The sequence below is a fragment of the Orbicella franksi genome, chromosome 8 (genome assembly GCF_964199315.1).
Source record: "Orbicella franksi chromosome 8, jaOrbFran1.1, whole genome shotgun sequence".
Lineage (NCBI taxonomy): Eukaryota > Metazoa > Cnidaria > Anthozoa > Scleractinia > Merulinidae > Orbicella > Orbicella franksi.
Genome location: NC_138152.1, coordinates 27,512,167 through 27,653,865, shown reverse-complemented (window position 1 = coordinate 27,653,865; position 141,699 = coordinate 27,512,167). Strand labels below are relative to the sequence as shown.

The window sequence follows — 141,699 nt, the reverse complement described above, 5'->3', positions numbered from 1 at the left end:
AACAGATATATATATATATATTTTCTTTTCCTGTCATCTTAACACTCCCACTATTCTTTATTTTAAAAACATATTGACCCTTGGAATCTTCGATTAAATGAGTTTTCGGGAAAATGATTTTGTCGAGCCTCTTACAGCAAGCGATCCAATAAGGACCAAAGCAGTGAAGTGTGTCCGTATATCAACTGAAATATTACCTTTACATGTCCGTAAGTCACCATCAAGATAGTATCCTGGTCTGCACGTACAGTAATAGCTCCCTGGAGTGTTTCCACAAATTTGACTGCAGGTGTGCCGACCGTTTTTGCACTCATCGTGATCTGGAAGTGAATGAACGGTGAACATATGTAATGGTCTGTACACAAACGTCTTTTTGGGTATCAGTACAATAAAACCCCGATATAAAGAGATAGATTTCCTTTGCCCCATAATATCACCTCGACAATACGAAGCCGCGGTAAATTGGCCTTTCCTTTAGGGGTTAAAATGAGTAGCTGTTATAATTAAGATAGTTAATCCCTGGGCACTCGAGGGGCAATACAGCGCGAGAAACAGATAACTTGGATCCTTCTTTCTGATATGCACGTAATATTGTCACTTACTTAATGCAGTGATTGATTGGAGAAAATACAAGGAAAGCAACGTCTTTTATTTGTTTTAATGGATCAAAATTATAGATAAGTTTTTTAAAATCCTTCACTTTGCCGTTTCTCTGATTGTTCTTTTCACAATGAAGAATAGTAACGTAGTCTTCATAGTGGTGATTAATGCTTTCAAAATTTAGCAATTCCACGGGGTCCAGTTGTTCGAAGGCCGATTAGCGCTAATCCGGGGTTAAATTTTAACCCGGGTTTCTTTTTCTATTGTTCAAAAGCATTTTCTTGAATAATTTGCTCTATTATTTTTTGGAGCATTCAATCATCAAATTGTAGCTTTTTAAGTGTCATTGTCAGAGAAAACCGGGCAGTACCAAAAGATCGAGGTCGGCCGTTCACCTTCATCTTTTCACTGTACAAAAGCTACCTGAAAAGATTAACAACCATGACATTTGCCGAGGTAGGCGTTCGTTTTTCTTCGAGATATCACCACATCATGATTTTGGGCTCTCAAGCGGTCGAAAATGGTCGAAATTTCGGGCAACTTTAGGTGGGCCTAAAAGATACTTCGTACAAATTCCAGAGACTCTTATCTTCGTGCGATAATATTTGTCCCTGTATTAGTTGACTGAGATATATTTGAGGTCTGTAGCTTTAATTCGATGGTTTTTACGAGGTGCCAAATACCGCCGCCGAATCGTTAATTAGCGTGACCCGAATTTTAGTCATTTTCAGCGAGTCGTTTTTCAAAAGTGCGGCAGTTTATTTCCACAGAAAAACAATTTTGTGATAGTCTCTTGCATTGTTATCAATATCCGGTTGAGTTAAAATTGGTATCTACAAGAAAATGTTAGTAATTGGTCTCGCAAAGTCCAAAAAAAGTCATTAGTCAGAAATATTTCCCGCCAAATATTTAGCGAAAAATATCACCTCATTCCAACTTTCTGCGATTGTTATTCATGATTTAATGAAAGATCTGCAAAAAATTAGTTAGCTGGACTGCAGAAGAGAATTTTTAAGCTTTGACATCGTTGTTAACCTAAGTAAACATTTCAAACTCGCCAAATCCTTACCGCCTAGGCTAAATTTTCCCGCAACGTTACGCTACATGGAAAAACAAAGTGGATCCTCAGTTCGATGGTCTTTTTTTCTGTTGTGTAGAACAAACTGCAAGTCAATAGTGAGCGAACCTTTACCCTAAATTTAATTTTGGGACTTTTGCAAACCCTTTGTTTACATCTCTTTCTCGTTTTCGGATGGCGTGACGCGTTACAGATTAAAAGGTTCGATATTACATAAAGGTTTCTCCTTGTTTTTGAAAACATTGACTGTTCTTTCAGATCAGAAAAATCGTCTAGCATTGCGGGTGGCGGGTCAGTTTTTCCTCAATTATTAGCGTGTAAACAAGACGGTCGAGTAAAGACGTCAGAGGTGGTGTCTTTTTGGCGCAGCCGAATGTAAACAATGAGGAAATACAGGTTACGACAAAACTGCGCTGCCATCCGGCCTACGAAATGATCAAAAAGGACAGACAACTGGAATAAGCATCTCAATACGTGAAATTGTCGCTAGGTCTGCAGGATTGCCAGCGGAAATCTTTCTTACTATCACTGTCGTTTGCATCGTCGCAGGTTAGTACACCGTCTTGTTTTCCGTTTCATTTCCTTCCTTTATTACCTCGTGCATGGAATTGACTTACGACCACTTGCAATGAAGCTTGAGATAATTTTTTGCTGATTCAAAGGTGTCTTAAGAGTGTCTGCCTGTAAAAATCAGACAATTTCTTAATTTCGCGGCAAGGGTCGAAAATTCGATTTCGCTCATATTCCTATGATAGATAGGCTAGGGAATGACAAAAACTACTGGATAGTTTTTTTGACAAAATATCCTTTTATTTCAAAGAAATATGCAAATTACCAAAGTCCGTTAAAATCTAAACGGATGAGAAGACCCGTTTACACTTTTTCCCTGCCCCCACTAACTGCCCCTCAGTCTCCGAGAATGACGGCTATCATGATTGTCTTGAATTGACTCCATGTTTACTTAGAAATTTAGCTAAATTTATAGCCCGATGGTGAAAAAATACTCAAGGCACACCAACCTCTATTAAGCGGCCAACCCCTATTAAGCGGCCACCTCCCATTTGCCCGAGGGTAGCCCACTGTATTATATGTAAACCAAAAATAATGGCACAGCGCGAAAAGACCTAGGTACGAGTTTAGCGTTACAGTGTTTACGCAGGGCGGGTAGGTGGCGGTTGTCTAGTAAAAGATAACAACACGGGTAATGGTTAACTATTCATTCTTTTCATTGCTTAATTTAGTCTCTTCCTACTCAACAAGATTGTGTGCTCCCTTTGGTTCCGAGCCTTACGGAGCCTTACGTATTAGGTTAGAAATTGTCCTACCCCTACCCCCTAAAATGGGATGACAGCATTGCGTGACGAACAAATAAGGAACCGCTGTAAGCTAGGATTCAAGCAGCAAGAGATCAAACGATGATCAAACGTAATATTTTGGTGTAGGGCAAAGCAAGCAACTATCTACAAATCACTTAGCCGTTTTTGACTTAGATGCAGTGGTGATCATATGTGTCGAAAGAGGGTCAGAGATTCATGGTATTCGACCATTAGATAAGTTGACAGTTGGCGATGTACATCGGACGTTGTGTAAACTAAAGCAAACTTCTGCTTTATGTGCGACGAATGGTGACAGAAACACGTCAAATCGGCTTTTGGACCTGCCTTTTACAGCAAATAAGGTTAGAACATTTCGAAATTATCAGCTCTGTGTCTATTTCAACTTAATATAGCTCAAGACATGTGGCGCTTGCTAAAATATATGTCTAACCCGTAGATTGAAATTTGACGACGGATGGTCAAATATCTGCATTTTTAACGTACTTTGAAAAGCTCTCGCGTCGCTCACAATCATTTGCCCGAAGAAATTTTTACAGGAATCTGTAGACCATCCTTCTGCGATTGAACCACTAGAAGCTTAATGCATTTGAAGGTTTCGCACATCGTGAAAATCAATTATTTTTACGAAGTACTTTTAAGTGAATGAAATACATGTCTTCGAAATTTAATTATTTTGCACCCAACAAAAACCGCAACATTCCTTAAAATCAACCCAGTACACAATTAAACATTGCACAAAAATATTTGAATGTTTTAAAGACGGAAGAATGATGTGGTTTTGCATGCGAGGCTCTCAAACTTGTTTAATAAAATAGTGCGTCAAATGACGATTTTAACGGACTTTGGTAATTTGCATATTTCTTTGAAATAAAAGGATATTTTGTCAAAAAGACTATCCAGTAGTTTTTGTCATGCCCTAGCCTATGTACCATAGGAATATGAGCGAAATCGGATTCTCGACCCTTGCGGAGTTATTTTCCATATTTATGGACAGGGACTCTTAAATATTAACTACTTATTAACCTTGAACGTTCATTTTGTACCGGAAAATCTCAAGCCGAGACCATGGCTTGCCGTATTGACCGAGGAATAGCAAGGTCAGTACTGCAAGGCCAAGGTTTGCTTTGTTTTTGCAGGTCTGTAATCAGCCCATCTGCATTGCACGAGAACAATGCCCTAGTTAGCCAATTAGAGTATGCATTATATCCTTTACAAACACAAGCCATGTCAATAATATTGATTTATTCTATCTTGTTTTACTGTACACTTTCAGGAATGAAATCATACCCAAGTTGAGGGAGTATAACATATTCTTTGGGGAAGAAAAGCTCTCCAGTTAACTAGCAAGGAGGTAATGTCTTCACAGGCTACAAGAATACCTTTTCTGACTAAAAATTATTATTTTAGATATATTTTAGTGACCTTCAAATTAAGATTTTGTATAGAAAAATGATATGCAGCTATAGTCTCTTTGACACATAATCGTAACTTGATGTAGTATTAATAGTGTCGGTGTTGAAGATTGAGAATTTTTCGATAGTCAAGAATAGTTGTGGCTTGGATATTTCATAATACCATGCTACTGCGGAGTATTGCTTTTAGAGCCTCGACACATTTACCTGTACAATAAAGTAACATGTCTTAATTTAATAAAATATGTGCCATTTATGGTTCTATAATATGTGCTACCGCATCACATCTTTAATTTACGAGTTCAAACTGAAAAATGGAGGGTGATCTACATTCTGCATGTATTCTTGCTTTTGTACTTATTCTCTGGTTTAAATTCATTCATTTAAGACATTTGGCTTGTCAAGCCCTTGAGCCACTTCCTGTCTGATCTCTGCAAACCATGAGTGTTTTGCCTCTTGTTCACACAAAATCTGTTGAGTAAACACGTATTCGAGATATACACGTCATTTGTTATTAGACTTGACAGCATTCTCACTAGGTACTGGCCGCCAGCAAAAAAGCTGGCTATTTCAGTTTCTGAGCCACCTATTTGTGAAATAATATGTGTGTAAGTTATTAAGAGTAATTTAGGGACAATACAGGTTTTTACGACCTTGACTGAACCTTGACTGTCTTTGCCTCAGGACAGTCAAGGGTGTAGCTAAAGAGGGGGCATAAAGTCAGGATGTGGCGATCGTGTTAAACTATGCTAGCACTGTGGGATAAAAATTGGAAAAAGTCTTTATAACCCTTAATATTCTTAGTGTTGTGAACTTTTCCAATTTTTTTTTTTACGAAATATGCCCAAGAGAATTAAAAAACATCATTTCAGAGCCTATCAATAATTTATTTTAAAATTTTATGGGGGAGCCTCCCTAGAGGCTTGTCCCTTCAGCATTTGAATCAGCATCAGCCATCTACTTCAAATCCTCTACTCCCTGAATTAATGAGAATCCTGAACATAGTAAAGTACACTTCACGGTCTGTCTTAGATGTGTCTATTTTTGTATATTAATTAATACTTTTTCAGGTTGGAGGCAGGCTTATTCTTGAAGGCATTCTTAAGATATACTGGGGATTAAAGGTGCCTGTTACGCTAGCAAGCCACAACCTTTCCAATTGGCATAGACGGTCTCAAAAAGAACCGAATGGTTATGCGAGAGTTTTAGCTGCTAAGAAAAAAGATGGCATTGTGAGTATATTTGGATGAAAACGTTAGAGCCAACAGCTTGTCTAGCAGTGCTGGTGCTTCAAACGTGATTTTCTTTAGCATGAAGTGTCTAGCCAGGAGTGTCGCTATTCAATCCCTTGGTATCCAATGCTCTTCATTCTTATATTAACGGTAAACGCCCAGAACGGTCAGTGTGCTGGACTTGACACAAATTAAGGGGTGCGTGGAAAAAAACCCTTACTCTTGATTTCATGTCAAATTCTCTTTTTTTTTTTCATAGAAGGAAGTGGAAAGTAATTTGCTAGGAGAATCTTCCAGTCTATCAGATATCTCTTAGGGTCTTTCTTCATGTCCATGCAACCCTGCGAATAGCCTTCAAACTGTCATCACATCATAGTTTAGACAATAATAGCCTAAAACTTGGCCTTCTGTTGTAATTAGTTACAGTGTATATAACGCTGTTTCCATCTCTGACAACCATTCCATACCATGTTATGTCTTAAGAAGATCACATAGTGGGGAATGGCAGATCTAGGGGAGGGGACTGGGGGTGTTTACCCCCCTACCCCCTAATTCAGCCAATTAGTAATTTGGGCCCAAGGGCCTGGAAAAATTATTGCTCCCTTACCTTATAAAGAGGTGTGGATTGGCCACTGCAGGGCTCCGTGGGATCATCATGACTAAATATCAGGTGTGCATTGCTGATCAATATCATAACGCCCAAGGATAATGGAGAAAAGTGAAGTGAAGTGCTGATCAAAATCTTAACCCCAAGGGATCATAGACAAAAGTGAAGTGACGTGCTGATCAAAATGTTTTTGAGATGGGTTGTTGAAGTACATTGTAAAGACTGAAATTAATTAACTTATGGTGTACAGAAGTGCTGAAATTAACCCTAGAACTGATTTGAAATCCAACAGAAAACAAAGTTGACTGAGGTGTTTAGTAAGAGTACATGTATTTTCTTTAGCTGTGATTTGACACATGTTTGGGATAGAATTTTCATACCATAATTATTACTGCACCCAAATTTGCAGTTACATCGACAGTCAGAAGCCTCTGTCACATCTATTGTACTGATATCCTGCAATTTCAAGTCACTGAAATAATATGGCCAAATTTTGGTGCATTAAATATGTAATGTATGTGTTAACTCAAGATGATTGTATTTTCTGGTTACTCCTCCATTTTTAATGGCATGTGTTTTATTTATTAACAGTTTACTGAAAAACGTACAAAGATATAATAAAATTAGAGTTGTGTGACATTGCAATGTTGCTGACATCATTGTCATGGTAAAAATGACAGTTTTATTGCAGTGTGAATATAGAGTAATGAAACTTTTATTAAAATAGATGTAATTGCTTGTGATCGCTGGTAGCCTTTGAATGTGCAAACTGACTCTATCTGTGCGAACTATTTACGTGAGACCACAAACAAATGCCTATTATACTAATTTCACTAATTTATATTCACACTGTGATAGAACTGTCATTTGTTACCTTGATAATGATGTCAGCAACATTGAAACATTGGACAACTCTAATTTTGTTTTATTTATTATTTCTATTTTCAGCTATATGTTATATCGTCAGAAGTTGCAAGAGAGACTTGCAGAAATCTCCACTGCTGTATAACAAAACGCAACTGCCTGCAAGGATTTCATTTTTTATTTTTTATTTTTATGCTATTCTAAAAGAAATATATTTATTTATTTGTTTAAATAAAATTAAACCTAAAGGTAACTTAACAAATAATTATAGATGTTCTTAGACTACAAGTAGTCCCTCTTTCGCTTGGTCCGTCCAGTGTGTCTGGGAGCCATTTTTTTCTTGCTGCTTTCTTTCACGTCATGTATGACTGACCAAGCGAAAGAGGGACTATACTCGTAGTCTAGATGTTTTAGGCACTTTTCTAAAAGAATTACAGGTCAAATGCTAAGAGTTCTTTTTGTAAAAAAATGTACATAGCTTCTTGTATGTGAACCATCGAAATCAGAAAATTGTGAACAGAAGACTTATTGATGGCATGTTGTTATGTCATACGGTTAAACCAATCAAATACAAGATGAAGAAACAATGAAAACCACCTGTAATTGTATCCAGAGGTTTAGCTTACCAGTGGATTTGCTGTGATACACTTGTTGAAAATTTGTGAGTTTTCAAAGCCATATCGCACAAAAAGTATTTACATAATATGTCAGGCTCAAATTTCTTGTGACATTTTTCAAATTGTGCCACACCCTTTCAACATTTAGAGGTGACATTTTTTGTGGCTTCATTAAACACTGACGTGTCTATAGTAAGCTAATAAGGCAACTATTGTTAACAAAGATATTTCTCCTATAGAGTAACTTAGAGAGACAAATGTGACCTTCCGTATGGTATGCTTGCAATCCATTTTGTGAGCCTGTGTTCCTTGCCTGGTTAAAAGAAGGGGAACAATGGGTCTCCCAAAGCAGCTGGCAATTGAACTCATCCTTGGGATGAGTATAGGTACAGTAAACACCTGCATAATTATAAGAGCCTATGATTTCGGGGTTCAGGCTGATCTAGTTCTTACTTACCAGGTACTTAGAGAGAAATCAGCCGGAAAAATGTTCTTAAAATGGAAACGACATTTAAATCCTTCCAGCTGTAGCTCAGAGTTATTCAGTTGGACCTGGCTAATTCGAACTCGGTTATTCTGAATTCTGAATTCCCCATTATTTCAAACTCCTTTCAGTTATTTACTATCAGCTAATTCGAACTCCCGCTACTTCGAACAATTTCTAGTTCACTGCGGGTTTGAAATCGCAGGTTCAACTGTAGTTCTTTAACATGAGTGCTTTCTTATTCTGGCATCCTCTTTCTTTTTACACAAGTACATGTTTTATGTATCAGGCTGAATAATGGTTCTTATATATATGGTGCTTTGTTTGCAAAGTTTCAGCCTGATGTTCTTACCCCACTTGTTCTCATATGCAGGTGCTTACTATATTTTCTGGTCCTACACATGTGGTGTGGTTTTTGTCTCAGCTGTGGTTTTGGCAGGCACTCAGGTCAAAAATTCACAGGACTCTGTAATTTGGCCCACATCAACAAACTGCAAGAGAGATGAAATTTGATTTCTCCTTACTGACTTTGCATTGTCATGCAGGTGGTGTTGAGAATGAGGGATATGATCAAAACCAAAAATTCTCAAAACTTACATTAAGAGAATAATGGCAGTCAGTAAGGAGAAATAAAATTTTGATCTTGGGGCTGATCCTTGACAACCATTCTTTTAATTTGTAGATTATGAAAAAGGAGAAAATATAGGAAAGTCAACACTAGTCTCTTTACAGCAAGAACTCTTGAATCATGAACTCTTGAGATATCTTGTACAAATTTTGTGGTTTAACCCTTTCAGGACCAAATGATTGCTAAAAAATGCTGTTTTTAACTGTAAAATCAGTTTTTTGGCTGTCATGACGCTGAATGGGCCTTAGTTTTGCTGAAAAAACTATCTTTTTGCCTAACTGATAGATTTCCCCAAGATTAAGTACGAAAGTGAAGAGTATTGTAATTTGGTGCATGTGCGTAGGCCACAATTTGGACTGATAACGTTGTTTGTCAATTTGCTGCGTCAGAATGCTGCTGATATCCAAAACCAACTGTTGTGCAGATAGATCTATCCTAGCTCTACCATCTGCTTATGGCTCTTTGGGCGTCAAAGGGTTAAATCATGGTAGGAAAGCTCTTCATATAATGTACAAGATTAGAATTTTGCATAGTGTTAAATGCTAAATACTCTTGCTAATATATGGCCTTGTACAAGAAAATGTCAAGTCTTCATGGTTTGATTGTCCATTGTTATTGAGATCAATCAATGAATGATAATATATTTATTTAAAGTTTATGAGGATTCTGAAAAGCATATTCACCAAATCCAAAGTATTATCGACTCTTTAACCATTAACTGAATATTTGAAAGTGTTAAGTTTTATTAAGACGTGCTGTACTGTATGTCCATGTTTTTTTGAAAGAAATATTAAACCAATCGAAATTGAGAAAATCGAGTTGTGTTTAATTTTTAAGGTTGGATGAAATTACAACTTAAGTTAGATCAGTTGGTAGTTTACCAGTGATGGGTAATGTTTCAGGGGACAATTTTGCCAGATCTTGAAGCATAATAGCATAATTAAGAAGAGGCAACTCAGGGAGTTTATTCATCATCATAATTATCATCATATTGGTCACATAATGGCTTCTGAAGTTTATCCAGAGCCATGTTTTACTTCATAATAACTGAGGCAGAAAACCCAAAGCAGGAGAACCAGAAAAGGAACGGGCAAGATTAACATTTCTCAGTTCTAATGACTGAGGTCGCGGCTGAAACGGGGGTGAGGAGTAAAGGTACGGTTAGCCTAAGGCTCTTGGCCCCTCACCATTTTGCCCCTTGCCTTTCACCCTCCCCCTCCCCCCACCACTTGCCCCTCAGCCATGTTGGACATGCCATCATGCTTTATGGGTGATGTTTTGAAGACTGGCAGGTACAGAACTCCGACCTGACCGGATACTGTATAGTGTCTAACATGAAGTACTCTTTTATACGAAAAGACATTTCATAACATTACATGACGTCGCAAATTACATCGCACGATTCGTGATTGAAGCTCTGTCCGTCTACTGTACTGGCTGGTGACAGTAATAGCGATCAGAAGACGAAACAGGTTGGAAAACGAGGGAATGAAGCTCCATCGTTACCAGCGGATACACTTGGTGTACATGAGCAAAAGACAATGCTGACAGCCATTCAGTTTGATATTATTCTTGGAATTTGTCCTAATCTAGTTTCAGGTGTTGGTTTTGCCAGTAGAAATGAGATCAGGATCTGCTGCTGCTCTGAACGTTTACTGTAGTACCAAGAGTGAAAGACGCTTGTTTGAATGCGTGAACACACTCGTCGACTGTATAGCACAGCGCACGTTGCATTGGGTGCTCTGGTTTTGTCTAGACATCTTGGCGATATATTATCAAGGCTGCTGACTTGTTATGCTCCTATTACATCAACTTATTTAATGTAAAATCAAGCAAAACGGATTTGACAAGCTTGGAATCCCGGTCACAGCATCACAAATGTTACTGAGAACCTCAGTGATTATTTTTGTGATAATGTTGACGAGGTGTGCAAAAAATCACCTGATGTTTGAAAGGATGGCTTGGAGGCTAAACCCTTGGCTGAACATGATTCCTGTGATCCGAATTACAGTCAAGTGATCTTGATATGTTAGCTCCAGAACCCCCACACATGACTAGAAACAATAATAGTATTATAAATCATTTATCACTCCATCTGAAAGAGAATTGTGTGCTCGGAATCTTCAAAGAACTCCAGGGACTGTGTTTATCAGGCAATAGTAATAAGAGAACATCTGACACTTCAGAGGGGACCAATGAGTGTAGGGAAACAGCCAATAAAAAAAAAAAACAAAAGAAAACAATTCTGTGAAACAATTTTCAGGTTATAATGGAAAGGTAACTGGTAATCAAGGAATGAAAGATTCCAACATGGATGAAAAATGTTTGCAGCCAACAGGCTTGTGAAGCCAAGTGGAGTGAAGGCAGTGTTACTCGCATTTCTTGAAGGATCAGCAGGTATTAAAGGAAGGGCTGCATGAAAAAAGACCCTGAGTGACCTCTGATAGACTGCAAGATTCTCCTAGCAAATTGCCTTTTGCCTCTTCCTACATTAAAGGAGAATTTGACATGAGATCAAGAGTCACTTAGGATTTTTTTCTTGATGCACCCTGTCATACCAAAAAAATGGTTATATGTTGTATGTTTCCCCCCGCCCCCACCCCCTTGACGGGATGATAATCTATCTCAGGTAAGCCCCATTCTCCCTTCCCCCTTCTGCTGCATGTAATTCACAGATACCCATATATCCTTTGTACACCTGGGTGGAGAGAGGCATTGAGAGGGTAAAATGGTTTACTCAAAAACAACACCATAACCCTGGCCAGGGCTCAAACCCAGACCACTCAGACTGGAGTTCAGTGCATAATCATTAAGCCCTGTTCAAACAGGATATGTTTGGTGATCAAACACAATTCAACAATGTTTCGTGATCAAACACAATCCAGCAATGTTTGGTGATTAAACACAATCCAACAATGTTTCAGTGGCAGATCTAGGTGAGGGGCCCAGGGGGCTCCGCCCCCCCCTGCCCACCCTTATTTTGGGTGAAAAAAGAAGAAATGACTGAAGGAAGAAAAGCTGGCAGGGCAAGTAAAACTAAACCGGGCCCTCCCCTTAGCTCAAAGTCTGGATCCGCCACTGTGTTTGGTGATCCAAACACAATCAAACAATGTTTGGTGATCCAAACATGTTGATGTTGTAGTGAGTAGCCAAACGGTATCAAACATGACTGTCTGATCACCGTCGAAACAAACAAAATGTTTTATATTTTTGAGATCAAATTGATGTTGTCATTCAAATTTTATCAGACATGATCAAACAAGGTCTCTAAAAAGGAAAATGTTTGGTCACCTAACAAAGTTTGATTGTGTTTAATCGCGAAATATTTCCCGTTTGGACAGGGCTTAATGTCCACATTGAGTGGTCCATGGTTTGAGCCCCTCTCAAAGATAAGGTTAACATTGTAAAAGTCTGCAAAAAGAAAAAAAAAGGAATAACTAAACAATTACCTCCCCAACTCCACATAAAAATATACAATGTGATATTTTAAAATTGTTTATTTATAATATTATTGTTATCATCTTGACTTAACACAATTACCGAAACCAACTAGATTTGAAAACTTAAAGCATCACTGTTGATTAACTTCAATAAGACTAAATCAATAATCAGTAATATTTATTAGTTTCTAGGTATTAATCAATAATAAATTTGAAAAATGACTTATGGTAAGACTGCAAATCTCTTATCTTAGGAAATTTTTATGACACCAAATATTCCTTCTTTTTGAAAAAAATAGCAATACATTTGTTTGATATTGATTGTGGACATTTTGATATCAAGACTTCATAAATCGATAAATTTAATTGTTATTTAAACTGATAACTCATAAAATGTTCATTTGAGATTGGCTTTCCAACTTCACAACTTCTCAATTGCCTATAATTTTCATATACCTTTATAGATGCTTGAAATTACTTATTTGCTTAATTCATGTACTAAATGTAAGTGGGGTCTCTGTTTCTTTCCAAGTGAACAGGGGCCAGAGCAAGACATTCACTTGATGTAGAAGTTCTCCTTAATTGTCTTTCCTGAAAAACAGAAAAAGAAAAACAACCAAATTGCAAAACAAACTTTGCTATCATTATGAAATATTGTCATTCATTCAAACAAGAGGCGTCGTTTCCAACTTGAAAGCATGCTAATGGTATTGACCGATGGCTTTCACTGTCTTCATTTGATGGGTCACAGACTTGAAAGTTAGAACTACCTTGTCCAGTGTATCAAATAAAACCGAGGGTTTATGTACAGACTTGAAAGTTAGAATAACCCTGTGCAGCATAATATACAGCACTACATGTAAGAAATGCTCAATAGCTTTCATTTCAACACTTGCACCCCTGGTGTTCATCTACAGACTTAAAAGTTAGAACCACCTAGGGCAGCATAATAAACGGTACCACATGGAAGTATAATTTAAATGGTCTCATTAACAGTGAAGTCATTTGTTTTAGCCGGATATCGACTTAACCGGTAGATTATTGAAATGTATCTCCTCTGGGTACTCCCATGTGGAAAGGTCAGGGATGCTCCTCGGAGAATTTGAATGAAGCCCCTAAAGGAGACCGATATGGGTGTGGCTCGAGCTTTATTTGACCCCTAAAAGATAACACTTAAAATGGAAATAACAGGTTTTTTATTTTATTCAGTGCACTGTAAAAGAAGCGAGACAATGAGTATTTCCGGCCTATTCATATGAGAGTTCCCCGCCCCCTCCGAGGAATTTAGCTAGATCTTTGTTATGGCCGAATTCATGTTTATATGAGAAGTTTGTAACACGTCTGTGCTGGAGGCTACGACTGAGGAATTCAGTTTTGAGATCACATTTTACTGGTTTAATATCCCTCACTGTACCTTGTAGAGGTATGCTCCAAGAGGTCTTCATCCTCTTCAAAGCAGTCTAGTGTGACGTCATCTCCAAGCAGCACGAATGGGGCCCAGTGGCAAGTCGCACCGAAATCTTTTGTTTCCCTCATGTGGCTTGATTCCCTCATGTAGTTTGTGGCGCCGTTTAAGGCTTGGCTGGCTTTCATCCCTCGGGCCAAGTGTTTGTAGAACACACGCATGAACTCTAGTGTTGCGTCGTCGTCAATTGCCCATAGTGCTGCAAGAACGGAACGGGCCCCTGCACCCAGAAATGCTCGAGCTATTCCGACCACGCCCTCGTCACAGACCTGTCCTCGGCCACTATGGGAGCAACTCAGCACCACAAGTCTTGCTCTAAGACCAACACTCAGCACATCTGGCATGGTCAGCAAGAAATCCTTTCTAGTGGGGATCTCGGATTTTCTCGACAAATTGGGAGCCAATACAATCTCACCGGCTTTAGAGTTGCCATATGCTGCAAGGTGTATCAGCGCAACGTTGTTGAGCCTGCTCAGCACTGCTTCCTTCGTAGCATCTGAACCAATGAGAGGGGAAGTCTTGACAATAGCTGCTATCATCTCCGCTTCTTTCCTGGCACTCGGAAGTTGACTTAGTTTTTCTCCTTTATCGTTTACAACTTCTTGCACCCACGGATCCCCTACAACCAGAGCGCCGCGTTTGCAGTGGTGATCGGTTGGAGCATCCAAGATCATCTTCAAACAGGTCAGAGAAGGAATCACACGGATGCTGAACGATTCGCACAGGTAGCGGGACTCGGTATCTTGTAACGCACCAAAAGGAACCAGGAAGAACTGACCATCGGGGACAATAACGAGCTCATTTCCACGAAGGTGGGGAATTACTGGAGCGACAACGGCGTCATAAAGGACGGAGAGGCGTTTTCTGTGAACAGGAGGTGACGTGCGTGGTGCCTTTCTGTTACCGTTACGCAGATTTTCTTGGAAAATGAGAAGCGGCAAGTGGGTCGGCTTTTGTACTTTCAAGCCATCTTCGTTGCGGAGTACATCTAGTGACCTATCCTTGCATCTTACTCTGCGTTTAACATCAACCTCTTGGTGGGTTTCCTCGAGGAATGAGCTCGGATCTTCGGAATGGTCTTCAGCGAGATTACTCTGACTGAAGTGGACTTGCTTTCCGTCTTGCAGTAGCCACACATTGATTACATTTTTGTAAACGGCCAGAAAGACAGTGTTGGCGGGGGCGCAGGTGAACAATTCACTCGCTGTTTCTTGCTGTGAGACTTCTGCTGGGTCCTGGCCGTGGTGGCATGCCTCAAAACCGTACTGTGTTTCCAGCAGGTCGGCTAGAGCTTGTGCGCGTCCCTTCTCAGCAGTTAACAAAGCTTCTTCTGTCTTGTCCAGTCTGAGTAGAGTGGTAGAGAGCGCGGCGTACGCAATTCCAAAGAAATGTCGTATGGAGATCTTCATCCAATCCTCCAAAAGATTCCAGTCTCGGATGGAATTTGCTTTTTCCACAGAAGACTGATAGGAGAGAACAGCATCGCTAAAAAATCTGCACTCTGCCAAGCAGTGTCCTTGATATATCAGTGCTTCTGCTTCGTGAAAGTGGTCGTGGCTTTTCTTGGAAATGAAGAGCGATTGATTATTTAACTGCATCACCTGCTTAAGGTCACCACGAATGAGTAAGGTAGACCTTAATTTGCGAAGAGCATGTTTTTCGCCTTCCACGTCTCCGATTTCTTTACAAATGGTTAAACATTTGCTGTAGTAATGCTTGGTTTTCTTGAGATCACGAAGATATTGGTGTATTCTTCCAATAGAAAGATATGCATCGCCTTCTTTACCTTTGTCGCCAAGTTCCATGGAAATGTTTAGATACTCTTCGTAGTACGACATGGCGCCTTCAATGTACTTTACGCAAAGTACCTCATCCAAGGCTGTAAGGTAACATGTGTCGCCAAGATTCCGGTACGCAAGCCCCTCTCCAGGTCTGTCTCCCATCTTTCTGCAATCTGCAAGATCCTCGCTGTAGTACTTTTTGGCATTTTCGAAGTTCCTGCCAACTTGATACAAGTTGAAGTGGGGTTCACCTATTCTCTCTTGCTGAGCTGCTGCCAATCCTGTTTCCTTCATAATCACCACGCGGCGCTTAAAGAATTCTTCCGCGTTATGATAATCATGGGCAAGATGGCACTCCCATGATAAAGACTGATAGACCACTGCTAAAATGACACCGACACTTCCTTCTCCTTCTCGGTCTCCTAATTCTCTGAAAACAGCCAGACTTTGTTTGAAGAACGATATTGCTTTTTCGTTCTCACCACTCGCCAACAATAGGAAACCCTTTCTCGAGTGACACGCTGCCTGCGACCACCTCTCTTTATCCTTTGTGACGCTACTTTCAGGGAACGAAAGGTACAGCAGGGCACGGTCAAAATTGTGTCGAGCTCCATAAGACAGTCCTCTGCATTCACCAGTGATTTTACCTGAGAGGATTCCTTTTCCGTCGTTAATTTCCTGCGTGACAAACAACTACATAAGCCAGGCAGTCTATCGGTCAATGAAACAAGAAATTTTGCAGGCACATTTATCTCAAATATTTGACCATTATACCTTGACCACATCAGTTTCAGTCTTGGCGTTGAGGTTCTGTGCATCATTATTTTTAGCTTCATCCATAATAGACTTGCCCTTTACTTCCTGCAAAGTCTTGTTTTCCCGATCAATCTTCTCACAGTCAAGGTTAAGAACACTTTGGTGTTTACCGCTGTAGGGCTTTGGCCTCAGGCAAAAGGTCTTTTTATTAGCTAGTCTTCCCTCGATTGGATTGGACAGTTTTTGAAAATAGGTTAAAGTTTGGTATCGATATTGCCGAGGAGACAAAAAAATAGAAGTTCAAAATCAGTAAAACGTGACTTTTTTGCAAACCAGATTTGCTATATAAAGCTAATTCCGGCATCCTTAACTAAGTTGTATGGAAGGTGAAGTATACAAGAAGGTTATAAAAAGTGCCTATCGAATCTTCAAGAATTTTAAAGAAGCACTCAAAATCGAAAATTGACAGAAAATTACAATGGAAGAGAAAATTACAATGAAAGAGAATTATATCAAGGAAACTTATATCAGCGGTGCATGACGTCAAAGTATAGCTTCATGACACATTTTAGTATCACTTTGAAACAATTTTATCAAAATAGTGTTCATCTGTAGGTCCCTTTTCAATTATTATGCTTAAAGTATCATGTTTAGAAATCGTTTCGAGATTTATTCGGAATCAAGCATACAGAATTTATTTAGTTCTGTATATTCCACCCTTATTTCGTTTTCCACGCGAAGCCTTAAAAGTCCGCTGAAACTCGAGTGTTCGCGCGGACAAACAGTCCCCAATTCTAGGCAAAGAATATTATATTTTGGCGGAACCGTCTAAATGTAGGATACATGTAGATACTTTCACAATAATTCAGTCCAAATTTATGTGGCTGGTTTGATGATTCATCACATATCATCCTGGTGATTCAAAACAAAGAATTCGAAAGGAGGCACCAAAACCAAGGTATTGTTTATAATTGAATTAGTAAAGGATACTGCCAACCCATCGCAGCACCACTTGGTTGCTTCTTCATACAATTGAAGTTCCTTACAGGCCTTTGCTCCTGTTGGTATTAGTTGACAAAAAATTGATAAAAGTAGTGACTCTTTGAAAGTCTTGAAATACAAAAATTCTTAAACAGGTCATGTGACTGAATGTGCCCCGACTAAAACTGGGGAATATCCGAGTGATACCTCCACTCATGTCCAATACTGTCGAGTAGATTCCATCGGAAAAGAGAACTTTCTATTCGTTGTCGATCGGAAAATTACATCTCATTAACTATTAGCTGGATATAAAGCCTGTCGGATCGATCGATTCGATCCATTCGTCGAATGGACACGACCCGAAACCTGGATGTTGTCGATCGGAAAATCGCATCTCATTAGTGACAACAGACCCGGCGGTCCAACGTTGTCGATTCGACCGATTCGTTCGATTCGTCGAATGGACACGACCGCGAAACGTGGATGTTGTCGATCGGAAAATCGCATCTGATTAGTAACAACAGACCCGGCGGTCCAACGTTGTCGATTCGTTCACAGGCTATTATAACGAAAGCACTGTGAAAGAGGACATAAACACATGAATATTCCTCGTTCTAAAAACACCAAAGGTAGTATAAACGAAACATTGCATAGTCATTTACGTCACTATAAGAAAAGCACGGTGAAAGAGTACATAAACACATGAATATTCCTCGTTCTAAAAACACCGGTGAGAGAGGACATAAATACATGAATATTCCTCGTTCTAAAAACACCAAAGGTAGTATAAACGAAACATTGCATGGTCATTTAAGCACGGTGAAAGAGGACATAAACAGATGCGTTTTGCATGGTCATTTACGCCGCTAACATATCCGTAGTATATCGCAAAAATACTCTATAAATAAAATTCTCCATTCGACGACTCGAACGAATCGACAAAGTTTCACTGGGGCCCTGCCACAAGAATATCGTGAAATATTTTCTAAGTCCCACTAATGAGATGCAATTTTCCGATCGACAACTCCACTTGTCGGATCGTCAATAACATTCTCCATTTGTCGAGTCGAACGATTCGTAAGATCCCTTTTTCCGATGGAATCTACTCGACAGTATTGGACAACCCTCCACAACACGCGCAGTTTTGAAAATTGGGGAATATCGCTCGGATATTTCCCCAGTTTTAGCTGGGGCATAATCACTCACGTGAAGCGTTTAGACCAATCGCGCGAGTTAAAATATTTGATGGATCATAACTACAGATATAGCTCCGACCCCGGAGCCGCATTGCAAGATAAAAAGTCCGAATAGATCGATCGTCCTAGGCATCAAATCCCCGCCTCTTTCCCGCATTCCCCGCCCCACTCCACCCCGCGTGGGGTGCATTACTGCATCGTGATTTTCTTAGCTTCCTGCACTTTCTAGGCACGTAACAAGACAAACCTCACACGGGACGTTTATTTACCTGTAACAATAGCTTGTATGGGAGATTTTTGGAATGTTCTTACACCTCGATAACAATAGTGGAATGCTCTTGCACATTTTGCGTCCTTGACTGCGTCATGAAAATTACCTGTTGAAAGTGTCAATCTAGTAAATAAGGTATTTATCGATTATTTATAAGTACTTAAAGATTGTAAAGTGCTACTGATTATGTACTGAGTATGAACAGAATAAAAGCATTTACTAGACCAAGTTTGATCGCACCGGCCAGTACAATGGACATCTTCCTTCCCTAGAATTTTGAACAGCTCTTTTTAAACCAGTAAACTGGTCTAGTTCAAGAACACAACACGATGACATTGGCCGAGCTCGTATTCGAAACACTTGATCTGAAATCAGCGACACGTCATACACGTGATACAATAACTATCTGTCCACTGCAGTTCTCATCAAAAGCTAAAACATTATTTCATTAAATCACTATGAAACGCCGCACCACTTAAATTACCAAATGCGATAAAGACCTGATTTCTCCTAAAATATTTGATACACATTCAAGCACTGAACAAGTAAGGATAATAATAAAACCGTTAAATAGCTAAAAGACAAGCTAGGACATTTTCTTGATGTACAATACCACCAAATTCTCAGAGCTAAAATTGAAAGAAATATTTGGTAATTATAAGTTAGGAGTATTGATATTTTGAATTTGGTTAAAGTCAACTAAGTTCAATCGAGTACAAATAGTCGTGTGAACTCACCCATTGAAAAATGAGAGGCAGCCCTTCTGGTGTAAAAAATGGCGTTCAGTTCGTCATCTTTACACTTTAGATCAACCCCTTCAGTGAAGAAACTTAACGGATTTCCAGATTCATTTTCCTTACACTCAGCATCTCCTTTTTCTGTTGCTATCAGACACAAAGCGTTTTCTGAGCTGATTTCAGTAACAATCATAACCAATACAATGAACCAATGAGAACGCAAAACAAAAAATCGTGACTGGTACCAAGTGCTGAAAAATACACTTGACCGGTACAAATTGCTTTGCTTGTGCATCTGGCCCCAGTTATTCAAAGGCTGGATAAATACACCCAGATAAATCGCTATCCAGTGGACAAGTGTTGGCAAAACAAACTACACTATGTACTGGATCGTGATTTATCCGGTGGATAGTGTTATGCACCCTTTGAACAACTGGGGCCTGATTGGTTACGATGGTGACGTGCAAAAACGTCAATGTGACACTGCCATCTCTTTGGTTTTTACTAGCCTTTTCCAGGCTCTCGGTCAGTGGGGACGATCAAAAAAGCGAGCGGGCGGAGCGGGATCAGCGACGAGCGGGATCCGTGAGAGAAAGACCCCGCTCGTCGCCCGCCTACTTTCCCGATCGTCCCTACTGACCGAGAGCTTGGAACAGGCTAGTTTTTACAAGAGCATTTTCCCGTTAAAAAAAATGAGCGATAAATAGATTTGTAAGACAAAAAACTCCGATGATTCAGAAAAAAATACTTTCCACAATTAAGGTTACCGTATACCTCAAGAGGTGTCTCGTGTTACAGGAGGTAACGTAGAAAAATCGCGCCCGGAGAAAAATATGTGGAAAAAAATTCACGGGTACGTTTTTGTTGTTTATGTCAAACTAGCTACTGTCCAAATTTGAGAGGGAACAAACAAATTCCCTTTAACTTGCAGCCTTCAAAAGGGACCCAGAAGACACTTGAAGCTCACATTTTAAGGTCGTGAAAAATTCGACAATTCATTTTATTTCAAAATTCTTGGTATTGTGTGATAGCCAGCCAACTCTATGAGCTTTAATTTGATATAGGGGTTTAGGTATCTACAGTTTAAAACGGACGCGCTGCATCGCTTGGACGCGAGACACCTCTAAAGGTGCTCTCAGAAAGGTATACGGTGAACACGGGACAATTGCATTCGTCAGTGTTTACCAATACCTTTGGGCATTACGTAATGAACACGGGCAGTTGCATTCGGTAGTGTTTACCAATACCTTTAGGCGTTACGTAATCCTTTTGTTACTTGCCATCGTACATTTTTCATATGTTAGTTTTTCGTTCATAAAAATAAGTTAAATTCTAATCCTCGGTGTGTGCGGTACGAATCGGAACTTCTTGGGCATTTTCGAATATCGAGGACACTTGGACTGTGTAAGGGCATCGTTTAAAAGTTTGGTTTATAAAATCGTGTGGAATAGAATAAATGTTTAATCTGGTAAACATACGGTAACCTTAAACTAGCTCCAAAATTGCAAATCTGCGAATAAAATTTCATGCCGTACTTTGTTGCAATATTTACTCGTCTCCCATTGTGTCACTGTCAAAGTCATTCCTTATAAAGCGCTCGGATTCAGTACTAATCATGCCGCAAAAGTCTGTGTTAATCTTTTCTGTTCAACAGGGTAAATTCAGTTTATTTGTAATAACTGTTTTTGTAAGATTATTCACGTAAATAAAACTTTTCGATCTTCAAGGCGACAGCTATATCTTAAAAAATGATGAGAATTATTTTTCAAGTCGCAAAGACACATGGTGCATTACTTGACACATTCTTTGGCATAAATTTGGTATATCGAACCAAACACGAAAGTTAGTTAGAGAAACAAGCAAGGACATACGTCGTACATGGATAAAAAATAAAACTCAACAGAGCGTTGATTCACCTGTGACATTGGCCAGCAAGATTTCTGTTGCAATGTTTAGATCCCTGTGTGCTTCAGGAGAATTACCTGTGCAAAAAGAGTAAAAAACTCGGTAAAATCACAGGTACGTAGAGCGCACAGAGAGCCTATTTCATCTGGGCAGAGTAAAACTGCTTTCGATAATAAAAAAGCTCGAAGTTTCATAAATCATAGTTCGCAGCAAAAGATTATAATATATAATCTCTTGTTGGCAGCAAACAGGAAGCTTGCCCATCGTTAACTTCTCCCCTTCAATATTTTGCCAAATTAGACAATGGTAAGTGAGAGCAATTCCCGGTTACTCTTGTATACCCTTAAGGAATCTAAGGAGGAAGTGAGAAATGTAACTCCCCTTCCCCAAATCAATAATGAATTCGCACTAAAACCAAAACGAGCCGTTTTTCCATCATTGGAATTGGACTCAGCGGATGGATGGTCTTAAATTTTCAGTTGTCCAAGATCAAAAGATTGTATTCCAAGAATACAACAAGAGGACCCTGACTTGACTGTTATTCAATCGTTTGATCTGTTATCCAATTATAGTCCGACATTTTATTGACTATCATCCATTATATTTTCTATTAGGTCACTGAGGCTCAGGAAAGAGTAAGATTGGTATTGATACCTTGCCACTTGAATACTTGCCACTTGAAGACCTATTTTCCTCTTACAGTATTAATACTCAGTCACCCAGAAAGGTGAGGAGAATAAACGTAATTATCAGAGATGATGTAATACCAGATTCTCAAAGCTAAAAATTGGGCTTCAGTGTTAGGATAATTTAAAACAATGGAAAATTTATTTTTAGAAGACCAGAGAACATGGTTAAGTTGATTGTAATGAAGGTAGGTAAAGTCTGCATACAAGCCAAGTGGCCCATCAGGCAGGAGGTTATACCGGTTTCTGTAGCATGAAGCGACTAGGAGTATTTCTACTCCCCCCTGGATGGGATACCAGTCCATAGCAGGGTTACCCCTAGCATCAAAGTTGCTAGTACCCATTTATACACCTGGGTAGAGAGAGACGAGAGAGGCACCTTGAGAGTAAAGTGTCATGCCCAAGAACACAGTGCAGTGTCCCTGGCCAGTGCTCGAACCCGGACCGCTCGATCAAGAGCGCACTAACCAATTGAGGCCACCACGCCTCCACTTATTGTTACTAAACTGGAAATCAAATAGGGCCTGAACTCACCCAGAAAGAAGTGAGAGGCTGCCCTTTTCTTGTATAGAACAGCGTTCAGTGCGACATCTTTGCAGTTCACTTCAATTCCTTTGGTGTAGAAAACGGCGGCATTACTAAATTCATTTTTTTTGTACTTAGCATCTCCCTTCTCCTCATTCTCTTGTGCTGTTTCTATGAGAAACAAAATACAAATTGAATGAATTGAATTTTCAGACGACTACCGACTGCGTCCACCTTTTTTTTCTTTTAGCGTTGAAGACAATCAGTCTGATTTTAAGTCGCGATCGGTTAGACTGTTCACAGCCTCCCTACTTTTCAAAGCACGCGAAAGAAAAAGCGAGCGAAGCAAGCGCGAAGCGCGCGGGGGTAGGGGTGGGGAGGCGAACGAAGCGAGCCATACGAAGAATAGAGAGACTGCAGCTTTGGAACAATGTGGTTTTATTAGGCTCCTCCCCTTGTTATCACCCTGTCGCTAACAGCTCCGCCTCTTATTAAACAAATCGGACCAATTAAATTTGAGCGGTAAATTGCTCGTTTAATTAATTACAAGTCCAGTTTGCACGTGACAATACGTGCGTTTGGGTGTTGAGGATGTCGTCTTAGACGACCGTTACTCCAAAATAAACTTGCAAATAGGAGGTAGAAAGCCGAAATCAAGCGGTCTTTTCGATTCTTGTAGGATATGAACTTGCTCCTTTGCTATTCGCTTGAGGAGTTTTGGTACAACTTCTCATGTATCAACGGAAAATTTATTTGTTGAGCCCAAATGCGAAGGTTTAAGACACTAAGCATAACACAATTGTGTATCGGAGAATCGTTGTTCTTCAACATGTTATGGGATTTTGCATCCAAAAGTCTTCCGCTACACCGAAAACAAGCTTGTATTTCGCTTCTCTAATCGGCGGAAGCATGTCGTCCTTTGTTGAAAAAACGATGGAAGGAATCCCAATCTCTTCCATCTCTTCTATTTGTTCTTTCATGATCCTTTTGAGTCAGTGGCAAAACAAGGAGAACAACAGCATTTGCTGCATTTGCATTTCTTTTGCCGCTGGGTAAAGGTTGATGAATCAGAATTTTCCCAAAGCCGGTCGGCAAAATTGTGACAACGTCCTTCGATCGAAGAAGATGAACAACAACCTCTTTCTGTTCATCTTTGAGCGAAGAAACATATGGGAAAATTTCTAACAGAATTCTATAAAGAAATCAATTATGATTGGTCGTTGTCAACGTAATGACACTTTCGTCGCCTTTCAGCCAATGGGAATTTCCGTTTCTGAAGAAACGGTAAATTCCCTTTCCTTCCAAAGATGTCATGGTGAATACACTTTTTTTCCAGAGATGTCTACAGTCCCTCTATTTTTCTCGGTCCCCACCCCCTATTCTGTCAAGTCTCCTGTTTTCCGCTGGGTTCCAGTTCTCTTGCAATTCTATCCGCACGTTCAATGATCGAATGAAAATACGAAGAAATAGAGGGCTGTGAACAGTCTATGATCGGTCAGTCGGAGTGACAAAAAGGCGCGCTCCCAAAAAAGTTACCAGGAAGAGTCTGGAACTAGGAGTGAACCCTCTTCCTTTAGTATCATTGCCGCGGAGACTGGAAAGAACAAGATGAAGTTAGAAATCAACGTGGGTGTGAACTGTTGCATAACACATCTCGTTATCCCTGAACTCAAGGTTAAAAATGGTATGTTGATTAATCTGCATTTGTAAAAGTGTTTGACTACATCTTTACGTCCATCACAAGGGAATTTTGTGTCATAAGAAAACGCAAAAATTTCAGTGACTCGGACTACACCAAACGGAGAAAGTAATGGGGGATAGCCTAAGACAAAACTAAAGTAATCACAGTGATCGTAACCAAAACAATGAACCAATGAGAGAACCAGAAGCAAGCTTGAGAAAACGCAGGCGACCAAATCATCTGAGGGGTGCTGGGCGAGTCTTTTGTTTTTAACACAAATAAAAAGCATATTAAAGCAAAACCAGAGCAATTCTAGATGACTTTCTTCACTCGTTTGCTTTTGTAACTTGGTTAGAAAAGATCTTTCCTTTAGAAATCACGAGGCTTCTGCCTTTTCATGTTTTCTTCGATTTTGTCGAATACAAAAATGGCTAAGAGAATGAAAAATTTTGAGACTGAAAAACGATCGGTGAGGCGGCATAAAGTCAACAAGTTCACCTATGAAAAATAAACGTTTATTTATAGATTTACTTTTAGCTAATTTTAATATTTATGTTCCGTGTCATGCCGTAATACTAAGGAGATGTTGACGTATTGATTAGCAGTCAGTTTTGTTTTTTTCATTTTCATGTAAACTCGATCTAAGTCCTTTGGTTTTATAGTAAGCTTTTTCCCCTGTAGCCTGAAAATGCCGTTAAAAAAAACTGTCCCAGTTTCAAAATGGAAAATCCTCAGGAAGAAATTAAAAGAACATACATTTCTCCTTATTGGAAACTTTTCTCACCTCTTAAAGCGTCGTCGTCAAAATCAAGTTGTTGTGAAGCGCTCAGACTCTGCATCAATTGTTGTTCATTCTGGTCAAATGGTTCTAATGGTGCAAAACAAATCTATATCAGTCTTTTCTGTCCTGATAATTTTAGGATAATTCAATTCATGGTTTTAGAAAACCCTGATGGCAATCTAGCTAAATAAATTTATTAGTTTCAGTCCTCAAAGTGACGAGTGTAACAACCCGCTGCCGATTCAACTGTGTTACTAATGAAGTTTCTTTGAAATGCAGAAACAAAAAAACTAAAAAAATAGGAAACATGCAGGAGGTTTATAGTCTACATAAAAGGTAAAAACTCAGACAGAAGTTTGATTTACCTATGAAGAAATCTTGTCCCAATTCTTCCGCGCGATTTTTACCCTTGTGTCCTTCCCGTGAATTACATGTGGAAATTAGGTGATAACGGCAGTTAAAACATCTTACTGTTAACATCTTACTACTCAAAACTCAACTCAAAAATAAAAAATCTCGCTACTCAACGAAAACAACAACAATAACAACAAGACGTATTTGTATGCAGAATTACAGGACCGTAAGGTGTTTAAAGTTTCTAGTTTCTGAGTTTTAGTGACACTTTTTCGTTCGGTTTTGTTCAGTCAAAGCTGAAGAAATCGAGGATGTAATTGTATTTAAAAGTGCTACAAAATTAAGATTTTGTGAATTACATCAGATATATATAAATTACTGAAAGGTGATTAATACCTGTTTTCTTCTTACAGAACTGATGCTCAGTCAAGCAGGCAGATGAGGAGAATAAAGAAACTCATCGAATGATATATCAACAAATTCTCCAAACTAAAACGAAGTGTGTATACAACAATTTACAAATTGGGAAATTTATATCTAGAAGTTGGTAAATTTAACTAAGCTGGAAAAGATATGTAGCCTTGTAAACTCACCCGGAAAACAATGCAGGTCTGCCCTTTGACTGTAAAGATTGACGTTCAGTCCGTCATCTTTACAGTTCATGTCTATTCCTTTAATGTAGAAACTTAACGCATTTCTAAAGTCATTTTGCTTGGTCTCGGCTCCTCCTTTGAACCATTGCTCCACAGCTGTGAGAAACGAAACACGAATTGGGTAGTGAGTGATTAGTATTGGTAGTCTTCTTTCTTTCACAACACTCTCATTCATACTCAGTTGAAATAAGATATGGGAATAATAATTGACCAGCGGACTAAGCCAAGATGAAAAGCTTGGCTTAGGGAAGGTCGAGTCTAGCGGTACGACCCACGCGATGAAGGTGGGAGGCCAATCATGCAATTTTTTCATTATATTGGTGTCAGGTTTCGGCATCTCTCAAACTGTCGTCGCCAACTGAATGATACCTTTCTTGTGAGGCGCTCGGATTCATTTCTGGCATCAATTTCTGTTAATTTTGTGCTATGTGAACTGAATCTGATAACGCAGTAGAAATGTATTGTCATCTGTTTAGTTCAACCTGTGTTTTGACCTTATCTTTTAATTGATTTATTTTCAATCTTTCTACAGGATTGTTTCATTTCTTTGTAAATATCAAAGTTGAACACAATTGTAGAATTGTTTCTTTTCAAAGTGAAAAGCAAATTTTGAATACTAATGCGGGAGACATATACATAAAAAAGGACAAACGTAAGAGAGAATTTTGATATACCTGTGATTTCTTGTAAACGGTTCAGATCCTCAAATGCTTCATGAACATTACCTATAGAATTAAGTGAGTAATATAGTCAGTAAAAATCATTTAAAGCGCACAGGAGGCCTATTTCACCTGGGCGGAGTAAAATGATAAAGTATTGCGGCAAAAGATTTACGCTTGCTTATAAGAGGTCACGAATGGGAAGGCTGTCCATCGTAGGCTTACCCGTTTCAGTATTTTGCCAAATTGCCTGAATAATTCGCAGGGTTCTCAATAGGATAGGAGTACAGAAAGAGTAAAATATTGAAAGGAATAATGCAGCGTGAGTATCCTGGCTTGCTTTCTATGAAGGCTTTCAATCTGGCATCTGATACACCATTACATGAGGCCCTGCTCAGTCTTATCAAGCATATTTTTTCTCTTGAAATGGAAGACGAGAGATTGGTCTTAACGCCTCCTTACTAAGTTAAAAGAAGTGATGAAGACTTCCTTTCCTCTTGTAGTATTGATAGTATTGTAGTATTGAAACTGAAAGCAATAAACAGTAAACAAAACGGACAATTTACATTCTGAAGTTAACATGAACTTACCTAGACGACAATTTGAAAGCCACCTACATCGGTAAAGCTCGACGTTCAATTGTTTATCTTTACACTTGACATTAATCCCTTCAGTGTAGAAACTTAAGGCATTTTGGAATTCTTCTTTGGCTAACTCAGCATCTCCTAGCTCTTTGTAAACTTTCGCTGTTTCTGTGAGAAACAAAACCCAAATTGATGAGTAGTTAGTGCAGTGCAACTTTTGAAATATTGTTTAGCCGTTTGCAATTGACGCGGTTATATATATTTCCAGAAGCATATTACCTATGCTTTTGATATTTCTTATTAGATGTTTTGGTATGGAGTATCGCTGTATATTTTTACGAGTTGTGCCGTGTTCTGACGAGCCCGTAGGGCGAGTCAAAATACAAACAACGAGTAAAAATATAAAGCGATATTGATCACCAAAACATCTATTAAGAGATTTATTATCAAACTGCTGTAGTCAATAAATTCAAGTACAGTTAGCAACGAAAAGAGGGAAAGTGCGACAGTTTCGCGTGCGCGCGCCGACCTGTACGGCAAAGAGGTTTTCTACTGTACAAATAACTGTACATTATCTTTTTCTCGGCTCGTGAGCGGGCGAAATTCAACAAATCCTGCAATCTGATTGGTTCCTGGAGCGGGCGGAATTTTCTCATCCGGACCGCCACAGCGGAATCCGTCAAGTTGATCTATTTTCGTGAATGAATTAGCGGTAATCGTCATCTTTCGCCCTTTTTACACTTCCATAGACGATTAATCAACGCGAGTTTATCTCTATTCACCTTTAAATGGCATGGAAAGTCATTGTAAGTAAATTCAATTGAGTCTTTTGAAGTTGTGAGAGTTTGTTTGGCTGTTTGTAGCTCGGCGCTTTAATGGCGCGTAATCCTCTGTCTCTCTCTGTACAGTTTTAAGTAAAAAATAAGTCAATTTCAGTCGAGTTTACCTCTCCGATCGTTGCCGTATTTGAGAGAATTTCTGTGGAATACACTTCACGAATTTCCTCGCTATCTGCCACTCAATTTACGGTAGAAAAGTCTGATTTCGAGTGATTCGCAACGACTGACAGAAATTGTTTTTGTAGTAGAACTTCAAACTTTGCACGAAATTTCACACCGGAAAAATACTTTAAGAGAACTTAAATGGTGAACTAAATGCAGCTAACATAAAGTAGTTCGGTATAAATCTGTTCTTTAGTACATCCTTCTTTGTCTAGTATCTGAGTTACTCGCTCGTTCGCTCATTAGAGTTTTTACCAATGGTTTGTAGAGTCTGTAGACGGCGCGTAAGCCAATTCAATGACAAAGCTGCGTAAACAAACCCACTTGTAAGCTAATTTACCGCAAGAAAAAAAGATAAACATGTTATTGTCCGGCTTAGGGTCGGTCCGTATAGTGAAAAACTGTGACCTCGGGCTTGAAAAATGCTGCCCGAGGCCGCAGGCCTCGGGCAGCATTTTCAAGACCTCGGTCACAGTTTTTCCTTCTACGAACCTCCCAGCCGGCCAATAACATATATATATATATATATATATATATATATATATATATATATATATATATATATATATATATATATATATATATATATATATATATATATATATATATATATATCACTGTATGTTTGTACTGTTATTTGGACGGTATTTGCTGCAGTTGGATAATAAATTGAGATATTTTCTCACCTGTTAATGTGTCGTTGTCAGCTAAATCCATATTTTGGGAAGAACTTTGTTCCTGTGCCGTGTCAACTGGTTGTAATAAAGAACAGAAATCTATGTAAGTGTTTTTCTGTTCGATCTGTTATGTGACCCTTAATTTCAATTGTTTTCTGCAATTTTTCTGCCTGTTATTTGACTCTTATTTCTCTGCAATCTCCCTTAAATTTCTTCCTTAGTGCAAAAGAAAGTTTAACCTATAATCTCTAAAATGACGACAGGGTATTTTGAAATTCGCCAGTATCTCCCTTAAATTTCATTCTTAGTGCAAAAGAAAGTTTAACCTATAATCTCTAAAATGACGACAGGGTATTTTGAAATTCGCCAGTATCGTTGTAAAATTACGAAACCGGAAAGTTTGCAATTCAACTCCTTACAAAATATTGTGGTTAGTAAACGGATAAAATCTCAAGTTTAACTACATTTTACTTTTTTATTGGTGGAAAGTTAGTCAAACGTAAGCCTTTTTCAGGTAGGTTTATCTTGACAAACGACCTAAATTGGATAATTTATTGGACGGATGATCTGTCTCTTTGCTAGTGTTTATACACAGATTTACTATACTCGTAGTAGAGAAACCGTATAACTTCTTACGACTGATAAGCTCCCTATAACAGAAGGTGTTTTGTATTTTATGTCGTTATAGTATGCTCAAGACTCCAGACGTCCACTGATGACGGTAGAACTTGCTTAAACATGCAGTATTCCTGTACGCACTGGAAAGTCTTTAGATGCAACATCCATTTCCAACATTGGAATTGTTCCACCTCTTCAGTATAGTAACCTTAGTTTTAATTTATGTGCCATCTCCGGTTACGATGTTGTTTATTCTACGTCAATAAAGTTAAATGAAATAGACGAATTCTCTCTTTAAAGCTTATAAAAAGTCATGAATCTAAAATGTACGTGTCACTGGCGATTCAAGAGAGAAAAAGGTAGGTAAAGTTAATGTTATCACTGGCGCGTGCGAGTAGCTTGGGTTACATCCCGTTCAAAATTGTTTCTGTTGAAAACATGGGTTTATCGGTTTTCATCTAAGTCTTCTTCTTTTTAGGAGAAAGTAATTAACAAGTTTCTTACTCACAAAATAGGGATCATTCCGCAGAGGAACAATCTAAAGATTCTATTCAAGATACTCGGTTTCATGACCGCATTTTCTCAAAATTATATTACATGTATATCTCACCTGGTTGGGGGTGGGGAGATTACTCCCAGAAAAATTGAGTGGGGGTGTGCGGGCCGCTTCCCAAGTAAGTAGAAAAAACATACCCAGTTCAAGAGTGCTAAAAACCATACCCTCTTCATGACCAAAATGGCAAAAATCGATACCCAGTTTATGACCAAAACGGCTTAAAACCATACCCTTTGGGGCAGCACACACCTATATATCCCATATAAGGAATTACCCTACCCCCGAAGCTATCTCACCTCTCAGTGTGTCATTGCCGGCAGAATCGATTTCTTGTGAATCACTCGGATTCATCATGTACTGGCGTCTATCTCTGTTCAACTCTGAGCTTTATCAACTGGTTCTAATAAAGGAACACAAATCTACACTGGTGTTTTAGGTTCATACCGGCCTCTATCGTTTAGCACTCGATTGCCATGTGTGCTGCAGACGTTTTATCGTTATTATTTTCTAAGAACTTTACTCTACGTTTGTCAGGTGGATTTGATCATGACTTAGTCGCTTCCAATAATGTGGAGATATGTGTCATATCACGTGAAGTGTTCATGGATAATTGTATTTCTTTCCGAGGGAAATCAGTCTGAGTGCATAGGCCTTCACGTACGTTTTTCTTCTGGTTAAAAGTTGAACTGAAAATAAAGTTTTTGTCCGAGGAAAACGGTGATTCAGATTAAAAAATTGAAAAAGAATATCTCAAGGAACTCAGCTTCAAAATCGGCAAATTCACAGAATAAAAGGCTTTATATTACCATAGGTTTCTCACCTCTGAACGTGTTATCTTCAAAATCCATCTCTTGCGAAGGCCTTCGGTTCATGACTTTTTTCAAGTCAGCAATTGTTGTTGTCTACTGATTCTTATAAATCAACGGATACTGGCTCTATTTTAGTGTTCTATGATTCATTTGAAACTGAAGCAATGTTGTAAAAATAAACAATTGAAACTGAAATTTACAAACTGTCGGCTAAATTCGTGCGGAAACTGAAATATGCTGATGAAAGGAGAAAACTACACAAGCCAACTTTTAACAATAACAAACAGTTGTTAAAATAGGAAACTGATGATCCTGTATGGAATTTGTTTGCGGTGAGAATTAAGAAATGAAATATGACCGAGAAAAAGAGATTATGGGTCGACAAAGTTTACACAGCTTAGCATATAGAGATGGATTCCACCATTATTTGAAAATTGTTAATTTGAGCCCATGCAAGTAAATACAGGAATGACCTCAAGATCATAAACGCTTTGGACCATATGATGCAAATGGCTGTGCGAATACAATTTCCAAGAAATATAACTACAATGCAAATCAAACAAAACAAAAAACAAACAACAGCTTTTATTTAAACGCGGTGGGTTTTAAAACTAATATAGCTTATGGGGCTTTGTAAAAAAAATTTATAGGATAATAAAAAATTGAAAAATGCAAAAAAGATATGAATAAAATCAATAAAAGACGAAATCACTGTCAATTTGGGGACCCATTTGCGGTGACTCTTCACTTAAGTTCAAGTTTTTGTGGGCGGGAGACTTTTTTGCTCCCTTCTTGAGAACCCCTTGGACCTGCCACTGCAAATGACTTAAGCCCTGACTTAAGCCATGAGTTTAGCCCCAACTAGCTCTAACTGCTCCCGAGTTGTAGGCACGCTTAGCAAACTCATAACAAATTTGCATTTCTGTGGAATTATATTTGTTTTTCGTTGCATGTTAACAAACGAAAAAGGTTGAAGAAGTCAATAATCTCTTTCTGTTAATCAGATTTACTACTACAATACCATCTGTGTTGTTTAATTGTTAATTTAACCCTTTACATTTTATGGTTACCATAAGAATAATTTTCACTGCTTCCTGACCACCCACTCTGGGGGAATGGGGGTCAAACTGTTTACACAAGGTGTCCTTGTCCAAAGCTGGTTGTCCGGGAAACTTTGATATTGTGTTTTATTTTATTAATTCTAGGGTTTGTATGATAAATTTATGCAAGTTGTGTTAGAGGAATAACAATCAAAACTGCCGAGAAAGACTGAGAACCTTAGACATAATGCTACGTTTGAATATCATGTCAGGAACGAATTTCTTGGACAAATACAATCTCTTCACCAACTACGTCTGTTTGCATAAGTTGTCTATGATTTCGAGGGCAATTTGGAACGATTAACCAGGAGTAATTTCTCAAACACTATGAAAATTTAACGCCGGAGCCTCTAGGCACTTGAACAGCATTGCCCTTGAAGCTATCCAGAATCGAGTAACATTTTTTTACTGTTAGAGACTGAACAAAAATGTTTTTTTTTTTTCTAAAGAATCTGTTGGGCTGCGTCAACAGGTAAATGAACCACCAGACTTTTCTTGACATGATCCGACTTCATCCGAAGATAAACGAAGACATCCGAAAACGATCTCAGGCCCCAGTTATGGGGGTACCCGAGACAGCCCTCTCCCCAAGGCAACTTTATCGAGCGTTTATATGTGAAAACGTAGTCCCTGTAGGTCGAGTCAAAGTTGTCCCTGCATGATTATTCATAACCTTTATTGAATAATCAAATGTACAGATATTCCTTCTTATTTGAGTTTCCCTCGGTCATTCGATCACATTGGGTTTTGTCGAGTTAATTTTGACTTCTTTGATACGAATTTCTGCTTCAAATCCTAAATCCAGGCATTACGTGACACTCGCCACGCCCAGAGTTGTCCCGGTTTGGCGAGCCAAAGTGTTTATATGAAGAAAAGTTGTCCCGCTTGCCAGGGTTACCCTACCTGTCGAGGCGAGACAACTCGAGTTGTCTCGCTCCCCGAGACGGGTTCGCAATCCTAATGTACACGGTTGGTTGATTTTGCAAAGAAATAAGCTAAAAGCTACCTCGGTCAGAGTAACTCGGTAGAAGGGTTGTCTCGGGTACCCGAGTCCATATAAATGGGGCCTTAACAGCCTTCCTGGACATTTCCGCTTTCAGTCCAAGGACGTGTTACGTCAAACATAACCTCGTCACCAGTACGTTTCCTTCCTAAAATTGTTGAATTCAAGAAAGTACCCATAAATACATACGTAAATAGATAAGAGAGAGGGTGGACGGGTGGTGGGCAATTTTCTGGGCTATGAAATTTTTTTCTCACCTTTAGATGGTCGGAAAAGGGTTGGGGGCGGGGGGGGGGGGGAAGGTCGCGCACGGTTCACAGGAATTAAAACAGACTTTTCACGAATCACGCACAATTCAGCGTTTGATTTCACTTTTCACCAATATAGTAGACCATGGTACTACAAAACTGACGTGTCGACCATCATGAATTACTGCATACACACGAAATAATTGTTTTTCACGCTCTAAAATACTACATTTACTCTGATAATTCACAACTGAATGCCGTAGTCTACACAAACAGAACTGGTTACAGTTCATTACTTGCAATTCTTTAGAGTAGTGCGTATGCACAAGAACATTATCTTTGTCAGTAGTTTCATTGGTCTCATAGCAATTGTCTGTATGCCACGACGAAAGGTCAGTGCATCTTCATCATCTCTCAGGTCTTCACTGACATCAGAATCTGTGTCATATTCTTGCACTTGTTCAGAGTCATCGGAAGCGTCATCGTGCAGCTGAATGTCAGATGCTGTAGTTTCTACGTCATCTGGCGAAGGTTCGGTTGGGAAAACTACTCTCTCTGCTGGTGTGTACGAGGAACGGTACATACTGAGAGGAAGTCAGTCCCGGCCTTAACTCCTGACGCGCGCTACGCTGACGGACGGTCCTTCCATTGTCACAAGCCCATTCTCTCTTCTGGTATTTCTGTCTGGAATTGAGCTGTCTCGTTGCTTAAGGTGGCTCATTCTTGAAGAAGCGTTGCTTGTTCGACAACATGATAATACGATGGGTTATGATGAGAGATGTTATACAATGTTATACGATGAGAGATGTTTTAGGAATCCAATGGTGCCTTTGATGGACGTAATAAGCTTAACGGTACCTGCTTTGATGTCTGTTATACAGATGTTCTTGTCCATATCTCAACACATACGCCCAAGAAACAGGCTATCCAAGAAAAAAGGCCGCAAAATAAACAGAACGAATGAATGAATCAGTAGACTTACCATTGGAATTCAGTGGCGGAGACCCGGGGGCGTGGGCCCCCCTTATTTTGGGAAAAAAAAGAAAAAAATCACAGAAAGAAGAAAAGCCGGCGGGGCAAGCAAAAAGACCCCCTCCCCTTACCTTAAGGTCTGGATCCGCCACTGGAGTTCAACCCCTTTCCGGTGCCCGCAATAATGACGACATACCCACCATGCACATTGAATATTTCACGAAAAATGAGCCTGTGTTGACGAATCTCGAGGTATAAATTAGTCATTTCACGAATCACGAGAGTACTTTCGTCCACAGATCACGGGGAATAAATTCTTTCGCTCGCGAATCACGGTAATTAAAAATAAGCGTTCACGGTTCACGGAAACCCCCTTTCCGACCCTCTCTTAGGTTAATTGTGCATGATTTTTTTTTTGGTAGGAAATAGGGTAGACAGCACTTGCTGGATTTTTGTTCAGCAGTTTTTGCTGTGCAAGAATTTTTTTTGAAAATTGCCCAAAGCCCCCTCAAAAAAATAATAAATACCTACCTTCATACATACACGCAGATCCTATATATACCACCATCATTTTCGTTTCCCTTGCATCATTTGTGTTTCCTTCTTTCCCCTTTTCAGTTTTTCAATATTTCCACTCTCTGTGCGAAGAGCTGAAGCTGAAGACAGACGGCAAAGGTTGCATTTTTGCCGTTTTCCGTTTGCCGCAAAGTTCGTGCTTAATGGGTGGACCATTCAACTTTTGAGGGGGGACGGTGTGGGTGATTTTGAGAAAATAAATATATCCTGCCAGCGTAACTTGTACCGACAAAAAATGACACGATCACTGTCGAAAGAAAAAAAAAAAACGTACGTTCAGCGAGCCAAAAAAAGCCTGTCACACAAAGAAAAAAAATATCATACATATAAACAATTCCCTAGAAAAACATCTTTGTCCATTTAGTATAGTCCATTTAGTATTGTCTATTTAGCATAGTCACGAAATTTTTTTTAGCCCTGAAAGGGCTGAAAAATTTTTTTCGTGACTATACTAAATCACCCACACATCCCCTTAAAATAATGAAAAGTCAAATGGATCACCCCTAAACTCTGTCGCTGATAACTTGATTCGATGTTTTTGCAATCAAGCATTGTAAACTAATTCACCATTGTGTCTGACTGATAGCACGGTTTGCTTTGCTAACGCTGATTTTTAGTGATCTGAAGAGCTATTTATAACTATTACGGTAAGCATATTTTAGTTTGCTTCAGAATTGTAGAATTTTCAGTGGCTTAAAAATCATTTGTAGCTATGACGCGTTTAGCAAAAGTGCTATGACAAAAAAGAACGAAAAAAAATTAATTTTAAGGGGAAAGCGCCACGATCGCTAAAATAAGGCACCTAGCGGATTTGAACCACTGACCTCTGGTTTACTAGACCAGCGCTCTAACCAACTGAGCTAAGGCGCCTGACGACGTGATGGGGAAAAATTATTATACTTAAACTAACTTTTCTTACTCTATTGGCTGAAGGTTGGCATGGCAACACGACCCGTTCGCAACGAGCCGCGTTACGCAAATGAAGTGCGTGTAGACAATTGTATAAATATTGTCACGGATCAGTTAAAACGTCAAACTGTGTCGATCAACAAAGGACCACCACACGCACTTGGCCGCAGGGTTTATCCACTCGAAGGGGGCGACACGACATCCCAGCTCGTGTTGTTTACTGTTTCTGCCTAATGAATAGCTTAATTTATACACCTTTATCGCGAGATCGACAGAAAGAATAATTTACTTTGCTTAAGAGCACACGGGAGACAGATGATTGCGATTGTAATGTTTTCTCACGTCTTGGTCGCTCTTCTGAGATGCGGCATTTTCTGTTACACCGTTGTCAATCAAGCGTGAAAACAATTCGGCGGTGTCGACATTTACAGCGAGATGAATGCTGCAAAACACCGGCTGTGTTTAGCACCCAGCTAAAATAGTTTAAGATTACTGTTTTCGTTTTCAAGTCACAGAAATTTACATTTCAAACGCTTTAATTTAGCGTCTTCAAAACGGCCGACGTCAATTTGTATCGACGAGGATTTTTTTTGTCTTGCTCCCCTCTCGCGACAGAACGAAAACTTTGTGATATGATCTTAAAATATGGGCAATTTCCGACACTAATCCTCCACTCCTAGGATATTTTTTTACTAAGTCTTGCTATTTCGGATAACGCTGAACAGCTGTGCTGAAGGGTTGAAAATTGCGAGTCCTTTCCGGACCCAGTTGGAAGCGAAGTAATTCGCCAGAAAATGCTGCATTGATTCGAACGTTTTTTATCGAAGATAGAGAAATTCGAAAATAAAAAAATAGCGGAGGGAATTTTGAATATTTGTTTCCGCTTTGCAGGTCTCTCGTGTTGTATTTTGACTGCGGCTGTGAAACCGGAATCTTATTATTGGCTTCGAACTGGAAATTGACGACTTCGAAGGACGCACGCACGCGCGCAAATTGGTCACGGTTGATCAGTTTTCGCGGCATCGCATCCCACGTGGGCGTGCATTCGTCGGCTCGCAAACAGACTGTTCCCACCTACTAAGCATTTGGTTGGCTCGGAAGTGGTTTGTGGCTGCGTGAAATTTGCGTTCGATCAACGACAAGCTTGTCTGACATTCGCCACTGATATCGTTGGTAGCAGCTTCTAGCTCTAGGCGAGTCAACTTTTCGACTTTGGGTCTCGCATTTGGAAGCTTTCTTCGATGATCTGGTCGAAATTCGCGAGTTTAACCGCGAATGTTATTGCTGTCACGGGTTGTTGGTCGTGAATTTTTTTTTTCGACGCTACGCGACTAGTCTAGTGGCTATGGAAAACGGCGCTGAGCGAACAACAACGGCGACGCCAGGAACTCGAAGCGAACCCGGTGAAAAGCGATCTGGCGTTTTCGAGGACATAGTTCCTCGAAAGAAACGAAGAAGATGCGGTGCTTGTGAGCCCTGTCTGAGAAAAGTAAATTGCGGCGAGTGCAGCAATTGTGTCAATAGAAAAACTGGTCATCAGATATGCAAGTTCCGCAAGTGTATTGAACTTAGAAAGGTGCGAATATTTGAACGAACGTTAATGATTCCGGCTGGAGATTGATAATTTTTGCACTCAAAACCTTGTGCGTTGTGCTAAAGTAGTTTTCGCTTGAATTAATTTGTAGTATGCTTTCGTTTTGGTCTTGCAGAAAACGACAACGAACGTTGCGAAACGAGATGCAGTTCAGCTGCGACAGGGTTATAATGAAGACGACATCTCACCGGAAAGCTCGCGTCGCGTGAGTTGTTCTATCGAAGAACCCGATAAGGTAGGACGAATCATCTAAAATAATACCACTGACCTCACACTGATTTTATTCACGTTTAGGCGAAAATTACATTTCCAGGCCTTGAAAAGTTTTTTTTTTCTCGTAGCACCGGGGTTTACTTGAGGCAATTTATGCGCGCGCTTCGTTTGCGAATATTCAGCAAGTTTACTTATTTGTTGTGGTTTGCGATTTTTCTCTCAAAGCGAGCTGGCGAAGATGGCGCTCAAAGCGAACTTATCAACGATTCAGAGCCTAGTGAATGTAAACCGCAGAAACCAGAGTCGCCAGGGAAAATTCACGTGCAGGAAAACGCCAAAGTACTTCAGCTGCAGAGCACAGAAATCAGCGTTACCGCCGAGGATCCTATTCGTGTGAATGAAACAGCGAGCGGTGTCGTTCAGCCCACTCGCTTAACCGAACCGGTCGCCGAAAACCTTTTGAGGAGCAGCAAGGTAGAAGTTTCCCGCAGAGAAAGCGATTTTGAACCCCCTCCATGCAACTGCCCAGGTATTTACATATTTTTTTTACTTGTATTCTTATTCAAATGCACGAATCCAGCCGGCGTGAATATCTAACCGCCACCGAAATCGGCCACGAACTAATTTGGTTGATCTCTTATTTTCTCATGCCGCGCACATTTCCATTTTCGTTTCGGCTTTTGTCGATAGCGTGAGATGAGGAGACTGGCTTTGTTTGAAGGTTTAAATAAACCTAATTGGGGATTAAGCCGGAGTTGCTTGGAGTAAAATTTATTAAAGTGGATCGGCGCGGTACGAGCTAAGTTTTGTTGACATTGCCGCTAAATTACGAGCGGAAACTTTCAACTTTGCCCACGGTGAAATAAATTAGTTGCGCATACGAAAAATTACGGTAAACGTTAAAGAGGTTTTCTTATCAAAATTTTTATCAGTATCTCGTTACGATAGAGATCACGGTTTTGTTTATATGTGTCTCGACTAACCGTCAAAACAGCCATTGCACCATGTACAATGTCCTTCTTTCAACCATTCACCGGCGGGTGTTTTTGTGCTAATTCTTAATCTGCCTAAACGACTCGCTGCTTTGCGCTCTGGCAAAAGACTTACTCCGTGTTATCGGCCTAAATCATTAAATCATCAAAGACGCAATGTGAAATGAATTGCCGCGAAGAAAATAAAGATGGCAAGGAAAACAAAAACAAATCGAGAAACGCGTTTGCTTTCGCTAATGGTTTTTTTAAAACTGCGGCAATATGAGTGTTGAAGTTGTCGGTTTCACGCGCTGGGTTTTTGTTGGTTTCTAAATGATTGATGAGTGGTTCTCTCGACACGTCTGGTGTCGTTTCTCTTGCCAAGACGCATTCTTGATTAACGGGAACAATAGGAATTAACAGGTCCATGTTGGAATGAAGTTAGAATATGTCTGATTGAAATGTCGGGATCGCGGCATTTAAATGCACGAAATTTGGGAAAGCCCTTAAACGCTCTGTTGAAAGTGCACAAAGTATTATTGTCACTGGGGCTGTAGAACAAATCTTCGAAATTCAAAACACCGGAAACTTGGTCCAGTGCGTGCTGATTGTAACATTTGGTCTTTGATATGGTTGATTTGTTGAGGTCCATCGAGCTTTGAATTTCCACAGTTGCTGCAATCGCTTTATCGCTGATAATTAAGGGGGATTTATTTAATCTTGGTTGAGGATTTAAACAAAAAAAAAAAAAAGAAAAAAAAAAAAAAGAAATGACCACGACTAAAGTTCCTGTATTTGTGTATGGGCTTAGAAGAATTTATAACTCAAATCTTTGTTTTGTTATTTTCGTTCGGTGCACCATTTTGTGTCCACTTGCATGCTATGGGGGTTATAGTCCTGTAGGAACCCAAATGCTTTAATTACTGTATAAACAGATCAACCCTTATTGGTGGGTCTTCCCCATAAACGAAAACACCTTGGCAGATACCCAGAGAAAAGATAAAGACACTAATTTTGACATGGCAAGAGAGGTGTCGATTTGTAGTGCAAATTTATGATCCAGCTGTTTTCTAAACACAAGGTGGCACAAGAATAGTATAATGTAAACTATTATGGAAAGTGACCCATTATTGGCATAATTTATGAATTTAGCTTGGCCATTTTGTTATCAGGTTAGGTTCCTGGTACTCATGTTGCAGTAAGTAATTTGATTAGAACTGCGCTTTCTCTTCCTGGTTCCACTTGTTATACATATAGCTGTCTTATGACAAAGTACTGGTTTTAGAGGACGTAAAATATATTTGCTTTTGAAAAAATAATACAGTGGAACCTGTTAAGAAAACAATTGTTTATTTCCCTGAGGAGCCTAGTGTGAAGGAATTTTCCCAGTGTTGTGTTTGTGCACAGTCACGTTCTTGCATGCAATTTTTTTTTTGTGAGAAATTATTTTTTACGCAGCAAGGATGCTCAATGTAATTCAAGAGAAACACCTACGTAATAACCCAATCATCACTGATTGTTTTTCAGAAAACTGGTTAGAACATTGTTAGTGTTTGAAAAAGTAACTTTGCAGTGCAAATAGCATAAATTAGTAACATATGCCTAACATTCCATCTGACAGTGTTAATTGAACTACTAGCTATATCGTCTCTGAGTAAACTGGGAAAAATTGGAAAGACTGTGTTCTAGCTTAGCCTTAGTGGTATATCAGTCTTGTCTTTTTCTGTGGTTCCAATTACAGAAAATGAATAGTTGTGAGTATTGCTATTCCCTCCCCCTATAGCAAACTGTATTTTATTTTAAGGTAACCGATCATCCCAGGGGAGGGACTTCCATATGAAAAAGACGAGGTTGCTCATTGGAAATTTTGAAAAGAACCCTAAAACGTACCAAGATCCTGTTTTGTGAGCGTGGCTTGAAATTTTAGGCTAAATACCCTAAGAATTACTGAATCCGGGATTTTAACCCCTAAAGGGTACAACAAGCACCCCGTCATTTTTATATGGGAGCACCCCCCCCCCCCCGACCCCACGGCCAAGCATATGGCACTTGGAGGCTTGCTGGTCTCATGGTAAGTGGACTCACCTCTGGATTGTCTGGGTTTGAACCCTGGCTGGGAACAGTGTGTTGTGTTCTTGAGCAAGTCACTTTACTCTCACAGTGCCTCTCTCTCCACCCAGTTTTATAAATGGGTACTGGCAAATTTAATGTCGAGGGATTACCCTAACCCCTGTCCAGGGGGATAGAAATACTCCCAGTTGGACCACTTGTTTTGTAAGCAGACATTACCTTACCAATGGCGCTTGAGACAGCCCATGACAGCTTCTAGCATGTTTCAACTCATTAGCAATGGTATCAAACAAATAATAGTGAACAAGCTTGAGTCATTTTCTTGACTTTACATGAAACAACTACAACAACAACAACAATTTTTTAATGAATTAGGAGATGTCTTTTAGGTGGCTGTAGAGGCCACAAAAACTTCAATGCTCTCTGCCAATATGAATACTCAAATGGAGATTAAGGAGTTACTGAAAAAGGAGCCAGAAAAGCTAGCAACAAGTTTCAAAGGATTGAAAAATTCTGTTATTTAAAGGTCTGTCTGACAAGTATGATAACTCACTAAAGCAATTCAAGTCAACCAATGAAAAGCTCACTATGCACTCTACAACACATAACAGCATTAGAGAGTGTATTTTTTTTTAACGATTAATCATTATTTACTGTCAGACCAATACCTGAACTACATAAAGTTAACTGTAAACTTTAAATTCTTCCTGCATCTCTCCTGTCCTAGAATGATTAAGACATAACAAGGGTGGAGGCTAACACAAAATCATAACTGTTCATTTAGCCTCCAGTCTCATTAAAAATATTTCACCATAGCAACAGTATAAGATGATGAGAGCACCCTTACCCTGTAATTTTAGCTTTGAGGGCTTATAACTCAAAAATGAGTCTGATGGAACCCAATTTGTTATCATTGAATATTGTAATTAATCAGCATGCATGCCGATGACATTGGTGTCATTTCATTGTTGCAGCGTCAACTTATGAAAAGAAATACAAATGTGGTATTGATCCTTCAGAGAAGACGTTTGAAACTGTTGAGTTGCCTAAAGTTTAAAGGAGTCCCTTTGTCTTTGTGTTCATTTTTTTCAACTTAAATATCTTTTTTATTGCACATCACATAATAATAATTTGACAGGCTCAGAAATATAGCTCGTACTTTTAAAATTTCACACCTGTCCAGTTTCTTCATATGGAATGCAATAAAGGCTGTACATTTCTTGTACACATCATGAAGAGAAACTTATAATTGATTGTTCTAGATAAAAGGTCTCTTTTAATACAATACAACTAGAAGGACGAGGGCTTATAACTAAAAAATGAGTCCGATGGAACCCAATTTGTTATTATTGAATATTGTAACTAATCAGCAAACATGTAGAAAAACATGTTTGAAACCTGCGTGCTAATGTATTATCATGGCTAGAGTTGATGCAGTTATAGTCAAAATAGTTGACAGCGTAATACTGACTTCTTGGCTAGTCCTCTGTTGTACCTTTGTTAATTAGTGAAGATCCTGTGCTGGGTGGGAATAGGAAACCTATAAAAGAAAGAACAAGTATTGTATATACACAACTTTGCCACTGGTGTTATGGGGGTGGGTCTATTATAGGGTGTCTAACATCCTTCAAACCACCATATTTTGTTCCTACGAGACTGCAAACCACTCTCATTTTCTCCTAAAAACTGAAATGCATGACAATTATCATCACACCCCATCTTCTGTAACAAAACATAAGAAATTCTTGACATCAGTAGCTGTATTTCTGCGGCAAAGACCACCGTTGTTGCTAACTCCATTGAGTAACCAGGGAACAGAAAGTTTTGACATCTAATGACAGTCTTCTTACTCTCCTAGCTCAATATGAATTACTGCTACAAAAACACGCAAAAACTGAAAACCTGAGCTAAGTTTATGACTTCCCAGAATCGCGTAATAATTTCTTAACCGTAAACTGTGAGATAAATGTTTAAGTACTCACATACCGGCTCTCAAAATTGCCATAAAGCACCAAACTGCCAGAGTATAATTGACCTTCTTATGGCGTTAATGCTGGAAACAGAGTGCAGGAACCCTGATTTCCAAGTTTGCCCTGTGGAAACTATGATGTAATAGCCTATAATTCATTCTCAGTATCCTCCAAAAGATTCTTACTAGCTTATGAATTATGATAAAGATTGTTCAATGATTTCATCTTGTGCCACAGCAATTCTGTAATTTGAATTTCCCAAAAAAAATTTTTTTAAAAAAACTTCACAAGCTCATTGGGCAAGCAAAGGATAGAGTTGACTCTCCTGATTGGTGGGAGGTGGGAGGGGAAGGCCGCTCAGGGTGGCCAGAACTCCGGAGGGGGGAGGGTACTCCCTTATATGGTCATAAATACAAGTAGGATATCAATTTGGCCATTTTGGTCTTAGATAGGGTATGTTTTTTGTACTCTAGTCTTGAATTGGGTACGCTTTTTAGAAGAAGCTACTTTTTCATCATTACTGATAACACCATAAACAAAAGCTCTTCAAAAATTATGTGTAAGGCAACTGTGTCAGCTGCAACAGCCTTAAATAGGGTATCGAATTTCTGGTCTGGTCAGAAATAGGGTAGGGAAAATGGCAGATTTTGGTCATAAATAGGGTAAGGGTTTTAAGAAGTAGGCCGCACACCCCTTCAAATTTTTTCGGAAGTATTCCTTCTCCCACCTCCCCCACCCCGGGCCAGAACTTCACTCTATCTTCACCTGCAACTCCTTCTTCTCGCCTCCACTGTTATACAAATACAGCTTGTTTTTCCTCTCTTTTTTGGTTCCTTATCTGCCCCTAGACTTCCAACCTCCTCTTTCCTGACTTAGTTCTGCATTAATTGTAATATTTATTTTTCAAATTTTAAGAAATAATGCATATTTGTTATTTGCCGGCTGGGAGGTCTGTATAGTGAACAATTGTAAATGTTGCTCGCAGCCACAGACTGAGGGTAGTATTTTCAAGTTCGAGGTCACAGTTTTTCACTACACTGGGAGACCCTAAGCCCAGTAAATAACGTACTTATTTTTCTCTCTCTCTTTCAAATCACCTTTATAATAATTATTTTTGACCTTTTCTACACATATCGAGCATGTTACTGTGACTGTGGTCAATGATAGGAAAAACTGGACTGTACCAGGAACCAGTCAGATTGTAGGAATCGTTACCGTGCCCTCTTACACATTACATTACAAAATTAATATTAATCTACACGGTATTGCACCTCATTACAGATGCAAAGAGGGTTTGGGCACATGGGTGTAGCAAACACTTTCTCGATGGTTTGTCCTCAAGCAAGTCCACTGTGATAAATTGTAATAATTGCATTTTTCTAGTTTTAGGAAAAGATGACAGTCCTTATTATACATACTTGGGTGCTGCGCCAAACTTGCATTCCCTTAGAAATCTCTTAGAAGACAGGTGAGACAAATATGGATGGTGTTTTCCAGAAAATTTGCATGCATCCCTCACAAAAGGGATTTTTTTTTGAGAAACCCCCTCCCCACCTCTCTGGAAATTCCAATTAAACTTCATACATTTCTTTAAATTTTTTGATCTTAGAGAACAACCCCCCCCCCCTCCCCGCAAGAAATTTCAATCCCTTCTGTGGGGGTAGTGTGGATATTTTCTGAAACTGCAAATTGAAATTCTCACTAACTTTGTATCCTGACCTCACTGTTTCTGATACTCAAAAGTGAGATGTGGGAAAAACTTGGCAAGTCTTCCCTTCCAGTTAATTTGGCCGTGGAAGATCTGGGTTGGAAACGAAATTCTCACTTTTCGTAGTTCTGACGATATGGTTATTTAAGTCAATGATAGAACTGTGCAAAGTGTGAATTTCATCTCAAACACAGATCTTCCATGGCCAACTGGAAGGGACACTTGCCTTATTTTAATTTTTTTAGTGTATTGTAAAACTGTATTGCACAGTTTCCAGAAAATATCCAATCCATACTCCCCCCTCGGAAGGGGTTGGAATTTCCTCGAGGGTGGGTGGTTCTGTAAGCCCCCAAAAATGAAGAAATGTAGGAAGCTCTATTGGAAATTTCCAGAGGGGTTGTTGGGGGGGGGGGGGGGGGGGAGGAGGGATCTTAGAAAAAATCTCTTCCATGGGGGAGGTGTGGATATTTTCTGGAACTATACATTGTCAGTAGCTTAGACCAATTCGGTAGTGATATACCATGGTATTGTCTTGTAAGCATTGTAAGTGGTGCATTGTTTTGTATTTTTCTGTTTTATTGTTTTGTCATTGGAAAAAGAAAGTTAAAAACGAAATAGTTCAAGCAGTGTGGAGGTAGTAAAGGAAATAACTCAGCCATATAAAAAAGCATTAGTTTTTTGCGCGAATCCTGTCAAAACTGCCAGTTGATTTCAGTTTTTGATGAATTCCTTGGTGCCTTTCAACTTTAGAAAACTATTACCTTGATGAGGTTTCTTCCTTTTTGAAAATAATTTTTGAACATTAGACAAATGACTTAAACCATGGAAGTTAACAAATCGAATGTGGTTTAGCGTTGTCTGTACTCTTATCGACAATGATATGCGTCATTACAGCGGTCAAAATGTTGTGAACTCACGAGGCACAGCCACAACAAATTTTGACCTCTGTGATATCGTTGTCGATAAGAGTACAGACAACGATAAACCACATTCGATTTGTTTTTTACCACAATACATGTATCAACGTCAAAGAAAATGTTTTTTTTCAGAGCGTGACCAAGAGCGTGACACATTGACGCGGGCAGCGTTGTCTGGAGTCTTATTGACAATGGCAGATTAGCCAATCAGATTGCGAGATTTGTAGCAATTGTGGTAAATCCTAGGTGAAAGCTTGCAAATACAATATAAAAGAACTTGCCAGTTATCTGGAAACGGTAATACTTATAATAAATTTTGATATTTTCAGGTTTGGCGTTAAAGGACCGGCTCTTAGAATTGAACTGGTAAGTAACCACAAAATATCCGTTTTTAATCCATGGGGAATGCGCTAATAAGAGGGCAGAAGACCCTTTGTTCAGTTTGCGTTATTGCATGGATTTTATAACGTGCGAGGTCGCCAATCAGAGCTTCCGGTTGTTTCCCGCTGGAAACTGAGGGACGGGATAAGAGAGTTATTTGATGCTTTCTCGTGTTATACCGTATTTACCACCAAATCGGGTCTTGATAAGTCGCATTAATTTGCATATAGAAACTCGCTCAAAAGACGTACAATAGTCTAATTCAGTGAAGTCTGTCGGATATTCACGGTCTTAATCCGACAGCAAGCGAAGGTTAAAGTTGGAACGATTTCTTAGTCATGCATTGATGAATCTTACGAAACTCTTAGGCTTACCTCAAGTGGGATAAGCAGTCTTTATGAGTTAAGCCAGTACATTGTTCGCCTATTTTCAGATTGGTTTCACCGGAAAGGAGGGCAAAAATCAGCTCGGTTGTCCCATAGCCAGATGGGTGAGTCAATCTGTGCGGTAGATATATGAAATCAAATGCTTGTTGCGCCTATTACTGACCTACTGAATACGCCAAAACAAAGCTTTGGGAAATATTTAGCCAGATTAAAGACAAGCATGCATGGCTTATCGTCCTAGGTTTACTTAGGGCGTTGTATGGTATTTCACAACAGAGCGTAACACTAATCAGCTTGGAATAAAGGCGCTTTTAACTTAAGAAATGATTGTAACAGGAGCGACAGGGCCAGACTAACGAAAGTTTTAAATTGCGTGCGAGAACTAACTGAGCGTTTGCAATTCCGCAATTGACGATTCAGGGCAAGTTAAGCGAAGCTTTAAAACATTTGTTGCTACGCTACCGAAATCACCTACTCTAGAAACTAGAAACTGAAACGTTTAGTCTTCAGTGATAAAAGCTTACACAGACCTAATTTTTCTCCCATCATTAAAACAAATTTATCCTTAGACGCTAGAAAAACGTTTTTTCTTAGCTTTTAACATGCCAACTTTTGAATTGAACCACATGTAGGTTCTTCGTCGGTCCAGTGAAGAGGAAAAAATCTTGGTCATTGCACGGAAACGTGCTGATCACGTGTGTGAAACGTCACTTAACGTGGTGAACATTGTATTATGGGAAGGCATTACGCAGGAGCGAGCAGATAGTCTCTACAAGGAGCTAAGTACAGTTCTGCCTCAGCATGGCCTCCCTACAGCAAGAAGATGTGGTATCAATGAAACGTAAGAAAATGCTTTGTTCTCTAAGGCACCGTCCACACTACGCCGAGGAAATTTAAAAACGGAGTTTTCACTCTCAAAACGCATCAAATATTTTCCGCCCACACTACGCCGTAGGAATTTAAAAACGCAGGTTTCACTGTGAAAACGCATCAAATGTTTTCCGCCCACCCATCGCCGTAGGAATTTAAAAACGGAGGTTTCACTCTGAAAACGCATCAAATGTTTTCCGTCCACATTGCGCCGGAGGAATTTAAAAGTGCAACACAATTAGCCGTCAGTTTGGATTTGTGTCTGAGGAAAACCCGGGCATGGAAATCACGGGATTATCATGAGGTCGACGTTTTCGAAAAGCTCCTTTGTCAAAATATTTTCTGTCCACACGAAAACGCAAAGCCGTCGTTTTCAAATTCCTCCGGTTTGAAGAGCGTTTTCGAAAAGCTTCGTTTTCGTGACGGATTAGTGTGGACGGTAGGCCTAACCGTGGAAATGAAGCTGCGGTTTCAAATTCCTCAGGCATAGCGTGGACGGGGTCAAATTTTCTACTCATTCTCGTCCGGTTATTATTATTATTTTTTTTTGTTTCTGTCTCAATTTATACATTACGTTGAGAAAAATACCAGACGCACCCCATCCCCTACCTATTAATTACTTCCTATTGATTATTGTTTTGCAGAAAATCGTGTGCCTGTCAGGGGGTTAGCGAGGAGACTTGTGGCGCGTCTTTCTCGTTCGGCTGCTCTTGGAGTATGTACTATAACGGTTGTAAGTTCACCCGAAGCAAAACGCCGCGGAAGTTTAAATTGCTCGATCCCTCCAAGGTAGGCTGTAAAATGGAACTACCACGCGAAATTACTTCTGCTGCTTTTATTGGAATGGTCATACTCTAAGGGTTAATCCATAGACTTGAAAGCTAGAATCACTTGGTACAGCACAATAAACAGTACCACATGAAAGTACTGCTCAATAGCTTTCATTTGAATGGTCACACACTAGGGTTTCATCCACAGACTTAAAAGTTAGAACCACCTTGTACAGCATAATAAACAGTACCTCGTGAAAGTACTGCTCAATAGCTTTCATTTGAATGGCCACACACTAGGGTTTCATCCACAGACTTAAAAGTTAGAACCACCTTGTACAGCATAATAAACAGTACCACATGAAAGTACTGCTCAATAGCTTTCATTTGAATGGTCACACACTAAGGTTTCATCCACAGACTTAAAAGTTAGCACCACCTTGTACAGCGTAATAAACAGTACCACATGAAAGTACTGCTCAATAGCTTTCATTTGAATGGTCACACAATAGGGTTTCATCCACAGACTTAAAAGTCAGAGCCACCTTGTACAGCATAATAAACAGTACCACATGAGAGAACTGCTCAGTAGCTTTCATTTGAATGGTCACACACTAAGGTTTTATCCACAGACTTAAAAGTTAGCACCACCTTGTACAGCATAATAAACAGTACCACATGAAAGTACTGCTCAATAGCTTTCATTTGAATGGTCACACACTAGAGTTTCATCCACAGACTTAAAAGTTAGAACCACCTTGTACAGCATAATAAACAGTACCACATGAAAGAATGGTTAATTTCAGTAAATTCTGAGGAACGTTTCTCTTTCCATTACACGAACAGGAGGAGGAATTTGAAAAAATGATGCACAGTTTGGCAGCTGATTTGTCGGTTGTGTACGAAAAGTTTGCCCCACAAGCCTTCGATAACCAGGTAAATTATAATCAGTAGTTTAAATAATAGCTCTCTGTGGAAAACGATTCTCAAACTGAGACATTTGTCACCTATCATTGCCTTTTGTTGTTTTCTTGTCTATTAAATTTTTCAAACTGTCAAGTGGAAATGATAATGTTCTTTGTAAGAGAAGTCGCATTTTGACACCTGTAACCAAGGGTGATCGTTCTTATATCCCAAGAAAGCCATATTTTATCTTTTGGCGCACACCGAATTGCACAGTTATCAATAAAAAGGGAACTTAAGCAATGACTACGGCGACACCAAGGTCGACACGTAGTAAAAATAGGATTTATATTTTACCTTCGAATTTCGTAACTATCTCAACCTGTTCAGTGCGCCAGTCGGTCTGAAAACCTGCCCAAACTAGATATGCCAGTGCCTGCCATCAATTTCAAAACGAAATACGAGAAAAATGCGGTCGTAGCGTATAGCTACGTTCCCCAAAATACGCAGAACTTGGTCATTTCGCGTTACTGTTTTGCAGAGGACGTCTACGAAATGTACAGCGATTTAAAACGCACATGTACAACTATTGTTTTGCGCATTGAACTTTTTGTTTGGCCACGTTTTCGTGGCCGTTGCCGTCGTGGTTTGCTTTAGCTCCCTAATATTATTGAAAAGCAATGGCTAGTAATATCGCGTCTTTCTCCCTGCAGAACCTTGTCATTTCCACCTAGCAATGTCCTTCATTTTGCTTTGCAACGCAATCAATCAACCCTTACAACTCATTTTTTTTTTGCGTTATAATTCTTGGTACATTTCCTTGTCGTCCTCTGTAAATCAACAACATGAAATGACCAGTTTTCCAAGTTTTTGACAACGGGAGCAACTACGGCTAATTTTTCGTATTTCTATTTGGAACTGAACGCATTCGTAGCATATTCAGCAAGGACAAGTTTTAATACCGACAAACATACTGAATAGATCTATGGAAATGCGAAATTCCAAAGTAAAATATCAACACACTTAAATGGGCGTCGTCCTTGTCGTATATGCGTACGGTCCCTTATACTAGACGGCAGAAAATCCAAGATGACTAACAGAAAATTCGAAACACGCAACTCGCGTCGAGGTGTACATTCTCAACTCGAACTCAGTCTCTCCCTCATGGGGGTGACGTATTAAGAAGGAATCTACCAGAAGTTCGTGTAACAAGCCGACAAAAACTTTGTACCGAAGTTATTTACATTGTTTTGCAAACTTCCGTGCGGCTGTTTTTAAATATCTTCTCACAAGAAGCTAGTTGCAGTCCAATACCGAGAAAACGAAACTGGTCTATTGCCGCGTCATTCTCGGCTATCACAGTAAGATGGTGCTTTAGAAGTATTTGGGTAGTGTCGCCATCTCAGGATAAATGCGTAAAATCGTTCTAATTCCAGGTAAGACAAGAAAAGGAGGGCCTCGAATGCCGCATCGGAAACAACGACAAGCGCCCGTTCTCGGGTGTCACGTGCTGTATGGATTTCTGTGCGCACAGCCATAAGGACTCCAGGAATATGGACGGTGGAGCCACACTGGTAACAACAGTTGTTTCTATATTGTGACTAACACGAAACACTATGCCTGGCTACAAAACAGGCATTACTCTCTCTAGTAAATAAGAGCATTGAAATTTTTCCTCGGGACAACGAACAGACTTGCAAGGTCGTTCGCAAACCCCTCGTATCTCACCGGGCTCCAAGGAATAAACCGGAAAGGAACAGGTAGGACTTTTACGGTCGAGCCTTCGCTAGAAGACACTTCCAGTCAGCGGACACGTAGTCTTGATCCCAGTCACATACAAATCCTACTCACAATTGTAACTTGGCATAAGAGGAAAGTTCTCAGAATGCACAGTTTTTTCTGGTTTTAAGGGTGTCCTCTAAGACTGATGATTACTAAAGACCAAGAAGAAAAGTGTAGATTAAAGTGTCCAATCGTCCCATCTTGCTTTTCAGTTTCTTATCGTTGCTAGGAAACCAGGAGACTGTTCTGTGCTTGTCTTTGTTTTGACCTGTCTTTAATGTTGTCATTGTTTGTTATATGCTGACGGTTTGTTTTTATTGTTGCCATTGTCGCAGGTTTGCTCCCTTCTGAGGCCAGGCTCTTACAACTCCAAAGATGAACAGCTTCATGTCCTACCGTTATACCGCTTACTGGATAAGGATGGTTGTCCTGTGGCGCCAAATTACTTCATGCCCAGCCACTTTCTTGAGCCTCCTGTGGGTGTGTCTCCAGGGTACTCGACCGTCACAGGACAAGAAAATTCTCCTAAAGGAAACAAAGCAGCAAACAACCAAGACCAACAGCTCAAGCAGGAGCGCAAAGAAATCTTTCAGGATGTAAACAACAACAGCAACAACGGCAATCAGTCTTTCCTGTCGTTTGATGGACAACGCATCCCACACGGACATGCGCAGACAATGCACGGGTTTCCCAATTCTGTGATTCATCATCATCCAGCCTCTAACCACGTGATGAGCAATTGTTATAACGGACAGTACCCCCCTCATGGCTCACCGTTGTTCCAGTTTCATCCTCACCTTGGGAACGGCTTCGTTCTGAACCACTGCCGTGCGCCCGAGGTGCACTGGGTCGACGAGAACCACATACCATATTTGTATCGAAATCCGGGACACCTGAACCACTACCACAACTCCAGCAGCAATTACAATAACTATGATAATTACGATAGAAAGGTTCCCATTGTGAGTGGACCGTGGAACTGTCGGTTGCCTTTTGGTAAATCCTTTGGGATGAGCGGCACCCAGTCGAGTAGAGGTTCGGAGTATGCAAAACCAAAGACGGTTATTCACCACTACAATGGTGCCCCTAACGATATCGTAAGAGACCCTTCTCAGATCAAGTGGGTCGATGATAAGGAGGTTCCTCTGATGAGAGCCTCAAACAGTGTTCCACTGGACGAGAATGCTAATGTAAAGGAAGACGTGGAAAATCGAAAAACTGGCAAAGACCTCGTACACGTAGAACATCCTCGTAAACCGTTCCAGATCGAGGAGAATATGGGTGGGGTGGCTATTGCTCTTACCCATGGGTCTCTGCTCATTGAGGTAGCGAAAAAAGAACTTCATGCAACGACGCCTCTTAAGAATCCCACTCGACAGCATCCAACCCGCATCAGCCTCGTGTTTTACCAACACAAGCACATGAACCTTACACTTCATGGCCTGGGAGAATGGGAGCAGAAGGTGGCTAGGAAGAAGCTAGAAGGGGAATCCGCTGCCAGCATGGAGACAGATGCAGCGGAGAAGGAGACTTCCCCCGATTCAAACGTGGAAGAGCGTGAGGTGGGATATCTGGACATGCTGGCAGAGACGGCGCTTTCCAGAGCCGACATTGATCCTGGTGTTACAAACAGGCGTGATTCTTATGCGGCCCATCCTGTTGAGGTAGCATCGGTGAATGCCAATACTGTACATCGAAATGAGATGCACGATCCCACGGGTGCCCGTACTCCGACAGGTTCATCAGATCGTTTGCAATGTACTCAACAAGTTAAGAATGGAATGCTTTATCACGAATTTTCAAGAGTACCTAACCACATTAACTCTTCTAAGTTTCTTCCAGTTAATGAGGTGAACGAACGTAGCGGACGAAATACCGGTGAGGACGTTCCATCTAAATTGTCCCCAACAAAACCTGAGCAAAATAACCACCTTCCCAAGCCAATTGAATTGGTCTCAGGTGGGACCCGTCAGGAGCAGTTATGGATAAATGAGTTGAACACTTCACAGAACAAGGAGCCGTCTCCCAACACGCGGCAGCAAAGCTGGGGATCTTCTCTTCATTCCCATCCAAATAGCGAAGGACTAAAAAACAAACTCTTGTTCAGTGATGCGTCTACGAGTGAGGGAAGCAGGCTAACCTCAAACCAGGCCTTGCCAGGACAAAACGTCGATGCAATTCACAGAGAGCCATCGCAGGATGAAGGACTCAAAAACTTCTCTACCCCTAACGGGGTGATCCCTGAGAGGGTGTTGAATATTCATGCTAGGAGTTTAGGCTCCCATAAAGATGTTGTCGCTGAACCGTCTACGACCAAGCCACGCGAGGAACGTAGCCACACTGGCTCCAACTTCAGTGTTTCAAGGCTTTTAGGAGATGAAAACAACAAAGAGAGCAAACCTAGTAGCGGTGCTTCCTCGTCGTACCGGATAAGCAGCATTCTTGGAGACGAGAAAACGTTACCAGGCGGACAGGGTGAAACTGAGCTAGATAAGACTCGTCAGCCCATTTGTCAGGCTCGGTCGTCTGATAAGGAGCCTGAGGTCTCCACGAGGCACCATTCTGTTTCAGACCCTCCGTTGCAAGTACCGAGTGTTCCTGTCACTCCAAGATTTCCATTTATGGCGCCATTTCCTCATTCCGCAGGAAACAGAGACAAATTTTCTGCTGGTCCAGAAAGATCTTATCTTGACTTCTCAATGGCGGCCAATCGCCTGTTCGGGTACAGTCCGTACAAATTCGGAGTTCCGTTCCCGACTTATCCCAGTTTCTTCATGCCGCCTTTCCATCCACTTTTAGCGGCGGGAAATGGGCTTTCGTCGAACTTAGCTTTAGTTAATTCGCAAAACTATTTGTCCTCTTTTGTGGATTCTGCGAAGCGGATCGGAGAAATGAGTGGCATGGGGCTTGATCCTGCATCGCTGACAACCATTTCCACTGCGACGCGGACTGGTGTGAGTTATCCAATAGACACGCTTATTACTGTTGCACCTTATACTCAAACCTGTGTCACAGGTCATTACCAGAACTGGCTTTGATCCTGCTTGTGCCACAGGAAACTATCAAAACTGGTTCAGTAAGTACAAACTGATGTAAACCTCTGAGGTTATTCGCAGACAAGGTGCTTAATTGTTAGTTGTACACAATAACGCCGGGATCGCATATTTTGATCATACTTAACACGACTTACTGAAAGCTGTTCTGCAAGCTTTTGCTTTGCTTAGCTGGAGTGCACAAAGTTTTCTCTTTCGCGGTTAGTTCTTCCTCCTCTCAGAGATGTCTGGGACTGGGCCTGAAAAATTCCATTTCGATTACGTAGCTCTAATGAGAGAATTGTGGTGTCTGATTGGTTGTTGCTCAGTTTTCGCGCGTAAATAACGACCAATCAGAGAGCTGCATGGATCTCAGTGGTGCTACGAATTCAGCACGGAATATATCGTCTCGAATTACCGACGACTTTGGAGCGGGGAAGGATTGACCTCGTTGAAAGAAACTTTTGTTACTCCAGCTAGTTTGTGTCTTCAAGAAAGACGTTTCACGCGGTTCACCTCGAGCTTAGAAATACAATTTTGCAGGAACAGTTTGTTCGACATTAATAGCCTTGTTTCTCGAGCCATTCTGGCCCAAAGCGAGAAATCTTCATAGTAAACACGTAATTAGCTCCCGTGGGGGACCCCCATGTTAAAAAGTCGGGGACGCTCGTAGGAAAATTTCAATGAAACTACTGTGGAGACCAATCTGGGTGAGGCTCGGGCTTGATTTCACCCCGTAAGTATACCACTTAAAACGAAATAGGCTCTATTTCCAGCCGCTGTTCAGGAAGGGAGCCCGCGCTAATAGACCGGACTCGAGATACCGGCGGAAATTGAGCCTAAAAACGGAAATAAGAGCCTTTTTATAATTATTTCTTCGAGTGCGCCCTAAGATACTTTGACAGCTAAAATTAGTGGCGTTTCGTCATGAACACCCTGATTGAGACTAGAATCCTTGATTTATACCCCTAAGCGAGACGAAGAGCATCCCCGACCGTTTCATAGGGGAGTCTCCCCCCGGAATCAGCTGCCCAATAGAATATTGAACAGTCAAAACTTGAAACCTCAAGCGGAAGAAGGCAAAGAAATAATTTTATTCCTGAAGCCCCTGAAGTAATCAGCTTACAATCTCCCTTTGTCCCCTTGGGTTATCAATATATCAATGTATAATCACTGTAAAACGCTAGGCGACTTCAAGTTGATTGATTGTTTAAAAACTCTTCCAACCAAGGTATAGGGATCAGTAACGAGAGTTCGTTTGTTGAATACTGGGCTTCAAGGGTTAAACGTTTTGACGTTGTGACAACTTGAGCATCTTTTCTAGACAATTCTCCGTCTTGTGACTTCAAACTACTTTGTTGAGGGAGTGGGAGAATTTGCTACCCTTGGGAGGTTCAAGAGAACTAACCCCTGGGATTAGGAAGACAGTAAGGGAGATCAGGTCTCCCAGCATATCAGTAGCCTAACTGAGTAAAATATTACCTAAGGAAAGTTGTAAGATTAGTTCATTACTTCCATAGAGAACCTCTCTCTAAACTGATCTAAATTCGTACTCTAAGCCGCTTGCTCTTTCGTCGGTATTTAACAGTGCTGGGGCGGGGAGGGGGGTTCGGTCGAACCCCCTAGATTAAAAAAAAAGAGACATTATAACACGCTGACAGCAGCAGGATGCCGGAAATCCCATTTCCCAGGACCTCAATTTTATAAATTGTCCCCGGACCCTGGTCCGCATCTCGAATCCCCGTCTCAAAAAACCTTTATCCGCCCCAGCAGTGATCTGTTTTTTTGTTGTTGTTGTCGTTGTTGTTTTGGTGGACACAGTATTTAATAGGTTTAATCATCAAAAGTTCTCTAACGTTGTACAGATTCGCTTAGTGTAAGGACAAGTAAATTAGAGCAACATTCAAAACGACAATTTGTGCTCAGAGCAATTGCTTATACGTAGATTCAGACATATCCTTGCTTTAAGGCAAACAGTGTTATAGGGGTTAAGAAATTTAACAATTTTCGGTGGTAGTGGAGGTTTTTTTTTTAAGGTTCATTTTACTTTTTATTTTTAAGCTGATAAAACAATGTACAACTCCACATGGCCCAGTGATGGTCTGTTGTATTGCCACGAAGATGCATCTAAAGTAAATTTAAGATATATACATTATATTTATCTGTTAATGCTGTTTATGGTTAGGTATATTCTTCGATGTAAATGAGTGGATTTACTCATCTTACTGTGAAAATTGTCTTCGTCTCCCAAATACTGTACCCTAGTGTAGCGTTACATATAATCACGTCACGCGTGATGACTTAGTCACGCCAAGTTTTAACCTTTGAGAGCGGCTGCAGGAAAGCTAACAAATAGTTTGTAGAGATTTTTGTAGTGATTATTTGTAAACTTATTCACTAGAAAGGAAGCTTTATGAAAAATTCATTTTATTTGGATATAGTTGATGCCTGCAAGTTGGCATAGCCTTACCTTATTTGATTATAAATAATCGATTATAGTTTTAAGTATTTTAGGAGTTAAATCACGCATTTTAGGAAATATGCCATTATGTAATTAAGAGTGAAAGGAAACAAAGTCATATGTTTTTTCCCTTGGGATTCTGTGTGTAGATGTCTTGTTTGAGTTTGAATATTTCTCACTGTTCGTTCAAACCGAAAGTATAGCGAAACGTTATTGCATCCACTGTCGCTTTCATTCGCTCCATCAACCACTGCGATATGGCATTTCTAGGCTTGGAAGAAACGTCTAGGTTGGAGGGAGACTAAAAGCGAGTTTAAGTCCGGATCCCCGTCCACACTACACCGGAGAAATTTGAAAACGCAGCTTTATTTCTACAGTTTGGTCTACCGTCCACACTAATCCGTCACGAAAACGGAGCTTTTCGAAAACGCTCTTCAAACCGGAGGAATTTGAAAACACCGGCTCTGCGTTTTTAGTGTGGACGGAAAAATTTTGGAAACGGATCTTTTCGAACGATGCCACCATGATAATGATGTGATTTCCCTGAGCGAGGTTTCCTCAAACATAAATCCAAATTGACCAGAGATTGTTGCGTTTTCAAATTTCTCCGGCGGAGTGTGGACGGAAAACATTTAATGCGTTTTCGGAGTCCAAACTCCGTTTGCAAATTTCTCCGACGTAGTTTGGGCGGGTCTTAGTGAAGAATCGAACAGCGCTAATAAACAGAGATAGGTTCGAATAAAGACATATTCATCATATTTACGGAAAGACTTTGGAATCTTTCGGAAGCGTCTTCGAACATGGTCGGGTCGTCTATTTAAGGATTAAAAGCAGTATACTGTAAACTCTCATGCCTTAGGTGTGAGTCACACTCCCAACTTTCGCCTATTACGTAACCAATTTTTCACGCTTTTGGCCGGGGACCGGGGAATCTTCGGACAGTCTTCGGAACTCTTCGGACGTTTTCGGGCATGTTCGGGTCTTCTTCAAAAATCTCGGCACTTCGGGGTAAAAATCTCACTTCTTTGATTCGGAACAAGTTGACCGGTATAAAAATTAATATCATTTGATGAGCAAAGCCTCTGAGGAACACAAACATGACCAGTGTCATACCTAAATGATTTACCTTCATTTTTAAACACACAGAGATACAAATAGCAGAGTTATTGTTTTGGACTGACAGATCCTCGCAGTTTCCATAGACACCGTCATTGATTTATTAAAAAGGGCTATGTCGCAATAGTTTGTAATAAAGCTAAAAGGGTGGGATTGAGGAAAATTGACACGGATTCTAAAAGCGGCCTTGAAAAATCTAGGCTAAATTTTTCAAGCTACATTATCCGACAAAAAGCATTTTTAAAATCCTCTATCCCGGCGAAATTCAGTGTAGTAGAACATTTTCACTCACGTGACCAGCACACATGCAAATTTATTGGAACAAAAGAAATTGTTGACATAAGAAAAGAGTTCAACTCGCATAAGATTGGTTTAGTTCACCAACATGGCCACCGTTTCATTGTTTTGGAACACCATTAGAACAATCTTTGTTTAACATATTTGCCTCATTGGCATAAGCGATACAGTTCCTGATTGAGTTACAAAAACATTAGCTCTCAATATTGAAAGGGCACAGCACCATTAACAGTCCCTAGGAATTTGAGTCCGATGTATTGAATAGTTTTCGTGTGACGCGAGCTTAAAAACTCAAAATTTTACAAAGAATGTTAGAGCTCATTAGTACTTTTGCCACCCAGAAATTTTGCAGTTTCTAAAAGCCAATTTCTCCGCGAATATTACACCCAAAAATCCAAACATCTCACCAATAACTATTTCTCACAAGCTCTTTAAATATTTCTAGTCAGTTGGTGTCTAGCGTAATGGCTTCTATGCGCAAAGTAGTATGTTAATGAGGAAAAATGTCAACAATGACGTCAGCCGTGACGTCATGTGAAAACGATTTTTAATTAGGAGTTCCAATTGGGCGCCAAGCAGTACAACGGGTTCTTTATGAAAATAATCATTTAATTCGCCCGAGAAAACGCTATTTTGGATAACTGAAAGTAAGTTGCTACCATGGGAAACTCTTAATCATCATGATGGTTTAAATGTTGAAGATCCCCAGTGCGCATTCTCCGCTGTAAGATGGCCTCCTTGGAAACAGTTTTTAAGTCATATGCCAGACCGACCAACGCGCATGCGTCAATAATCCACTTAGAAACGTTGCACAGGGCACCCAGCTCGGCCGCAGCGTAGTCCTGTGGAAATGCGTGGTGGTAGTTATGGTAACCCTCGCCGACCGTTGCTAGGATTGCAATGGCGTTCTCCGATGGACTAATAGTCTCGTCATAAGGTTTGTCTCCGTACATATGGGCAAAGCTGTTCACTGACCATGCAGCGTTGAGGATGAAAGCGTAACGGAATGCGAAGCTTATGAAAAATGCGTTCGAGAAGGTTTCATTCCAAAAGTACCACGGTATGCAGGTGGGGATTACAATATTAAAGAGTATGCTGAGAAGCTTGTAGTGTCTGGAATAAAAATACAACTGAAATATTACTATTTTTTATGTTTATTTATATATGTTTCGCATTTACTTTGTTGGCTCTACTTTAATTGTCTATTTTCCAATTCCCCTTAATTCACTCTGTTTGCCACCCAAATTTTGCATTTGCTGTTCATGTGAAATGCTCTACGCAGATCTCCCAAGAGCATTTAAAAATAATAGTAGTTTATGGAAAATTTGGGGGGCAAACAGAATGTATTATGGGGACTTGGAAACTAGGGCATGATATTTTATTTAATAAGTTAGTGGCAGGCTCCCACCCGAGAGGGGCGGGGGCGCGCGGGAGGGAGGGGGGGGGGGAGACTCCCGCGTGAAGTAGGGGATGCTCGTTGGAAACAATGAATTATATGTCTAAAAGTGAGAACAATCTAGACGTGGCTCGAGATTTATTTTGCCCCTAAAGGAAATCAGTTTTAAATGGACAATAAGAGCGTTTAGGCCTGTCCCGATTGCGTTCGTAAAATGCCGGAAAGTTGCTCAATGGAATGCCAAAAAGTTGCTAGAAAATTGCCAAAAATCCAAAAAGTTGGTACCTAAATTTCAAAAGCTGCTTCCTAAATTTCTTGATATTTTTGTATAAACGTCAATTAAAAGCTATATTTTTCGTTCTTCATTGATCATCGGTCAAAAAAAAAAATCTTGAAACTTCGTTTTAAAGAGTTCTCGCAAATGTGGGCGAAATTTACGGTCACTCCTAAGTCTAACGGAACAAAGCACATGCATGGTTCATTTGACGTCTTGCCAAGTGAGAGCTTATGTGTTCAAACTTCAAAGAGTTGACAAACATTCAGGAAATTCGCATAAATTAAAGCTTTCTATGAAATCGTTGACTTTTTCGTGCTTGATATGTGCTCTTAACCTATATTTTGCTCAAAAAGTTTCTCAGAAAGGCAGAACTTGCTCGAGGTTGCTAGAACGGCAAGAAGTTGCTTCAAACGCCGAACGTTGCTCAAAAGTTGTCGAGCCAAATCGGGACAGGCCTTACAGCCGTTTTCTTGTTTCTTCGAGTGCAACATCTAAAGAAACCTGAACACCCGAAGCGAGACCAAATTAAATTTCGTGATTTACACCTCTAAGCGAGACGAGAATCCCGACCGTTTCACATAGGAGTCCCCCAGCAGGGCTCCCATCAGCTCATGAGCTGCCCATTTTAATCTGCTACATTATCAAATATAGGACCATGCACGTGTGTATTATATAAGTGCAAGTAAAAGGACTGGATCGCGCTATTTTAGTTGATTCACTTACAAACAAAATGATCGAATGATAATTAGTGTTTACAAACTGTAAAAAGACTATAATAACGTACACGGGAGGATACAAGAAAAACGGTGAATATGTCCCCGCTCAGTTTGTGTCATGCCCTTTGGAGGAAGGGGGAGGGGGAGGTAGAGGGGAGAGTAGGGAGGGAGGGAGGGAGGGTTCAAAAGCATTCAAGGGTGGCGAGGTTTGTTTAAGTTGCGTAAGTTTGGAATTTAGAAATATAAGACCATATAAAGCTCGCCTTCCCTTTTAACGGATTTTATTAGACTTATTACGGCTCAGGGTTATGAAGCTTAATCCTACTCAGAGCTTATTTTATAGCAACTATTTTCGTGTGAAATCATGCGCGATTAAAACAGGGAGTTGTTCACAATCAAGCTTACCTTCGCTGAAACATGACGATTTTATCCTCGTACAAATCACTCAGGTCCAGTTGTTTTCCCTTCTTTATGACATCGGGGTGTTTTTTCATCATTAACCACCCAACGTGTGAGAAGAAGAACCCTCTCTTTGCGTTGTGCGGGTCCGCGTCCGTCTCGGAATACTTGTGGTGAACGCGGTGGTCTCTCGCCCATTCAAAGATGTCGTTCTGTGCAGCGAAGCAATTCATAACCATGAGGTATACTTTCAGGGGCCAAGTAGCCTTGTACGTGCGGTGAGTCCATAGCCTGTGAGCACCAACGGTGACACCCATACCTCCCCAGAGAAACAGCAGCACACTCCAGAACCAAGTCCATGGGTTTGCCGAGGGTATAAGGTAGAAACCGTACAGCGCCAATAGATGGAGCGCTGTGATCAAGTAGACATTTAGCCAAACGATCTGTTGCGGTGGGCGCGGGGTTTCTCGATCACTCGTTTCTGGTACAGAGTGGGTAGTCTCCGATTCAACAGCTGTGGACCTCCGCGGAGCCATGATTCTACGGATATCACGAGAGTTAAATAGGATTATAAATTTTAATTGCGCGACAAAATATTCAAGCTATATAACAAAATGGATGAGAAATGAGCATATTAAGTGCCCCTGGGAAAAAAAAAACGAATTACAATATCGTCTAGCAATTATACATACATGAAAAGATCCGCCAATAAAAAGCAAACACTTGTAAGTGGTTCTCAACGGGCGAAGCATGACATTTGCAACCCTAAGTGAGCTTACATCCTGACATGAAACTTAAAATTCTGGAGTTAAGAGACTACTCTATCCCATTTCGCCTTAATGGGATCCTAAAAGTGTTTTATTTAGGCGCAATTCCAGTTTCTCTTCTTCGTTAGTGGTGCGTTACAAGTCACGTGTGCAATTCAGTTATTTTTTTTTCTTTCCCAAAGCAAAATAAATATTTGGATTATTTCACGCCCGAGTGACACGCAAGGTTATGGCCGATTTAGAATAATTAGAAATGGCCAGTTGAGGTTATTCGAAAAGATCTAGCACAGTTGGATAGGATGGCCTAGACAGATTAGCAACTGCATGGCGGAAACGGTACAATAAATACACGTGAATCTAAATGATCAAGTCTGAATGTAAATGGTTCTGCTTCTATTTGAAATGCGGCTAGGAGGTAGTAGAACTAGCAAAAGTAAACAAAAACCGGTATAGTCTCCAAAGTCAAACCGAGAAAGTTAATAAGTGAAGACATGATTGATCATCGCAGTTATATACACCACTTAAGCAGTTGTGAAATTAAAGCGAACTCACAACATGATCAGCTCCCAGTTGGCTTGATAGCTCAGTTGGTAGAGCACTGCAGCGGTATCGCAGAGGTCATGGGTTCGAATCCCGTTCAAGCCTGAAGTTTTTCGGGCTTTAATTCTATAATTTACTAACTGCGATGATCGAGCATGTCTCCATATCTTTCTCCGCAGTTCAAATATATGATCTTTCATATATTCACTTGCAAGTTAAAAAGTCTGAAATAGCTTAGTGTAATGTGAAATGGTTTACCAGTGCGATACGGCAAATGATCAAGCGAACTATGCAATGTCTGTATTGGTTTAATGGCTTGAAGCCAAACATAATCGTGACGAAAAATGGTTTAGTATCAAGTTAAAGGGCTTACCGTTTAGGTTATGAAATGGTTCAGGCAGAAACCACTGAAATGGTTTTCCGTAACGTGAATTGGTGCAACCAGTTTAGCGAGCTAACCGTGACGTGAAACGGTTTAACATGACTAATAAATGGTTTTGCGTAATGGGAAATGGTTTAGTGTTACAACAAACGATTTCGCGCCGGATCCGCCCAAAATAAAAGCAAAATATATGCAATCTCATTAAGTGTCTATGAGGGGGAGGGACGAGGGGGGTGGAGGAGAGGGGGAATGACGTCATGATTAAAATATGGCGCGAAAATACATCACGTGCGCAGTCTTCCTTTCGGTATGAAGTTTGCTTTTCGCTGTTTTTATTTAAAGTCTATATCGTATTCAGTAGGATAAACTGTAATGCAAGGAACTCTTGTACAAACAGCAGCGGAGTGAAGCCGGATCTTGGTTTAGATCAGGATCAGCAGCGTAAAAAGCATCAAAGCCGACCTTTTCAGACGTCCGGTTAGCATTTCAATTAGTTTTATTGCATGCTATATCATATTCTAGTGCCCAGTTTCTTACATCTTCACCGAGGGTATTTTTCGCGATATATATGATGCACGTAACATTGCAGAGAATACGCTTTGTTACGCTTCAGTTGTTTGAAGTCTGCCAGGCTGATCATTCGACGTATAAATCACTCAAGGACTCGGTTCGCACTCTACTCTATTTTTCCCAATCCCATTTTTTTCTGCGCTCTGGTTCAACCCCTACATAATGCGGAGAAGGGCGAGTCGGCAGGGAATGTACCAGCTAAGCAGTAAGAGTTCCAACAAAGCCGCTCGACCGCGTGGCCATATAAAAGACTGTTAACGTGTTCAAGAAGTTTCTTCATCTTTGTACAAACGGATGACAACGTAAAACGTAACATTAACTAAAACATGACGTCAAAGAACCACTTATGATTGGTGACACCAGTGTGCAAGAATGTATAAGCTTCTGGTGACCCCATTTTATGTTGATACACTGTATAAATCATAGTTCATAGAAGGGAATGGTTACGAAAGCCCTGAAAACTTCAAAGGAGAAAAGCTGAAAGATGCCAAAATTGGTGCTAGGTGGTCCGAAACCGTGCAATGCCCGTTTTTCTTTGCCCTCATAGACCTAACACGCTATCCGAAAATTTTCTATTGGTTAGTTCCTCAGACAGATTAAAACACCTTTTGTTTTGTACAGGGTCAAGACTGAAAAAGAGAACACAAAACATAAACAAAGAACTTTGTCGGACTTCATAACCTGATTTCCTTCTACTGACTCTGATTAATTAATTAATTTATTAATTAATTTTAAGTTTTCTGTGCATTTTTGTGTGAAACTAACACTTGTAAGAGAACAGCTTTGTGAAGTGGAAACTGATACTGGCGTCTGCTCATACAGGTGCCACTTTAATTAGAGACTTCTCCTCTCAAATTTTGAAAAATTAAGGTGGCTCTGAATGCATCTTATCCTGTTAATCAAAAATTGATAATAAAAAAATGGGTTTCACCATGCCATTTTCGAGATATAGATATAAGTAATTAAATGTAAAGGCTATTTTAAGCAGGTCATTCTGTTGCTATGGTAACCTATTTTGTCACAAAAATGATAACAACATATTCACCAATGATTGGGCAGTTTTTTTATACCACAATTGTAGCGTCAAGTGATAAAGATTGGTTCAGTAATGACCCATCAAAATCTACATCTAAGTCTTGGAAGGTGCTGGAAACTGTTTAGAGCCACCTTAATGCGGTAAGCTTAATTAATCTTTCTTATAAGTAATTATTTTTAATTCTTTGATTACTTACAATTTTTCTTATGTCTCACTGATTTTGACATCATAATGAAAAATTTAAAGCAAATTTCTCACCGACTTTTAAGAGCATCAGGGACTTGGCACTGGACACTATAACCATAAACAGCTCAGTGAGGAAATTATTCAAGTAGAGTAGAGTAGAGTATTAACAATTTCTCCTTTTGCCATCAATGCTTTTATGCTTTTTTGATTGAAATCAAGAATAAATAACAGTAACATGATGAACAAAATTCAAATGTTTTGGTTTGCAAACAAATTCCTGATCAGTGTATGAAAAGGAGTATGAAAAATATGTATGTGATATTTGGGCAAGGGTTGCCATTTGAAATTATCATGACAATCAAATGCATCAAATCAATCAATTAACTTTATTTACAAACTGTAATATTTATTGCTTTCACAGCTTGTGGGGCTTAAATGGCCATCATTACCATCAAAATAAAATTATATACAGCTACAAATACAGCCTACCAGGTTTTGAGACAATTAAATATTGCATTAATATATACCACGACTTCTTAACATTTCTATAAATAATAGCCAAAAGCTACCATTTTACGTCATACACAAAGAGGTTTTGTGGCAGATGTCATATGGACTAACAAACTGCGATAAATTTGAACCAAAAAGCTGTTTCCCATTAAGTCAGCCATGGCAATTCAATAAATGAGTCAGTATTTTATCCAAGCTTACAGTTTTCTGCATCTGTTTTCTTCTGGGTGACAATTCTGATTAACCCTGGTTTAATTAATGTGAGACGAGCAAATTCTGCCTGGATTGTGTGGTTCCAGAAAATGTCCACGCCCACCCTGAGGAGGTTTAGTGGAAATTCCAAATGGGAGGGGAGACTCAAAAGCCAATTTCCTTAAAGGAAAGTATGAACCAAAACTGGAATGTCCAGGGGAATGGGGGGGAGGGTGGAGGTTTAAAACCAAAAAATCTCTGTGGGAGGGGTATGGATATTTTCTGGAACATAACACAAACAAATTAGGCAGCATCATAAGATTAATTTATTTTTGTCAACTGCAAAATTAGAGCTGATAATTAAATCAAATATGCAAAAAAGACTCAAAAGTTGGGACAATTCTATGGAGCTGCTCAATCATTGTCACAAACAGGCACTATGGGCTAATAGTGTCTCTCCGAGGATGAGCACTATCGCATCACATGATCGCTTTAAACCAATAAGAATAGGAAAAAATTTAGTGGTGAACTATAATAATATTATAATTAGTCCCACTTAACTAGCAATTTTCATGCAAAATGTACTATGAACTAATAAATTTCCAATTTTTAAAATCATTCTAGTCTCAATGTTCGAGCAAGGTTCTCAGCTTCTAATTGCAGGTCATGGATCAGTTATTATTTGTCAGTGCCTAAACTGGGCCTTAATAAGACAAAAAAAACCAATGTTGTGTGATTGCTAAGTGTTATTAGTTAAAGTTATTTGACTCTGGGTGGAACCTATGTAATGAACAGTTATGTTCTTTGGTGGTCTAGTCATCACGGTGTTTCAGATGTTGCAAGTCACCAGTGCGTATTCTTCGCTTTCTGATTGCCTCCTTTGAAATAGTTTTCAAGTCATAAGCCAGTCCAAACAGTGCACAGAGGTCAATGAACCACTTAGATGGGTTCATTGGCGAGCCTAACTCACTTGTGGCATAGTCCTGAGGAAAAGTGTGATGAAAGTTGTGAAAGCCTTCCCCACCAGTTGCTATGACAACAGAGAAGTTTTCTGAAGGATTAATGTGCTCATCATAAGGCTTTGGTCCCCAAAGGTGGGCAAAACTGTTTACACACCAAGTTGCGTTAAGGGTGAAGGTGTAACGGAATGCATAGCAAATGAAGAATCCATTCCAGATACTTTCATTCCAGAAGTACCAAGGTACTGCAATTGGTATAATGACATTGCAAATTGTGCTGAGAAGCTTGTAATGCCTGGGATAAATTATAAAGAGCAGATGTTAATATCTGAGTTATATGTACTACCTAAAAGATTTATTGTGTAAATTCTCATTGCAATTTCATGACAGTGTTAACCAGGTAGGTGGTGAGAATAAGGGAAATAATCAACTACTGTTAGAGTCTTGATAATGGTATGAGATTAAATATAACTTTTTTTCAGTCAAACTAAAAATTTTACATAGGAAGAGGTGTGGTCGAGTGAAATATCTACAGGATGGTAAGGGGGGGGGGGGGGGGCTTGAAACGGGGACTTGAAGGGGGCCCCAGAGGGGTGTTGGGGATGGGAGGAGGTGAAAAAGCCTGACCATGAGTTTATGTGGTTGAGTTAAATGAACATATCCCCATCTCTTTTCAGACCACACACTTTTGAAAATGATCATGTATTTTTTTTGGAGCAAGAAGGTTCCTTCCCAAGTGAACAGGGTATCCTGAGGGTACTCTTAATTTGGGGCATTCAAATTAAATAAATAAATAAATAAATAAATATACATTTATATAGCGCCATTTTCCGCTAATTGTCCATGGCGCTTCACAATACTTTAAAATTAAAATCCTAAGTTTAAAATCCTAAAATTAAAATCCTAATCCTTTAAAAACCTAAAATCTTAAATCCTAGAAGTTAAAATCCTAAGAATTAAATATGCTATATAATACAATTAGGCTACAAATAAAAAGTAAAAACTACAAATCAAATGCACGCTTAGAAAGACAAGTCTTACGATTAGCCTCAAAAACTGCCTCTGATGATGAAAGTCTGATCTGGAGGGGTAGTTTATTCCAGAGCCTTGGTGCCGCCACAGAAAAAACCCTTTCACCATACATTTTAAGATTTGCTCTAGGCTCATCAAGCAACCTGTTGTTTGAAGATCTTAGTGTGCGACCAGAAATGTTAAATCACTGTAGGTCTCTAATGTAATCAGGGGCCAGTCCATTCAGAGCTTTGTAAGTTAACAACAATATTTTGAAAATAATCCTAAAATGAACTGGCAGCCAATTTAAGCTCCTTAGTATTGGTGTGATGTGTATTAAGAGGACCTTTGGGCCTTAGGGGTGAACCATTTGACTTTTGAGGGGGGCAGGGCACGGCAGGGGTGTGGGTGTAATTTTATATAGGCCTGCGTGGATTTCTTTTACCCCCCCTCATGCATTAGCAATTTTCTTATTTTGAGAGATGCATGTGCGCAGGATATTTTCTCTCCATGTAATATGCATTTTTTGGGCTTACTATACATGAAAAATTATTTTTGACAGTGGCTGTGCACATTAATTTTGTTTCAGTACAAGTATGCCTGCAGGATATATAGCAAAATCATTCAATCCTCCCCCTCAACCCCCTCACAAGTCAAATGGTCCACCCCTTACATTATTTACAGCACTCAAAGGAGGCGGGCATGGGGGTGGTTGCAAGGGTGACAGGGGGTGCAAACCTCTTACCCTCCAAAATTAAATTCTAAAATAATAATATTTATAATTACCTTCTCTGAAACATGACGATTTTATCCTCGTACAAATCACTCAGGTCCAGTTGTTTTCCCTTCTTTATGACATCAGGGTGTTTTTTCACCAACAACCAACCAACGTGTGAGAAGAAGAACCCTCTCTTTGCGTTGTGCGGGTCCGCGTCCGTCTCGGAATACTTGTGGTGAACGCGGTGGTCTCTCGCCCATTCAAAGATGTCGTTCTGTGCAGCTAGGGAGTTCATCAACATTAACGCCAGCCTCAGTGGCCAAGAAGCTTTGTACGATCTGTGAGACCAAAGTCTGTGTACGCCGACAGTAATTCCCAGCCCGCCAATAAAGTGACATAACCAGGTCCAGAACCAAGTCCGCGGGCCCGTCCCGGGTATGAGATAAATGCCGTATAACGCCATAAGGTGGAGTACAACCATGAAGTAAACATTAATCCACACGATTTGTCTCTCTGGGCGTTTCACGTCTCTGTCTAAAGTCTTCTTTTGCGCATCTAGAGTTTCTGTTTGAGTTACTGTAACACTCCTTGGAGCCATGGTTTAATCCTCTGTGAACACGGCGAGAAGTTACCGGAATTATTTTCTCAGCTGAACTGCAAAATGAGCAAAATAGTGAGGTTTGTAAAGTGAATGAATTATTAATGAGTGCTAAGCGCAGGGAAAAACCGCAGAGAAATAAATATTGCAATGGAAAAAAGTAACTACGAGCCATATCGGCCAATAAGGTTGTAAATACATTAAATGCGGTGTCGCAGGCCAAAAATTTATTGACGAAACGAAAAGAATTTGTTGTAAATTCGTAAATCCTTTTGAATTGTTGTGTTTTCAGGATTTCATAACCTGAACTGAAAATTTGCATAAAGCAACTGTGTTTGGAGAGATGCATAGTCGCATCAGATCCTTCAATATTTTTGCGCGACGAGTTTAATAATTATGCTACTTTGCGCCTTTGAAAAACAAAACCTTCAGCCCCTGTTATGTAATGTATTCAGTCATTAAAATACGAAGCCATAGCGTCTTTTTGGGAATCACACGATAAAATAATTATTACAAACTGAGTATGTCCGGGCCGGTCTGTATGTCTAACAAATGATGAAAATTCACTTTTTCTGTTTTCCATGTACCATCTCTTTCACGATGCAAATTCAGTGTTTGCTAAAATGCTTGCTACGCAGTAAAAATTCATATCTACGATGTTGGTTTTTTTACGACTTTACACAACGATAAAACTTCAGTTCATATTCCGAAAGGAAATCCTTAAAGATGACAAGATGCGATATCTGCGAGTATGAATAAAACGGCCCTTACCTTCGGAAAATTTTCGTAGAATTCAAAGTCTTCCTTCAAGTTCTAGCTCAACGACGTCGACGCAGATTATTCAAGTAATGGAAAATTTTGGTGAGGCAGGCTTTTATATAAACTTATCGGATGTTTACGGATAAGGTCCGTGAGCCACACGGGCACTCAAGGTCGCCTACCGGAAGTTTTGTCCGTTAATTAAGAGAATTTCTGTTTTCATCTACGAATCTAAATCACCATAATTCATCCGCGAGGAACAATTTTAACGCTTCACGTTGCTCCAAGCAACACAACTTCAATTAAAAGAACTTTGAAGATGGTTAAACGAAAATAAGTCTGATATATATTTCCTAGCCCTGTTAAATTAGAGATTTTTCAAATAAATTGCTCTCTCTCAAAACCTCGTCCGGTTTGTTGTGTCGATAGAACCTGATTTGTGATTGGTTGTATTGAGAACAGTCGCGGTCGTTCAAGGTGACAGTCGGATTTAATGTGCCGATATAATCGTGTTTGTGATTGGTCGAGTTAGACCTTTCGCGGTCGTTCAAGGTTGTTCGAACCGAAAGCCCTTCACGTGCCGCAAGAAACGAGACTAGTGGGATACAAGGATTCTAGCGCGTGTTTAGGGGAAGTTAAAATTCAGGAAGGATTGAGGAAAATTACACCGCAATACAGGATTTTTAAGACAAAACATTAACACTTCTTTCCTGAAAAAGACAGGGGAAAATCTACGTGTCATGCCATCCAGCGAAGCAAGAGCCTCGTACTTCGCATAAACGCCTACTAAGAAATTCCGCGTGCCGAAAAAAACTGGATTTGTTCGACTTCGGAGCGACGGTTGATCCAGACCGTGTATTTTATGTACTTTGTGTCACTGTGGCCTGTAAAACAGTTTTCGTTGATTCTGTCCAAATCAACGACCTGTTCGTAAATTTTGTACTCTGTTCTCGACGATCAGTTTTCAATTGAGGAATACAAAAGAGGAAACCTTTGAAACCAGAGTACAGTTTTTGCTGCAAGAGCTTTCCCAAGATTTTCATTATTACTAAAAAAAAGTATGTGAAAGAGCTAGCATCCTGTTTTTAAACCCTTCTAACCTATGGAAGTCGCCCCCAACAAAGCAAAAGTAAATAAAATCCAAACACGCTCTAATATGTTAAGTTATATTTTATAAAGTTTGTATGCTGATCGGGAAATGACGATTTCGGAGAACTTAACGTTTTCACCCGCACAAGCCAGAGAAGTGAGAAATTTCAGCGCCGAAGACGTGATTTGCAAGCTTGTTTATACTAAGTACTAATTCTCGTGGCATGATTCTCAGAGTTTTTGTAACCTCTCCTCTAGGTTTAGTTTATTTCAATGTATAGACAACAAAGCAGGTGGCATATCTTAAAATTAGCACACAAAAATTAAAGCGAACTATTTTTTCCGCTTTGTTTTAAGGGTTAACACAGGGCTTACGAAATACACAAAACATTTATATGGTTTCCAGACAGTGAATTTAAAACAGCTAACTAATAATCTCGGGAACTGGAAGAATAACAAATACTGAATTACGAAAGTTTTTTTAAAATTGGGATCATGGAACAATAGCCTGCAGATTTATAAAGGGTGGAATAAAATATAAATGACGTTTCTTGAAAGTTCTTTTTTTTTTATATTAAAATTTACAGCTGTTAGTGTTCCACGGGAATATGGAATACAAATGAATTCTTTTTGGATCAGAATATTGACACACACACAAAAAAATTTTGGATAACACTGAAATGATGCAAGCTGTGTTCCTTAGGACAAGTGACGAGTGCTCGATTTAAAGTGGCTATCAGCCGCTCAATTTGGAAAATAGATCACCTGTAAACAGTGTTTTAAAATTACGACGCCACTGAACTGAGTTTTAATCAACAGGTCAAACATAAAGACAGGTGAATAATAAAGTTTAAGCCCACTGGCATTGTTAAGAAATAGTGTAAAGCGCAACGGTATGAGAATTTAAGGAGATGTGACACCGTGGAAAACAGCTGCAGTGAAGCTGGCCAAGTAATTATATTCCTGCATCGCGAGTTCTCGTTTTCTTTTCTTTCTTTCTTTCTTTTATTTATTTATTTATTTATTTATTTATTTATTTATTTTTATTTCTCTGCCAAAATCGGTGATTTTCCTCCCCTTGCATAACTTTCTAATGACTTTTTCGTCTTCGGCTTAACCCATCCGTTACCTCGTGCAACAAATAGAAGATATTACATAACAATCCGGCACGAGGATACGAATTTTATTTTCCCTTGCACGTGCTGGCGATGTCTCTCACGAGTGAGCTGGGCTCACTCGTGAGAGATGTCACCAGCTCGTGCACGGGAAGATAAGTGTCGGGTTCCAAAGCGGCCATGTAAGGTCCTGTTTATATATAGAAATTGATTCAACGTCCAAATCTAATAGACATCTCGCAAGACCTCGTGGGGTAGGCGGGATGCTCTAATATTATTGGCTGACATGTTCGTAACCATGACGACATCAACATCCTCACATGTGAAAGAAAAAAATAGTATCTTCATATCACCTCCCGCGACGAAGAAATAAATTTCAGCGACAATAAAAATCGAGATATTTCATCGGTAATTCACGCCAACGATCTAAAGGTTTTACATCTTTCATGAGATCGAAAACTGATCTACACTCAGAGCTAGTTAGTGTACGCGATCGTAGGTTCTGGAGTCAATTTTATGTGTGGGCTTCGAAATTTGATTTTTTTTCTTTCTTTGTTATCTTGTGTAATACTGTGTTCATTTATGTGATAATCGGGTGGCCAATGGACACAAAATTGAAGAGCAGTCAGTTAGAAGTATTGGCTATAACTTCTGGTCAGATAACACACTTGTGAAAAGAGCTACCAAGAGTATTAGGGGCTTCAATGGCTGTTATTCTACTACTATTGCAATAACTGCTGACTAACCTAACGGAAATACGAGATCAAAGTTTTCAAGATAAAAATCCTAAATTGTAGACATGTTTGGGTTTGCTGACCGTGGGAACTGTAAAATCCTCCCTAGCCGCAGACTTAGATACAATAAATGCGGACTCACCCACAGAACGAGGTAAGGGTAGTAGGTAAAGTCTGCATACGAGCCAAGTGACCCATCAGGCCAGAGCTTATCCCGCTTTCTGTAGCATGAAGGGACTAGGAGTATTTCTACTCCCCCTGGATGGGAGGCTAGTCTATCGCTGGGTTACCCCCAGCATTAAATTCGCCGGTACCCATTTATACACGTGGGTGGATAGAGGCACTGTGAGTGTCTTGCTCAAGAACACAACACAATGTCCCCGGCAAGGGCTCGAATCCGGACCGCTCGCTCCGGGGTCGAGCGCACTAACCATGAAGCCACCGCGCCTCCCACTAACGGAACGAGGACAAATGAATAATCCTTAAAAGAAATCTAACCATAACTTAAACTCTTGAGGAGGTTTCAACCAAGGTCAGCAATACTGCCTAAAGAAACAAGACAATTGTGACAACAATCGTTAAAAGCTAGAGAATTAACCTAGACGAAACGAACAACAAACTAAATACAAGGAAATATATGTGTTGGCTAACCTTGACTGTTGCACAGCCATGGATAATCACGAGAACAACACAAGGCAAGTTAAAATTAACAGTTGAGTAATGAACAAATTTAGCTTCTCAGCGATAGAAGCAATAAGACACTAACTTTTATCTGTTCATACGGCAAAAGGACAATGTTTTTAGCTTTAGAACGACTTTAATTTTATCTGCACCGTTGCGTAAAGTAGGCCATTACAAAGCAAAAAGTAGCAATGTTATGTGTTGAAATGCAACGTTACGTAATGTGATGTATTTTACCTAACAAAAATACTCATTCGTTACATGTTTGCGAAGTTTTATCTGAAATGCTCACAACTTATTATGCTGGGCTGAACATTTTTCGATCAGGTTTTAACGGTGAAAAGGACCTTTGTTTGCTTTGGAAAATCAGCCTATTGTTAAATTTAGTAGGTTCGTAGGTAAATTTAAATACATTGCATTCCATTGTTATCAGAGCTAGTCATAATTTTCAGTCGACCAAAAGAAACGAAGGCTCTGGGACAAGAATAGTCCCACCCACCCCTGCTTGACGCTTTAACGCCTTACGACCACCCTTTTATGATCAAGGGAATAGTTTTCCTTATTTCTAGGTCCCTGGTGAAATTTCAAATTGAGGACCCCTCCCCCCCCCCCCCGCCCCCGTCGCACAAGATCCTTGGTGTTCAATATGCCGTGGCATTGACAGCTGAGGCTCAGTAATTTCCTCATTTGTTAATAAATGGTACAAATTTTCGTTCCAATTTTTTTAGGGTTTCACGTTATCGGTATCAATGGCTGGTTGAGTTGATCTCTTTCAGAGCGTTAAGGGTGACTTAGCAATCTCTTGTTACCATGGTTACTTAGGATGGATTGGTTCTTCAAATCTGACCACCCTGCTAGATCGCTTCTGATCTGCAGACCTGAAAAAGCAACATGGATAGTTTAGTTGGATGGTATATGTTTTCTATTTAAACTTCAAAAGTTATTCTATTCTCTGAGACGAAACCAAACAAAACCAAAACAAAACGAAACGAAACGAAACAACGTACAAGAATTGTAGGTACGTAAAGGTTAAGTCTGTATATGAGCTGAGTCAAGCGCCCATCAAGCAGAATTAAGCTTATCTCCGGTTTCTGTAGCACGAAGCGACTAGGTCTGGAGTATTTCTACTCCCCCCTGGATGGGATGCTAGTCCATTGCAGAGTTACCCTCAACATTAAAATTCGCCGGTACTCATTTGTACACCTCGGTGGAGAGAGGCACTGTGAGAGTAAAGTGTCTCCTCAAGAACACAACACAATGTCCCCGGGCAGGGCTCGAACACGGACCGCTCGATCCGGAGACGAGCGCACTAACCATGAGGCCATCGCCTCCACAAAGAATTGCATTCTAAATTAATTCAATCACTTTTCCCAAAACGAATCAGGAAATTAACTCTAGTGTTGACATGAAATGACCAATTTATTTGCTTGGAGCGACTGCGAGTATTTCTCCTCCCATTAGATGGGATTATAGTCCATCGTAGGGTACTCCGTAGTAGTCTATCAGGTTGCCTTAACATTTCAATAGTAGCCAGTTATATACGTGCTGGTTGAGTAACAGACTACGGTTACAGTATGTTGCCAATAGCAACACATCAACCAATAGGGAACTGATCATCGTACAAATGTTTAGCAAGGGTGACTCTAGATAAAATATTGTTTACTTAAGGTGGTTGAGACGCGGTGGCCTCATGGTTAGTGCGCTCGACTCCGGATCGAGTACGAGTGGTTCGGGTTCAAGCCCTGCCCGGGGACATTTTGTTGTGTTCTTGGGCAAGACACTTTAAAACTCTCACAGTGCCTCTCTCCACCTGGTTGTACAAATGAATACCGGCGAATTTAATGCCGGTCTTAGCCCTGCGATGGACTTGCATCCCATCCAGGGGGAGTAGAAATACTTGTCGTCGCTTCATGCTACAAAAACCGAAATAAGCTCCGGCCTAATGGGTCACTTGGCTCGCATGCAGAATTTACCTTTTTTTTTTTTACTTTAGGTGACGTTTGTGCCGCCGTTTAGTAGCACATCAGACCGGAGCTTATCGCCGGTTTCTACAGCATGAAGTGACTAGGAGTATTTCTAATTTCCTTAGATGAGATGCTAGTCCATCACAGGGTTACCCCCAGCCTTAAATTTGCCGCTACCCATTTATACACCTGGGTGGAGAGAGGCATTGTATGAGTAAAACAACACGATGACCTTGGTCAGGCTTCGGACCTGGACCGCTCTAAGCATGAGGCCACCGCGTCTGTTATTGTTGCTTTACCTGGTTCGTAATCTTATTTCACCCTTCACTTTTGTTTCCTGTGTGACGTCATTCCAGGTCACCCCTTCATCTGTGGAGTACTCAATTTTGAGGCCTGGCAGCGCAGTCTTCACAACTAATTTTCCATCAATCACTCTGCAAAAGGTTACATGAGTTAACAAATTAACGTCAGTTTTCCATGCGTCTGTCCTGTTATTGATCATGAATTTCATCATAACATTGTCAAAGTAGCTGTGGATCCATGAGGCGATAGCCGAGTGGACCCGCAGACTACTTTGACAATGTTATGACGAAATTCATTGTCAATGACAGGACAGACGCGCTAAAAACTGACACCAATTGGTTTTTACGATAACAAATTGTCCGCTCCATCGCATAAGTTAAAATTCATGCGTCTTTCCGCTTATTGACAATAAAGATTAACCAATGAGCGCGCGAGAATTTCTGCAGTTATCGTAAAAAAAACAATTCATAGTAAGTATAGGAGAATTTTAAACTCGATTTCAGGTTCTTATTGAAAACCAACTTTGCTCCCGGTGTTGGCACGTGATAGGCGACACCCGTCTGATCAAACCGACCCAGTTCTCTGTGAGCCATCGTGTTCGCAAACTTCACCCAGTCACTAGTCCTTTCACGATCTTGTATATAACCTTTTGGGATGCTCTCCCACGAGGCTTTGTGCCACGCGCGTTCTGCCAAAGCCAAGAGCCGCGGAAAGAGCATGCTGTTCATCTGGTCAGCGGTACGGACTGTTTCTCCCCAGAAAGAGCCTTCAATTCCTGCGAGGGAAAAATGGCGGTAGAAAATTGGCATGAATTAGCTTCGTTTGTTTTGTAGAAAACCGGGTAACTATTCTTAGACTAACCTGATTATTGCGCACGCTAAAAATAGTCTCCAAGTTTGAAACTCACGAAATGCGATGTCCCTATAAACTAAGTGTTTTTCTTTTAATACAGCGAAACCTCTCCGCAACGGCCACTTTGGGGACAGAGGAAAATGGCCGTTGAGAAAACGTGGTCGTTATTGGGAGGTAGGGGTGTATTATAATACCTGGCCTGCTTCGTTTTTGGGGTGCAAGATTTTTTGTCAAAAAAGTTTATTTTAGCACAAATAAATTAAAATGTATCGATACAACAGCAACTAAACAGAAACAGCGGCCAAAGTCGCGCGGTACGGATCAAGTTTGGTGACCTTTTACGATAAAAAAATGGTATTTTGCATAAACCTTTCGTCAATAGTTGATTAATGGCCATTGTCGAGAGGTTCAAGTATTTTGGCCGGTTGAGACGAGTTTTAGTGGCTGTTTCCGTTGTGGAGAGGTGGCCGTTGTAGAGAGGTTAAAATAAGAGTGAATGTATGGACAGTCCGCCGGGACCAAAAATGTGGCCGTTGTAGAGAGATGGCCGTTAGTGGAATTTCGACTGTGCTTGTGTTCGAGTGGTGACCAGAAAGAAAAGTAGGGGCTTCCCCAAGACACTGTTTATACCTGTTCTCTGAATTTAGTTTGATAATTTCACTTTTCCTCCTTTGTCCCCTATTAATAAATTCCATTGTTATACCTCGCAACTCAAATACGCTTCCCAATTGGAAGAGAACGTGTTGGTCAAAACTCACTAACTCGCTAGGGAAACAACTTGAACTTTCGACTCGCACGCGATCAGGTGGTGCTCCTTGAAACCGCGGCAAATTTGTGTGCCAGCCGGCGTCAAGCAAACAATTTTTTGCAGTTTCGTTTTCTATTTTTGAGTTAGGAGGTATAACAAAACACTTAATGACTGGCTCCGCCGGAAACAGAGAGTTTTATTTCCCCTTGATCTCAACATTGAGGATCTCGGGGAAACAAAACTCACTGTTTCCCTTGGGGTCAGTCATTAAGTGCTTAATGTACTCTTGTTCCCCAAATCCCCTGGGACGCCCTCATTTTCAGTACTTCCTTCGAGCCATTTGCTTTACGTATGCTAGTTCACATTTCGTCAAACTTACCCAAGAGATTGGCTAAAATCTCCTGGAGTTCCCAATGCATTCGGTTGGCGAATATTCAAAGATCTTTTGATTGTCCGTGTAATCAGCAGCCCAGTACAAACCGCGCTCTTCAAAGTCTGCTTCGTAGGGATGATCAAGGTACAGACAGTCGGGGGGGGGGGGGGTCAACACAACCTAAACAAAATGATGCAAAAGAGGTTGCTTAATAATTTTCATTTGGATAGCCCCGTTCACACTATGGCTTCATCCACAGAATAAAAGGTTCAACTACTGTTCTTCTCGTTGTTGTTGTTGTTGTTTGCAAAATAGCGAAGTAAACGATTCGTCCGACAAAGGCAGAGAATTCACCGCACCGTTGCATATTAATATTGAACAGCTAGAGCAGTAACAGGCCTAATGGTTAGAAAGTAAAGACTTGTAATACTTGGGATTAACGCTGCCGCATTCAATGTGGTATTTTAGTCCACAAGAACTACAAATAACGGATCGATTGTTACCCGTAGTGGTTCTCGAACACGTTTTACTCCGTGCTTTGGGGCAACCTTTGGCATTCGCCAAGCCAACATGGCGGAAGCTGCCCCAATCGTAGAAGCGACATAGTGCTCAGAAACTGGCCTTTCCCGGAACTCTAGCTGCGGTAACCGCTTACCAGACAATTTCGAAGTTCTTTCTGTTAGCTACTGTTCATTGTTTCTTCCAGGGAGCGAGATGCAGACGAATAAAATAAAAATATTACCGGAGCCTTTACGACCACGGCCACAAGCCATCGTTTTGACAAAGAAAACAAATTATTTTTTTCTTTTATTTTTCACGGCCTCATAAGCTTACAGCTTTAAGCACTACCGTGGATAAACAAAATTTATTATATTATTGTACCGCAAGTACATTTAAATGGTTACACTCGAGGGTTTCATCCACAGACTTAGAAGTTAAAAAAGTTAGAACCACCTTGTACAGCATAATGAACAGTACCACATGAAACAGCTTTCATTTGAATGGTCACACACTAGGGTTTATCAAAAGACTTAAGCACGCAGTAATTACGTGGTTACCTTGTATCCTCCAGAAAGTGTCACTTCAAGATTCCTGATATCATTACTCATGCGCCAATAATAGGCGTAAACATCTTTGTTTTTAAATGTTCTCCTCTTTGTTAGAACGTCTTTGCCTCCGAAGAATACGTCACCCCACCCACCAAGGTTCAAGCCGTGTGTTTTAGTGATTTGAGATACCTTTTCGACGAATCGCTCAATCAGCTCTTTCTTTATTTGTTCCTCGTTTTTGTTTGACGCATTTGCCACTCGACCACAAGCTGGCGGTCCTTTCCAAACTCCCCACGCGACTTCGTCACCCCCGAAATGATAAAGAGTCAACGGTTGAATGTCACTGTGCATGCGCACCAGTGCTGACATCACGTGATCTACAAAAGCGTACGTTGAATTGATGCAGGGGTTCACAACTTCATCAGTGAAGTGCTGGATAGAAAGATAGCGAGATTGATCTTGGAAGTCACTTAGTAGAAACCTTTTCGCTTCTTTCTCGTTTCCTTGTTTCACCAATCTATCGTGACGGGCTATCATGCTTTTAATAGCTGCGTGACTGTGCCCTGGAAAGTCAAACTCTGGAATCACTTGAATGTGACGTTCTGTTGCGTGACGAAGCATTTCTCTGTAGTCTTCAATGGAGTAGTGCCCAGTGCCTGAGGTGCTGGTATCGGGACCTGAGCCGAGTTGAGACAGGATGCAATGTTTTTCTTGTAAGTCACGACACCTCTTAGATCCAATCTGGTGCAAAAGAAAAAAAAAATGTTACAAAAAAGGGGTAAAATGCGTTATAACTGAAAATGTTTTATGAAATTGTGAAGCTTACGAACACTTTTAAATACGTTATATTCATATTTATGGGGTTGGCTTAGCTTTTCTAGTTCATTCTGAACGCCATTTTCGCTTTTAAAATGAACGTCTATGAAACTAATAAAATTGTCAAACACGCGAACTGATGCTCGTCAACGCTGTTAGGCAGGTCACCGGAATAGCTTATCTGTCATGGGGTTACATTTTTCGCGCTATTTCCGTAGGCCTCCGAAGATTTCTGAAAACTACCCGAAGATGTGTCGACCTTTTTCCAATATATTCACTTATTCCATCAATTTTTTTATCCGAGTATTTATGCGTACTTGAGACAGTTCCTCAAGTGCTGGTATTTCCAGTCTCCATCCTTCGTTCTCTGACAGATGAAAGTGAAACTTGTTCATCTTGTACAAAGCCATAGCATCCAAAAGTTTCAGAATTTCCTGTTTGGGAATAAAATTGCGTCCAACGTCAAGCATCAAGCCACGATACGAGAAACGAGGAGAATCTTTGATTGATACTTGCGGAACCAGGCCTTCGTCGTCCATGAGGGCGAGGAGAGTCTGGATACCATAGAACACCCCAGAAGGCCATTCACCAGTAATGGTGATAGTGTTTTCCTTGCCCTGGTTTACATGAATTTGATATGACTCATGCGCAGTGAGTGAAAGCCGCTGATTGCTGTTTGGGGCTACCAGTGAAAGCTTGATCATTTTAGCGGTGTCAGGGTCCTCTCCAGATGACGCTTTCAATCCAAGTTTGCCTTTGAAGAAACGAGATATGACCACAAAATAGTAAGAGTACTTATACTTGATTAAAAAGATGCAAGATCAGGACAATCAAGAGATTCTAACCTAGAAGTTATCTGCTGTTGCAATAAGTTTTTCAAAGTGCTTGGTTAGAATGTGACTGTTTCCCACATGGGCAATTTTTACTTTCGTACAAATGCACTCAATTTTAATATATACATGCAGGATTTTGGAGCATAACTTACTTGGGTAATGCCTAACGAAGCTACTGCCACAAAAGCACTTAATAGCTTGGCACTTAAAGACGTTCGCGCGAAAATTTTCCAGTCGATGGAATTTTTTTAAAATTTTTACTGCAGTCAGACAATGAGTTACTTGTGCCAGGAATGCAAAAAAATTGGGGGTCACCGAATTCGTTTCAAAGATAAAGTCAGTGTGTGGAAAACTACCATGATTTTGAAAAGTTGGCGCGCGTTATTCAACATGGTCTACAGGGGTTTATAGTTAAAAAATATCGAAGGTGAGTCAACGGAGACAAACGATCTTAGTCATATTTTGTAGAAGTGGGTCTGTTGCGTAAATAATTCCAAATTTTACCAACGTTTTCGCAAAACATAACCCTTCAAGAGGCATTTGAAACCGCCGTACAGATAAACGGAGAGCTTAAAATAAAGGAATTCGATGGTGCATTTTGCAAAAAATTCAAACTTCTAATCGATAGATTTTCTTCATTTTTTCGCTAAACGTAGAAAATCGGTAGAGAAAATGATCCACCAAAGAAAAATAGGGGTCACCGAACGTCCAAGATTGTTTAATCGTAGCAAAGCTATAGCAATTGCTATCTGCCCTTTCATTGTTCTTTAAATTACCTAGCGCGCGCATCGATACATGACGTGGCTTGTGAATTTTGTGTGCAGTAAGGATGCGCAGAAACAATTAGCGCGAACGTCCTTAAATATCATTTTTTCAGTAATGTAAACAGAGACTTTGAAACGAAAGAAAGAAAGAATTTCGAAACGTTCCTGTACACGCATTTGAACTCAGAAAACCTTCTATAAACAAATGTCTCCCATACTTGCCAAGAAGTGAGCTTCATTTTCCAGCCCCTTTTCTCCATAAACTCGCCACTCCTTTCCCACAGACACTTTCCTCGTTTTGTCAGTGACAACGAGTTCTTTAGGAGTAGGGATAACCATATATGGTGCATGTCCGAGATCAGCGACATACGCAGTACTGAACTCGTTCCAGGTGAGCTTGTCAGACGAAAACACGAAACCGAGGTCTTCGCCAGCTGTGTTAGTAATGGTTCTTGGTTCCAGTCCATCACTGGCAATGTACCAATTGGGTGTCAGGTTACAACGAGCTCTAAAAAGTGAGGTGTTGAATTGGACCTTGATGGCATCTCCCGATGCTATCGATTGGAAATGACTGAGCGGCTCCAATTTATAAAGACAACCATTTATGTGAGTCATTTTTAAATTACTTCCTCCGGGTAAAACATAGCCTTCAGGGTTATTGGTTAGCTGTTGCTCTTGAATGATTCCCAACACACAAATGTATATTGCCCATTTTCCTTTCCTAATGGGACCTGAACCTCCGTTAAAAAGTGTTATTTGTGCCTTCTTAGGGGATAACACATCAAAGTAGAGTTTCAAGTGTTCGGCCATGTTGTCAATATCCACTTGGCATAACCCTTGAATGCACAATGGACTCTTGGTAGAAGGTGATAGTATACGGTTTGTTGTTTTTACTGGATAAAAGTCGTTGATGACACGTTCTCCAGAAAGCGAGAGCATATCTGTAATTAAAGAACACAAAGTCAGATAAAGCGCTATATAATTGAGTGTCGTAGAACCAAAACTAAAGTAATCACTCCAGTCAATACCGAGGACTCAGATGATCCAGTGAACCAATCAAAACTCGAAGTAGTTACATGTAGCTGACGCGAAGCGCGCGAAAACGCGTGCGAGCGAGCCACGATTGGACCGTTTTGGTTTTACCTCTCAGTATTAAATAAAAAATTGGCGCAAGTTGTTTAAGGCCAATCGTGCAGCGCAAAAAGTGCTAAACCAATAGGCCGTTTGCGATATATTAAAATTCATCTTGGCAGCGAGGCCTAGAGGACACAAACAAAGAGAAATTGAATGACCATGTTTATTCATTTCTTTTGTATGCACAATTTTCGACACTCAAATAAAAATCGCTCTATTGCACTTACTAAACTTACTAAACAAAGGAGAAGAAAAAAGAAAACCCCTTCCAGTCTACTAAGCAAATCAACAAGAAGAGTGTCGTCATAAGATCGCTCATCGCTTAATAGCCCAATTTCGATATATTAAAATTCATCGAGGAAATAAATCCGACAAACCCTTAAGTTAACCGGAGCCTCGTGCTGAGGTCTATTGTTTTAATTAATACATCGAAATTGGTCTGTTAATTGGTCTATTAAGTGATACTGGTACAAAGTTAATTTTTGCTTCAAAATGCATAAAATTGTACGTTTAGGATTTTAAACGCCTTGCCCAAAAGCTATATCTATCGTTTACGCTGTCAGGCAATAAAAAAATAAATAAATCGAAAACCATTCAGTGGATAAAGTCAAGAAATTGTTATGTTTTAGGAAATAACTAAAGAAGACATTTCTGCAAGTTTTAGATTTGTGCGTTTTCCCAAACTTCAGATATTCATCGCAATGTTTCGTTGAAATTTACAGAGCCCAGTACGAAAACGCCATGTTGGTTTAGTTCCTTGGTGCACCGACAACCTCGTTCCCAGGCTCTCTCTTCTAGGCCTCCATTGGTCGTTGGAAGACGAAGGGATGCACAGGAAAGGGAGCCTGGGAACGAGGTTGGTGCACCAATAGGTACACCGACATGGCGGCCGAAAAATAGTGTAACCATCTGTAACTTACTTTGGCTATCTAGGCGACTGATCATCTGTACTGAACAAAAGAAGCATTTACATAAGCACTTTTCCTAATGATCTAGCTTCTAAAAAGAGCTAAAAGTCATCGACAAACGCGATCGTAGCTCTGTCGGTGTCACGCACCGCCATAACTCTGAAATTCAAAATGCGCAGGTTTCCAAACGAAACACACTATTGAGCTGAAAATTATAAACAGACATAAATTTACCGCTTCTTATGCCTAATGAGGATAAAAACTTTGGTGGCTCTTTAAAAAAATCTATGACGTCACGGTAAAACGATCATTCAACTTGGCTGTGTTTCATATAGATATACTCCGGCTCGTAGTTTGTCTGATGTGGTAAAAGTAGAAATCAATATCTGATGTACGCAACATGCGATAAAGATTCGTACGTCCAAGTGCTTTTTTGAACAGTACAACACTGATTCAGAATGCTAGCTTCTAATTACTCAGTGTATAAATTTACCTCGAGGATTCCGTCGATGAGCTGTCGATGGCAAGTGGGACAACGGAAGTATGAAACTCAGTGCCAACAGCACACCGGTAGTGCAAAGCAGGCATCGAACTTTGCTTTTCAGAACGAGTTTCTTACATACAGTGAATTTTTGTATTGAAAATATCTGCATGGTTTTAACTTGGGCACAGAGTCAGAGTCAGTCAGGTCATCAAAATTTGGACTCGAATATATTAAATTTCAGCTCTCAATGTCACGGATCGATTTGTGTGACGTAACGTCAGAGCGAACAGTTTGACAGTTTCTTGAGTTTTACTTCCGATTATTATACATTGTAGTCACCATCTGTCTTCTCATTGGCTAGAAGTCATTGTTTAATATTGGAACATGGTGTTTCATGTCAATGCGTATGGACAAGAATCAGTATAAGCAATATGACCTCCATCCACACTACGCGGTCGGAGGAATTTGAAAACGGAGGTTTCGCTCTGAAAACGCATCTGTACCGTTGCAGTTATGTCCTATGTAGCAGACATGTCCTCTGACGTAATGTAATATACGGAGCCAATCATATCATGCATTCTATCCAATAACACGCAGCATAAGACTGGTAACTAAACTCCGTTGCAGTTCGGTCTTCGAACAAAATTGATTTTTGGAGGGGTAGCGTACGGAAGCAGTATTTGACTATGTATGTCTTTACTCTGAACCAGAGTGACTCTGAACGTAAATATGCAGCGACTATTTACAAGAATGGCATTTACCTCACAAGATTTCTATCGGAAATTGACCACTTAGTGTATTTTCAGTTTCAAATTCAACATGAAAGTTCGATCGAAGATTTAAACAGTGGTTGCTCTCCGGTTTGCGAACTGCGTGTTCCCGGCCAGCCAATATTAAACTCCGCGCTTTGGTTATCCTCAAATTATTCAGATCGTTTAATGATATTACAGAGGCAAAACAAAATTCTGAGAAGCAGTGTAACCAATTTTAGTTTCGGTGCTGTAAAACTACCACTCAATCTGCGCAATATTTCTCTATTCCCAATCTTGTCCTCTTCTCAGTATAAGTTTGTTGAGGCTGACTGAACCTTTTTGGGTAAGACGTCTCCTGTAGCATCGAACATTTATTACAGAAATTTTCTTGTCGAGTAGATTTTTATGGCCGGAGTGCTTTCTAACTGTTCCTAGTTCGCTTTGCTTTACGAAACAGCAGTAGTAGTCGAAAAACCATAGAGCACTTTGTGGCCTATTGAAAACACCACAGAGCGCTTTGTGGCCTACTCAAAACACCACAGAGCGCTTTGTGGCCTATTCAAAACACCACAGAGCGCTATGTGGTGTTTTATTTTGGGATTTAACATTGAAAACTGGATGGCTCGTTGACTCGCAAGTATCTCACAGCTATTTTCTGAGATAATTTGGTTTTTCCAATTTTCACACCACAAAGCGCTTTGTGGCCTATTCAAAACACCGCAAAGCGCTTTGTGGCCTATTCAAAACACCACAAAGCGCTTTGTGGCCTATTCAATACACCAGAAAGCGCTTTGTGGTCGTCATCGTAATCATAGCGATTCTGTCAGTGGAAGTTATACTATGTGGACAAAACTGGCAGAGGGGCTCTCTTATTTTGACAGGGAGGTTCGCAAGATTTTCGCACCACCCCTTACATTAATTATGCATGCAATTTTTTTGACTGACTCGTTCTTTTCACGATTGCTGTTTGAGTATAATGTGATAGTTTGAGATAGTTGCATACATAATTAATGTATGGCGCTGTACGGAAATCGTACCTGGAGGTTAGCCGAGTGCTCTCAAAGAAACCTCTGAAAGGAACTAATAGGTTTTCGCAAACGTGCTGAGCAGGGTTATGTTGAACACTATTTCAGTTTTTGTTTTTAGAAAGAAATATCACCGAATCTCGGATATAAGACTTGATACCCTTAAAAGTACTCGTTATGGTTATCAGACAGAGCACTGACTGCTAATGAGATTTGCATTCCTGGGATCGGCTGGAACTAGCTACAACGGGTGCGTGTTATTAACCGGAAGAGACGATGAAAATGAAAGCAGAAGGTTGACAATTAGGAATTCAGTGATACCTCAACCTATCACTTGTTTCGGTTAGAGAATCTTAGAGGGATTTATTATGTTCATTGATTTATAGCTCTGTTGTTAGTCCTCGTTTGTAGGCACACCCCTCAGGAATTTAGCATTGAACATGGAATGAAACTTACGTCGGATACTGATACGGGTATTTCTTTTTTTTAATAAGTCTATGGATCTCGCCATAACATTGCAAGGCGAAGAACTCGACCAATGTTTTACCAACACGGACCTCATACTAGTTCAATAACATAATTCAGTTATGACAGAGAAGATTACAAATCTTTTTTTATTTATTTATGGCTAGACTGGAATTTATACAACTGGTGTTTTCATGAGCAGGTATAATTACCATTATCACTATCAACTGGAATCTTGTAGATCTTTCTACACACGGGCGAACCAAAACAATCTGACTTGTGACCTTGAATTAATTCGCTTGAATTATCTGCAGTGCTCACGTATGATACAAACCGTTGCTTTATCCAAACATTTTCGAAAATTGTATTTTAGGGCATGTTTTTAGCCTGTGTTGTAAAACCACTATAATCTTGAGATTTGTATTGTTACAAAGGCAAAATAACCAAAGTTAGAATTAGTTTGAGAAATTCTATTTTTGACAGATAAATGCCTTTTGGACATACTAATATAATACTTATCATTGCATTTAGAGTGGTGCACTTCTAACAAAGGCCACCAAACTAATTTTTTTTCATCATTTTTTCACATGTTTTCAACAACTTTCCTATGGCTTCCATTCAAATCTGGCAAATTCAAATTATGAAAAGAAATGTGAGAGGTGGAGTTGTCGACTGATCAACAGGTTACATGATGCTTGATATTTTCACCATTCATGCATTTTGATTAGCTTATTTAAACCAAGGAAGGTGGACACAGTTAGTCAGGCACGACTGTGACTGGGTTCTTATTACAAAGATGAAAAGTTCTGTCACTCTTTTGTCCCTTAAATCTAGATCCAACAAACTAGTCACAGGCAACACAGTGATTTGTGGTTCATTTAGTAAAAAAAAAAAGTAATGACATATTTTCTTCAGCCTTTGAGCTTGGGCTAATTTGAATAAGCTGTTGTAAATGTAGAACAATCAAAACAATTTCAGACTCATCCTCTATTTACTTAATTATTACTTATTAATACATCTGTTAAAGAAATCCTGATAAAAATTTAAAAAATCCTCGAAATAAATACTGATTTTATCACTGTCACTAAACTCATCCTCTATTAACTTTCTGTAGACGTGTTCATCATCATTGTCTTGTTCTTCTTGCCCTTCCGCTTGTTTTTCTTGATCCTCTTGTCCTTCTTCTTCTTCTTTGTCTTCTTCTAACTCCCCCTCCTCCTCATCGATCATATCATCTAATGCCTCCAGGTATGGTTTGGCCAGGCTATTAAAAATATGGAGAGGGATTTACTTCATCAATAGACACAACAATATTGTGGAAAACTGAAACTTTCTGTGAAGGGGCCTGTTACGGCTATTTCGTGTTTTCTTTGTGTCCTTTTTTGTTCCGTATGTTAATGCATTTTTTCACACTCTGCATGCTTTTTTTTCTCGCGTCGTATGTAAATTTCGTTGCGTATATATTTGTGTTATCCTTTCATGTTAATTTAGTGCTAGTTTATCGTCCGGTACACTTGTATCTTCTTGGTTCCCTGAACCCCGTTACCAGCATTTTGGGAGCCGTTTAGTTTATCGTCTGTTTGTATTTTCCTCTTAGTTTTCTGCCGTCTTCAGTTAGTTATTTGTAGTAATTCGTTTCATGTTTATCTTTAGGAATTTACCTTCCTCCTACGGAAAGTGAAATAAATTTGCTGGACTAATTGAAACTCGCTTTAAGTTGTGTCTGAAGTCGGCCTTTGCCTCTTCAGGGCCCATTTCTTGAAACTTCCTGGCTATTCAAGGGCTTGTCAACTTACAAGGACCGTTTTCAGGCTGCTGTTTTGGGCCCAAAGCACCAAACTACCTAATGAAACTTAAATCAGTTTTTAAAAAGAGCATTGGAATTATAATCTAAAGTACAACAGTAATATTATTATAATTCAAATTATAAATATTCATACTGTATTTTGAAAGTGGAAGTTTTTTCACGAGGAATGTGAACGCCTTAAAGAGATCTTTTCCCGACTGTGCTATCCTGACGACCTTGTGCAGTCAATCATTCGCAGATTTATTGAATCAAAAGTGTCCGAGGATTCACATACTCGAGTGGCTGATAAAAGAGAAGCCCCAGTCAGAATCGTGTTGCCCTACAAGGACCAGAAATCTGCAAACGTAGTACGTAAACAGCTGGCTGACCTCAGTCAGAAGATCAACGCAGATATTAACCCAGTTTACACAAGTAGAAAGATCAAGGATGAAATTAAGGTCAGGGAAGACAAGCAGCCTCTTGTGAGTCAACAATGCGTGGTGTATTCATTTCAGTGTGGCCTGTGTGATGCAGGCTATGTCGGTTACACGTGCTGACACCTACACCAACGAAATGAAGAACACAAAGGATTGGCAATCGGAAACCACCTCAGAGAGCAGCACAATATGGCGCCAGAAGACATCGTACAGAGTTTTCGAATCTTAAGAAAGTTTCAGAACAAACTTGGCTGCCTTATTTTTGAAATGTTTTTTAATCAAAGAACTGAAACCAATGCTAAACAAACAGTGGGATTCAATTCGCGCCAAATTATTTGTTTAGAGCAATTCTTGCTAAGATTATTTTATTTTTAACACTTTTTCACATATTTTATCACATTTTAGCGTTCGCCACATTTTTATCTATCATAAGTTGTTTTTAACATATTTATGGCTATATGCTAATGTAGAAAATTTACTCACTTGAAAATGACCTCGTAGAGGTCGAAACGTCGTGACTTTTTAGCGCTAGTTTTTATTTCAAAATCGATTTCTAAGAAACTACTTATCAACATACTGTATTTCTATACCTAAATAAGAAAACCAGTTTTTGATTAATATGATGCAAATGGACTTCTCTATAAACTCACTTCCTTCGACTTAATGTCTGCTAATTTTTCACGCAAATAGCAAATCACCAGTTGTGATTGCAGTTACCCGTCTCACTCTGCATAGCAATTTTCAATTTGGTTTCAAAATTATCTTGCATTTGGGTTTGCATCACTGTGCTCTGTTTTATATCCTGTACTTTCTTTGTTTTGTTGTTTGTAATATTGTTAATACTCTGGTTCTGGTTTCAAGGCACTTCAATGAAAACTGTTCAGACATCACTTCCTTCCTGCATGAGATGAAGTAATAATTAAAAGCACATGCCATTTTTGGTCTGGGACACTGATGGGGATTCCTGGGCAGGCCCCCAGAGGAGCTCCCATCTGCTTTCAAAATTATATCATTAGCCTAGCAAAACTAGTGCCAGTTCCAAACCCCACATTAGAATTTAAAATCCTTAAAACTCATAGTCTTGTTGTTATTGGGATAAGATGTTCTAGGTTCCGAGCTACTGTGTCTGAAACACCTCACAAGATTAGAAGCCACAGATTTAGGAAAGCCATTCCCTAACAGAAAGTTTTAATCATTGTTCTTTGTTTCTGAATGAGAGAGTCTATTTCACATATACGAGAAGCCTGGTGCAACAAGGCCTAACCCAAGTAATTTTGCTAAGTCAACGTACTTGACTAGAAAACAAGACATTCTGTCCAGTGTTTGTGTGATTCCTATAAATGGCAATGGATGTTCTTTTCAGAGAAATGTCCAGGAAATTGATCAAGCCATCTTCAAATTTGTTGACCGTAAAACATGTCAGATTTATTTGGTTTGTCCATCAACAGCATATCTTCAAAATAACGTCCATAAAACTACTCATTTATAAGGCCACTGTCAAGCACTTTACGAACAATATCATTTTTGAGTTCTGTCATGATAAAAAAAAACAACAACGGCCTAATGAAGAACCCAACAAAATGCCATCAGTTTGGTTGTTGAGTGCTCTCTCAATTAATTTGGTGTTAATCAATTTATTGTCATTAACTCCAAAGAAACCAATCTGAACAACTGTCAGGGCTTGCTGTCAGGGCTTGCAAACTCCAATTCCTCTTAGAGTGAAAACAAGGTGTTTTCCTTCCACATCTACATGGGAGAGTATCATAATTTATGTGGGTGGTGGTGGTGTATCGAGTTGTGTTTGACAAACCCTTTTCATTTTTTATGTTTCTGCATATAGCAATATAAAGGAACTGTTTTTTAACTGTTTAATAGCAAACCACTTTATTTTTAAAAAGTGTCTGTTATTTTTAGTTGAAGTTAATTTGGCTAGCAATTCCTTGTTATTTAAATGTATGTTGCTTGAAAACTGTGATCTGGTGGCTCTAGATGCAATTTGAGTTTTTCTGTAATTTTGAAAAGTCAAGCCCCACTGTTTGTTATTAACATTGTATCAAAAGGATAACACCATTCTTATCATGGTTATTCTATTGATTCCATTTCATCATTACTTAAGGTGGTTCTGCAGTTATTGTGGGCACACTACCCCATGTCAAAGTTTGCAACATAATTTTTGGGGCATTGAAGTGTTGGCTAACAAATTTTGGGAAATATTTTGTCTTTCACTCGGTGATAATGTTACTTAATTCCATTTACTGGGGATAATATTTTTATTCTTACTGGTGTTTGACTGGACTCCATTTTTTGGACAACAACACTACCAGTAAAAAAAATTTTGCTGGCATACTTTTACTCAATTTCTGGAACCAGCTTATTTTGACTTAATACAAACCATGCCCAAGTTTCGGGGAAATCATTTGAGCAGAAGTTCAGAAGTATTAACTTAAAGGTCAAAGACATGTAAACTCAACTCTAACATTCACTGAAAGTTTCTACAATTGACTCTCATTTCCAAAACAAGCCATGAACCCAAATTTTGTGAGAAGCTTGCCCCAAAGCTTGCTAAATAAAAGTGGCTAGTCAATTAGTGATCGTGTGAACCATAAAAAGCATTAATCCCTAGTTCTTAAAATACGATAAAATGCTTGATAACCTCATTGAATTTTCAAAGATGCATTTTGCAACAGTATTTGGAAATAACTTTTGTGTCAAAGTCTTTCCACACAAATTGTTCAGTATGGCAATATTTTGGCTATAAGTTTTACTGTTGTGACTCAAAAAGAAATGGGGCACTGTTGTCAGGATTGTAAGCTACTCCCCGACTGATCTCTGGTGAGGAAGAGAAGCAGTTTTATTAATCTATGATTACAAATACAAAATAGGTACTACAGGTACAGGCTGAGCCATCTTTTTGCCATTCCTTAATATATAGTTAAAAAGACAGTTATTAATAATAACAATAATAATAAATAAAAATAGTAATAAAAACAACAACGATGACAACAAAAATAATAACAATAATATTAATGATAATGATGTGCTTCTGGGCATGAATTATGTTTTTATTCATGACAGTTGGTTCATCATATTTGACCAGTAAAAGTGCTTCACTGGGTCTATTTGTTAGAAAAGTGGAGTCTCATCAAAATGTGTGGGCACAGTTCATGGATGTTTAAAATCTTGTGAGGGATGTGCTCTATGACTGATTAATCACCCAATGAATCACTGTTGCAACACCAAAACAAGAAGGCAAGTTTATAAAAAAGTTGAGCATTTCTGCAAGTTGAAATTTTCTCGCGAGTGCTAATGGGCAACAAAAGTCTACTAGGTAGGCAACTAAAAAGACACACGGGGAACCAACCAAAAGAGAACTAGTTGCCCAAAGGGCAAATTAGCAAGAAAGTTAGTGTCGAACATTGCATTAATAGCCATCAAGCTCATTCTAAGAGCTTTGTGGCATCCAAAAGTTTTCTTTACTCTGCCTCCTCGACTCCTCAACCTCTCTTAATTCATTTATGTTTGTTGTGCCCCAAACCACTGCAGGAAAGAAAGTGAGTGCTTTGTACGCTGTAAGTATACATGTAGAATACAGTAGGGGCAATTGTACATGTATGGTTTACCAGTTTTGTCATTTAAGTTAAGGTTGTCATTTGCTAACACAGAAAGCTCAACTTCCTACAAGCCGTCTTGTTCACAGCTTTTGGGGTTTTAAATAAGAGTCACAACAAAGAATAGAAAAAATATGTGCACTGCGACAAATGCTTGAGTAACTACATATGATATGCAAATATCTTCTGTGTAACATGCAGCAAAAATTGCTTGTATCACTGCCATACATCTATACCTTAACCTATAATATACCACAGAACCTCCCAAACTACCGGTAAGTAGAGACTTTTATTTTATATCAATTTTAAAAACAAAATTATTTTGTTCTAGTGGGGAAATTGGGTTGTTGACTAGTTTAATGGATACACAAGGATAATAAGCTGTGCATTAATGTGGTACTGTACAATCACTTCTTCCTTAAGATTTTGAAACTCCATCTACTAAACACTCCCTGTGCTAAATTTTAAGCCTTCATAGCAGGGATGAACAGGAATTAAAAACTAGAAACTGGCTAATTCATCCACGTGCGAAGAAGATGTGTTTTGAAAAATAGTTGGCCTTCTCTAACACATAATAGTTGGCTTTCTCTAATACATAAGAGTTGGCTTCCTCTAACACATTTGGTTTGCAATGTTCTTCTTAGTATTGCTGGAGTACTTAGTGTACAAGAAAAAACTCATAAGCTAACCAGATATTGAAGCATAATATGAGGACATAAGCCCTAAAATTCTTGAGAGAGTGCTGCCATTACAGTTAAGACCCAATTACGTACAGGTAACAAAAAAATGAATTATTTTGGCAAGACACAACTCTAAAAAAGTTATCAATGCATGGCAACTGATACATATCATGGTAAGGGCTGATGCTCACCATCCCTAGTTCCTTCTCCACTACGACTTTCTTCTGTTTGTGCATGTTTTCCCTCATCCAACCCATGATGATCATCCATTACTGCAAAAACAGAAATTCAAAGCATTATTGTTAAACACAAAATCACACAAATGCAATTATATTTTAAGTTACACTGACTGCTTCAAAATAACATACATGTACAGCCTTGTAGATTAAAAGCTGTTCCTCAGTACAGGGAAATTTAAAAGAAAACAAAATTCAATCAGAAACAACTGCAAGAGTATGACTATCTCATCAAGACCTAGGTTTTTAAAGTCTATTTCAACTGACAATGAAACCAAAACAGAACAGAGTGAATCTCTAGTGGCAAAGTTTAGCTGGTGAGAACTACATCATATTTACCAAGAGTTAAAAGACATCCTTGAGAATAAAAATACAAGTAGATAAACAAACTGTTTTCTCCTTCTTTAGTTGTTTTTACATTAAAAGAACAAAAAAAACCCCAAGTATCCAAAAACATGAATAAATTCTCCAGAAGATAACAAGAATGGCAATGTTCCTCACACAAGAGCTGGCACAAAGAGATAATGGCAATGCCACCTAATGAAGACATGACAAGGTATTGGCAATAGAGTGTTTCTGTCGAGGAAATATCGGTTGATAGTTGCCCCATGGAAATTTGATGTTCTTAAAACAAATATTTGCCCGAGAAGCAAAGCTTCAAGGGCAAATATGCTAGTTTTAAGAACATCAAATTTCCAAGGGACAACTATCAGACCGATAGTTCCGAGACATAAACACTCTATTGTCTTTATCGTTCACCACTAAATTTTCTTCTGCGCGCCAGTTCAAAATTCATATTGAATTATTTTCAACTTTTTTAGATGAAAGCCATGGAAGGTCGTTGAAGCCAAATGTAAAATTTGAAAAAGAAAACAGACAAAAACCCACTTAATATATTTCAGTTGTTTACTTTCTGTAAGCCCGCTTCTTTACAGAAACATTTACACGGACGAGTACTATCCATCCGGGTATTTCCTCGGACAGGCACTATTTAACAATTAGACCCGTAGCCCGCAAGGGCTACGGGTCAACAGCCCATGAGGCGAAGCCGAATGGGCTATTGACCCGCGGCCCTTGAGGGCGAAGGCTCTAATTTTTTTAGTATCACACAACTAGTCGGACGGAAAAGGCAGTGATAAAGTTAGCAAATGCAAGTTGAAGAAAAATTTATTTGGGAATAAAACGAAAGAAAGCGTCATGCTCGATTGTACCAATTTCGCTACTCGAGGACTATTACTAATAGTCCTCTACTAGCGTAGCCAATCAAAATGCAGGATTTGCATTAGTCCACTAGTTGGGTGATACTAAGGGCTGACAGTGTCTCTCCACGGATCAACACTATCGCGTCACATGATCAATTTAAACCAATAAGAATCGGAGAAAATTCAGTGGTAAACTATAATATGTACTAATTGGACCAGCCGCATAGAAAAGGAAACTTAGGCAAGCACTTCTTGAAGCAGCCTCACATGATGACTATACACACTGCGTGTCTACAAAACACTGCTTCGTAACAAACAGCTTGAAGGTAGCAAGTCAACAACAGAGGAAAAGAAGAACAGAAGGACAAACAACCCTGACCTTAACTGGTGATTCCTTAGCACTATGTTGCGAACGCTTCAAGCGCAGAATTTTACACTTATTCAATAGCATCAAAAACAAAATCATTACTCATGGATTGTATGTTATTTGGATTATTTTCGATTCTTTTGCATGAGTTGTTTATTATGTTGTTCCTTATGCTCAAAAATTTATGTATGCCTATCAAAGTTCATCAAAAAACTGTACCTTCCAGTCACCGCAAAATGTAATGCGGAGTGATAAAATAAATGAATAGTACTATTTAAAAGACCTGGCAAAATAGGGTAAGACTGGTACATCATATCTCTTTTGCAAGCATGGTGACCTATTTTAATTTATTTTTAGAGACTGTGCCTGGTAGGAAACATTCAGGGAAATGTATTGTACATTTGTTTTTATGATTGTGCCCAGGAGATTACTTTAAGCTTACTTTAAAATCGGTAGAAATCATTCCCAATACTGATAGAAGCAAAGAAATACCAGACAAAATAAAGGCTCGAAAGTTCAAACTGTCACAAGAATGGTAAACTCGATTTCTTGACATCCTGACCTAAACTCAAATTTCTTGTACTGTAACCAATTTCAATCCTTGCAATCCTGCACTTTATTTCGAAACTACTGTTTTTGCTTTGCTCTATAGCATTTTTATCCAACTAAGCTGTATATTTGGTGGCATTTGGCGATACAAGGTGAGTGAAAATTTGCTCTGTCTGCACGACAGCGTTTCTTTATGCCCGTGACGGAGGCAGATCATAATTGCAAAATGCAAAACACAACACTGTGGACTATACAAACTAGTGCCAGCTTAGTTCGTGCCGCTTGAAAGCAACACGATCAGCAAAACTTAGATTGCTGATGAACATGTCGAAATGGCTTCGTAGACTTGAGCCATATAAATTGCTCACTCCATTTCTACAAACAACATAATACAATACACTACACTACACTTCACAAAGCTTCTTATCAACAATATTAAGCTTCAAAGGCAGCTGTAAATGTGTTTCGGAACATGCAGAAAGATCCGGCAAAACACCCTCACGATATAAGTCACAATCGATAGGTTTCGAGCTTTCAACTGGCAAACACCGTCCCGTCCCCTAGTAAAATAATCTCAGAGGACACGACCACAACGTATTTTCATTGGAAGAAACAACAACACGTACAATTGGTCAAAAGGTGTTAGACATGTCTGCCACCTAGGACGAAAGTGCAACGCTACATGCGATATTTTCGGGCAACGCGATATTTTTGGGCGAAAGTTTTACATCAAGAGGAATTTCCAATACCGTAAAGTCCCACATCAAAGTCCCCCGGTTATAAGCCCCTCTATTTCCTAACAAAGATATTATTCCTAATATAAGCCCCGAGTATAGCGGTGAAGCTGTCAGGCCTGGGTTCTGCGCTCTTACATAATTATCATGGATAGTAGAAGACTGGTATCCATGATAATCATTTAGGACACAGCTAAATATCAGTCTGGGCCCAATATCCCCTGGCGGGAGATGACTGACATACAGTCCCCGGATGAACATTCACACAAAGGACCCCAGGCTCTTTATTCACTGCAAACGTGTCCGTAAGTAAAGTCGGTCCTGTCCGCTACTTTACCCTATTTTCGTGTCACTAAAGAAATGGATGAGATTGATTTCACCACTCACCGGCAGTGGATATCTCCGAGATGGCGTACTATCTTGTATCACTAATGAAACTCAAGGCCAGACGCTTTCTTCAGTGTATCCCGCGAAAGATTCGAAGATGGTCTCTGGGGCTGTTGCTGGTTTCTGCTCTCTTTCTGCTCTCATCGAGAGTTAGACGCATGCTTAAGCTTGGAAAAGGTTTGGCGAAAATAAATTTAAGCTTACATTAACCGAAATCGGTATCTAATATTAAATCGGTACCTACATTTCTTTAAGTAATTATTTATTTTATTGATATAGCATTTGCTTTCGGCATCTTGCTATTTTCTCCCGTAGTTGGCGGGAACGGCTTGAAAAAACCTATCGCTCGTGTTAAATTGGCACAATAATCACCAGTGAAAAAGATCTTTCACGCAGTTTCCATTTCAAGATTATCCAAAATTGTTTTTGAAACGGCTTATCGCACTTGAATATTTCGGCGTTGTTTTGTGACGAAATGTCACGCATCGCAAAAACAGTACATGTAGTTCTGGGTGTTTGCAATGAAGAGTACCAAATTCCATAACGTATTAAACATCGGCAAATTCAGTAATGCGACTGCTATTGATAAACGGGTTAGGTAAAAAATTTAGAGGATACAGGATATCTCAGGGAAAAAAATAATGCGATACAAGATATTTATAGAACAGATATTTCGGGATATTAAGTCAGAAAATCGATTATGTTTGAAATTAGAATTATTGGGATATCTACGGGATATTTAGGCCAAAAATAAGCACCTCAATGGGGCCTCCGTTGTAGACAGGTAATTGCGATGTGTAGTCTTGGTAACAAGATTGTCTTGCTTGGCATGATTGCAACTTGTAATTGACAAAAATAATCGTGACATTTAGTGGTTGCAACTTCCTTACAATGACTGACTTAAGGTTCATTTGGACCAAAAGAAAGTCTGAATTTAAACACGGTTGTTTCACTGGTTTTATTGTTTGAGCATGGGAGGTGCAGTGGCCTCATGGTTAGTGTGCTCGACTCCGGAGTGAGTGGTCCAGGTTGGAGCCCTGGCCAGGGACAATCTGTTGTGCTCTTGGGCAAGACACTTTACTCTCACAGAGCCTTTCTCCACCCAGGTGTGTAAATGGGTACCGGTAAATTTACTGCTGGGGATAACCCTGTGATGGACCAGCATCCCATCCAAGGAGGGGTAGAAATACTCCTAGTCCATTCATGCTACTGAAATGGGGATAAGCTCTGGCCTGACGAGCCACTTGGCTTGTGTGCAGACTTAACGTTACCTATTGTTTGAGCAACAGCTGATTTTTACCTTCTTTGCTAAAGAATGACAGAAGGATAGATCTGATCATCTAAGTTTTCCTGTTGTAGAACAAATCTACTTGTCAGTCCTGTCTGGTCACCAAATCTCCCCAGACAAGAAGGAAGGTTCTTAAAGTATATAATTTCACACTAAAAATAAGTCTTATTTTTGTTGATTTGGAAAGATAATTTTCATAATCCTATTTTCAGTGGGTTACCGAAGAGGCAAAAATCTGGTGATCTCCCAGACTTTAATTTTTGCAGATTGGCCTCTCTGGAGTAGTGAGCTGAGATAATGAAGTAAAAGGTGAATTTTGCTGGGAGCCCGCTCCTTTTGCCAACCGTGGTATAATAATGGAGGTTATGTGGCAGGATGGTCCAAAGTTTGGGTTGTACTTTTCACCGTCCCACAATTCGATTCAGCAGCCCTTTATTCTAACCCTCAATCCTGGGGTAGCCGTACCCATTCTTCAATAAGTGCACCTATTCTTATTTAATAGGTTAAGTCTCCAAATAAGCCAGGTTGGTTCTTACCGGTAATTCCAGTTTCTAATGTACTATAGCTCTTAGCAACAAGGAGTATTTCTACTCCACCTGCTAGTCCATTGCAGAGCTACCCCCAGCATTAAAATTGTCAGTAGCCTGATTTATAGACCTGCTTGCAGAGAGGCACTCAGTGAGAGTAGTGTCTTGCCCAAGAACACAACACAATGACCCCGGCCAGGTCTCAAACCCAGACTGTTTAATCCAGAGATGAGCACACTAACCATAAGGCCACTGCTCCTCGTGAATTGAGCTACTCGCCAAATCTCACGGATATGAAGGAGGGTGCTTAAAGCACCTATTTTTACTCTCAATTTGGATATATTTCTGGCAAAATTTTTGGAAATGTTGAATTGGCATATTCCTATTTTGGGGATTTAGGAAGAGTCAAAAATTGGGCAAATTATCTCCCAGATATCGATGTTTTAGGCTAGCCACTCTGGGATAGTAAGTTGGCTCAAGGGCTTAAACCTGTCACTGGTTGATCCAGAGTCATGTGCGCTATCCATGAGGCTACTGTACCTCCCACGATTCTTATTTTATAAAACCCCCTCTATAGTGCTCTCGTCTTTCAGCAAGTACCCATGTAGCGTACCAAATTTATTTCAGTTTTGGGTTGAGAAATTATAATTGTGAATTGATTTTCTTAGTTTAGCCTAGAGTTAATTTGATCCAGTTCAGCAGAGCTAACCAAGTTCACCAAGTTTGTAATTTTGACTCTTTGGAGAGATCAAGGGATTTTAAAATACCACTCCTGTTAAGACCCCCTGTCCTGAATGAATGACCACTTGTCCTAGAAGGTTTTAGTTTTCTTCAGCTGCCATTTGCAATATTAAGTGCATGGAATTAAAATGTTCATGTTACTGGTAAAATAAGTTTTAAAATTATAATTATAATAAATTGGGTTTTCACAATGCAGCAGGGAATAAAGGGTGTGGAAAGTAGAAAGTTCAGATGTTCAGATCCCTTAACCTCCTCCTTCCAGAACTTTTGTTGCTACTGAATAGTATGATTATAGCGGAGCTCTGGTGGCCGGAAGGGATATAGGAAAGTAAAGGAAACTCATGCATTGATTTTCTCATGGTTATCATGGCTAGCGGTATTGCTTGTGGGCACGTACACATGACGATGATGACGACGATGATGACTGCGGAGTCTTGCAAGATTGTCCATACTCCAGCTATTAGGTTGACAGAGACATGCAGCCTTGGTTTATAGTGTAATTCTTTGATATTGGAAGTCCATTTTATGGTCAATTGACACCTGTCAAAACAAGGTATCCACTGACCAAAATCATGTGACCATATTGCAGGCTCAAGTTTAGAGTTCATCGGGGTCACATGTTTTTTAAAGTCGACCACTGACGAAGTGCTAGTTTTCGGTTGGATTGCGGCTCATGTCAGGTTAATTTGTTGTAAACAGTTGTTTGGAAGCTGGTGAAAGCTAACCCAGGATCAAAAGTTCACTTAAGTATAAATTTTTCTTGTATACAAATGTCTTTCACTGCTTTTGTTTTGTGTATTTTGGTATTATTCAAATTCAAAACAGAAGGCCAAACAACAGAAAAACTCACTGCAAAGTTTCAAAACTCAGATCAAATTGCTGCTTATCCTGGGTTAGCTTAATCAAGATTTGAACCACCCGACCCAGCAACTCCGCTTTTGCGCTTGGCTAAATCTATATATCATTTACTATTGAGCTTGAGCAAGGCATTGTGTTGTTCTAGAAAATATCCATACCCCTCCCAAGGAAGGTTTTTTAGCTTGAACCCCCATCCCTCTGGAAATTCCATTTTAGTGCCATACTTTCCTTTATATTGGGCTTTTGAGACCCTCTTTTTTATATTGGGCTTTTGAAACCCCCCTCCCACTTGGAATTTCTGTTAACCTTCCTTGGGGTGGGTATGGATATTTTCTGGAACTACACATTCATTCTAGGCCTCTATGGCTTGATTGCCAGCTGCTGTTTAGGAAAGAAATGTAGATTGGACTTGAGGTAGTCTGCATTGAAGACGCTACCTGTGACGCTACCTGCAGGCTACACTGGAGGAAGTGATGGAAATTGAGCCTTCAGTCCAGACCTGTCACACCAAATGGATGCATCCATGCCTTTAACTGTTATAGAAACCTTGCTACTGCAGTTAATTGTGCCCAGTGGACCATTCTAGTGGGTTCAGCTGTTAAGGGGTAGGGGTGTGGGGGGACGGGATGGGGGGGGGGGTGCTGTGAGTGAGGCAGGGAGAGAGGAAGGAATGAAGGAAAGGTGTGACTACCATAAATTAACATACATTACTTATTATGACTTGTGTTACATAGATTTGTTGAGCCAGATTAGGAAGAAAGCATTCCAAATTCAGCTGGCAAAATGCCAGTGTCATCATTCATCCAGATTAACAAAAAAATGATTTTGCTTATTATTTTGCAAGGGGTTCTGTTATTTCATTGGCTAGCGGCATTTTGAGTTGACCTCTGAGAAGGCGTGACAAGTTTAGAAATCTTTATAAGGCGAAAACTTGCACCCGTTTTTCTAGAGAATCCTTCCTCTTTAAATGAATTAATAGGGTATGTAGAATCGACGGTTTTCCATGAAATTTGGCCAGAACACTCACTGATAGATCCGAAACAACAACGTATCGGCGAATTCTTTTATTTCAAATACTTTCCTCGTGGCAGTCTCTAACGCAGCACATTACGCGAATTTTTCGATGGTGGAACTTGACAGATCTATAAAAGGATAACCAAAAGAAATGAAAGAAAATGCTGACACACTTTGAGAGATTGATGCTTTGTGATCAACACTGCCCAGTTATTTTGCATCAATGGTCGCATTTGATACCCGATTAATTCGCCGGAATTTCAGTCGGTGGTTTTGGTGTTAACTGCTTTTGCTGCCTTAGGAAAGCAGTTGGCAAAAAAGAATATAATTTTATCGAATTCTACATTTTATAACCTTTCTATTGATATATAGCTTGTGGGGGTTTCCTTCAAAACAGCACGCGTACGAATTTTTTTCTGGAGGACACACACGAAGGTTTGAACTAACCTTAATTAAACAGAGGTAATGTATCGATAATGTAAAAAGAGACCATGAATAAGAATATATTACATTATGTTAATGTATGAAGGACATTCTCTGAATAGAGGGATGTATAAGCTTTTTGCAATTTCTCTGTCGTCAATTAATAAACAGCAATTTCTTTTGTTAATTCTCTGTTACTGTTTACGACAACTCTTTCTTGTATCAAAACCGCACTCTTGATTTCACACGATAAATCTTTTGGAATTGTTTAACCCATTGACGCCTGTGCCGCCCGTAACCGCCCGTGCGAAAAACTCCTCCATTTCCCTGTGCCGCCCGTAACCGCCCGAAAAAAGCACATGGAGACAATTGCCTTTCCTACCCTCCCTGAAGACTTTTTGGTTCTCCTATTGTTCTATTGTTCTTGAGGACAAATAAACCAATCAAAATGGACTTTCTGAGCATATTTTCAGAGGACTTTAGGGGTCCTAGAAAGACGGTTTTTCTTCTTAAAATCGCGCGCTCGAAAAATGCAGGTAATCATGGCGCGTTGCGGGCCAAATCTAAAAAACTTCCAAGGTCTTGTTTTCATTCCTAAGACGGATAAATTACTGTTTTGGGCTTTAAAATAGAAAAGAAAAATACAAATCAATGTTCAGGTGGCCTCAGAATGGAGGATCAAGGAGTACAGAGTCCTCAAAACTTTCTGGTGAAGAAGTTTTTCTTCCTAAAACCGCCGAGAAAACATGAAGATCGGAGCGCTTTCAAGTAAGTTTCGACGACAGATCGCAGGTTTAAAGCGGCTTTTCGGACTTCAGAAACAAAAATGGTAATGTACATTATTACTTCGAAGTTGATTTCAACTTTTGGAACGATTGGTAAAGCCACGGGCGTTAAAATGACTGCAAAAGCGGTCGGCAGAAACTCAAGCTTTCGCGTTAGCGTGAAGAATAATTTGAACATGCGGTCATGCAGCGACGCACGTCTGCGAGATTTTGAACAATTTTTTACTTTTAAATAGGTTTCTTCGTCTCAGCGTGAATAAAAATTTATTGTTATTGAACTTCCTTTCGCATTTCTTTCATTTGGTTCCCTGTATTTGGGAATTTTAGGTTTTAAAAGTGAACAGTAACTTGCACGCTGGATTTCTGCATATTTAATTTACGGCGACCTCCAGGCGCTTTCTTTATTTAGTTTATTCGCTTCGTTCAAATATTTTTTGGAGTCTTTTTCAGCTACTACAGAACCGCTGAGAAAAGAACTAAATGGCCACTGATTTAACACAGTTGAAATACGACTGATCTCAAAATAATTCGCTTGTTTTTGTCGTGTTTTTGATTTACGACTTTCATCTTTCTTTCGCAGCGCCGTAATATTTTCGTCGCGCGGCGAAGAAATTACTTGATTTCTTGTTTTCAGATTGATTTTTACACGAGTTCTTCGCTTTTATTTTTTGTTGTTTTCTCAAATGTTAGCCGTTATAATACAAGAAATTCAATTCTGGTGTATTTGGTTCGTTTTTGTCTTCCGAAGTCAATAATTAACTCATTTTCGCAAAGTCAATTTTCTCAGCTTCTGTGGGACATTTTGTCGCGCGGTAAAGAAATAATATAATTTCTTGTTTTCTCATCAGTTTTACACATTAGGTTGAGTTCTTTTGCTAATATTTTTTAATATTTTGACCCTTCAGTTATTCAACTTTAAATAGACGATGTCTTGAAACCTGATCTTGTGTCTGTGGTTACTGCGCATATGGTTTATTTTTGTGCTTTCGCTCGCTCAGAAATATTCCAAAAAACGCCAGGGAATTAGGGGTGGGTCGCGGGCAATTTCATTCAGGCGTCAATGGGTTAACCTTTCGTCAAAACTCGCGATCAGTGATAGATCGAATTAAGTTTAGTTCATCACGTCCTTTGATGTCGGTGTAACTCTCTTCAAAATTCTCGAAAAGTGCCATTAGATATGTTGAATGTTTATTTTCCTGAGCACCAAGGTATTTTGTCTACGCTTAAGTATTTAATAAGATAATTATCTTCTTCATTTGCATCTTTTGTCACGCGACAAATGTCACCGAAACGAGGAATTCCAAACGAACTATTGAAGGTGGTAAAGTTCCTGAGTTGTTGTGGCAGAGGATCTTTGTATAAACCTTAGTTGGGCACCCCCTTCCCTCCCTCCCGGGGGGTAGACTGTTCACATCCTCTCTATTTTGCGACGCACGCGAAGGGAAAAGAGTGCGCGAAAGCACGTCGGGCTGAAGGCGGGGACTGCGAAGGATGCGAGCCAAGCGAGCCAAGCACCCACTCCCTACCTCTTCAAGTCTCCTGTTTTGTGCTGTCGTCCGGTTCTGACGCGACTCTATCCGGGGGGGATGGGGGCGGGGTTGAAGGCTTTTGTAACTCATCCAATATGTCTTTGTATCATTGTTATACTTGGTGCAATCTTTGTTGTAACTGTTTTCTAGGTTCTACCCAAGATGACATCAACTACTTGGCATCAAACATGGAGGTGCACTACGATGTCCTCAGCAACCTTCTTCCGATTCCAAACGGATCCATCCCTACTTTCTTGGCACAGATTACTCTCACTAACAAGGGAAGTCTCCCCATACGACACGGAAATTGGGCTGTGTACTTCTGTAACATCAGGCTTGTTGAACCAGAACACTTGAAACACAACCCCACTGGGTACGTTATCCCGGGGAATTACGGGATCAAATTCACCCACATCAACGGATGCATTCACAAGTTCGAGACAACGAGTGATTTCAAAGAAATAGCTGCAGGCGATTCTTTCACGTTCAAGTTCAAGGCAGACCATTGGTCCGTTGCCCGGACGGATGTCATGCCCAGATGGTATCTCTCCACCGAGGGAAGTACCCCACGGGTAATAAAAAACACAGATGACGAAGAGTTGAGTTTTGTTGGCAAGTTTGATACCAAAGCAAAATGGAAACGTTCTGAAAACGACGTGTACGACCCATACACACCAGCAAAACGATACAGCGCGGACTTCATTTCAGATTTAGAGATTGCGCCGAATGATGTCATCCCTACCCCAGTGGAAATGAATATTGATAAAAACAGTGGTGTGACTATTACGTCAGAGTGGACAGTGTATATTCAGGCAGGATTAGAAAACGAAGCTGCTCCACTGAAAGGTATGTTCTGGTATATTTGCGTCACACAATCATCCTGTTGGGGAAGGTGGATTGCATGACCACCTTAAAGGTCACAGCTGGCACAGGCAAAGATGTGAGGTAACTTTGAGCGATTTCACAAACAAGGAGCTTCATCAACACTACAGGGGCTCCCCGTTAATACGGTCACTAACGAGGGTCAAATTTCATGATTGGTCTAAATTGAGTGAAGTATTTATGAACGTATCACAACTGCACTTCTAAACAACTGTTCTTAATCAAGTAAGAATGCGGAATGTGATATAATGTTTTAAAAAAGAAACTTCAATCAGTACATACGATATTAAGAATTACAAAAATTAGCATAACTGGTTTGAGTGGCTGTATAAGCGGGGTGTAATTATAAAGGATTATACAGGTTGGGATTTTAGAATGTGGCGGTTGGCCGTATTAACAGGATTTTTTTATAAGAAAATGTACGACCGTTTGGCAAGAGAAAATAAAGTGGGACTGTATTAACGAGGTGACCGTAAAGCGGGATTCCACTGTATTTTCTTCAATTGCGTGAGTTAGTTTACATCTTTGTAGCTTCTTCGTAGTGGCAGATTGGTTCGTCATGCAACGAATCTCCAAGTCAACCAAGAGTAACAATTCATGACTATCTAGATAACTGCTGCGTGACATGGATTCTGAATATCCCAGTATCTTGTGATTACTGTCGTTTGTTTTGTTTTTGTGACAGACAAACTCAAGCTCAAAGTATCTTCGTCTTCACCCAAAGACACTAAAGCAATCAAACTCATTAAAGGTGATGTTGATGTGCTTGCAAAGGGAGGTCAGCAATTTGCCGGTACAGATGAATGGTACGGTCTGGTGGTTGACCCTTCCAAGGAGCTCATCACGATTACTGGAAAGGGCCCCGCAGGGGTATTCTATGGCATACAAACCCTTCTGGCATTGAGGAACTCTAAAGGGAGGGTCCCTAAAGTGTCAATTAAAGATGCACCGAGGTACTCTTACCGGGGAATGCACCTCGATGTTGCCCGGAACTTTAAAACGAAGGAGCACGTGTTTAAGTTATTAGACGCAATGGCAATGTACAAGCTCAACAAATTTCATTTCCACCTCACTGATGACGAAGGCTGGAGGCTTGAAATCCCCGGATTACCGGAACTTACTGAGGTAAAAAGTAAAAGGTGAATTCTTTGCCTTGTGACCTATCAGGGTTAACTTTAGTTCCCGTAGGGTGAAGCACACGGGAGTTTTTGCTTCTTCGCATGAATGGAATGCCAGTCATCACCAGCTACCTCTCGGGTTTTATGCCAAGGTTACCCTCCAAAAACACTTCACCTGCATGTTACACTGATATGTTATACTGTGCAAAGTTTGTGCAAATTAGGTTACACGAATCATTACCAAGATTACCAGCACTCAGTGACGTTCATTTGTCTTTTTTAAGTGGTCCTATGACGGGACCTTTTGGTCAGTGTAAACGGAATCTAAAATTGTGACTTAGTATGTTCTTTTGCACTCGAAACGCAGCTAGAGTACTGAGATGAAGATATTGCATTTTAACATCAAAATCTCTATTTACTCGTATAATTTTGTCCACAGTCTTGGCGAAGTTTTGTCAAATTTGCCATGTCTGACAAATTGCCACAGCATCTCAAATCTTGTCAAATCTGCCATTTTCTGCACTGCATGCGTGTTTGGACATATCTGAATATGTTAAGGTTTTCAGTGATGTCAACATTTCCCTTCTTTTGGAGTCGTGCTCTCATTTTGAACTTTTGCCGGACTTGCCATTGTCCTAAACTAACAGCGTGAAACTCAGACAAGAGGAGAATTACCTCGTTAGACCTGACAGAAGTTAAACCCTAGCTCTCTTTTTAACACCTACCCTTATGCCCTGTTAATCTGGATCTCAGATTATTGAAAATAAAAACTTGCACAAATCTTTAAGAGAGTCGAGAGAATTTTTGCTCTTTTGAGAGGAAGACTGCCAGCTGTATGATCTAGAGCTCGTGTCATTCTGCCTTAAATATTATGAAGATTTAAAACATAATGTCCATTGTTTCTGTCGAAACTAACAAATATATAAGAATTTTTTAATGCTTGTTGTTGTTGTTGATATCGTAGGTGGGAAGCAAACGTTGCTTTGACTTGCAACACAAGAAGTGTATTCTGTCACAACTCGGCTCAGGCCCCGAGACGTCCACCTCGGGTTCAGGCCACTACTCGGTCCAGGACTACAAAGCTATACTTGAATACGCCAAAGCGCGTCATATTCAGGTTATTCCTGAATTTGACATGCCAGGACACGGAAATGCCGCAATCAAAGCGATGTTGGCACGATATGACAAATTATCAGCCCAGGGGGATAACGCTGGGGCCGAGAAATACCTCTTATCAGAAGCCAGTGATACGTCCCAGTCTTTACCGGTGCAATATTATACAGATAACGCCATTAACCCTTGCATAGAGTCCACATACACCTTTGTTGAGCACCTGGTCGAGGCCATCGTGGGCATTCACAAAGACATACAACCGCTGACCATTTACCATTTTGGCGGAGACGAGGTTGCGCATGGTGCTTGGACCAATTCTACTGCTTGCAAAGATCTCGCGCAGGAGCTGGAACTTAACACTTCGAATGGCAAAGTCGTGGATGAGTTGAAAGATTACTTTGTTCGGCGGGTTTCCAACATCACCGCAAATCACAGCCTTGAATTGGCAGGATGGGAAGATGGCCTCATGAGTTTTCAAGATGTCCCCTATGACCGCGAGCTGCTGAGGAACACGCGGGTGTATGGGTACGCGTGGAACAACATCTGGGAATGGGGGAGCGGAAAGCGAGCATACGAACTAGCCAATGCTGGATTCGAGGTAAGCGTTTATGAGGACTTTCGGGATTAAAATTGGGGGCAGAGGGCCACTAAATCTGGCACCGTGATTGGCTACCCGAGCGATGCAGGGATTGTCAAAAGGGAAAAGGTCATAGAAAAATAATTGAAAAAAAATTTAAACGTCCAGTCCATAGGTACACTTTTAAAATATAAGACGTAAAACAAGGTTACATTTTTTTTGTTCATTGAAAACTGACCACTAGTGCCTCAGCATGCGTGTTGACTGTGAAACCTGGATTGCGACTTCCGGTTGCCATCGGTTAATCAAAATCATCTGGACGTTGTCCTGGTTGTTCGTAAGGGTGTTAACGCTAACCCAGGATTAAAAGTTAACCGGACTATATTTTTTTTGGTATGAAAAATTTTTTCACTGCTTATGTTTTGTATAGCTTCAGATTATTCAAACTCAAAACTGAGGGATAAACACTGATATAAACAAAAAACTTCACCGAAAAGTTATAAAACTGAAAGCAAAATTCTTGTTAATCCCGTGCTTAACTTCTGTACTGACTTTTCACCGCAAAGCAACAATGTTTATTTTTGAAGGTGATTATGTCCCAGGCCACTCACTTGTATTTCGACCACCCGTACGAGCCTGACCCAGAGGAGCGTGGTTTCTACTGGGCCACAAGGTTTACTGACACTCAAAAAGTGTTTGGTTTCATGCCAGATGATTTGTTTGCCAATGTTGAGACCAAACAAAGTGGTGAACCACTGACCAGGGAAGAACTGTGTTCTGATCCCGGAATGTGCGCTAACTTGACGAAGAAGGAGAATATTGTAGGTAAGAGATGGGCTTGAATGACGATTGAAACGTTTAGGCTAAATTTGGTAAATTTAGTGCCTCCAATTAACACATACCAGTGCGAAGTATACCATGACCCTTAGCCAGACCAGACCGCAGACTGACTGTGAACCATTAGGCGCCCGCTCCTCCGATTTGCAAACTTAGCGAGACTTCAGGTTGATCTCTATATTTCCTATCTTGCTTCGTTAGGAATGCAAGGTCACCTATGGTCAGAAACAGTACGCACCGCTGACCAAATGAGCGCCATGATCTTTCCTCGCATGATAGCAATGGCTGAACGCGCATGGCATAGAGCATCATGGGAAGACATCACTAATAAGAAAGAGAGAGACGCCAAGAGGAAGGACGACTGGGTGAAGTTTGCGAACACACTGGGCTACAGAGAACTGGGGCGACTCGACGAAATGGGCGTAGCGTATCACATGGCACCACCTGGAGCGCGGTGAGATAATCCCATCTAGTGATAACTTCCAAACTTCTCTCTACGTTTTGGTAGACAAATTCAAGAAAACGATATGAGAAACAAGTTCTAATCATTTCATGCAGGCAATACTTTTTGATATAAGACTAAATTACCTCGAGAAGAACACTCTAGAAAATGTAGAGAAACCCCCAACAGTGTGGTGAATTTTGATAGAGCAACTCAGTCGGGAGCCTGCCATTGCGTCTTGAACCAGAAATCCTGACTCTAGCTTACAAGGGAGAAGACACAATAAGTTGATTATCTTTTACAAAATACGAACTTATTTCCCGTTGGGTAGCAGGGTTGGCCGAGTAGTGAGAGCACTCGCCTCCCACCAATGTGGTCTGGGTTCGATTCCGGCCCGGTGTCGTATGTAGGTTGAGTTTGTTGTTGGTTCTCGCCTTGCTCCGAGGGTTTTTCTCCATGTACCCCTGTTTTCTTCCATCCGCAAAACCCAGCATCTGTAAATTCCAATTCTACCAGGAAGGGGATGCATGAAAACTAGCAAAGGCTGGCGTGGCTTCCTTTCCAAATATTGTTATTAATTAATTAATTAATTAATTAATTTATTTATTCTTTACTTGGTTAGGTTGATTGATGTTTGTGAAGCCTTTCCATGGTCAATCTCACTGATACATTTTCATTTCTCTGCAGTATTGATGAAGGTGTGCTTAAGATCGCTAATGTGTTCCCAGGACTTAAGTTCCAGTATTCTACTGATCTTAAAACATGGAAAAATGTTGAGGATGTGTCGGATTTGGAAGGGAAAATTATGCTGCGAACCAGGTCAGAAAATTCAATGTTGTTTTCATTTTAACTGTTGTTGTAGTCTCAGCTTCCGAATCCACAGGCATCCCAAACTGAATAATTAAAACAGACAAGGAAAGTGCAAGCTCTTTATCTTATTGAAAGTAATAAGTTTGATTCCACATTTGAATTAATTTCTAACCCTAATTCTGTTCAGCGGCGGCGGCGTGGTCGTTGTCATTGCCACTGCTGCTGCCGTCACCGGCCCCACTGCCGTCGTCGTCAGTTCCGCTTCTCCATATGGAGAGTGGGGCCAGAAATTTTAAACACTTTGCCCCTGTCACCACCCAAGAGCAGTAACCCATTGCCATTCGCTCTTTCTCCACTGCCCTACGCCATGTTTCTCTTGGTCCTCCTCTCTTGCGTTTTCGTTCCGGTGCCCATGTTAGTGCAACTCGTGGCAGGGAACTGTTGTCCATTCGCAGCATGTGGTCAATCCATGTCCATCTTCTAACCTTCCCCGTTTTTGTATCAAACTTGCAGGTCAGCGGATGGTCTTCGTCACAGCAGGCCCATCGACGTCGAAGGTCCATCTAAGCCACCCACTGGAAGCTTGTCTCAACATGTGACGTCAAAGTGTATCAATCTTGTCGTCGCAGCTGCAGCTGTCTTGTTATTGATATAGTAGATGCTACCTGGTGCCCAGGCCCCTTTCAGTAGAACTTACAGTGATGAAGGTTACAAAAAAAATGATGTTATCATAAAGCTTATCAGCAAAAACACAGGCATGAGCGATAGTATAGATAGATATACAGAAGTATGGGTACATGTATAATATAGGTAGGTATATCTTACCATCCAAAAAATACGACATTTGTTCATCCTCAGGAAGTGATTTAGCACCCGAGCTAATCGGGTCGAATATTCAGTCTTAGAGAAAAATATAATTACAAATTATACATAGCATAACATGTGAAGACATGATTGATCGTCGCAGTTATACACACAACTTAAGCAGTTGTAAAGCCTGAAAAAAATTCAGGCCTGAATCACAACTGCTTTAATTGTGTGTATAACTGTGATGATCAATCATGTCTTCATATCTTTCTCCACGGTTCAAATATATGATGTTTCATATATTCACTTGCATTCTTCACCATCTACGGGTATATAACGAACTCGCTATGTGATCAGCTCCCTGTTGGCGTGACAACTCAGTTGGTAGAGCACTGTACTGGTATCGCAGAGGTCATGGGTTCAAATCCTGTTCAGGCCTGAATTTTTTCAGGCTTTAATTTCACAACTGCCTAAATTGTGTGTATAACTGCGATGATCAATCATGTCTTCATATCTTTCTCCGCAGTTCAAATATATGATCTTTTATATATTCACTTGCATAGCACAACACAGTTAACCATTCCAACTGGAAGTACCAGTTGAGAACTTTCAAATGTCGCAATTGACAGTAAATTTTGTAGGACAGACTTTTTCAGATGAAAATAGTTTTTGATCCTGAGAGGTGTAATAGCTTTTGACACTTGATCCCATTTACGGACACTTAAAGGAGTTACATCACAGTTTGCGCATCTTGAAAAGTCTAGCCCAATTTTTTCCATTTTGTCATTTAAAATACATTTCAGTCTTCTCCATCCTTAAAGCATCCTTGCTCTTTTATGGTTTATTATTATCTCTTTGGTGTTTTTCCATCTTAGTTTATTACTATTTTCAGGTTTCTTTCAATTTAAAGGTAATTTTGTACCTGGACAAAATAACTGTGCTTTAAAGATGTTGTGTTATTCAAAGATGTAGTTACTTCCGTTGCCAGTCTGTGGCCTCCAGTTAAAGTCCAAGGCGCCTTGTAGAAGAATAGCTTATGAATCTATTCATATAATAATTTTCACATCATGTGCAGTTGCAAGGAATACATTTGTGTCGTTCGTCACTTAGTACTCCTCAAGCTTTCATACAAAACAGAAGATTCATCTTTTTAATTACACAAGCGTTCTTTGATACTATTTTTACTTACATTTTATTAATAATAAACATCACAATTATATATAGGCCTCCAAATAGAGAGATAAATACTGGAATGTATTCTAGTGTAGCTTATTTGACGAAAGTAGTCTTTTAATATGACAATTGAGAAATAACCGTGAAACACACATTGCTGACATAAGCTTTTCTTTTTTTCAAACACGTCAGAAAAAATAGAAGTTTACACGATAAGAACTATTGTTGATATACGTGAAAATTATATGAAAGAGATATGGTGTTCCATTTGAGATTTTCTGTGTGTTTGTTTAGTGTTCTGTATATTTTCTGGTGTCGACAAAATCCAAGATGGCGGGAAGCTTAGCTTGGGCGCCAAGGAAAAGGTATCGGCTCGAAAGACTTGGGGGGAGGAGAGGAGTGTGTGTGGGGGGGGGGGGGGGTAAGATTAATTAATGATCCACGCCCTAGAGAAACCAGATTTAAGTTATATATATTTATTTATTTTCCGTGCCGGCATGAGGGTGAAGGTTGTGTTTATACGTGAATGTAAAGAATGCTGTCTGTTAAAATTTGTTTCGTTGTCTTATCTATGTTTGGACTACAACCCAAGACAAAAGTAGCGGAGAGGATTGTGAAATTACCCCCGGTTTCAGTGAGCTTTGAATTCTACACAGTGCGTACGCAACACGCACGAACTGTTTGTGTTGTATCTTTTCACCTAAGAACAAGTTTGGAGAATCTGCAGTTCCCTTATTAATGTGAAAGCCTCACTTTACCCAACCTCGGGTAAGTAAGGCTGCTAGAAAGTCATCTTTAATAGGAGAAGGAAAGGGGAACAAAATTGCTAACCTTTTCAACTTTTTTGCTTCAGGTTGTTGTTTGAACAGAAGGAAAATAATTATTGTATTGCATGATAGACCATTTAGTTATGCGGTTAGCTTTCTGCAAATAGAATTTCACCGTAATTACTTTCTTATCACGCGAAAAACTCTTTAGCTACTTACGTTATGCTACTATACATTTTTCAGAAAAACCAAAGTCATTATTTTATTTCTTAACCATTCTCAAAATACTCTAAAAATATAAAGCACTGCTTTTGAATAATTTCTTTTGGATAGTCCCTACTATATGATTAAAAAAAAACCCTATAAAAAACTATTTGTCTTTTAAAGTTTCAATATTGCCTAAGAGATTTTTACAGTTTTGGTACCTTCGTAAAACATGGATAATAATTTTTTTTGTTTGATTCCAACACTTTTCCTCCCTGAAATCGAGCTTAAAGATCAGAGTTTCTCAATTTCTGGGCAAAAAGAACTTTGGAGTCGTAAAAAATGTTTTTGACTAATATCTATTCTGTACTATATGACTCCAAAAAAACCCTAATATAAACCATTTGTCTTTTAAAGTTTCAATACCGCCTAAGAAATTTTTACATTTTGGTACCTTCAAACATAGGTAATAGTACAGTAGCCTGATTTATACACCCGGTTGGAGGGAGGCACTGTGAGAGTAAAGTGTCTTGCCCAAGAACACAACACAATGACCCCGGCCAGGTCTCAAACCCAGACTGCTTAATCTGGAGATGAGCGCACTAATCATGAGGCCAACGCTCCTCCTGAATTATACCACTCACCAAATCTCACAGATATGGGGGAAGGTGCTTAAAGCAGTGGCAGATCTAGACCTTAAGCTAGGTAGGGGGTTTGTTTTGCTTGCCCTGCCGGCTTTTCTTCCTTCTGTGATTTCTTCTTTTTTACCCAAAATAGGGAAGGGGGGGTGTCGGCCTCCCCGGGCCCCTAGATCTGACACTGCTTAAAGTACACATTTTTACTCTCAGTTTGGAGAGATTTTTGGCAAAATTTTTGGAAAGGTTCAATTGGCATATCCCTATTTTGGGGGTTTGGGAAGGGACACAAAGTGGGCAAATTATCTCCCAGATATCAATGTTTTTAGGCTAGCCACTCTGGGATAGTAAGTTGGCTCAAGGGCTTAAACCTGCCACTGGTTGATCCAGAGTCATGCACGCTATCCATGAGGCTACAGTGCCTTCCACAATTCTTATTTTATAAACACCCCTATAATGCTCTCATCTTTCAATAAGTACCCATGCATGTAGCGTACCAAATTTATTTTCAGTTTTTGGTTGAGAGATTATAATTGTGAATTGATTTTCTTAGTTTAGGCTAGAGTTAATTTGATCCAGTTAAGCAGAGCTAACCAAGTTCACCAAGTTTGTAATTCTGACTCTGGAGAGATCAAGGGATTTTAAAATACCTGTTAAGACCCCCTGTCCCAAATGAATGACCATTTGTCCAAGAAGGTTTTAGTTTTCTTCAGCTTCCAATTGCAATATTGTGTGCATGCAATTAAAATGTTTATGTTACTGGTACAATAAGTTTTAAAATTATAACATTAAATTGGGTTTTCACAATGCAAACTGGGAATAAAAAGTGTGGAAAGTGGGAAGTTCAGATCCCCTAACTTCCTCTTTCCAGAACTTTTGTTGCTGACTGAACAATATAATTATATTTCCTGTTGATCTTGAACAAGGCATTCAGTCTACCAGCTGCTGTCCAGGATAGAAATATAAACTGGACTTGAGGTAGTCTTTGTTGAAGATGCTACCTGTGATGCAGGCTACATTGGAGAAAGTGATGGAAATTGAGCCTTCAGTCCAGACCAGTCACACCAAATGGATGCATCCATGCCTTTAACTGTTGTAGAAACCTCTCTACTGCAGTTAATATTTGTGCCCAGTGGACCATTCTGGGGGGGGGGGAGGAATTCATCTGAAATGGGGGGGGGGGTGAGTGAGGCAGGGAGAGAGAAAGGGAGGAAGGAAAGGTGTGACTACTATAAATCAACAGATATTACTGATCATGACTTGTGTTACATAGCTTTGTTGAGTCAGACTAAGAAGAGAGCATTCAAAATTCAGCTGGTAAAATGCCAGTGTTAAGGCTGGGATGGAGCATCATTCATCCAGATTAACAAAACACGATTTCGCTTATCTGGTTATGGCCTACCTCTAGGCCCCTCTTTGGGCAACTGGCCGAGGACCCAGAGGACCCTGGGTAGGAGATTGGTCTTGCGTGACTATGTACCGTACTAAGGAGAGCGTGACATGCTGTGGTAAGATATCTTCGAATATCTGTTCCGCACAAGAGTAGACTTTCTGTGCGTAGTGCCAAGTGAGAGAGAAATCGGCCATAAGATGCTGTTGATTTTGCTCGTAGCGATCTGTGGTATGTTCCGTGGGACTGCAGGTCAGTTATCCATTTGATGCCATTTCAAAAGCTTTCGCCCAGCTTTCGATATCGGCGGGGAGACCGGCGGCTTGGGACGCTGAGAATAGCGATGTCTTAATACAGATTAATAACATGCCTGCACTGGAAGGGCATTCCCAAATGGGAGCAACTTCAGAATACCCGGCCTCTTTATTTACATGTGCCGGTGTGCTTTGAAGAACGAGGTATATAACAATAGTTGCTATTCTTATTCAACAACCGCATGTTTACTTCTGAGCGGAACCACTTGAAAATATTGGGCAATCTACCTCGATTAATGAAAAGCTGGGGCAACAAGACTCTTAGCTTGCATGATAAACAAGCACACCGGCACATGGAAATAAAGTGGCCGAGTATTCTGAAGTTGCTCCACTTGAGATCAAAGGGTTTTACAAATACAGGTAGAGACGGTTACGCAATGGGATTTAGATAAAAATATCAATATCAAATTTCCGCCAAATTTCTGTCCGATATTTAAATAAACAGAGGTAATGTAGTGTAAAAAAGACCATGAACATTACGATAATGTATCAAGGACGCTCTCCGAAAAAAAGGATGGATAGCGCGAAATGTTTATTTTTTCCAATTTTTCCGTCGTCAATTAACCGCTATTTCTTTTGTTAATTCTGTGTTACTGTTTACGACAACTCTTTCTTGTATTAAAATCGCACGCTTGATTTCACACGATAAATCTGTTGAAATTGTTTCACCTTTCCTCAAAACGCATGATCAGTGATAGATGATGAAATTTAGTTCAATTCATTACATCCTTTGATGTCGATGTAACTCTTCAAGATGCTCGAAAATCACTGTCGTCAAATCTGTTGAATGTTTATTTTCCTGAGCACAATAAAATCTTTGTGTTCGTCATTTGCAACTTTCGACACGCGACAAAAGTCACTGAAACGCGGAAGCATTGATGGTCGTAAAGTTTCCGAGTTAGCATCCTACATACCTTTGTTGGGTACCTTCCTTCCCTCCCTCCCGGGGGTAGAGTAGAGTGTCCACAGCCTCTCTATTTTGCAACCCACTCGGAGGAAAAAGAGAGCGCGAAAGCACGTGGGGGTGGGGGCGGGGACTGTGAAGGTGCCGTACCAAAGCGAGCCAAGCGCCCACCCCCTACCCCTTCAGGTCTCCCGTTTTGCGCTGTCGTCCAGTTCAGTCGCGATTCTATCCGTGCGTTCAACGATCGAATAAAAGTACGAGAAAATAGAGTGCTGTAAACAGTTGGGAAAGTGGAGGGGGGGGGGGGTGTGCGGCTGGGGGCTTTTACTCGTCCAATATGTCTTTGTATCATTGTTATATTTGGTGCAATCTTTGTTGTAACTGTTTTCCAGGTTCTACCCAAGATGAGATCAACTACTTGGCGTCAAACATTGAGGTGCGCTACGATGTCCTCAGCAACCTTCTTCCGATTCCAAACGGATCCTTCCCTACTTTCTTGTCACAGATTACTCTCACTAACAAGGGAAGTCTCCCCATACGACACGGAAATTGGGCTGTGTACTTCTGTAACATCAGGCTTGTTGAATCGGAACACTTGAAACACAACCCCGCCGGGTACGTCATCCCGGGGAATTTCGGAATCAAATTCACCCACATCAACGGATGCCTTCACAAGTTCGAGACAACGAGTGATTTCAAAGAAATAGCTGCAGGCGATTCTTTTACGTTCAAGTTCAAGGCAGACCATTGGTCCGTTGCCCGGACGGATGTCATGCCTAGATGGTATCTCTCCGCCGTGGGAAGTACCCCACGGGTAATGAAAAACACAGATGACGAAGAGTTGAGTTTTGTTGGCAAATTTGATACCAAAGCAAAATGGAAACGTTCTGAAAACGACGTGTACGACCCATACACGCCAGCAAAACGATACAGCGCGGACTTCATTTCAGATTTAGAGATTGCGCCGAATGATGTCATCCCTACCCCGGTGGAAATGGACATTGATAAAAACAGTGGTGTAACTATTACGTCAGAGTGGACAGTGTATATTCAGGCAGGATTAGAAAACGAAGCTGCTCCACTGAAAGGTATGTTCTGGTATATTTGCGTCACACAATCATCTCGTCAGGGAAGGTGGATTGCGTGACCATCTTAAAGGTCACAGCTGGCACAGGCAAAGATGTGAGGAAACTTTGAGCGATTTCGCAAACAAGGAGCTTCATCAACACTACAGGGGAACTCCGTTAATACGGTCACTAACGAGGGTCAAATTTCATGATTGGTCTAAATTGAGTGAAGTATTAACGAACGTATCACGACTGCACTTCTAAACAACTGTTCTTAATTAAGTAAGTATGCGGAATGCGATATAATGTTTTAGAAAAGAAACTTGAATCAGTACATACGATATTAAGAATTACAACAATGAGCATAACTGGTTTGAGTGGCCGAATAAACGGAGTGTAATTATAAAGGATTATACAGATTGGGATTTTAGAATGTGGCCGTGGGCCGTATTATGGTTACCGTATACCTTCAGGGGTGTCTCGCGTCCAAGCGATGTAGCGCGTCCGGTTTAAGCGGTAGATACCTAAACCCCTATATCAAATTAAAGCTTATAGAGCTGGCTATCAAACTATACCAAGAATTTTGAAATGAAATGAATTGCCGATTTTTTTTCAGGACCACTAAATGCGAGCGCCCTAATCACCTTTTGGAAGCTACAAGTCAAAGCGAATTTTGTTTTTCGCCAATTTATTTTTTTTCCTCCGGTTTAAGGACAAAAAGCGCTAAAAAAGCGTGTCTGCGTTTTGCCATATTCAATTGCAGTAAAAAGTTACAGAACATTTTCGAAATAGGATTTAAAAAATGTGAAGTGATGGTACAAAAATCGCTCTAGGAGAAAAAAATATTTCGAAATAAACAATTCGCAGACATTTTTTTGTTTATTATATGTTAATCTAGCTACTGTCCAAATTTGAGGGCAATCGAAGAAATTCCCTTTGAGTTGTAACTCTTTAAAGTGTCTGCTTCAAGCGAAGAAATTTATTCGAGAAAACAGCGCTGAGAAAAATCTCTTGCTTCGTAAACAAACTCCGCCCACAAACGCCTTCAACGGGGTTCTCAGATCACTGAGCCAATCAGCATTTGAAAAGTTTTTTCTCGCGGTGAAATTTACGCGCGAATCTCCAAAACACACTTGTGTTTCGCAATGCACTCAAGGCGGAGAGATAATTTTTCTGTAGCTCGGTGTTTCTTGAAGCTGCAGTCTGGCAAAATGGGGAAGACGAAAAAGGATATGAACGTTAGAGTGGCTGGGCGAAGAAAACAAACAAAAGAAAGCGCGGCGGAGCAAATGTGCATGGATAATATTCCAATGGATCTCAATGAGTCCGACGATTAATCGGTATCGGTTTCAACAGAAGAGTCACTGTAAAAATCGCTGTTATCGCTGTCAATTTCCCAAATTTTTTACAGAACCTTTCTCTTCTCTTGACTCGATCTTTTTGCCCGCTTGATACGATAGCCATAGGTTCATCTGCGAGGCCAATTTTCGCTTCACTCCGAGATGTGTTTTCATTTGTTGTTCGCTGTTTTCGCTTTTTCGAACTGGTCCACGGACTTTTCCGTGGTCCATGTTAACTTATAACTTAATAGAATTACACCTAATACGAAAAATGCTTGGATTAACAATGCTGATCAACTGAGTAGAGGTGAGTAGCCAGGCAATTCGTGGTATCCATATAGGTGATATTCCCGCGAAAGTCGTCTCGATTGATTGCATACGCGTTATAGGGCTGTCAATCAAGAGGGAACTTTTACTTCCGGCCATAACGTAAAACCTCCATTTCTCCGCCAATATTAAGCTTTTTCAATTTTTTTTTTCAGAAATTAGAGATTACTCTTCGACCACCTTAACGGGGTTTTCTTGTAAGAAAATGTACGGGCGTTTCGCCAGGACAAAATAAAGTGTGACCGTATTAACGAGGTGACCGTAAAGCGGGATTCCACTGTATTTTCTTCAATTGTGTGAGTTAATTTACATCTTTGTAGCTTTTTCGCAGTGGCAGGTTGGTTCGTCATGCAACGAATCTCCAACTTAACAGAGAGTAACAATGCGTGACTATCTAGATAACTGCTGCGTGACATGGATTCTTAATATCCCAGTATCTTGTGTCACATTGATTACTGTCGTTTGTTTTGTTTTTGTGACAGACAAACTCAAGCTCAAAGTATCGTCGTCTTCACCCAAAGACACTAAAGCAATCAAACTCATTAAAGGTGACGTTGATGTGCCAGCAAAGGGAGGTCAGCAATTTGCCGGTACAGATGAATGGTACGGTCTGGTGGTTGACCCTTCCAAGGAGCTCATCACGATTACTGGGAAGGGCCCCGCAGGGGTATTCTATGGCGTACAGACCCTTCTGGCGTTGAGGAACTCTAAAGGGAGGGTCCCTAAAGTGTCAATTAAAGATGCACCGAGGTACTCTTACCGGGGAATGCACCTCGATGTTGCCCGGAACTTTAAAACGAAGGAGCACGTGTTTAAGTTATTAGACGCAATGGCGATGTACAAGCTCAACAAATTTCATTTCCACCTCACTGATGACGAAGGCTGGAGGCTTGAAATCCCCGGATTACCGGAACTTACTGAGGTAAAAAGTAAAATGGTTAATTCCTTGCCTCGTGACCTATCAGGGTTAACTTTGGTTCCCATAGGATGAAGCACCCGAGAGTTTTTGCTTCCTCGCATGAATGGAATGCCAGTCATCACCAGCTACCTCTCGGTTTTATGCCAAGGTTACCCTCCAAAAAAACTTCACCTGCATGTTACACTGATATGTTATACTGTGCAAAGTTTGTGCAAATTAGGTTACACGAATCATTACCAAGATTACCAGCACTCAGTGACGTTCATTTGTGTTTTTTAAGTGGTCCTATGACGGGACCTTTTGGTCAGTGTAAACGGAATCTAAAATTGTGACTTAGTATGTTCTTTCGCACTCGAAACGCACCTAGAGTACTGAGATGAAGATATTGCGTTTTAAAATCAAAATGTGTATTTACTCGTATAATTTTGTCCACAGTCTCGTCAGTTTCGTCAAATTTGCCATGTTTGACAAAATTTCCACAGTTTCTCAAATCTCGTCAAATCTGCCATTTTTTGCACTGGACGCATTTTTGGACATATTTGAATATGGTTACGTTTTCAATGATGTCAACATTTCCCTTCTTTTGGAGTCCTGCTCTTGTTTTGAACTTTTGCCGGACTTGTCGTTGTCCTAAAGTAAGAGCGTGAAACTCAGACAAGAGGAGAATTACCTCGTTAGAATTGACAGAAGTTAAACCCTAGCTCTCTTTTTAACACCTACCCTTACACGCTGTTAATCTGGATCTCAAATTGAAAATAAAAACTTCCTCAAATCTTAAAGAGAGTCAAGAGAATTTTCGCTCTTTTGAGAGGAAGACTGTGCCAGCTGTATGATCCAGAGTTCGTTTCATTCTGCTTTATATATTACGAAGGTTTAAAACATAATGTCCATTGTTTCTGTCGAAACTAACAAATAAATAAGAAATTTTTAACGCTTGTTGTTGTTGTTATCGTAGGTGGGAAGCAAACGTTGCTTTGACTTGCAACACAAGAGGTGTATTCTGTCACAACTCGGCTCAGGCCCCGAAGCGTCCACCTCGGGTTCAGGCCACTACTCGGTCCAGGACTACAAGATGATACTTGAATACGCCAAAGCGCGTCATATTCAGGTTATTCCTGAATTTGACATGCCAGGACACGGAAATGCCGCAATCAAAGCGATGCTGGCGCGATATGACAAATTATCAGCCCAGGGGGATAACGCTGGGGCTGAGAAATACCTCTTATCAGAAGCCAGTGATACGTCCCAGTATTTATCGGTGCAATATTATACGGATGACGCCATTAACCCTTGCATAGAGTCCACGTACACCTTTATTGAGCACCTGGTCGAGGCCATCGTGGGCATTCACAAAGACATACAACCGCTGACCGTTTACCATTTTGGCGGAGACGAGGTTGCGCACGGTGCTTGGACCAATTCTACCGCTTGCAAAGATCTCGCGCGGGAGCTGGGACTTAACACTTCAAATGGCAAAGTCGTGGATGAGTTGAAAGATTACTTTGTTCAACGCGTTTCCAACATCACGGCAAATCACAGCCTTGAATTGGCTGGATGGGAGGATGGCCTCATGAGTTTTCAAGATGTCCCGTATGACCGCAAGCTGCTGAGGAACCCGCGGGTGTATGGGTACGCGTGGAATAACATCTGGGAATGGGGGAGCGGAAAGCGAGCATACGAACTAGCCAATGCTGGATTCGAGGTAAGCGTTTATGAGAACTTTCGCGAGGAAAATTGGGGGCACAAGGCAACTAAATCCTGCGTCGTGATTGGCTGTCTGTGTTTCCATCGAGTTACAGAAACACGATTTTTAACCAATCAGCGTGCATATTTTCTTAGGACTGTTTTCTAATAAAATATGAAACATAAAGCAAGGTTACAACTTTTTTGTTAATTGAAAACTGACCACTGGTGCCTCGACATTTATTTCGTTTTGCCCTTTCCACTGAACTGACGACGGATGCCTGCATACCACGAAGTACAGAAGTGAAATGTGAATTTGACATTTGCAGTTGTGTGCGCGCTTATCACTTTCTTTCAAAAATCTCGAGCTTTTTTAATTCAAGAAACCGTAAATGCCCCCTTTTAGTTTTCTCAGGAATTTGATTATCCATTTGTTTGAAATGTTGTTTTAAAACCTCGGAGAAGGGAGGAAACATTGCAAAGAAAATTTAGTGGTGAACTATAATGGCTGATAGTGTGCAGGGGTTCAGCCAATCAGATTGCAGCATTTGCGTAAGTATACCAGTGCGATTCTACTAATCTAAAAAAAAATGACTTTAGACCCCGTCCACACGTATCTGGATATTTTTGAATCCGCAACTTTTTCTTTCCGGATTCAAAAATTTCCCCGTCCACACGTAGCGTATTCAAACCGAATTCGCCTGTCCTCACGCATCCGATGGTATCCGGATTCACTCTTGAGAAACTAGGCCTACACGTTGTGCCGCCATATTGGTTTATTGTTCGGTAAGAGGCTGGACACGATTTCGCTACGTCATCGGATTCGAAAATATCCGGATTCACCTTCCACACGTTATCGGATTCGTTGCGGATTTATTTTTTTCCACTCTAGAGAGCGGATTCAAAAATATCCGGACTCGCTGCCGAATTCGCTGCCGAATTCGCTGGATGCGTGTGGACCGAAGCCGTATCCGAAAAGAAAAAGTTGCAGATTCAAAAATATCCGGATACGTATGGACCGGGCCTAATAGCGCTTGGGATACAGGTACTGTTACAGGTGTACTTGGATATTTAAAGTCATGCCGCAATAGCTCCTCCCTCAGGGCTTTAGAAAAACTCTCAGAAACGACCCTTGAACAGCATGAACGGAAAACGACGTGGTTTCACTTCTGTGACTTCATTCTCGTCCTCAGAGACCGCGCTCCATTTGGTCAGCACCAAGAATCGCGACCTGTGACACTGACCAAAAGGAGCGCAGCCTCTGGGGACGACATACATACATACATACATTGTTTTATTTTTTTAATTTTTGTTTTCAAATTAAAATTACAATTATAACATGCCCACGGATAGCTGAGCTAATCTAGGCGGGTCATGTTTACACGAATTATTAATATACAACTAGGTACAACTAAATACAACTGAAGGCAACAAGAAAACTAAAGAGACTAAAATTGACAACAATGCCGAGACAACAATGACGAGAATACTGACTCCTGCTCAGAAACCTTTGCACATGCGTCGTGTTGACTGTGAAACCTGGATTGCGACTTCCGGTTGCCGTCCGTTAATCAAAAGCGTCTGGACGTTGGCTTGGTTGTTCGTAAGGGTGTCAATGCTAGCCCAGGATTAAAAGTTAACCGGACTATAGTTTTTCTGACATAAAAATGTTTTTCACTGCTTATGTTTTGTATAGCTTCAGATTATTCAAACTCAAAACTGAAGGATAAACACTGATATAAACAGAAAATTTCACCGAAAAGTTATAAAACTGAAAGCGAAATTCTCGCTAATCCCGTGCTTAACTTGTCTATTTACGTTTCACCGCAAAGCAACATTGTTCAATTTTGTAGGTGATTATGTCCCAGGCCACTCACTTGTATTTCGACCACCCGTACGAGCCTGACCCAGAGGAGCGTGGTTTCTACTGGGCCACAAGGTTTACTGATACTCGAAAAGTGTTTAGTTTCATGCCAGATGATTTGTTTGCCAATGTCGAAACCAAACGAAGCGGTGAACCGCTGACCAGGGAAGAACTGTGTTCGGATCCCGGAATGTGCGCTAACTTGACGAAGAAGGAGAATATTGTAGGTAAGAGACTGGGCTTGAATAATGATTGAAAAGTGCAGGCTAAATTTAGTGAGTGTCCCCAATTAGTGCATACCAGTGCGAAATATACCATTACCCTTAGCCAGACCAGACCGCAGACTGACTGCGAACCATTAGGCCCTCGATCCTCCAATTTGTGAACTTAGCGAGACTTCAGGTTGATCTCTGTTTCCTATGTTTCGTTAGGAATGCAAGGTCACCTATGGTCCGAAACAGTACGCACCGGTGACCAAATGAGCGCCATGATCTTTCCTCGCATGATAGCAATGGCTGAACGCGCATGGCATAGAGCATCATGGGAAGACATCACTAATAAGAAAGAGAGAGACCTCAAGAGGACGGACGACTGGGTGAAGTTTGCGAACACACTGGGCTACAGAGAACTGGGGCGACTGGACGAAATGGGCGTAGCGTATCACGTGGCACCACCTGGAGCGCGGTGAGATAATCCTATCTGGTGATAACTTTCTAACTTCTCTCTACGTTTTGGTAGACAAATTCAAGAAAGCGATAGGAGAAACAAGTTCTTAATCATTTCATGCAGGCGATACTTTTTGATTAAGACTAAATTACAACGAGAAGAACACTTTAGGAAACGCACAGAAACCCCCAACAGTGTAGTGAATTTTGATAGAGCAACTCAGTCGGGAGCCTGCTATTGCGTCTTGAACCAGAAACCCGACTCTAGCTTACAAGGGAGAAGACACAAGTTGATTATTTTTTACAAAATACGAACTTCTTTCCCATTGGACAGCAGGGTTGGCCAAGTAGTGAGAGCGCTCGCCTCCCACCAATGTGGTCTGGGTTCGATTCCGGCCCGGTGTCACATGTGGGTCGGTGTTTGTTGTTGGTTCTCGCCTTGCTCCGAGGGTTTTTCTCCATGTACCCCGGTTTTCTTCTATTCACAAAACCCAGCATCTGTAAATTCCAATTCTACCAGGAATGGGGATGCATGAAAACCAGCAAAGGCTGGTGTGGCTTCCTCTCTAAATATTGTAATTAATTAATTAATTAATTAATTTATTTATTTATTTATTTATTTATCCATTATTTAGTTGTTTAGGTTGATTGACGTTTGTGAAGCCTTTCCATGGTCAATCTCACCGATACATTTTCGTTTCTCTGCAGTATTGATAAAGGTGTGCTAAAGATCGCCAATGTGTTCCCAGGACTTAAGTTCCAGTATTCTACTGATCGTAAAACGTGGAAAAATGTTGAGGATGTGTCAGATTTGGAAGGGGAAATTATGCTGCGAACCAGGTCAGAAAATTCAATGTTGTTTTCATTTTAACTGTTGTTGTTGTTGTAGTCTCAGCTTCCGAATCCACGGGCATCCCAAACTCAATAATTAAAACAGACAAGCAAAGTACAAGCTCTTTATCTTATTGAAAGTAATAAGTTTGATTCCACATTTGAATTAATTTCTAACCCTAATTCTTTTCAGCGGCGGCGTCAGTTCCGCTTCTCCGTATGGAGAGTGGGGCCGGAAATTTTAAGTCTCCAAGAAACTTTGCCCCTGCCTCTACCCAAGAGCAGTAACCCATCGCCATTCGTTCTTTCTCCACTGCCTACGCCATGTTTCTCTTGGTCTTTCTCTCTTGCGTTTTCCTTCCGGTGCCCATGTTAGTGCAATTCGTGGCAGGGAACTGTTATCCATTCGCAGCACGTGGTCAATCCATGTTCACCTCCTAATCTTCCCCCGTTTTTCTGTCAAACTTGCAGGTCAGCGGATGGCCTTCGTCACAGCAGGCCCATCGACGTCGAAGCTCCATCTAAGCCACCCACTTCTAGCCTCTCTCCACATGTGATGTCACAGTTTATCAATCTTGTCGTCGCAGCCGCAGCTGTCTTGTTATTGTTATGGTAGATGTAGTGTCTACCTGGTGTCCAGGCCCGTTTCAGTAGAACTTATAGTGATGAAGGTTGCAAGAAAATGTAGCTATCATAAAGCTTATCAGCAAAAACACGGGCATGACCGGTAGTGTAGATCGATATACAGAAGTATGGGTAGATGTATAGTATAGGCAGGCACATCTTACCATCCAAAAAAAGACATTTGTTTACCCTCAGTAAGTGATTTAGCACATGGGCTAATTGGGCCGAAGATTCAATCTTAGAGAAAAATATGATTACAAACTATACATAGCATAACACGGTTAACCATTCCAACTGAAAGTAACAGTTGAGAACTATCAAATGTCACAATTGACAGTAAATTTTGTAGGACGGCCTTTTTCAAACGAAAATGTTTTTTGATCCTAAGAGGTGTGGTAGCTTTTGACACTTGAACACCCTTACCGACACTTAAAGGAGTTACGTCACGGTTTGCACATCTTGAAAAGTCTAGCCCAAATTTTTTCAAATTTGTCGTTTTAATCCCAGTTAATCTTCTCCATCCTTAAGGATCCATGTTCCTTTATGGTTTATTATTATCTCTTTGGTGTTTTTCCATCTTAGTTTATTACGATTTTCAGGTTTTCTTCAATTTAAGGGTAATTTTGCACGTGGCCAAAATATGTTATGTTATTCAAGAGTTGTAGTTACTTCCGTTGCCGGCCTGTGGCCTCTAGTTAAGTCCGAGGCGCCTTGTAGAAGGAGAGCCTATGAATCTATTCATATGACACTTTTCCCATCGTGTACAGTTGCAAGGAAAACACTTGTGTCGTGACAAAACAGAAGATTCCTCTTTTTAATTAAACAAGCGTTCTTTGATACTTTTTTACTTATATTTTATTAATAATAAGCATCAGAATAATATATAGGCCTCTGAATAGAGAGATAGATAGTGGAATGTATTCTAGTGTAGCTTATTTGACGCGATTAGTCTTTTAATATGACAATTGAGAAATAACCGTAAAATACACATCGCTGACGTAAGCTTTTCTTTTTTATTAAACACGTCGAAAGCAAATTTAACAATGACTGTCTAATTTCCCGCGCGCTGATTGGATTATTTTTATCATCAATAAGAGTACAGACGGATCAAATTTTAATTTATGCAAACTTTCAAGTTCAACTTTCTGCTGTCAAACTGTCAACTTTTTAACCAATGAGATTTTATGTACTTTTTTAAGTAGCCAATCAAAAAGCGAGAAAAGCTATTGACAATGTTCGCGTCATTATGAATAAAAATCACTTATCTTTGTTTACGGTTTACGGTGTCTTTTCCCCTCATTTATTTCCGGCATTTGACCATTTTGGGGTCTTGTTACTTTAAAAAAACAAATTGACCTTAGTTTTTTATGCGTCTGTCCTCTTATTGATGATAAATTACGTCATAACATTGTCAAAGTTTACTGCGGAACCAGTTTGACAATGTTTTCACGAAATTTATCATCTATAAGAGGACAGACGTTTAAAAAACTGACGTCAATTTGTTAAAGATAAGGTTTAGACGATAAGAACTATTGTTATTTGTGAAAATTATATGAAATAGATGGATTTATTATTTTTATTTTTTTTTATTTTCCGTGCCGGCATGGCTTTCCTTCAATCTCGCCCCCAGTGAAGGTTGTGTTTAAACGTGAACGTACAGAACGCTCTCCGTTAAACTGATATGTTTCATTGTCTTGTCTACGTTTGGTCTACAACCCAAGACAAAAGTAGCGGAGAAGACTGTGAAATTATCCCCGATTTCAGTGAGCTTTGAGCTCAACGTACTGCGTACACAACACGTACGAACTGTTTGCGTTGTGTCTTTCCACATAAGAACAACTTGAGTTGGGGTGTCTTCACTTCGGTTATTAATGTGAAAGCCTCACTTCACCCAGCCTCGGGTAAATAAGGCTGCTAGAAAGTCATCTTTAATAGGAGAAGGAAAGAAAACAAAATTGCTAACCTTTTTAGCATTTTTGCTTCAGGTTGTCGTTTGAACAGAAGGAAAATAATTATTGTGTTGCATGATAAACCTCTTAGTTATGTGGTTAGCTTTCTGCGAGTACGAATTTTCCCGTAATTACTTTCTTATCACGCGAAAAACTCGTTAGCTACTAACATGCTACTATGCATTTTTTAGTAACACCAAAGTCATTACTTTATTTTATTTCTTAACCATTCTCAAAATACTTAATATAAAGCACTGCATTTGAGCAACTTCCTTTGGATAGTCCGTATTATATGATTCCAAAACAACCTATAATAAACCATTTGTCTTTAAAGTTTCAATATCGCCTAAGGGATTTTTACAGTTTTGGTACCTTCGTAACGCATAGATAATAGTTTAATTTTTTTTTTCAATTCCGGCGCTTTCCCTCCCCGAAATCGAGCTTAAAAATCAGAGTTTCTCGATTTCTGGGGAAAACGAACTTTGGAATCGTAAAAAATGTTTTCGACTAATATCTATTCTCTATGGAAATACCAAAACCGTAAAAACCCTGTTGTCCATATAGGCACTTTAAGCTTTTCAGAGCCAGTAGGCTTCTTGTTTTTCTTTAAGTCAACAGTAGCCACATGTACAAATTATGGACCTATTCCCATAGTCACTTTGTCTTCTTTCCTCGTGATTTCAAGGGATTATTCATCATTGAGATTTTTGTCCCCGACAAGCCAGTATTCAGTTCATTGTAAGTATATTGTTTCTTGTGTGTCAAGACCGGATTAGCTTTTTAGTTTTTTACCTTTCCTTTGATATGAGAACATCTCCTTCTGGCCTTTCATTTTTAATCTCAGATTGTGAATCAGTTTCGTCAATTTGTGAAATTACTCGAGCTTTGTTTTCGTCTTGTTGCAATGGATTTGTTTGGTCATCTTTGGTCTTGCCATCATTCTCTAACTTTTCTTTGGAGGATGTGTCCTTCCGTTCAGAAATTTCGTGTTTGATCTCAGAATTTCCTTCCTTACGTTGAGTCTTTTCTTCCAAAATTTTGGATCTTTTCTCCTTAATCTCAGGGTTTTCTCTCTTTCCCTGAGATTTTGCTTCGCCTTTCGTGTGTTCAACCCCCTCCTTTTCTTTGTTCTGTTTCTCGCGTTTTCTCTCAGCGCCAGGAGCAGACACAATGTTTTCGTCATTTTTGTTTTTCACTGGGCTAGGTGTGGGTGATTCAATCTCAACTTCTCTGCTCACGCGTTGGCCATCAGCAGATCTCAAATCAAAATACAAAATCTCCTTAGTACCCTGCATAAGAATGTTGAAAACCACTTCCAAAGAGGACGGGGCGGGGGTAGGGAAGAATGGAAGGGGAGGGGGGCAAAGAAGGGTTTGGGGGCAGGAAAGTGGAGGGACAACACAGCTATTTCAGAAAGCTTCTGAAGGCTTTTCCACTCTGCTCGTGAAACCTAACGAAAAATGAAAGACGTTGATCTCCTTTACACACTGACCTAGTTCTCAGTTTTATCTTTCCTTCAACCTCCATGTTACTTGTTACGTCACTCCATGTTACTCCGTCGTCTGCAGAATACTCAACTTTAAGGCCAGGTAGTGCAGCCCTGGTTTCCACTTTCTTGTCCACAAACCTGCAAAAAATCGTTTATTTAAAAAGGTCTATTTGAGTTTGCTTTAGGATATTCTGACAACGTAATGAAAACGCCTTCTAGAGTTCTCTGAAAACCCTCCCGCGAAAATGATAAAATGAAGATCTTTCATGTTGCATGGCAACTGATGAGCCAAAACTACTCGCGTACTCTTTCTCGGATGTTTGCCAAGGAATAAAAAACATACGAAAATTTGGGATTTTGGAAATGTTTGAAACTGAACTCCATAAATCATCCATTTATATGTTGCTTTATTGACGAAAATCGAGCCGTGTTTTTGTTGCAACGTAAATGGCAAATGGTTCCAATCTAATCCGTTTGGTCAACTGATTTGGAAGAAATGATATCTACAATCGTGGACAAAAGTCCTTGGGACACTTATGTAATGTAACGGATTATCTGTGTGTTAGAACTCAAGTATGAAGAAAACGCTGCTATATCCTTTATAAATGGGTTGCTGTCCCCCCTCCCCACCCAACACAATGTTGAAAATCAGTTGAAATTGCACGTAGTAGTTTTCAACATTGTACGGGGGGTGGGGGGGGGGGGGCGAGGTTAGGCAGGTGAAGTTGTATTCGCGCCTGGCGTGTACGCAAAAGCGCCAAAAGTGAAAATTTGTCCCAAGACTTTTGTCCATGATCGTAGCTTAGCGAGTGAGCAGCAGAATATTTTTGTACTTTATTTTGTCATACATTTCAAGAAGTTCTGAGCCCCTAGTGTCAAAAGCGGACTTATACCCAGTCCAACTCAAACAATGAGAATGGCAGTTTTGCGGTTTATTTTTACCTCGCTCCTGGTGGTGTCACGTGATAAGTCACGCCCATCTTATCAAGCCGACCCAACTCCTTATAGCCCAGCGTGTTAGCAAAGTTCACCCAATCACCAGTCTTCTCGCGATCTTGCCCAAGCCTATCCTTGATGCCTTCCCATGGTGCTTTGTGCCAAGCGCGCTCTGCCAGGGCAAGAAGACGAGGAAAGATCATGCTGTACATGTGGTCAGCGGTTCTTATTGTTTCGCTCCACACCGCAGCCTCGACGCCTAAAAGATGAACACGCCAGGAAATAAGTGGTTTCTTAAATATAACTTACATGAACTGTCTGCACTCCATTTTTTTTGCAATTTGCCACCAGTTAATGCACAGTCGTTAACTAAAAAGTTCTTAGAATTTCAAGATTTTCCGGTTAAATAGGTTGCATTTGGTTAATTCAACAGTTTTCAGCGTCTCTGAAAATTTTCTGGGAAATTTTCCAACTATTCCAAAATTTCGTGAATTTTTGTTCGAATTGAAAGCTGCCCAGCTTTTCCCTGTTTTTCGCTTTTTTAACGGCTATTGGTCAGCCGCAAAAATGTTAAAGTTAACGTTACAATAAGAACTTCGCCTGTGAGTTTGCGGTCAATCTTCTACTCGTAGTACTCCTGACTTGATACACTACCAAATTCTCAGAAGAAATACTCGAAAACATATGCGTCAATCAGTGTTGAGAATTCATTGTTAGATTATTCTTACCCAATACATTTTGTCGTCCGTCCACGCACTTCTTCAAACCCGAGCAGTTTCGTATCTTGTCAATGTCTTCGTAGAGCTCTTCGGGCGCAAAGTTGAATATTTTACGCGTGTCAGTATAAGCTGTGGCCCAGTACTTCCCGCGCTCTTCTCCGACAGGCTCATAAGGGTGGTCAAGATAGATGTAGTCTGGGCTCGACAGCACAACCTGTGATTAACACGTGATGAGACATGTGTTGGTCACATGTACAGACAGTGTTTTAACGTATTCTTTCTCGAATCATACGTACCTTTTCTCCGGTATTCATTCATTAAATAGCTTCTCAGAAAGAATACTGAGGCATTTTCTGGATTAAACACTCCCGGGGCTTATTTTAAAGTCCGTCTGGTGAATTAGACTATTATTTGACTTCTGTGGTTTATTTGAACCCCCAGGGTTATTAGTAGAAAGCTTATTACACCTCGAGGGCTTTTTTACAACTAAAACTTGGTTACCCGACGTCAGTGAGGGACCTGGCGTTTAATAGAGAAAATACATTACTTCCAAGAAATGAGGAACTGGGTTCAATTGATACTTCTGTAAAAACCCTGACTAGATTTTGCTATCAAAGGGAAAAAGTCTGAATTGAGATTATTAAAAATCCCCCCCCCCCCCTCGCCAAAAAAAAAAAATCAAGGAAGCCAAACATTGCCCATGAACTAATAGCTTGAAATCAGCAATCATCGGAAATTGCGCCAGCATATTTCCGTCCGTTTTCGGGAAGTCTTCGGAAGTCGTCAAAAACTTCCTTCTATGACGTCAGCTGCTTGGATAACAAAGAAAATAATACAAAGTAATCAATAAATTTACACATTATTTTCTATTTATAAATTAGAACAGTTTCCAACCTTATATCCGTGGTTCGCCATGAGGGACACCTCGTGATTATTTTTCACCGCCCCAGTCCTGCTCCAGGCAAACGAATACACTTCCTTATTTGGGAAAAACTTTCTTGAAGCGATAGACCGTGTTTTTGGCTCGAATAAAAAATCTCCCCAGCCTGCCACCCCGATGTTCATTCTTGCTGTGAGATTCGATAAACGCCGCAAGAAGTATTCTTTCAGTTTGTTGTGCGTATTAACGTTATTATACGGAAAGTTTAATGTCTGGGCTAGCTGTTCACAGGCCGGCGACTTTTTCCATGCTCCCCCCGGAACTTCATCTCCGCCGAAGTGATAGACGGTAAGCGGTTGAATATCGTGGTGCAGGTTCACTAAAGTTGCTAGGATGTACTTCATTAATGTGTAGGTTGAGTTCAAGCAACAATTGGAAGTTTCGTCGGTGAAAATTTGCACAGATAGATACCGCGATTCATCCTTGAAATCGTTAAGAAGAAATTGTTTAGCATCTTTCTCGTTTCCTTGTTGCATCAGTCTGTCGTGACGGGCTATCATGCTTTTTATAGCTGCGTGACTGTGCCCCGGAAAGTCGAACTCTGGAATCACTTGAATGTGACGCTGTGTTGCATGACGAAGTATTTCCCGGTAGTCTTCAGTAGAGTAGTGCCCAGTACCCGAGGTGCTGGTATCGGGGCCTGAGCCGAGTTGAGACATGATACAAGTTTTTTCTTGTAAGTCGTGGCATCGTCTGGACCCAACCTTGAGTTAAGAAGAGAACTTAAGTAAAAGTTATTCCCTTCCTTGTGGCGCGGTGGCCTCATGGCTAGTGCGCTCGCCTCGATCCGGCCGGATCGAACGGTCTGGATTCGAGTCCTGGCCGGGGAAATTGTGTTGTGTTCTTAGGCAAGATTCTTTACTCTCCACCCAGGTGTGATAAATGGGTACCGGTAAAATTAATGCTGGGGGTAACCCTGCGATGGACTAGCATCCCATCCAGGGGAGAGTAGAAATACTCCTAGTCGCTTCATGCTACAGAAATCGGGATAAGCTCCGGCCTGATGGGCCACTTGGCTCGTATACAGACTTTATCTTTACCTATTCTCTCGAGCTCACTTGCCAATATGCGAATCTTTGAGCTGTTATCATGCCTTACACGAATTGTTAAAAAACGTTACAATAGGCGAAATTCCTTGCTCTTTGAGCGTACCATTGAAGAAGAAGTAGGCTTTAGAGACTAAGCTCGTAACTTTTAGTGGAAAAACAGCTATGAGTCCATGCATTATTCGTTAAATTTGATTTTTCAAACTCGCGCTCAAAAATTTAAAGTATTTGATAAACTACGCTTGAATTCAATAAGGTCCTTCATTCAGGACCTTCATTCACGACCTTATTTAGGACCTTCGTTCAAGACCTTCGCTCAGAGCCTTTTTTGGGCCTCTCCTTCAGGAATTTCATTAGGAACCTTCATTTAGGACCTCTATTTACGGTCATTCGGAGCTTTGATTCAAGACCTTTACTTTTGAGCAGGTCATTCATTTTCATAAAGTGGCTAATATAATTCGTTGTGTGTGGTTAACCAAACACAAAGTAATAGATTCTCTTAAACAGCAAGAATTAAAAATATTTTAAGACTTCTTTTGCTTACCGAGGTTAGCTCCTCAAGTCCTGGTATTTCCAATCTCCATCCTTCGTTATCCGAGAGATGAAAATGAAATTTGTTCATCTTGTACACAGCCATGACATCCAAAAGTTTCATAACTTCACCCTTGGGCTGAAAATTACGAACAACGTCAAGCATCAAGCCTCGATACGAGTAACGAGGAGAGTCTTTGATTGACACCTGTGGAACCAAGCCTTTGTCGTCCATGAGAGCAAGGAGAGTCTGAACACCATAGAACACTCCAGCCTTCCCAGTTCCCGTGATTTTGATCAATTCCTCGGAGACATTCACCTCAAGTTGATATGATTCATTAGAAGACGGATTTGACAACTGTTGTGTATCTTCCGGCATTTCCAGTAGTACCTTACCTAATGCAAGCTTGATTACTTTTCTGTTCGTTGAATCAGATAGAGATTTCTGCACTTCTAGTTTACCTGAAGAGTACGAGATTTATAGATCACCTTTGATTTTTCAATGCACTGACTGCGAGGATAAACTGAGATATTTGAAAAAGTAACAACCTCTTGGTGCATCGCATTAGAACACTGCCAAACACTGCAGAATGTTTTCCGTAAATTCACCTATTCCAAAGGTTGGCGGGAATGTGGCTGTATTGTTTGGCAGTATTACGCAGCTGTCCAAGAGGTTAAAATAACCTTTGCTCTTGCAACCACCCGACGCTTAAAGCAACAGCTTTTGAAACGTGCATCGTCGATAACTTTAATCTCTCACAACCTGATGACAAACCAAGCATTTTCGTCGTTTTGTACCGATAGAACAGCAATACTGTAGACATCCTTAAGCCTCGCTTTAATATTTCCAGACAAGGTTTTTCGCATGAATGTCAGGCTTGGGATGTAAAAGTAGTGCTATTCAAATATCGGCGTCATTTATGCAGTGTCTATGAAGCAGGTCGTGGGAAAAGGTCTTGAGGGCGGAGACAACGAGAGGAAGGGGGAACACATAGCTTCCCTGACTCTTTCTTTGCCAAAACCGAATTTACTATACGATAGTTTTTGTAGTGCTATCGTTAGTAGGGAGTTTAATTAGCCACGACGGTAACCCGAGGAGAACTTCAATTAAAAAATCGATTTATATTTTACCTACGAATCTCGCGATACTCTTAAGTCATTTACTCTGTTTACCACTCTCAAAACTATCACAAAACTAAATCTGGAACACAGCAATAAATTTAACGTTGTTGATTTGCAGAGGACGGTAAAGAAATGTACCAAGAATTATAACGCACGTGCACAGACACTGTAGCGCTCATTAAATCTTTTGTTTAGCGACGTTCCCGTTGCCGTCGTGGCTTTCTTAAACTCCCTAATTCCTGCGAGATGAACTTGCAAGAGATGATGCTTATACGTGCTATGATTTTATCAAGAAAGCAGCAGACAAGCCTACCTGCTAGGAAGCTTGTTTCCTCTTCCAATCCTGCTTCTCCCAACACAACCCATTGGCTATCAATGGATAATTTCATGGACTCATTCAATCCGACAATTTCCAAAGGAGTCGGCACCACCAAAAGAGGCGCCTTCTTTAGATCGGTCACGTCATTATTTCCAAATCTATCCCAGGCCTTCTCTCTCTTTGAAAGGACCACAAAGTCTAGGCTCTCATCAGCGGTGTTGGAAATGATTCTTGGTTCAAGGCCATCTGCAGTGATGTACCACCTTGGCACCAGGTCACTCTTGGCTAGCGTTGCACCGACATGGATCACGAATTTTAGTGCGTTTCCCGGGAGGATGGCCTTGAAGTCTCTTGTTGGCTCTAACCTATAAGTGCATCCATTAAAGTGCGTGAGTTTGATCGATTTTTGGTTTGGCAGGACGTACCCTTCCGGTTTGTGCACGAGGTGGTTAAGCTCTATTCCGGTCGTGACGCAAAAGTGGATAGACCACAGTTTTCCTTCAATTGGCGAGATTCCCTTATTTCTCAAACTAACTTCTGCTGTTCTGATATCCTCCAACACTTCGAAGCGGACTTGCATGTTTTCAGCTATGTTGTTTAAATCCTCTTGAGTGAAAAGCTTTGCTGTTGTGGGCAAAATCTTGTCTACTTGTTCCTCTGTATTATTTTTCACCAGTGTTAGAGAATGATTTTGAATGGAATGTGAAAAACTATTTCTGTTTGTGTCTAAGGGTAGTTTTGATGGTTTTACCTTCAGCATATCATGACTACTTGTTCTAAGATTAGAACGACTTTTTGCTACAGCGTTGCTATTTGGGGAGTTCGCTGGTTGAACGGAACTTTTTGCTAAAATAGACTTATTTAAGATTTTCTTTGTTGTTTCAGGTAGCCTTTCCCTGTCTCCAGTTTGTCGATGAAAGCTCGACGAGGTCGAAAGTTTTAGAGGTAACACACTGTTTTGTTCATTCTGAGATGCATTTTGTGCAACATTATTTGGAACAATTGATTCATCTTCCTCTATGGAGATTCTTGATTCTGAGAGCTCCAAATCGTCACGGTTGTTAGTAGAAGTACTTTTCTCTAAAGGAGGTTGAAGTCCATCTTGATCTGAAAATTCTTGGAAAGCATTCAATCCATGATTCTCTTTGATGTTTTCTGCTAAATGATTTGCGAAATTAAACTCTTTACTCTCTCTATCTTTAACATTGAATCCAGGAGATTTGCCATCTGCAAAGAACAAGAATTCGAGTGTGAACATTGCATAAATAAAGAAATGATGAGCGCACTTACGAGTACATCTGCAAAGTCTAAGGCAGCGTCCACACTGCGTCGGAGAAATTTGAAAACGCACTAAGCTTTATTTTATTTCTACGGTTAGGCCTACCGTCCACACTGATCCGTCACGAAGACAGAGCTTTTCAAAAACGCTCTTCAAACCAGAGAAATTTACAAATGTCGGCTTTTTGTTTGTGTGTGAACGGAAAAGATTTTAAATCGAAAACGAAGCTTTTCCTCAAACACAAATACAAAGTGACCGGTGATTACTGCGTTTTTAGATTTCTTCGGCGTAGTGTGGACGAAAAACATTTGATGCGTTTTCAGAGTGAAACCTCTTTTTTTTTTAATTCCTCGAGCGTAGTGTGGACGAGGCGTAATGCAGTCACAGGAGCGAGTTTAAGAGAATTCGCGAACCAGATCAGCGGCACGTTCACACCGCAGTACATTCTAAAATTCTTCCAAACGCACTCAAGTTTCTGCGTGCACTTGTACCGGTAAAAAGAAATTCCATAACTTGTCGTATTTGAAGTCATGTACATGCATCTTTTTTTTGTGTGTTTCTCGTTAGGAAACCGTGAATTATTGGATGCGGTTTTTGTGATATCCAGAATAATCAAGGTCGAGGTAGGGGTTATCAGCTGAAGCCGAAGGCTGACGCTGGTAACCGTTGATGAGACCTTTATTATTCTGAATATCACAAAAACCGAACCTAATAATTGTTTTATTATACATTGAAAGAGACAAAATGGAAGTCATGTTTCTGCTTCTTCACTGACGGCAAGCAACACAAAGCGTGCGAACTTGACATGATTACCCTTAGAAATCATGCACCGCGGTCATACAGGACATGATTACCCGTGACCTTGAGTGTCCTCGACATGATTATTGTATAGTCTGCAGCTAGATGATGTCACGGGCGCTGATTTCGAAAATTCACTGTACGCTTTCGGCCAATCAGAAAAGAGATAGTGAGTTCAGTGTATGATAATAATAGTAATTGGACGGAGGAGAGATCAATTAGGGAGTAATCGCGCGAGTAATTTCAAAATCGGACGAGCGTGCGACGCGATCGAGGCCGATTTGTTTGAAATTACGAGCACGATTTCTCATTGAATTGCACGACACGAGGTCCAGTTACTAATTAATCATATCAGTAACAGTATCGTACGTTAAAGTATCGAGATTAAAAAGGTTGTTTTAGAACTCCCTTTGAGCGAAAAAGTCAGTAGCGCTTTCCATAAGTTTAGAACACCATAGGAAACATCGAAAAGAAAGCCATCTGAGCGCAAGTAATTGACGTGCGAATGGAACAGGTGTCCAATTACAAAAACTAAACTGAACCGATTGCGTGACAAATAGGCGCGCGGAGAACCAATCAAGATCGAGAATTTTGTTTATATAGAAACGATTACACGAGAAACGAACATATTTTTCAGTCTCTTCTGTTCATTGTTATAACAGGATAAAAAATTAAGTTACCGCGAGAAAAATCAACGACAGCAAACGAAACAAAGCACCTCATTTTAGTGATATATAGCAACTGCAGCGATAATTTGGCAGCCCCAAGTTCAAGTGAAATGCAATCGAGGAAATGCCTGGCTATTATTATTTCCAACGGCAACAACGTCGACTTTGAAAATATGCAGGTTAATTAAAGTTTCTCGTTTTGGCTACTGTACTACGCTCTACTTCTTAAGCATAAAAAAAAACCTTGCTATGGAAATTTTTCTTGAACGACTGATTGAACAGCTTTTAGAATTTATGAATCACTGGTTCGTAGGCAACAATTTTGAGAAAATGAGAAACAGATTCGCTTGGGCAAATTCGCCATTTTGCATATTAATTGTTTCACTCACAGAATTGCAAATTTATTCACTGTCGAAACTCAAGCTGTTCTACTGAAACTCGATATTGATTATCTGATTTTTGCAAGCCGCAACGCATAGTAATCGAGTCAGAATTGAATCGAAAATTTATGAACGAGAAACTAACTTTTGGTAAAGCGTTATCATGACCATGCAGTACTTTTTTGAGTTTGTTGATTATGTTGTTATTGGGCAATAAGACGATCGCTGCAGAGACCTGAGCAAACTCGTGAAGATAAACCTAAGTTCAACTTCACGCAGGACGATGGAAACAGAAATTTAGTCGTCGTGGTTAATTTTCTCTACAAAATAAGGCCTGTATTTATAGTACATTGTCCTTTGAAGGGTGAAAATGTGACGACATTTGGAAGAATCGTGCTGAGTCACTGCGTGAACGAGCTGTTGTAGCTTTAAATTTTAGTTGACTTTTCTCCAGTTTCGTGACCGCCGGGTTCAGGTGCTCTAATACACCGGTAATCATCACCAGCGGCCATTGAAGGAGGCCCAGAAGTAATTTCAACTTTGAAATAATTCAAACGCTTACCTCGTCTTTTGTACTTACCTAGCTCATCTTTGTCGTGCAGCATAATAGAATTCAAAACAATAAAAACAACAATGTTTAAAGCCAAGATTAAAACTAGCAGAGTTTTAAAGTGGAGCAGATAAACACATCTCCATATGCCACGCATGTTGTTGACGGACTGTACACGAGTGATGGTTACTTTTCAAACTCCATGTTACTGTCTGTCATCCGCTCAAAACTTATTACAAGAAACAAACTGGTTTTGCTACGTGTACGCGAGGCTAGTCTCACCTTACAGTTTATTCAAAACAAGCCGGTATACGGCATGTCATTTAACGAGCCGCGGGTACATGGCAATTTCGTTCCCAGAGCCCACGCGTTTTTAATCAGCGCTGGCCTCCCGACCTGCGGACGAGATTGGGTATGTGAAGGGGTTGGCATTGCTTTGTAGCCCTAAATTAAATTGTACGAAATGTGATTCAAAGCAACAAGATCTATCGTATTTCTTGCATTTTTGGTCAAAATCTAGGAAAAACATTTGGGAGCTCAAAAATACTCTGCGTTATACATCTTGTTTACACGCTGCATTATTAAATAATTTGAAAACTCAAAATTCTAGTTGTTCTTCCCTCGTATATTTTTCAATTTTCCGATCTCTGGTACGGGCAAACTTGGCCTCGTTTCCCAAAATTTCAAAATCTTTAGCACACTAAGGCGTATTTAAAGGGTTCTATTCTCTCGGGACTAGTGCCAGTCCTTTTAAAATAATTTATTAATAGAGCAAAATAATAAGTAATGGCAAAGTTTGTTTTAGTCCCTAGTGATCGGACTAATGTGTCAGCGGTTTCTGTAGCACGAGGAAACAATAGGAGAATAGCTTATTCTCGTCCCCATAGCCCTTTTTACATCTCTTAGCTGGCAGGGCCTTGGCACGAGAAACGAAGGGTTCTGTGGACATAGGGTTTTTGAATTAAATTTCCAAATTATCAGGTAAAGTATTAGTAAAATCCATCTTTTTTAACAGCCTTCTCAAGTTATAAAAACGTTAAAAGTCTCGAAGCTGAGAGATACTCCAATTTAAGAGCTTTTTAAGAAGGTTCCTAAGGATAAAGAAACTTTGTTCAAATCCAACATGGAAATAGTCTTGTAATTTACAAACAGACAGTGACGTGGTTGTTTGACGTGTGCAATATGAATGCTTCTCGGAAAATGTTTACGCAGAAATACGGTATTGTTTTCAAAACTGCAAAACTGCTCCAAATCTTCTAAAATTATGAAAGTTCAGCCTCGGCACCCACAAATAAACTTTCGTCTGAGAGTGAAAAGCCGGGGAGGTTAAACGTTTTACAGAGAAATCTAAAACAGCGATATCGGATGCCAAGACACCCAAATGTTATCACCTGGCTAGCTGTAACAATATGTCAGCTTGCTTCAAACAGGCTCTCTTCAACTTCAAATGCCTGAGTGTTCACTAAAGCAAACGTTCTTTCTTCGAAATTGACATAATCCTTTACAACAGTTGACGCTGTCAAGCTTCGCCTTTCTGTTTGAACGAGAAAACACAACTGCTCATGAAACCAGCTGTTAAAAGTTACTGATGGCTAAAGTATTCTTATTCGTCGGAAAAGTTGCCTGCATGCAGAAATTTTGATGCTCGGGGAGGCTTATGATTGACTGCTATGTGTCAGTTTTCTTTCTGCTTTCCTATTATGGCTTGTCTTACCCGGGGGGTGGGGGCGGACTCTCAAATAAAAATGACGGGGTGCTTGTTGGAAATTTTGAGAAGAGTCCCTAAGAGGTACCAAGATCCTGTTTTGTGGACGTGGCATGAAGTTTTTTTTCCTCACCCTTACGGGTTTAATACCAATTCTAAAACAGCACATTATCTCCTGTCATATTTTCCTGGCTCATTACTCTAAAAAGTACCGCAAAAGCTCCTGTTGTGGACCTTTTGAGGCTGAACACTCTAAGAGCTACCACAACCGCTTTTTTAACTCCTAAAAGGTCCGACGAGCACCCCCGTCCTTTTTTATATGGGAGTTCCCCCCCCCCCGGGAAATGACGTCGCTTCTTCTTGACGACATCAGGGAGGGAAGAGAAATCGTACGTGTCTTCTCAAATACATTAATAATTCATCAAGTTAGAATAAAGGAAATCACAACCAAGAAGGAAGTTTGGATACCCAGTCTTAATTAGCATCACTTCTTGAAAAGATATATCAACCACTCGAGCCAGTGTTTTATCGGCTATCCAAACACCTCGAATTTCATAAAAAATGCACCGCTGCGCATCGCATTTTCAACTCTCTTTTCGGTGTTTGAATATCCCGATGAAACACTGTCTCTCATGTTTGATATATTACATACACAATGTCACAGGTTGTTTGTTTAGCTTACAAGGGCCTTAGTATTGCGGTTCATGCCTGTACCAGGTGTAAATCTTTGTGCATTGCTCTTTAAGAAGGGACAACGTCCATACACTCTTTTTCCTCTGCTTCTCACCTTCAAGGGACAAGATGCGAAAACTGAAAATCCATTTTGCAGCTGTAGTTTTACTGGGACTGATTATCCAAGGTTTGTTCTTTAGTCTTAATGTTTTGATTTGAAGACTTAATCTCTGGGCCACTGCTTTGGTTTTTAAGTATAAGTTGGGAATTGAGTGCATGTAATTAACCCTTGTGTAGTTGTTTTTGTTTTATTGAATTTAGAAATTTAACGCCAATGTTATGTTGATGCCTTGGTATTTACCTCTTCTAAAACTTTTTTAAACGTTGCCGAAATGAATGAACTGATATACTAGAGGAGATGGAAGAAAGAGAAGACGGAAAATTTGGAATTTGTTATTGAGACTAGTACTGAAAAGATCCTCCTAATTGCATAAATGCAAATTAAAGCATATTGGGTGTTTTGAACCAACCTAGCCTAAAAAAACATATCACGAGCAGTAAAAAATAGTTTTGATTATGAAACCTTGGGAATTAAAAAAGGGTTGTTTCATATCAGGGTTTAACAACAGTTTACTAAAATCCACCTTGTCAGCGAGAAAACAAGATTACCGGAGTCGTTAGAGACCAGAGGCACTTTTCTCGAAAGCCTCGGAAATTTTTCGGGCCCCTAAAGCCATTATCAGTTCATTTGTATCTAAAAACGTAGAAGCGCATACGCCTGAAACTTCTTGTATAAAGAGAACCTCTCTTCATATTAAGAATTTGTGAATAAAACAGCTCTGTAATCATAAGATTCGAGATTTTGCCATGGCTTTCCGGGTGCGAACACTTTTCTGGACCTTCGAGAAACGAGCCCCAGGTCCCAGTTATTCAAAGGTTGGATAACACTATCCCCCCCCGGATAAATCGCTATCCAGTGGATAAGTGTTATCAAAACAAACCACGCTAGCCACTGAATAGTGATTTATACGGTGGATAGCTTTATCCACCCTTCGAATCCGGGGACCAGAAGGTTATATTGCCGTTAAGAACTTGTTTTCGTTCGTCGTTGTTTTCAGCTTTCAGCCAAAACTTGGACCAATCGACATTGGATTACGTGGCGAACCATCTTGACATTCGATATGACGTCATCGATAATTTTCAAGACACATGGAAATCTTACCGTGTCCGCATGACCCTAGAAAACACGGGCTCAAAGCCGATTCCCAATGGACCCTGGGCCATTTATCTCTGCCACATCCGGGTTATCGAGCCAGCTCACACAAAACACAATCCCGATGGTTACGTCATTCCGGGTAGTCATGGTATCAAGGTGACGCACATAGACGGATGTCAACACAAGTTTGAACCAACTGCGACCTTCTCAGGCCTGGCTGGGTTCCAGTCCTTGGTGGTAGATTTTGACGCTGAAAACTGGGACGTGGCAAGAACAGATGTAATGCCAAACTGGTATATCGCCGCTGAAGGATTGCAGGCTCGCACGATCACGAGCACCGCGGGCGAAGGTTTATCTTTTGTTGGGCCGTTTGATGCACCGAACAAATGGAAGCGTATAACCTCTGATAGATACGACCCTTACACTCCTCAGAAGCGGTATTCCATTAACGACATAACAGATTTGAAGAAACCTGGTCAGTTGATCGTGCCCAGTCCCTCAGAGGTCATCGGCTTGGATGAGATGAAAAAGATCAACCTGGGGACTGGGGACTGGTCAATTATTGCTGGTGCAGATTTAGGCAATGAAGCTAGTTTCTTGGCAGGTAATTTCATAAATTTACCGTCAAAGGTTTTACTCCGAGCAATGTCATATAGGACAATGCGTACCCCATCTATTTATGAATATTTGGCCCATTTAAATGAATTCTGCAACATGTGAAAATCGAAAGTAGCAAATTATACCCTTCTTTGTGCGATATTCGTAAGCACCCTTCAACTTCTTATATATACGTGGTATAAGAATCCAAGAAATTTCACTAAAGAATGCTCACGTATCACGATATACTTTAAGATACATCCACTAACAAAATATGAAGGTTAATGCTACACTTTTGCTATTAACTACTCCCTCAATCCCTTAATATTATTATATGAATACCCATTGCCCTTGTATGATTTACCAGATAATATATTTAGAAAGTCACATAATTATAATGCATAATGTGGAGTTTAAAACAAATATATCAATCGATCAAATATCGCATTATTTCCCTTTCAATTGAATTGTAAACCACTTCTTTTTAACTTTTAAGTTTAGAGAACTAAACTAATTAAAATTAGTTTAGTTCTCTTGTATTGTCACTGAAAAGCCCCATCACGGGAGTGTCAATAAACTATTGCTATTGTTAAATATGATAGGCTTAAAAATCCCAACTGGCGGAAGGCGAACCAGGTGGCTCCTTACAAGCATGACCAAGGAGTTAAACTATCTAGGGTCTACCCATAAACAACTCCAGCTTAGTGGTCAGAACGGAACTTGAACACGCGACCTCGATGCCCTAACCACTCGGCCACGTTGCCTCCCGGCTCCAAGTTGTTTAGATTCCACAACTTTGGTGATAATGGCATCGTAATTTGTGGTTCACCAATAAGAGCGCCAAACTGATGTTCATTACAATTTATTTGCAGGTAAACTGGGACTCCAGCTAAATTATTTGAGCGCTTTTCGAAAGTTACACTTGAACCTTGGCGAAGTCAAAATCGGTGGCGTTAAAAACGACAACAGGGAGGCATACAGTCTTCAAGTTGATGCTATAAAAAATACCGTCACCATAACAGGCAACTCAGCAAAGGGAGTGTTTTATGGAGTCCAGTCCTTACTAAGCCTGTCCGAACCAGATGGCCTGGTGCCTCACGTGACTATCAATGATGCACCGCGGTACGATTATCGTGGCATGGAGCTTGACGTTGGACGCAACTTCATGCCGAAGAGCGAGATTCTGAAGATGATTGAAGCCATGGCCATGTACAAACTAAACAAGTTTCACTTTCATCTCACTGACGATGAAGGATGGAGGCTTGAGATTCCCGGATTACCGGAACTTACCGAGGTCGGTTTGACATATCCCGGATGCTCAAAGAGGAGATAACGTTATGTAGTGATTACCTGTCCATTGTACAAGTTATGCTGTTAATTGGTAAAATGCATGCGTTGATTAAGGATTTATTCACTGGTATCTGCATTTGAACCACCGCGGACTGATACCCGAGGCTTTCAATTGACATATCACTTTAAAATGGAAGCCATAATACAGTGAGGGATTCAACAGCGGGAAAAAGTCTTGAGATGATGTAGCCAAACTATGCGACTTTCTTGAAGCAAAAATAAGGGGAGCAAGGGTCGGTGTGCCCTTTCTTATCGGGCGGGGGGGATGGGGGGAGGGGGAAGGTGGAAGGGACCGACAAAAAGTGAAAAGGGGTCCCTGGGGTGAAAATGGGAACACTGAACGAAACATTAATTGTTGCACCTTACTCGTTTTGACTGGGATGAGATAACATAACATAAATTGAATGCAGATAGAGAGGACTTATCTAAGAACACTACACACGATTGCAAGTTGCTGTCATATGACAAAACTAAGTCAAAAAAATACTACTTTTCATTTTCTCTTCGACAGAAAGAAAATCACATTATGATTTACGCGATGTCTATGGTTTTTTTGCTTCTCGCTCAAGGTTGGATCGAAACGTTGCCATGATATAAAGGAAGAGAAGTGTCTCGGATCTCAGCTCGGCTCAGGGCCTGGGACAGGCAACTCTGGTAGTG

At 40.2% G+C, this 141,699-nt stretch overlaps 9 protein-coding genes, 1 long non-coding RNA gene, 1 other non-coding gene and 1 pseudogene across 15 annotated transcripts in view; 5 read left to right on the top strand and 7 right to left on the bottom strand.

Moving 5' to 3' along the window:
• Nucleotides 1–1,685, bottom strand: part of LOC145494457 (uncharacterized) — a 15,785-nt pseudogene extending 14,100 nt beyond the window's left edge. Inside the window, exon 1 of the transcript XR_014050252.1 lies at nt 198–1,685. The product of XR_014050252.1 is annotated as an uncharacterized LOC145494457 (transcript). The remainder of the gene's footprint in view (nt 1–197) is intronic.
• A 1,122-nt stretch (nt 1,686–2,807) lies between these two features.
• Nucleotides 2,808–27,484, top strand: LOC145494079 (uncharacterized). Its single transcript, XR_014050234.1, has 6 exons — nt 2,808–3,356; nt 4,289–4,366; nt 5,498–5,659; nt 7,215–11,256; nt 22,006–22,118; nt 25,832–27,484. It is a non-coding gene; the product is annotated as an uncharacterized LOC145494079 (long non-coding RNA).
• LOC145494049 (uncharacterized) lies at nt 12,618–25,752 on the bottom strand. Of its 2 annotated transcripts, XM_081473513.1 has the most exons (10): nt 25,430–25,752; nt 25,068–25,151; nt 22,612–22,773; nt 21,403–21,468; nt 19,487–19,633; nt 18,748–18,855; nt 17,292–17,359; nt 16,320–16,433; nt 13,714–16,223; nt 12,618–12,890 (listed from the first exon to the last, which is right to left on the bottom strand). In XM_081473513.1, exons 1-10 carry the CDS (start codon nt 25,542–25,544, stop codon nt 12,878–12,880), a joined length of 3,387 nt encoding a protein of 1,128 aa, XP_081329639.1. In that variant the 5' UTR covers nt 25,545–25,752; the 3' UTR covers nt 12,618–12,877. The 2 variants fall into 2 exon arrangements, with proteins under 2 accessions (XP_081329639.1, XP_081329638.1); XM_081473512.1 differs by having other exon boundaries at nt 12,618–16,223.
• Nucleotides 27,485–35,670: 8,186 nt separating the features above from the next.
• Trnat-agu (transfer RNA threonine (anticodon AGU)) lies at nt 35,671–35,744 on the bottom strand. Its single transcript has one exon. It is a non-coding gene; the product is annotated as a tRNA-Thr (tRNA).
• Nucleotides 35,745–35,785: 41 nt separating this feature from the next.
• On the top strand, nt 35,786–55,941 carry LOC145496177 (methylcytosine dioxygenase TET2-like). Its single transcript, XM_081475833.1, has 11 exons — nt 35,786–37,359; nt 37,493–37,612; nt 37,816–38,119; nt 43,985–44,069; nt 45,556–45,592; nt 46,041–46,097; nt 46,626–46,834; nt 47,508–47,652; nt 48,480–48,569; nt 49,973–50,110; nt 50,654–55,941. Exons 1-11 carry the CDS (start codon nt 37,129–37,131, stop codon nt 53,354–53,356), a joined length of 4,119 nt encoding a protein of 1,372 aa, XP_081331959.1. The 5' UTR covers nt 35,786–37,128; the 3' UTR covers nt 53,357–55,941.
• A 143-nt stretch (nt 55,942–56,084) lies between these two features.
• LOC145496178 (stearoyl-CoA desaturase-like) lies at nt 56,085–62,606 on the bottom strand. Of its 2 annotated transcripts, XM_081475834.1 has the most exons (3): nt 61,693–62,606; nt 60,019–60,552; nt 56,085–58,337 (listed from the first exon to the last, which is right to left on the bottom strand). In XM_081475834.1, exons 2-3 carry the CDS (start codon nt 60,546–60,548, stop codon nt 57,896–57,898), a joined length of 972 nt encoding a protein of 323 aa, XP_081331960.1. In that variant the 5' UTR covers nt 60,549–60,552; nt 61,693–62,606; the 3' UTR covers nt 56,085–57,895. The 2 variants fall into 2 exon arrangements, with proteins under 2 accessions (XP_081331960.1, XP_081331962.1); XM_081475836.1 differs by lacking the exon at nt 61,693–62,606 and having other exon boundaries at nt 60,019–61,588.
• A 1,413-nt stretch (nt 62,607–64,019) lies between these two features.
• Nucleotides 64,020–69,086, bottom strand: LOC145494060 (stearoyl-CoA desaturase 5-like). Its single transcript, XM_081473528.1, has 3 exons — nt 68,253–69,086; nt 66,952–67,537; nt 64,020–65,449 (listed from the first exon to the last, which is right to left on the bottom strand). The coding sequence occupies exons 2-3, from the start codon at nt 67,479–67,481 to the stop codon at nt 65,008–65,010; spliced, it is 972 nt and encodes a 323-aa protein (XP_081329654.1). The 5' UTR covers nt 67,482–67,537; nt 68,253–69,086; the 3' UTR covers nt 64,020–65,007.
• A 3,395-nt stretch (nt 69,087–72,481) lies between these two features.
• Nucleotides 72,482–82,515, bottom strand: LOC145495746 (beta-hexosaminidase-like). The gene is made up of 8 exons (XM_081475340.1): nt 82,097–82,515; nt 79,780–80,502; nt 78,282–78,718; nt 77,158–77,889; nt 76,144–76,279; nt 74,649–74,913; nt 74,123–74,257; nt 72,482–72,737 (listed from the first exon to the last, which is right to left on the bottom strand). Exons 1-8 carry the CDS (start codon nt 82,254–82,256, stop codon nt 72,674–72,676), a joined length of 2,652 nt encoding a protein of 883 aa, XP_081331466.1. The 5' UTR covers nt 82,257–82,515; the 3' UTR covers nt 72,482–72,673.
• A 10,379-nt stretch (nt 82,516–92,894) lies between these two features.
• LOC145494053 (beta-hexosaminidase-like) lies at nt 92,895–109,511 on the top strand. The gene is made up of 8 exons (XM_081473519.1): nt 92,895–94,492; nt 101,631–102,326; nt 103,048–103,487; nt 104,445–105,191; nt 105,758–105,995; nt 106,209–106,461; nt 107,137–107,268; nt 107,773–109,511. Exons 1-8 carry the CDS (start codon nt 94,336–94,338, stop codon nt 107,912–107,914), a joined length of 2,805 nt encoding a protein of 934 aa, XP_081329645.1. The 5' UTR covers nt 92,895–94,335; the 3' UTR covers nt 107,915–109,511.
• A 2,524-nt stretch (nt 109,512–112,035) lies between these two features.
• LOC145494054 (beta-hexosaminidase-like) lies at nt 112,036–124,684 on the top strand. 2 transcript variants are annotated; one of them, XM_081473521.1, is made up of 8 exons: nt 112,036–112,487; nt 113,846–114,541; nt 116,670–117,109; nt 118,062–118,808; nt 120,643–120,880; nt 121,085–121,337; nt 122,027–122,158; nt 122,621–124,684. In XM_081473521.1, exons 1-8 carry the CDS (start codon nt 112,436–112,438, stop codon nt 122,763–122,765), a joined length of 2,703 nt encoding a protein of 900 aa, XP_081329647.1. In that variant the 5' UTR covers nt 112,036–112,435; the 3' UTR covers nt 122,766–124,684. The 2 variants fall into 2 exon arrangements, with proteins under 2 accessions (XP_081329647.1, XP_081329646.1); XM_081473520.1 differs by lacking the exon at nt 112,036–112,487 and having other exon boundaries at nt 113,758–114,541.
• Nucleotides 124,685–126,714: 2,030 nt separating this feature from the next.
• Nucleotides 126,715–136,222, bottom strand: LOC145494051 (beta-hexosaminidase-like). Its single transcript, XM_081473518.1, has 6 exons — nt 135,530–136,222; nt 131,819–133,051; nt 130,397–130,845; nt 128,761–129,510; nt 127,876–128,080; nt 126,715–127,406 (listed from the first exon to the last, which is right to left on the bottom strand). The coding sequence occupies exons 1-6, from the start codon at nt 135,654–135,656 to the stop codon at nt 127,150–127,152; spliced, it is 3,021 nt and encodes a 1,006-aa protein (XP_081329644.1). The 5' UTR covers nt 135,657–136,222; the 3' UTR covers nt 126,715–127,149.
• Nucleotides 136,223–137,965: 1,743 nt separating this feature from the next.
• LOC145495273 (beta-hexosaminidase-like) overlaps nt 137,966–141,699 on the top strand; it is an 8,811-nt gene continuing 5,077 nt past the window's right edge. The window contains exons 1-4 of the mRNA XM_081474866.1: nt 137,966–138,063; nt 138,995–139,696; nt 140,562–140,983; nt 141,609–141,699. The exon at nt 141,609–141,699 is cut by the window's right edge and continues 326 nt beyond it. Of these exons, the coding sequence (XP_081330992.1) occupies nt 138,006–138,063; nt 138,995–139,696; nt 140,562–140,983; nt 141,609–141,699 (1,273 nt within the window). The 5' untranslated portion in view covers nt 137,966–138,005. The remainder of the gene's footprint in view (nt 138,064–138,994; nt 139,697–140,561; nt 140,984–141,608) is intronic.

What these genes read in the sequence shown, in the direction of transcription:
- LOC145494051 (XM_081473518.1), bottom strand. Translation starts at nt 135,656, where the DNA reads ATGCGTGGCATATGGAGATGTGTTTATCTGCTCCACTTTAAAACTCTG. An exon ending in GGAAACAAGCTTCCTAGCAG is followed by an intron (nt 130,846 to 131,818) that starts GTAGGCTTGTCT and finishes CGTACTCTTCAG; the next exon opens with GTAAACTAGAAGTGCAGAAA. An exon ending in CGGACGACAAAATGTATTGG is followed by an intron (nt 127,407 to 127,875) that starts GTAAGAATAATC and finishes TTCATCTTTTAG; the next exon opens with GCGTCGAGGCTGCGGTGTGG.
- LOC145496177 (XM_081475833.1), top strand. Translation starts at nt 37,129, where the DNA reads ATGGAAAACGGCGCTGAGCGAACAACAACGGCGACGCCAGGAACTCGA. An exon ending in AGTGTATTGAACTTAGAAAG is followed by an intron (nt 37,360 to 37,492) that starts GTGCGAATATTT and finishes TTGGTCTTGCAG; the next exon opens with AAAACGACAACGAACGTTGC. An exon ending in TGGACGGTGGAGCCACACTG is followed by an intron (nt 50,111 to 50,653) that starts GTAACAACAGTT and finishes CCATTGTCGCAG; the next exon opens with GTTTGCTCCCTTCTGAGGCC.
- LOC145494060 (XM_081473528.1), bottom strand. Translation starts at nt 67,481, where the DNA reads ATGGCTCCAAGGAGTGTTACAGTAACTCAAACAGAAACTCTAGATGCG. An exon ending in ATCGTCATGTTTCAGAGAAG is followed by an intron (nt 65,450 to 66,951) that starts GTAATTATAAAT and finishes AATTTATCCCAG; the next exon opens with GCATTACAAGCTTCTCAGCA.
- LOC145495746 (XM_081475340.1), bottom strand. Translation starts at nt 82,256, where the DNA reads ATGCAGATATTTTCAATACAAAAATTCACTGTATGTAAGAAACTCGTT. An exon ending in TGAAGCTCACTTCTTGGCAA is followed by an intron (nt 78,719 to 79,779) that starts GTATGGGAGACA and finishes GTTTCTTCAAAG; the next exon opens with GCAAACTTGGATTGAAAGCG. An exon ending in GAAATAAGATTACGAACCAG is followed by an intron (nt 72,738 to 74,122) that starts GTAAAGCAACAA and finishes TTGCTTTTTCAG; the next exon opens with GTCTGCAGATCAGAAGCGAT.
- LOC145494049 (XM_081473512.1), bottom strand. Translation starts at nt 25,544, where the DNA reads ATGTTAACAGTAAGATGTTTTAACTGCCGTTATCACCTAATTTCCACA. An exon ending in AGCCTCTCACTTCTTTCTGG is followed by an intron (nt 21,469 to 22,611) that starts GTGAGTTCAGGC and finishes CTTTTTGCACAG; the next exon opens with GTAATTCTCCTGAAGCACAC. An exon ending in CTTGCTGGCCAATGTCACAG is followed by an intron (nt 19,634 to 21,402) that starts GTGAATCAACGC and finishes TGTGTCTGATAG; the next exon opens with CAACAGAAAAAGGAGATGCT.
- LOC145494054 (XM_081473520.1), top strand. Translation starts at nt 113,791, where the DNA reads ATGTCTTTGTATCATTGTTATATTTGGTGCAATCTTTGTTGTAACTGT. An exon ending in TAGCCAATGCTGGATTCGAG is followed by an intron (nt 118,809 to 120,642) that starts GTAAGCGTTTAT and finishes TCAATTTTGTAG; the next exon opens with GTGATTATGTCCCAGGCCAC. An exon ending in GAAGAAGGAGAATATTGTAG is followed by an intron (nt 120,881 to 121,084) that starts GTAAGAGACTGG and finishes ATGTTTCGTTAG; the next exon opens with GAATGCAAGGTCACCTATGG.
- LOC145496178 (XM_081475834.1), bottom strand. Translation starts at nt 60,548, where the DNA reads ATGGCTCCGCGGAGGTCCACAGCTGTTGAATCGGAGACTACCCACTCT. An exon ending in ATCGTCATGTTTCAGCGAAG is followed by an intron (nt 58,338 to 60,018) that starts GTAAGCTTGATT and finishes TTTTTATTCCAG; the next exon opens with ACACTACAAGCTTCTCAGCA.
- LOC145494053 (XM_081473519.1), top strand. Translation starts at nt 94,336, where the DNA reads ATGGCGTACTATCTTGTATCACTAATGAAACTCAAGGCCAGACGCTTT. An exon ending in CATGCTTAAGCTTGGAAAAG is followed by an intron (nt 94,493 to 101,630) that starts GTTTGGCGAAAA and finishes ACTGTTTTCTAG; the next exon opens with GTTCTACCCAAGATGACATC. An exon ending in TAGCCAATGCTGGATTCGAG is followed by an intron (nt 105,192 to 105,757) that starts GTAAGCGTTTAT and finishes TTATTTTTGAAG; the next exon opens with GTGATTATGTCCCAGGCCAC.